The sequence below is a fragment of the Salmo salar genome, chromosome 10 (genome assembly GCF_965601325.2).
Source record: "Salmo salar chromosome 10, fSalSal1, whole genome shotgun sequence".
In the NCBI taxonomy this organism is placed as follows: Eukaryota; Metazoa; Chordata; class Actinopteri; order Salmoniformes; family Salmonidae; genus Salmo; species Salmo salar.
The window spans coordinates 43162861-43307039 of record NC_138300.1 but is presented as its reverse complement, the minus strand read 5'-3'; the positions used below and the strand labels follow the sequence as shown (position 1 = coordinate 43307039).

At 44.8% G+C, this 144179-nt stretch overlaps 1 protein-coding gene across 3 annotated transcripts; it reads left to right on the top strand.

Annotated features, from left to right (window-relative positions):
- The first annotated feature begins 56156 nt into the window (after positions 1-56156).
- adcyap1r1b (ADCYAP receptor type Ib) lies at positions 56157-143739 on the top strand. Of its 3 annotated transcripts, none has more exons than XM_014123308.3 (14): positions 56157-56589; positions 68135-68299; positions 79087-79186; positions 87990-88103; positions 88742-88851; positions 89036-89133; positions 92948-93080; positions 93956-94109; positions 94309-94369; positions 94633-94702; positions 94874-94965; positions 132652-132781; positions 133270-133311; positions 133448-143739. In XM_014123308.3, exons 2-14 carry the CDS (start codon positions 68243-68245, stop codon positions 134060-134062), a joined length of 1776 nt encoding a protein of 591 aa, XP_013978783.1. In that variant the 5' UTR covers positions 56157-56589; positions 68135-68242; the 3' UTR covers positions 134063-143739. The 3 variants fall into 3 exon arrangements, with proteins under 3 accessions (XP_013978783.1, XP_013978785.1, XP_013978784.1); XM_014123310.3 differs by having other exon boundaries at positions 56159-56589; positions 133461-133887; XM_014123309.3 differs by lacking the exon at positions 56157-56589 and adding an exon at positions 63976-64101.
- The last annotated feature ends 440 nt before the right edge of the window (positions 143740-144179 follow it).

The following is a 144179-nucleotide window of genomic DNA, read 5'->3' as shown; positions in this document are numbered from 1 at the left end:
TGTCGCTTGGCTTTCCAATTCTATGAGTTGGAAGAATTTCCTGTGTCTCTCTATGGGCCATGTGGCCAGAGACTCTCCTGGAATTTTAGAGTTTTTTACGACCCTTTACACACAGGGTGGATTGTGTGCAAAAGGGAGGGGTCAACTGTCCTCCCTGTACCAAAAGAGGCCAACGTCATGACAGCTGTAACGTAACAAAATGTGGAAAAAGGGAAGGGGTCTGAATACTTTCCGATTGCAATGTATATATATTTCCTGAGTTAGGACAGACACTTCAAAACCTTGTTTCTTATGACTGCCATTAATGAATGTGTCATTTAATGCGTTTCTATGGGCTTTAGTAGTTTAGGCCAAAATCAATATTTTATCAAATTATTTTTTAAATATATTTTGTATATACCTAAAGGGGTCTCAAAATTCTAAATCAAATAGCTAAATTGTCCATAGTATGACCATCTTTAAAAAAATTCCTTTGTCAGATTGGCTTACATTTAATTGTAACAGGCCTGCAATGAGGTTACTTGAGTCCTAATTTGATACATTTGGCTGTTTTTGCTGCATATTATGTAGAAGTTGTTCCTTGTTCCTTTTCAGAAGTGACTGCTAGATGCTACCTCCCGTTCATATAAACTGATTAGCATAGCTAGAATACAGAAATCGGTGATGGTAGTCAAAGTCGTTTTGAACTGTAATGATGTAGATTGGTAACAATGACATGAACATGTGTTGCGACTTGTGATCTTTCCCCGACGCGTTTCCATGGCAATTCCATTATTTTGGTCGAGTTCAAATGAGCTCATTACCGCATCTATCCAGATAAGAAAGTGTCTGATCACGGAAAATCCATAGAATTCTAGAAAAATAACAGTTCACTAAAACAGCTGTAACTCATTCACAGTAAAAGGTATTACTATTCTGATTTCAGATTTGAAAACCTTACAGAAGAAGGAAGACTCATTATGCCCTGTCAGGAAACTCAGTACTCTCCTTGGTCTCTCCACCACTGCATACTCAGTTATTCTGATATGGCAGACTGTATCTGTTACTGTACCTGTACAGTATTTTCCTGTTCTTGGCTGATGACCATGATCATGACATCTACAGTGGCAAGAAAAAGTATGTGAACCCTTTGGAATTACCTGGATTTCTGCATAAATTGGTCATAAAACTTGATCTGATCTTCATCTAAGTCACAACAATAGACTAACAAAGTGTGCTTAAACTAATAACACACAAAGTATTGTATTTTTCTTGTCTATATTGAATACATCATCTAAACATTCACAGTGTAGGTTGGAAAAAGTATGTAAACCCTAGGCTAATGACTTCTCCAAAAGCTAATTGGAGTCAGGAGTCAGCTAACCTGGAGTCCAATCAATGAGACCAGATTGAAGATGTTGATTAGAGCTGCCCTGTCCTATAAAAAACACTCACAAAATTTGAGTTTGCTATTCACGAGAAGCATTGCCTGATGTGAACCATGCCTCGAACAAAAGAGATCTCAGAAGACCTAAGATTAAGAATTGTTGACTTGCATAAAGCTGGAAAGGGTTACAAAAGTATATCTAAAATCCTTGATGTTCATCAGTCCATGGTAAGACAAATTGTCTATACATGGAGAAAGTTCAGTACTGTTGCTACTCTCTTTAGGAGTGGCCGTCCTGCAAAGAGCACAGCGCAGAATGCTCAATGAGGTTAAGAAGAATCCTAGTGTCAGCTAAAGACTTACAGAAATCTCTGTAAGATACTAACATCTGCGCAGTTCTAAATGGGCTTCAGAGAGTTAGAACTGTTCAAAATGGACTTCAGAGAGTTAGAACTGTTCGAAATGGACTTCAGAGAGTTAGAACTGTTCGAAATGGTCTTCAGAGAGTTTGAACTGTTCTAAATAGACTTTAGAGTTCGAACTGTTCTAAATGGGCTTCAGAGAATTCTAACTGTTTTAAATGAACTTCAGAGAGTTCCAACTGTTCTAAATAGATTTTAGAGAGTTCGATCTGCTCTAAATGGACTTCAGAGAGTTCAAACTATTCTAAATGGGCTTCAGAGAGTTAGAACTGTTCTAAATGGACTTTGCAGAGTTCTAACTGTTCTAAATGGATTTCAGAGAGTTTGAACTGTTCTAAATGGACTTCAGAGAGTTAGCACTGTTCTAAATGGACTTTAGAGAGTTCTAACTGTTCTAAATGGACTTCAAGGAGTTCCAACTGTTCCAAATGGACTTCAAAGAGTTTGAACCGTTCTAAATAGGCTTACAAGAGTTCGAACTGTTCTAAATGGGCTTCAGAGAGTTAGAACTGTTCTAAATTGACTTTAAAGATCTTTAACTGTTCTAAATCGATTTTAGAGAGTTCGATCTGTTCTAAATGGACTTCAGAGAGTTCAAACTATTCTAAATGGGCTTCAGAGAGAACTGTTCTAAATGAGCTTCAGAGAGTTAGAACTGTTCTAAATGGACTTTAGAGAGTTCTAACTGTTCTAAATGGACTTCAAGGAGTTCCAACTGTTCCAAATGGACTTCAAAGAGTTTGAACCGTTCTAAATAGGCTTACAAGAGTTCGAACTGTTCTAAATGGGCTTCAGAGAGTTAGAACTGTTCTAAATTGACTTTAAAGATCTTTAACTGTTCTAAATCGATTTTAGAGAGTTCGATCTGTTCTAAATGGACTTCAGAGAGTTCAAACTATTCTAAATGGGCTTCAGAGAGAACTGTTCTAAATGAGCTTCAGGGAGTTAGAACTGTTCTAAATGGACTTCAGAGAGCTCTAACTGTTCTAAATGGGCTTCAGAGAGAACTGTTCTAAATGGGCTTCAGAGAGTTAGAACTGTTCTAAGTGGGCATCAGAGAGTTAGAATTGTTCTAAATGGGCTTCAGAGTATTCACACTGTTCTAAATGGACTTCAGAGAGTTAGAACTGTTCGAAATGGTCTTCAGAGAGTTTGAACTGTTCTAAATGGACTTCAGAGAGTTTGAACTGTTCTAAATAGACTTTAGAGTTCGAACTCTTCTAAATTGGCTTCAGAGAGTTCTAACTGTTCTAAATGGACTTTAAAGAATTCTAAATGGATTTCAGAGAGTTATAACTGTTCTAAATGGACTTTAGAGAGCTCTAACTGTTCTAAATGGGCTTCAGAGAGAACTGTTCTAAATGGGCTTCAGAGAGTTAGAACTGTTCTAAATGGACTTTAAAGAGTTCTAACTGTTCTAAATGGATTTTAGAGAGTTCGAACTGCTCTGAGTGTCTCCACACAGAAACACAGAAACAAATGGAGCGTCACCTCAGGCCTTGCTGTGGCCCAGATCGCGCCCCTCTCCTCGCCGGTTCTCGAAGACTAATTACTGTGTTTGTGTGTTTGTGCGTGTGTTTTGTGTGTGTGTGTGTGCCACAGAGCACATTTTTGGGCTCTGAGGCAATCTGCTAATAAGGACATTACATTGTGGTGGTTTGTCAACTGTATTTGACCCATTTAGCTGTTATAGAAATGAACCACATTAACACAGTACTCAACAGTAAGTAGTAGTACTCACAGTGATTGAGAAGAAGATGGAAGGAATAAGGGAGGATGGAAGGAGAGGGAAGATGAGGGAGGTTTTGTTCATTACACAGGGGTCATAAAAGAGAGCATAACTTTGCAGTGTGTGAGTTTCCCCAAGGCAGACAGAGCACCACCTGGGTAGACTCTACTCAGTAGAGACCTACTATAACACTAAAAGTCTGTATAAATGTGATGAATTGCAATGAGACATGTGAATTGAAAACAACTCTGTCTCCTCCCAGACTGCTAAGCTCAACCTCTCATTGAGATGCATCTCCACAGACCTGTGTGTGTGTGTGTGTGTGTGTGTGTGTGTGTGTGTGTGTGTGTGTGTGTGTGTGTGTGTGTGTGTGTGTGTGTGTGTGTGTGTGTGTCTGTTGGGGGTTAGGGGGCGGGGCTGGGGGGTAATGATGGGGTGTGTGTGTCTTCAGGTTCTGTTTTGTTTCTTCAGGTTCAGTCTTGTTTTATATGAATTATTCACTCCATCATTACACACATTTCCCTGCTTCATTTCTCTGTTGCTTCTTTTCTCTCGTTCCTGTTTTTTTTCTCTGTCTTTCCCCTACTGTCTTTTTTCTCTTGCTCCTGTCTTTATTTCCCACCCCAGTGGGCTAGGGTAAACCCTACTGAGCATGCTCACAGGTCATGTGATCATCCCATAGAGACTGACATCAAAATGATTCCTTTGTTTCAGTACAACTGAAGATACCTTATATTGCATCTTTCTCCCTCTCCCTGCTCTCGCTTTCTCTCTTCTCTCTCTCTCTATTACATTTTCCCCATTCCTCATCCTTACATTCCCTCACCTCTACCCTTCTCTTTGCAATTTATTTCAGAGCCTATCTGATCTCTTTCTTCTCCGATCAATCTTTCCCATCTGTCTTCCCCATATAGTGAATCGCTTTCTCTATTTCTCTCATTTCATCACTCGCTCTCTCTCTCTCTCTCTTTCATCTCTCGTCTGTCCCTCATATGGCAGGTTCAGTGCCTATCGTTTACAATTGAATTTACTGTTTCTTTAAGCCTCGTCAGTCACTGCACCTGTACATAGCCCATCTATAATTTAGCCCAAACAACTACCTCTTCCCCTACTGTATTTATTTATTTTGCTCCTTTGCACCCCATTATTTCTATTTCTACTTTGCACTTTCTTCCACTACAAATCTACCATGCCAGTGTTTTCCTTGCTATATTGTATTTATTTTGCCACCATGGCCTTTTTTGCCTTTGCCTCCCTTATCACCTCATTTGCTCACGTTGTATATAGACTTATTTTTCGACTGTATTATTGACTGTATGTTTGTTTTACTCCCTGTGTTGTTGTATGTGTCAAACTGCTTTGCTTTATCTTGGCCAGGTCGCAACTGTAAATGAGAACTTGTTCTCAACTTGCCTACCTGGTTAAATAAAGGTTAAATAAATAAATAAAAAGGTGACAGGCGATATCCCCCATGTTATACACTGGGATAAAGCAACTGGCCAATATAAGTTGCCAGGATATCATATCATTATATGTCAAAATGATGAGAACTGAATTACAGTCCCCCCCTTTCTTCAATTTGTTTATTTTTTCCTTTTCCTAATACGGATACAAAATGTATCCAATTGTTAATTAAGTAAGAAGCATCTCATTATTAACTACAGTATCATTAGCTCTCTCTCGCTCTCCCTCTCTCGCAGTGCATGCTGGGAGTTTTTTGGAGTTTGAGTGTTTGGTGTGGAGGGCTCTGTCCTAACTTATTTTCTTATATTCTGTCCATGGTCTTTTCTTTCAATTTTTTCTTTTTTATTGTGGGGGGTTAATACGCTATTTGTTTTAGCAGTATCCACAGTTTTTTCAAAGTTTAGGGTGGAAGAGGACAGAGTTTTAGTTTCCTGGTGTTTGGAAGGTGTGGTGTGCGTGATGGCTTCTCAGCCTTGCACGGAGGAGACGCTGTCATTACGGCATGGTTTCAGATGTGTTCCTGAGAATGGAGTTGAGGTGGAGGTTCTGCTCACGTTCGGTGAACAGGTAGGAGCTGAATTTATACATTCCGCTTCCAGAATTAACAAAGCTGTGGTTGTGTTCATGAAAAGGTCAAATTTGGTTGGTAGGCTCATTGCCAGTGGAATATTTGTAAGGGTTGTGTTGGTGCCCATTTCGCCTCTTTCTACCCCTTTGACCAGGGTGGTAGTCGCAAATGTGCCTCCGTCTATTAGGGATGATCAAATCAGGAAAGAGCTGAGTCGTTTTGGTCATTTTGCAAGCGGTTTTTGTGTACTGTCGGCAGGTTTTCCGGCAGATACCGTTAACCTCTATGGGCTAGGTGGGACGCTAGCGTGCCACCCGTGGTGCACTCCATCAACAGCAGGTGCATTTCAAGAGCGGCAAATTTGAATCCAAATAAATGTCAAAATTCAAATTTTTCAAACATACAACTATTTTACACCCTTTGAAAGATAAACATCTCCTTAATCTAACCACGTTTTACGATTTCAAAAAGGTTTTACGGCGAAAGCATAAATTTAGAGTATGTTAGGACAGTACATTTACAAGAGTTGTGTGTAATGTTTTGTCAAGTCAAAGACAGGGTCACCAAAACCATAAAACCAGCTAAAATGATGCACTAACCTTTTACAATCTCCATCAGATGACACTCCTAGGACATTATGTTAGACAATGCATGCATTTTTAGTTCTATCAAGTTCATATTTATATCCAAAAACAGCGTTTTACTATGGCATTGATGTTGAGGAAATCGTTTCCCTCCAATAACCGGCAGTCAAGTCAGCGTCACAAATTAAATAATTAAAATTAGAAAACATTGGTAAAATATTATATTGTCATTTAAAGAATTATAGATTTACATCTCTTGAACGCAATCAACTTGCCAGATTTAAAAATAACCTTACTGGGAAATCACACTTTGCAATAATCTGAGCACTGCGCCCAGAAAAATACGCGTTGCGATACAGACTAGACGTCATGTTGGGGAGATCTAAAATCGAAAATACTATGTAAATAATCCATTACCTTTGATTCTCTTCATCAGATGTCACTTCCAGGTATCACAGGTCCATAACGAATGTAGTTTTGTTCAAAAAAGCTCATCATTTATGTCCAAAAATCTCCGTCTTGTTAGCACATGATCTAAGCCAGCCGGACTTCTCGTCATGAACGAGGGGAAAAAATATATTTACGTTCGTTCAAACATGTCAAACGTTGTATAGCATAAATCATTAGGGCCTTTTTTAACCAGAACATGAATAATATTCAAGGTGGACGAATGCATACTCTTTTATAACGTATTGGAACGAGGGTACCCAACATGAACTCGCGCGCCAGGTGTCTAATGGGACATCATCGTTCCATGGCTCTTGTTCGGTCAGATCTCCCTCCAGAAGACTCAAAACACTTTGTAAAGGCTGGTAACATCTAGTGGAAGCAATAGGAAGTGCCAAAATATTCCTCAGCCCCTGTGTTTTTCAATGGGATAGGTTTAAAGGTAATACAACACATCAGGTATCCACTTCCTGTCAGAAAATGTCTCAGGGTTTTGCCTGCCAAATGAGTTCTGTTATACTCACAGACACCATTCAAACAGTTTTAGAAACTTTAGAGTGTTTTCTATCCATATATAATAAGTATATGCATATTCTAGTTACTGGGTAGGATTAGTAACCAGATTAAATCGGGTACATTTTTTTATCCAGACGTGCAAGCTCTAGTTTTGACCGTCATAATACCTCGGATGGCAATAACTTTACAAGCACTAATCATGGTCAATTTAGACTGAGAATAGTTTATAGTTATGGTAAGGGGTGAAATAAGTATAGCCAGTTATAATTGTAACGGTTTAGCAGATTATAAAAAAAGATCAGGAAGGGAGGAATTTAACATATACTGCTCACAGGAAAGTCACTCTACATCCTTAGATGAAGTTGCATGGAAAAAGGAATGGGGTGGTGAAATAATTTTCTGTCATGGACAAAGGAACTCAAAAGGTGTGATGATATTAATTACAAACATTTTGATCTGAATGTGCAAATAGTCAGGAATGATTCACAAGGAAGGTGGATCCTTTTGAATATCAAAGTGGACAAAAAATAGATTTGGCACATTAATCTATATGGTCCAAATCAGGACAATCATACTTCTTCGAAAACATTTATACCAATTTATTGAATTTACAGGCAACAAATGATCAAATCATCATGGTAGGAGATTATAACACAGTGTTAAGTACCTCAATGGACTGTAAAGGTAATCAACCTGCAAACTATCATCCCCGTGCCCTTCAGGAAATCACAAATATTATGGATACATTAGAAATAGTGGATATTTGGAGACTATAAAATCCTGACCTAGTGAGATTTAGATGGAGGAGACTTAATCAAGCTGGTCATCTTGACTACTTTCTTGTCTCTTTCTCTCTTGCATCAAAGCTTAACCTGTCTGGGCTAGGGGGCAGTATTTTCACGGCCGGATAAAAAAACGTACCCGTTTTAAACTGGTTACTACTCTTTCCCAGAAACGAGAATATGCATATTATTAGTGGATTTGGATAGAAAACACTCTGAAGTTTCGAAAACTGTTTGAATTGTGTCTGTGAGTATAACAGAACTCATATGGCAGGCAAAAACCTGAGAAAATTACAAGTAGGAAGTGGCCTGTCTGTGATTTTGTAGTTCTCCCTTTCCTTCTCTATCGAAACTACAGTGCCCGTGGGGTTATGTAGCACTTTCTAAGGCTTCCATTGGCTCTCTAAAGCGTTCAGAAAGCGGATTAACGCGTCTCCTGTCTCTGGGCAGATAACAGGAGCACAGTTTCTGAGTGGACTGCCCGGTGGCTAAGAGATGGGAAATGCGCGTTCACGAGACCTCGCCATTTTTTCTCTTCCTTTTGAATGAATACAGCACTGTCCGGTTGGAATATTATTGCTATTTTACGAGAAAAATACCATAAAAATGTATTTTAAACAGCGTTTGACATGCTTCTAAGTACGGTAAAGGAACATTTTGAATTTTTTTGTCTCGAAATCCACCCGCACATTACCCTTTGGATAGTGACCTGAACGCATGAACAAAACGGGGATATTTGCACATAACTATGGATTATTTGGAACAAAAACAACATTTGTTGTGGAAGTAGCAGTCCTGGGAGTGCATTCTGACGAAGAACAGCAAAGGTAATCCAATTTTTCTAATAGTAATTCTGAGTTTAGGTTGCCCCAAACAAGGCGGGTGTCAAATTAGCTAGCCGTGATGGCTGAGCTATGTACTCAGAATATTGAAAAATGTGCTTTCGCCGAAAAGCTATTTTAAAATCTGACATAGCGATTGCATAAAGGAGTTCTGTATCTATAATTCTTAAAATAATTGTGATGTATTTTGTCAACGTTTATCATGAGTAATTTAGTAAATTCACCAGAAGTTTTGGGTGGGAATGCTAGTTCTGAACATCACATGCTAATGTAAAAAGCTGTTTTTTGATATAAATATGAACTTGATTGAACAAAACATGCATGTATTGTATAACATAATGTCCTAGGAGTGTCATCTGATGAAGATCATCAGAGGTTAGTGCTGCATTTAGCTGTGTTTTGGGTATTTGTGACATATATGCTTGCTTGAAAAATGGCTGTGCGGTTACACCCAAACAAGGGCACTGCGTTCATCCACCTCTGGCCTGCTCGCCTCCCTACCTCTGAGGAAGCACAGTTCCCGCTCAGCCCAGTCAAAACTGTTCGCTGCTCTGGCACCCCAATGGTGGAACAAGATCCCTCACGACGCCAGGACAGCGGAGTCAATCACCACCTTCCGGAGACATCTGAAACCCCACCTCTTTAAGGAATACCTGGGATAGGATAAAGTAATCCTTCTAACCCCCCTTTAAAAGATTTAGATGCGCTATTGTAAAGTGGTTGTTCCACTGGATATTATAAGGTGAATGCACCAATTTGTAAGTCGCTCTGGATAAGAGCGTCTGCTAAATGACTTAAATTTGTGGCTATGTACTCTCCTAACATACATTTTATTTTTTTATAGAGGTTAGGTTTTCCAGTTTAGCCTTCTGGCCAACTCTACGTGACATATGGTGGCAGCAGTGGGATGGCGCACCGCAAATCAGTGAATTCCAACAAGAGAGGTAAAGGAATGCGTACAGGATTGCGTTCTCAGCAGCAGCATCAACTGTCATAAAAGGTAATTGAAGTTGAAACTGGGTGGAATACCATGGAATCTTCTGGTGAAGAGGTTAATTATGAGAAACTAGGAGCCCGACCAAGGGGCCAAACACAACCAGAACTATTTGAACTACCGGTTGAACCAGCAGATACAGCAATAAGAGACCAGCTGACTGAAGGAGCAGTTGGGGGACCAGAACCACACCCAACCATGGTAGCCCTTTTCCAGCAACTTTTCACCTGCCTTGAGAAGAGGGACGAAGACCTCAAGCAGGAGTTTCGGGGCCTACGCCAATCTATCCTCACAGCTCCTCACCAAGCGGAACTCGTCAGTGAGAGCCCAAGATTGGGTCTGCCAACACCAGGACGACAAAGGCTCGACGCAGCAGGGACTTCAACTCCACAGCAGGATCCCCAAGCAGTAATGAGGCCAGCCCCAGCACCAGGAGACCAGTCCAGCAGTGTTAACGTTCATCTTCCAGCATTCCTGAGGAAGGAGCCAAAGATGCCCTCATACCAGGAGGGGGAGGACATTGAAAACTACTTGCTGAGTTTGAGCGAATGGCCAAGACGTGGCAGTGGCCGGAGGTAGAGTGGGCCTGCAGGCTTGTCCCATTGCTCACGGGCAAGGCCTTAGAGGCTTACACAGCAATGGATGAGGGGCTGTCCAACGTCTACAAGGGCTTGAAGGAAGCGCTGCTGATGAAGTTCGACATCTCCTCGGAGACCTACCGTCAACGCTTTAGAGCTGCATTGACGCCATCGGGTGAGTCACCGACAGAGACTCAAGGGTCTCTGCCGACGATGGGTTCAACCAGAGGAGAAGACACAGGACGAGATCGGTGAGGTCATCATCCTCGAGCAACTTCTACAAGTTCTACCACACGACATTCAAACCTGGGTTCGAGAGCACGAGCCCAAGGACGGGCTTATGGCGGCCAAGCTTGCGCTGCAGTACCATAATGCACGTAAAGGGGGCCCACCACGACCTGCAGCACCCGCTCCAAGGAGTCTCCGAGACACAAGGGACATCAGAGATACCCGAGATGGTGGAGGTAACTCTGGGGGTTATGTGTCGGAGGAGGGAGGTAAGGGATTATGCAGTTCGCTCTGATGGGAGGGGTCTGACCTGTTTTTACTGCCGACAGCAGGGGCACAAGGCTTCAATGTGTCCGCTACGTAAATCCAAGCTCTCAGGTTACTGTTATGTGCCCAGAGAGGGGGATGGTGTTCAGAATAGACAGACTGGGGAAGGGTCAGTCTTGGTACCTGTAAAAGTGAATGGTAAAAGTCTTGATTGCAATGATTGACACCGGCAGTTCCCTGTCGTTGATCAGAAAATGTAATGTACCTGTTAACCTCTATGGGACCGGCGGGACGAATTCGTCCCACCTACGTAACAGCCACTGCCAGCCTGTGGCGCGATTTTCAAAATCTTCAAAATCCTATTACTTCAATTTCTCAAACATATGACTATTTTACAGCCATTTAAAGATAAGACTCTCGTTAATCTAACCACACTGTCCGATTTCAAAAAGGCTTTACAACGAAAGCAAAACATTAGATTATGTCAGCAGAGTACCAAGCCAGAAATAATCAGACACCCATTTTTCAAGCCAGCATATAATGTCACCAAAACCCAGAAGACAGCTAAATGCAGCACTCACCTTTGATGATCTTCATCAGATGACAACCCTAGGACATTATGTTATACAATACATGCATGTTTTGTTCAATCAAGTTCATATTTATATCAAAAACCAGCTTTTTACATTAGCATGTGACGTTCAGAACTAGCATACCCCCGCAAACTTACGGGGAATTCGCTAACATTTTACTAAATTACTCACGATAAACGTTCACAAAAAGCATAACAATTATTTTAAGAATTATAGATACAGACCTCCTCTATGCACTCGATATGTCCGATTTTAAAATAGCTTTTTGGTGAAAGCACATTTTGCAATATTCTAAGTACATAGCCCGGCATCACGGGCTCGCTATTTAGACACCCGGCAAGTTTAGCACTCACCATAATCATATTTACTATTATAAAAATGTCATTACCTTTTGTTGTCTTCGTCAGAATGCACACCCAGGACGTCTACTTCAATAACAAATGTTGGTTTGGTCCAAAATAATCCATCGTTATATCCGAATAGCGGCGTTTTGTTCGTGCGTTCCAGACACTATCCGATATAGTAAAGAAGTGTCGCGCGCTTGGCGCAATTCCTGACAATAAAATTCAAAGTATTCCATTGCCGTACGTCGAAGCATGTCAACCGCTGTTTAAAATCAATTTTTACGTCATTTTTCTCGTAGAAAAGCGATAAAATTCCGACAGGGAATCTCCTTTTCGGCAAACAGAGGAAAAAATCCCAAAGGCGGGGGCGGTCGGGGTCACGCGCATAAGCTAGTGTCTCTTGATGGGCCACTTGAGAAAGGCGATAATGTGTTTCAGCCTGGGGCTGGAATGACGACATTCTCTTTTTTCCCGGGCTCTGAGAGCCTATGGACGACGTGGGAAGTGTCACGTTAGAGCAGAGATCCTTAGTAAATGATAGAGATGGCAAAGAAGTTCCAGAAATGGTCAGACAGGCCACTTCCTGTAAAGGAATCTCTCAGGTTTTGACCTGCCATTTGAGTTCTGTTATACTCACAGACACCATTCAAACAGTTTTAGAAAATTTAGGGTGTTTTCTATCCATATGTAATAAGTATATGCATATTCTAGTTACTGAGTAGGAGTGGTAACCAGATTAAATCGGGTATGTTTTTTATCCAGCCGTGTCAATGCTGCCCCCTAGCCCTAACAGGTTAATGACATTGATTACGGTCACCAGACACTGATCCAATGTGTCCATGGTGACCAGTCACAGCAGCCCACAGCTGAACTCACAGTGGAGATTCAGGGTCAGAAATACCTCCTCAAAGTTAGGGTAATGGAGAAGCTACCTTTTGAGATGATTTTGGGGAGGGATGTGCCTGTACTCTCTGATCTGTTGGGAAGTGTGGGGGGTCAGCTATATGAGCAGTCAGTTTGCCAGTCTGATGTTCAGGTGTCATGTTCAGTTGTCACTCGTGCACAGGCCAAAGCTGGTTTACAACCTCTGCCTGACTTGTGTGATAGTCTGTGTGAGGGGGGAACCAAAGGGCCCAGAAAGTCACGCCGCCAGCGGCGTCTTGAGAAGTATGTGGGAACCCCTGTACCTGTTGCTGATGTGTCTGGGTTAGAAGTGCAATGGGAAGTTCCACAAAATTTTGCTACACTGCAGAAGTCTGATGCAACCTTGAAAGGTTTATTTGATAAGGCCTTAGCTGGGGACAGCCAATCTTCATGTGGGGGAATATACACAGTAGACAACCACATACTCTACCTTGGGTCAGAAGCAGATAGCAGGAAGTTAGTGGTGCCATCTACATGTAGACCACTTGTTCTCAACCTTGCACATACAGTTCCATGGGCAGGCCATCTAGGGCAACATAAGACCTATCTTAGGCTAGGCTCCCGTTTCTTTTGGCCCTCCATGTATACTGATGTACAAACATACTGCAAAACATGCCCCACGTGCCAGAAAACCAGTGCTGTCCGTAGGTCTGACCGGGCTCCTCTATGTTCACTGCCAGTTATCTCTACCCCATTCAAGAGAATTGCAATGGACATTGTTGGACCCTTGGAGAAGAGTAGTGCAGGTTACCAGTATATATTGGTGATCTGTGACTATGCCACCCGGTTCCCAGAAGCCTTCCCACTCCGTTCCATAACCACTCCAAAAATAATCAGTGCTCTTGTTCAGCTCTTTTCTCGTGTAGGAATCCCAGATGAAATCCTGACGGACCAAGGCACAAACTTCACTTCACGACTGATGGTTCAACTCCACCGACAGCTGGGCATTAAAGGCTTGAGGACCACTCCCTACCATCCCCAAACGGATGGGCTTGTAGAGAGATTCAATCAAACGCTCAAGAATATGCTGAGGAAGTTTGTGGCTGACACTGGTAAAGACTGGGATAAGTGGTTACCCTTTCTGCTTTTTGCTTACAGGGAGGTGCCTCAGGCATCGACAGGTTTCTCACCATTCGAACTCCTCTATGGATGGCCAGTGCAGGGACCACTGGACCTGCTGAAGAAGTGCTGGGAAGGTTCCCCAGTAGCTACCTCAGGACAGGGGATTGTCCAGTACGTTCTCCAGATGCGAGACAGGCTGGAGCGGTACCGAGAGGAAGCTAGGGCAAACCTTCAGCAAGCCCAGAAGGCCCAGAAGCGAGGGTATGACCAGCACGCTCGCCACAGAGCGTTTGAGCCAGGACAGAAAGTCCTGCTCCTCCTTCCCTCGTCTACCAGCAAGCTCCTTGCACAGTGGCAAGGGCCGTACCTAATCGGGAGGAAGATGGGCCCGGTGACCTACGAGGTGCTGCACCCGGACAAGGGTAAGGAGAAGCAAACCTACCATGTGAACCTCCTCAAGGCCTGGGAGGAGAAAGGGGAACTCTCCAAGGTAAAGTCCTTTCTGGTCCGCAGAGTAGAAGAAGAGGACGAGTCAGATGGGGTCACAGAGGCATGGAAAGGACGAGCAGAGGTCATACTGGCTCACCTAGAAGAAGACAAGCAAGATGAGCTGAAGCAGCTGTTTGGCAAGTATCCGGCCCTCTTCAGTCAGAGGCCAGGAAGAACCAAAGTCCTGGAACACGTCATTCGTTTGAAGCCTGGCCAGAACCCTGTCCGCCAGCATCCTTACCGTGTGCCTGAGAGGCTGGTGGTAGCCCTCAAAGAAGAGGTCCACACCATGATAGAGATGGATGTTGTCGAGCCATCATCAAGTGAATGGAGCAGCCCTATTGTCATTGTCCCAAAGAAGGATGGCTCTTTGCGTGTCTGCATGGACTTCCGTAAGGTGAATGCCATCTCCCAGTTTGATGCCTACCCCATGCCCCGCATTGACGACTTACTGGAGAGAATCGGTAGAGCTCATTACATCACCACATTGGACCTCTGCAAAGGGTACTGGCAGGTGCCCCTGGACGAACAATCCAAGGCCTACACTGCCTTCCGGACACCGATGGGCCTGTTCCAGTTTAAGGTCATGCCGTTTGGCCTTCATGTGGCCCCTGCAACTTTCCAGAGGCTTATGGACAAGGTCCTCCAGGACTGTGACGATTACTGTGCTGCTTACTTGGATGACGTGGTGATCTACAGCCACTCCTGGGAGGAGCACATACAGCATCTTAGCAGAGTCCTGGGGAAGATCCATGATGCAGGCCTCACGCTTAACCTCCTGAAGTGTGAGTGGGCAAAACAGGAGACTAAGTATCTGGGTTACCAGCTGGGTAAGGGTGAAGTTCGACCTCAGGTGGACAAAGTGGAGTCCATCAGGAACAGCCCTCAACCCAGAACCAAGACACAGGTGAAGTCCTTCCTAGGTCTGGCAGGATGGTACCTGGAGATTCATTCCGCAGTTTTCGACCATCGCTGTCCCTCTAACCAACCTCACTTCAAAGGTGGCCAGCAACCCTGTGAAGTGGACTGAGGAGTGTGAGGAAGCCTTCAGGATACTGAAAAAACGACTGTGCTCATTCCCTGTTCTCCAGACCCCTGATTTTCAGAAGAGGTTTCTCGTGCAGGTGGACGCTTCGGCTGTGGGAATTGGAGCTGTACTGGCCCAAGGGGAGCCAGGAGAAGAGCTTCCTGTACTGTACCTGAGTCGGAAGCTGTTGCCGAGGGAAACCAGGTATTCGACAATCGAGAAGGAGTGCCTGGCTATAAAGTGGGCCCTAGATAGCCTCCGTTACTACCTTCTTGGGAGGGAATTTGACCTGCACACAGACCACAGAGCACTGACCTGGATCCAGACCATGAAGGACCGGAATTCTCGTGTGACCAGGTGGTATCTGGAGCTCCAGCCTTTCAGGTTCTGTGTCCGTCATAAGGCAGGAAAAGAAAATGTCACGGCAGACTACCTATCCAGACTCCCGAACCTGGTCGCTTCAGGAGAGGAGGAAGGTAATGTGACGTAGAAGTCCGTCACTGGCCGCGGGCAGCATTTGGTACTTTAACGCACGCACACATTCATCACTCCTCCCTGCTCCGTTATCAGATAAGTTAACAATGTGGGTCGACACACAAGTTAACCTCTATGGGACCGGCGGGACGAATTCGTCCCACCTACGTAACATCCACTGCCAGCCTGTGGCGCGATTTTCAAAATCTTCAAAATCCTATTACTTCAATTTCTCAAACATATGACTATTTTACAGCCATTTAAAGATAAGACTCTCGTTAATCTAACCACACTGTCCGATTTCAAAAAGGCTTTACAACGAAAGCAAAACATTAGATTATGTCAGCAGAGTACCAAGCCAGAAATAATCAGACACCCATTTTTCAAGCCAGCATATAATGTCACCAAAACCCAGAAGACAGCTAAATGCAGCACTCACCTTTGATGATCTTCATCAGATGACAACCCTAGGACATTATGTTATACAATACATGCATGTTTTGTTCAATCAAGTTCATATTTATATCAAAAACCAGCTTTTTACATTAGCATGTGACGTTCAGAACTAGCATACCCCCCGCAAACTTACGGGGAATTCGCTAACATTTTACTAAATTACTCACGATAAACGTTCACAAAAAGCATAACAATTATTTTAAGAATTATAGATACAGACCTCCTCTATGCACTCGATATGTCCGATTTTAAAATAGCTTTTTGGTGAAAGCACATTTTGCAATATTCTAAGTATATAGCCCAGGCATCACGGGCTCGCTATTTAGACACCCGGCAAGTTTAGCACTCACCATAATCATATTTACTATTATAAAAATGTCATTACCTTTTGTTGTCTTCGTCAGAATGCACACCCAGGACGTCTACTTCAATAACAAATGTTGGTTTGGTCCAAAATAATCCATCGTTATATCCGAATAGCGGCGTTTTGTTCGTGCGTTCCAGACACTATCCGAAATAGTAAAGAAGTGTCGCGCGCTTGGCGCAATTCCTGACAATAAAATTCAAAGTATTCAATTGCCGTACGTCGAAGCATGTCAACCGCTGTTTAAAATCAATTTTTACGTCATTTTTCTCGTAGAAAAGCGGTAAAATTCCGACAGGGAATCTCCTTTTCGGCAAACAGAGGAAAAAATCCCAAAGGCGGGGGCGGTCGGGGTCACGCGCATAAGCTAGTGTCTCTTGATGGGCCACTTGAGAAAGGCGATAATGTGTTTCAGCCTGGGGCTGGAATGACGACATTCTCTTTTTTCCCGGGCTATGAGAGCCTATGGACGACGTGGGAAGTGTCACGTTAGAGCAGAGATCCTTAGTAAATGATAGAGATGGCAAAGAAGTTCCAGAAATGGTCAGACAGGCCACTTCCTGTAAAGGAATCTCTCAGGTTTTGACCTGCCATTTGAGTTCTGTTATACTCACAGACACCATTCAAACAGTTTTAGAAAATTTAGGGTGTTTTCTATCCATATGTAATAAGTATATGCATATTCTAGTTACTGAGTAGGAGTGGTAACCAGATTAAATCGGGTATGTTTTTTATCCAGCCGTGTCAATGCTGCCCCCTAGCCCTAACAGGTTAACGTCTCTATCTTAGTACATACATTTCACACTTACTTCAGTAACCAGTTAGGGTATAAAGAAATAAAGACAGGTGTTCATATTTAATATAAACAATATTTAGTATACTTATCGATGTTATGGATGAGCGCGGTTGTTTGTTCTGTTCCTCTCTCTCTCCATCTCTGTAGCTTCCAGGTATGCTGGATAAGGACCCGAGCTAAGGGAATTGGGCTTAGTTTGTAGTGCCTGTCCGGAATGGTTCATTAATGTAAACGGGCATATTGGAAGACACTGTCAGTAGTGATGTAATTTTGTAAATGTTATATTGTGATGTTGTTTCATAAACGTGTTGCAATGTATATATTTTGGTATGTTTAGATAAATGGAAACAGTATGTTGAATAGGTAATTGCTTAATTATTAGTGTTAATTGTTCTGAGGGGAGGGGCTACCCCTACAAAAGGAGCCTCTCTTTCAGTTCATGGAGAGGCATTTTGGATTGAGCTGTGGGTGGGGCAGCTTTGTTTTTAAGCTGTCCCATAAGGTATACGTTTGATGGCAGTACTGTTGTTTTGTTCCGGAATCACTATGTAAATAAACACCGTTGCACAGAAGAACTTTTGCGGCTCCGCCATCTTTTTATTTTTTATAGAGGTTAGGTTTTCCAGTTTAGCCTTCTGGCCAACTCTACGTGACAATAATCTAATGTTTTGCTTTCGCTGTAAAGCCTTTTTGAAATCGGACAATGTGGTTAGATTAACCTCTATGGGCTAGGTGGGACGCTAGCGTGCCACCCGTGGTGCACTCCATCAACAGCAGGTGCATTTCAAGAGCGGCAAATTTGAATCCAAATAAATGTCAAAATTCAAATTTTTCAAACATACAACTATTTTACACCCTTTGAAAGATAAACATCTCCTTAATCTAACCACGTTTTACGATTTCAAAAAGGTTTTACGGCGAAAGCATACATTTAGAGTATGTTAGGACAGTACATTTACAAGAGTTGTGTGTAATGTTTTGTCAATTCGAAGACAGGGTAACCAAAACCATAAAACCAGCTAAAATGATGCATTAACCTTTTACAATCTCCATCAGATGACACTCCTAGGACATTATGTTAGACAATGCATGCATTTTTAGTTCTATCAAGTTCATATTTATATCCAAAAACAGCGTTTTACTATGGCATTGATGTTGAGGAAATCGTTTCCCTCCAATAACCGGCAGTCAAGTCAGCGTCACAAATTAAATAATTAAAATTAGAAAACATTGGTAAAATATTATATTGTCATTTAAAGAATTATAGATTTACATCTCTTGAACGCAATCAACTTGCCAGATTTAAAAATAACCTTACTGGGAAATCACACTTTGCAATAATCTGAGCACTGCGCCCAGAAAAATACGCGTTGCGATACAGACTAGACGTCATGTTGGGAAGATCTAAAATCGAAAATACTATGTAAATAATCCATTACCTTTGATTCTCTTCATCAGATGTCACTTCCAGGTATCACAGGTCCATAACGAATGTAGTTTTGTTCAAAAAAGCTCATCATTTATGTCCAAAAATCTCCGTCTTGTTAGCACATGATCTAAGCCAGCCGGACTTCTCGTCATGAACGAGGGGAAAAAATATATTTACGTTCGTTCAAACATGTCAAACGTTGTATAGCATAAATCATTAGGGCCTTTTTTAACCAGAACATGAATAATATTCAAGGTGGACGAATGCATACTCTTTTATAACGTATTGGAACGAGGGTACCCAACATGAACTCGCGCGCCAGGTGTCTAATGGGACATCATCGTTCCATGGCTCTTGTTCGGTCAGATCTCCCTCCAGAAGACTCAAAACACTTTGTAAAGGCTGGTGACATCTAGTGGAAGCAATAGGAAGTGCCAAAATATTCCTCAGCCCCTGTGTTTTTCAATGGGATAGGTTTAAAGGTAATACAACACATCAGGTATCCACTTCCTGTCAGAAAATGTCTCAGGGTTTTGCCTGCCAAATGAGTTCTGTTATACTCACAGACACCATTCAAACAGTTTTAGAAACTTTAGAGTGTTTTCTATCCATATATAATAAGTATATGCATATTCTAGTTACTGGGTAGGATTAGTAACCAGATTAAATCGGGTACATTTTTTTTATCCAGACGTGCAAATGCTGCCCCCTAGCCCTAACAGGTTAACGAGAGTCTTATCTTTCAAATGGTGTAAAATAGTCTTATGTTTGAAAAATTGAAATTATTGCATTTTTGAGGTATTTGTATTTCGCGCCACGCGATTCCACTAGCTGTTGGATAGAGTGGGACGCTAACGTCCCACCTAGCCCATAGAAGTAAAAAAACGTTTTAATAGGAGACAGAATGCGATAGGATCATCATCTAATTGGCATTCACGTAACTCTTATAGATTTTCCACATGGACGGGCATATTGGAAATTTTACTTATTTTTAACTTAGACAAAATCATTTATAACTGAATTTTTCCAGTATAATATAGGTTCAGCAAATCCCCTTATGGTTTGAGATACCTTTAACCTCTTACATCTAGACGTTCCGCTAGCGGAACACCTGCTCCAATATCCAATGATAGGCGTGGCGCGAATTACAAATTCCTCAAAAATACAAAAACTTAAATTTTTCAAACATATGACTATTTCACAGCATTTTAAAGATAAGACTCTCCTTTATCTAACCACACTGTCCGATTTCAAAAAGGCTTTACAACGAAAGCAAAACATTAGATTATGTCAGCAGAGTACCAAGCCAGAAATAATCAGACACCCATTTTTCAAGCTAGCATATAATGTCACAAAAACCCAGAAGACAGCTAAATGCAGCACTAACCTTTGATGATCTTCATCAGATGACAACCCTAGGACATTATGTTATACAATACATGCATGTTTTGTTCAATCAAGTTCATATTTATATCAAAAAACAGCTTTTTACATTAGCATGTGACGTTCAGAACTAGCATACCCCCCGCAAACTTCCGGCGAATTCACTAAGAATTTACTAAATTACTCACGATAAACGTTCACAAAAAGCATAACAATTATTTAAAGAATTATAGATACAGAACTCCTCTATGCACTCGATATGTCCGATTTTAAAATATCTTTTTGGTGAAAGCACATTTTGCAATATTCTAAGTACATAGCCCAGGCATCACGGGCTAGCTATTTAGACACCCGGCAAGTTTAGCACTCACCAATATCAGGTTTACTATTATAAAAGTTTGATTACCTTTTGTTGTCTTCGTCAGAATGCACTCCCAGGACTGCCACTTCAATAACAAATGTTGGTTTGGTCCAAAATAATCCATCGTTATATCCGAATAGCGGCGTTTTGTTCGTGCGTCCCAGACACTATCTGAAATGGTAAATCAGGGTGGCGCGCATGGCGCAATTCGTGACAAAAAAAATCTAAATATTCCATTACCGTACTTCGAAGCATGTCAACCGCTGTTTAAAATAAATTTTTATGCCATTTTTCTCGTAAAAAAGCGATAATATTCCGACCGGGAATCTCCTTTTAGCTAAACAGAGGAAAGTAAACAAAGCTTTCGGTCGACGCGGGCACGAGCCTGAGTCTCACAGTACTGTAACGAGCCACTACCCAAACGCGCTACTTTTTTTCAGCCAGAGCCTGCAAAGCCACGATTCAGCTTTTTACCGCCTTCTGAGACCCTATGGCAGCCGTAGGAAGTGTCACGGGACAGCTAAGATCCTCACTCTTCAATAAACAGAGACAAGAAGAACGACACCTTGTCAGACAGGCCACTTCCTGCCTGAAACCTTGTCAGGTTTTTGCCTGCCAAATGAGTTCTGTTATACTCACAGACACCATTCAAACAGTTTTAGAAACTTTAGGGTGTTTTCTATCCATATGTAATAAGTATATGCATATTCTAGTTACTGGGTAGGAGTGGTAACCAGATTAAATCGGGTACGTTTTTTTATCCAGCCGTGAAAATACTGCCCCCTAGCCATAACAGGTTAAATGTTTCTTCAGAGGTCATTCAATTCAATATTCATCAATAATAAAAAAGTAGTTTCTGGCTAAAGAGACAAGACTAACAAGGGAAATCCATGAACTAATAGTACAGGTAGATAGCAATAAAAACAATACTACAGAGGTACAAAATAAGTTAGAGGAAAAACAAAAAGAACTTGAGGAACTTATTCAAGAACGATCTAATGTAATCTATTACAAAAATAAAGCAAACTGGATAAAATACGGAGAAAAATGCACAAAATTCTTCCTGAATCTCCAATACTGGAACGCTAACAAAAATAAATTGCAGAAACTCATTACTGAAGACGGAGTCATCTATGATTCTCCGAATAATATTTTAAAAGAGGAAGCTAATTATTTTAGGCAGATGTTCTCTTTTCTGTCTCATCCTCTCCCACTGAATGAAGATTACAGTAAGGAATTATTTCCAAATAATATCAAAAATGGAAAATTAACAAATGTACAGAAAGATCAGTGCGAAGGCCAAATTACAGAGGAATAATATTTTGAGGCTATTAAATCCTTTCAGTCTGTAAAAACCCCAGGGCTTGATGGCATACCGGTAGAGGTATATCAAGCCTTTTTTGATCAACTAAAAGCTCCATTGTTGGATTGTTTGAACTATTCCTATAGAAATGGTAGTCTGTCGGGTACTCAGCAGGAAGGTCTGATTTCTCTGTTATTAAAACAAGACCCAGATGGCAAATATAAAGACCCAGTCTATCTAAAAAACTGGAGGCCCCTTACACTTCAATGTTGTGATGCAAAAATACTAGCGGAATGCATAGCACTCAGGATTAAAAGGGTTTTACCAGGTATTGTTCATCCTGATCAGACATGTTTTTTACATGGACGATACATTGGAGATACTATACGACAACTACTAGAAATAATAGAACATCATGAAACGTCTAAGAAGATAGGCCTGGTATTCATAGTGGATATTGAAAAGGCATTTGATAAAGTAAGACTGGATTTTATTTATAAATTCCTGGATTTTTTTCAATTTTGGTAATTCTTTTATAAAATCGATAAAAATAATGTATAGCAACCCCAGGTGTAAAATAGTAAATAACGGCTACTTCTCAGAGAGTTTTGAATTGTCAAGAGGAGTTAAACAAGGGTGTCCGCGGTCACCATATCTATTCATTATGGCCATCGAAATGCTAGCTATTAAAATCAGATCCAATAACAACATTAGAGGATTAGAAATCCAAGGCTTAAAAACAAATGTGTCCATGTATGCCGATGACTCAAGTTTTATATTAAGTCCGCAAGCTAGATCCCTGCAATGTCTCATTGAAGATCTAGATAACTTTTCTGTACTCTTTGGACTTAAATCTAATTATGATAAGTGTACAATATTGCGTATTGGATCTTTAAAAACTACAACTTTTACATTACCCTGCAGTTTACCAATAAAATGGGCTGATGGTGAAGTAGACACACTTATTATTCATATCCCAATAGATATAAATAAGCTCTCCACAATGAATTTCAATAGAAAACTTGTAAAAATAGACAAGATCCTGCTACCATCGAGAGGTAAATACCTGTCTATTTATGGATAAAATTACACCAATTTACTCCTTAGTCATATCTCAGTTTACTCACTTACTTATGGCGCAGCCTACTCCTGATGATTCGTTTTTCAAATCATGTGAGCAAAACATATTTCGCTTTATCAGAGAAAACCAGACAAAATAAAACGTGACTATCTAAAGTTGAAGTCGGAAGTTCCTGACATTTAATCCTAGTAAAAATCCCCTGTATTAGGTCAGTAAGGAGCACCACTTTATTTTAAGAATGTGAAATGTCAGAATAATAGTTGAGAGAATTATTTATTTCAGCTTTTATTTCTTTCATCACATTCCCAGTGGGTCAGAAGTTTACATACACTCAATTAGTATTTGGTAGCATTGCCTTTAAATTGTTTAACTTAGGTCAAACATTTCGGGTAGCCTTCCACAAGCCTCACACAATAAGTTGGGTGAATTTTGGCCCATTCCTCCTGACAGAGCTGGTGTTACTGAGTCAGGTTTGTAGGCCTCTTTCCACACGCTTTTTCAGTTCTGCCCACATATTTTCAATAGGATTGAGGTCAGGGCTTTGTGATGGCCACTCCAATACCTTGACTTTGTTGTCCTTAAGCCATTTGCCACAAGTTTGGAAGAATGCTTGGGGTCATTGTTCATTTGGAAGACCCATTTGTGACCAAGCTTTAACTTCCTGACTGATGTCTTGAGATGTTGCTTCAATATATCAACATAATTTTCCTGCCTCATGATGCCATCTATTTTGTGAAGTGCACCAGTCCCTCCTGCAGCAAAGCACCCCCACAACATGATGCTGCCACCCCCGTGCTTCACGGTTGGGATGGTGTTCTTCGGCTTGCAAGCCTCCCCCTTTTTCCTCCAAACATAACGATGGGCATTATGGCCAAACAGTTCTATTTTTGTCTCGTCAGACCAGAGGACATTTCTCCAAAAAGTACGATCTTTGTCCCTATGTGTAGTTACAAACCATAGTCTGGCATTTTCATGGCGGTTTTGGAGCAGTGGCTTCTTCCTTGCTGAGCGGCCTTTCAGGTTATGTCGATATAGGACTCGTTTTACTGTGGATATAGATATTTTTGTACCAGTTTCCTCGAGCATCTTCACAACGTCCTTTACGTTCTGGGATTGATTTGCACTTTTCGCACCAAAGTACGTTCATCTCTAGGAGACAGAACGCATCTCCTTCCTCAGCGGTATGACAGCTGTGTGGTCCCATGTTGTTTATACTTGCGTACTATTGTTTGTACAGATGAATGTGGTACCTTCAGGCGTTTGGAAATTGCTCCCAAGGATGAACCAGACTTGTGGAGGACTCCAATTTTTTGGGGGGGTCTTGGCTGATTTCTTTTGATTTTCCCATGATGTCAAGCAAAGAGGCACTGAGTTTGAAGGTAGGCCTTGAAATACATCCACAGGTACACCTCCAATTGACTCAAATGATGTCAATTAGCCTATCAGAAGCTTCTAAAGCCATGACATCATTTTCGGGAATTGTCCAAGCTATTTCAAAGGCACAGTCAATTTAGTGTATGTAAACTTCTGACCCACTGGAATTGTGATACAGTGAATTATAAGTGAAATAATCTGTCTGTAAACAATTGTTGGAAAAATGACTTGTGTCATGCACAAAGTAGATGTCCTAACCGACTTGCCAAAACTATAGTTTGTTGACAAGAAATTTGTGGAGTGGTTGAAAAATGAGTTTTAATGACTCCAACCTAATTGTATGTAAACTTCTGACTTCATCTGTATATAATGAATATGAATTGGGTGGGTTGAGATTATTCAATATAAAAGCACTAAACCTCTCTCTAAATGCTTAACTTATTCAAAAGTTTTACTTGAAACCTAAATGGTTCTCAAGTAGATTACTAAAAAAAGCTAATCCATTGTTTAAAAATTGCCTTTTTAGCTTTGTGCAGATTACCATGTCTCATTTTCGTTTTAGTATCTGTCTTTTTCAAACAAGCATTGCAGAGATGGCTACAATTTCAATTTCATCCCCCTGAAAAGATAGAACATATATTACAACAAATATTATGGCTTATCTCAAATGTGCTGGTTGATAAAGTACCTGTATTTATGGGAAAGATGTTTGAAAAGGATATTTTGTTCTTAAATGATATTGTAAATTGGAACGGTAGAGTTATGTCCTTCATGGAGATCAGAATTGTATGGGAAGGTCTGCTCAATCCAAGAGTGCAAACAATTGATTACAACATTACCCCAAAAATGGAGGAGGCAGGTGGCAGCGCGAAGAGGTAGGGAACTGGTCTGTCTGCCCAATATAAAGGATTAAAACTGGCGGAGGATTAAATATAGCATAAATAGGAAAGTATACAAGTTTCATTTGAGGACCAGGATGTTGACAACTGTGCCATACAGATTGCAAAATATTTAGGAAGAGATTTAATGTACCAATTCCATGGTACAGGGTGTATGAGTTGATAAATAAAACAACATAAGATTCAAGACTTTGTGCTTTTCTTTTAACCTCTTACATCTAGACGTTCCGCTAGCGGAACACCTGCTCCAATATCCAATGAAGGGCGTGGCGCGAAATACAAATTCCTCTAAAATCCGAAAACTTCAATTTTTCAAACATATGACTATTTTACAGCATTTTAAAGACAAGACTCTCGTTAATCTAACCACCCTGTCTGATTTCAAAAAGGCTTTACAGCGAAAGCAAAACATTAGATTATGTCAGCAGAGTACCCAGCCAGAAATAATCAGACACCCATTTTTCAAGCTAGCATATAATGTCACAAAAACCCAGAAGACAGCTAAATGCAGCACTAACCTTTGATGATCTTCATCAGATGACACACCTAGGACATTATGTTATACAATACATGCATGTTTTGTTCAATCAAGGTCATATTTATATCAAAAAACAGCTTTTTACATTAGCATGTGACGTTCAGAACTAGCATACCCCCCGCAAACTTCCGGGGAATTTACTAACAATTTACTAAATTACTCACGATAAACGTTCACAAAAAGCATAACAATTATTTAAAGAATTATAGATACAGAACTCCTCTATGCACTCGATATGTCCGATTTTAAAATAGCTTTTTGGTGAAAGCACATTTTGTAATATTCTAAGTACATCGCCCAGCCATCACGGGCTAGCTATTTAGACACCCGGCAAGTTTAGCCTTCACCAAAATCAGATTTACTATTACAAAAGTTTGATTACCTTTTGTTGTCTTCGTCAGAATGCACTCCCAGGACTGCTACTTCAATAACAAATGTTGGTTTGGTCCAAAATAATCCATCGTTATATCCCAATAGCGGCGTTTTGTTCGTGCATTCTAGAAACTATCCGAAATGGTAAATCTGGGTCGTGCGCATGACGCATTTTGTGACAAAAAATCTAAATATTCCATTACCGTACTTCGAAGCATGTCAACCGCTGTTTAAAATCAATTTTTATGCAATTTATCTCGTAAAAAAGCGATAATATTCCGACCGGGAATCTCCTTTTCGGTAAACAAAGGAAAAATCACAAAGACGGGGGCGGCCAGTGCACGCGCCTAAGCCCACAGTCCCTTGATTGGCCACTTGAGAAAGGCGATAATGTGTTTCAGCCTGGGGCTGGAATGACGACATTCAGGTTTTTCCCGGGCTCTGAGAGCCTATGGAAGACGTAGGAAGTGTCACGTTAGAGCAGAGATCCTTTGTAATGGATAGAGATGGCAAAGAAGTTCAAGAAATGGTCAGACAGGGTACTTCCTGTACAGAATCTTCTCACGTTTTGGCCTGCCAAATGAGTTCTGTTTTACTCACAGACACCATTCAAACAGTTTTAGAAACTTTGGAGTGTTTTCTATCCAAAGCTAATAATTATATGCATATTCTAGTTTCTGGGCAGGACTAATAATCAGATTAAATCGGGTACGTTTTTTATCCAGCCGTGAAAATACTGCCCCCTAGCCATAAACAGGTTAAAATTATTATATAGAATTCTTGCCACCAACAAAATGTTGAGTATTTGGGGCAAAAAACCTTTGTAATAATTCTCTTAGTAAAAGTATTTATCTTCAACTCGCAATCTGTGGATTCTATTTGATTAGATAGATTGAAATTGTACGTGAAACATCACAGCATAGTTGAAAGATATGTGTTGCATTGAAACCCGAAGTGGGTGGCCAGCAGAGATAGATGGGATGGGCTGAGGGAAGCTGAGGGTTGGGATGTGGAATTAGAGACAAGTGGGAGTGAAGTTGCTGTGCGGGAGATAGAATGATGGTCAAAGATAAAAGGAAAAAAAAGGAAAAATAAAACATAATTAAAAGTAAGTTTGAATGACACTGAGGGGCAGTGTTTTTACAACTAATGTCGGTTTGCCTGAGGCTGATGCCGTGCAGGTGTTTGTACACATGCATATACACACACACACTCATTTAAATTAATGCATACAAAACACACACATACATGTAATCGTGCCAGACATGCACACAAACATATACAGTTGGCGTTGCTGTTATTATTTTAGTTGTACTTGATGTCCTTTGTTTTTTTTTGGTGGGGGGGGGGGGGGGGGGGGGGGGTTGCATTGCTGTTTGCTGTTTTCTTCAGTATTTTTCTTTTTTCTCTTTAGTTCATTCTCTTGGTTGTTAGTGCATTGGGGGTTTCTTGAGGGTGGGGAATGGAATTGTATTTTTTATTTTTCTTCTTGGGGGGGGACTGTGGGAGGGGTCTCGAGTAGTTGAGGGACAGCTATTAGGGAACTGTGGGGGGATCTTGGAGGGTTCGGGTTCACGTTTTTTGGTCTGGTGGGAGATCTGTCAACATGCCCTTGAGCAGGGCATTGACCCTGGATGCTTCTGTGTGTCACTGATTGGGAGTCTGTTGGATGACTGGTATGATGCAGTTGTTGAGCGGCTTCACTGCAAGTATATTGTATGTTTCGGATATTAAATTTATATATTTTTTTATAAATTAAAAATATATATAAATGGCGTCAGAGATGCGGGAAAGAGGAGTGTGTTGGGTGAATATGTAAAACCAAAAAAAGTACAGGTGTTGTTTCTGCAGGAGACACAGAGTGATGTGGTGAATGAAGTCAATTGGGTGCTCTGGTGGAAAGGGGCAAGTGTGTTGAGCAATGGGACAAATCTTAGTGGAGTGGTGGCTGTCCTTTTTGTACCGTGTCTGTCTGTAAAAATTTGCTCATCAAAGGACGTGTGTAGGGGTAGGCTGCTTGTTGTAAAAGCAGAAATGAACATGGGTTTTGTCTTCATAAATGTGTTTGTGCCTAACACATGGAGAGAGAGGGGGGTTCTATTTGGGTGTCTTAGAAAGGAACTCTCACAGGTAGCGCCTGAGGAGACGCTGGTGGTCAGCCGGAACTGGAACTGTACAATGAATTTTACGAAGACAGAAATGGGGAAGAGCCTCATTCAGGGTCAGTGGGAGTGTTAAGGGACATCATTAATCAGTTCGACCTAGTGGATGTTTGGAGAACTAAACATCCTGACACAAGACAATATACATAGGTGAAGGTCTTTGGGGCTAGGGTGTGTGCAGCCCAACTTGATTGTTTTTACATGTCCAGGAATCAGAGCAATCAGAGACTGTTGGGCATTACCATTCTCCCAGTGGGTTTTTCGGATAACCACATAACCAGGGCCTCGGCATGCATCCTATTGGAAGTTTAATGAAAAGCTCTTACAAGATGTTACTTTTTGCTCAGGTTTCCAGATTTGTGGGGAGCAAAGAGAGGAGTATGAGTCTCTGAGTCAATGGTGGGATGTGCAGAAAATCCTAATTCGTCTTTTCTGTCAACAGTATATAGCTCTCTCATCCTCAGAGGCTAGGAGAGTATTGGGGGAATTCGAGTGTAGTATTAGTGAGATGGAGGTAGAGATGGTGGGGGAAGGCAATGTAGGCCTCCGGGCTAATTTAGCTGAATTTACATAGGGACCTGGGCAGTTTTTTCCAGGTTAAAGCAAAGGTAGCCCTAGTAAGAGCTAGGTTCTCCATGCTCAAGAAGATGGACGCTCCCAGCTCCTCCTTCTTTGATTTGGAAAGACAGAGCGGTGAAGCCAAGGGTATGCATTGTCTATGGCTGTCTGATGGGCGGGTGACCTCTGTGGTGGGGGAGATGCGGGAGAGGACTGTGGAGTTTTATACTGAGTTGTATAGGGAAGAACTGTGTGATCCTATGTGTGCTCAGATCTTGTTTGCAGAACTCCCTAAGCTCTCTCTGGCACAGAGGGATGAAATGGACATTCCTTTGTTGTCCCATGAACTGGCAGAGGCCGTAACCCAGATGTTCCCCAGCCATGCACCGGGGGTCAATGGACTCCCAGTGGAGTTTTATTAAAACAATTCTGGGAAATAATTGGACTGGACTTCTTTTGCGTGTTGTGTGAATGCGTCGGGGTAGGAGAGTTTCTGATGTGCTGCAGTTGGGCGGCTCTGACTCTCCTGCCCAAAAAAGGGGACTTGTGTGAGAACTTAAAAAATGGAGGCCTGTGGCATTGCTCTGTGCGGACTACAAGATATTTGCCAAGGTCCTCTCCAACAGACTGAAGTCCCATCTGGACACTATAGTACACAAGGACCAAACATATTGTGTACCAGGACGCTCAATCACGGACAACTTGTTCTTAACCTCTGGGCGGGCTCCGTCCCGTAGGCGGGACGGACATCCAGCAAAAAATCCTATCTCCATTAGCATAACAAAATGTAAGATATATTTTTTTCAAATATAGGACTATGTTATATCGTTTTATAGATACACCTCTCCTGAATCGAACCACGTTGTCCGATTTCAAAAAGGCTTTACAGCAAAAGCAAAACATTAGATTATGTTAGAGGAGTATATCGTAAAAGTAGCCACATAGCCATTTTCCGACCAACCACATGCATCACAAATATCCAAAAAACAGCTAAATGCAGCACTAACCTTTGACAATCTTCATCAGATGACACTCCTAGTACATCATGTTACACAATACATGCATTCTTTTGTTCGATAAAGTTCATATTTATATATAAAAACAGCATTTTACATCGGCGCGTAACGTTGACTAACTATTTTCCCTCAAATGCGTCCGGTGAAACAGCGCTACAATTTACTAAATTACTATACGAAAACATTTTTAAAATGTAATATTGTCATTCTAAGATTTATAGATTAGCATCTCTTGAAAGCACCTGCAATGCCAGATTTAAAAATAACTTTACTGGGTAATCACACTTTGCGATAAAAGGGGATGCGATACTCAGAAAAATAGGCTAGCAATACAGGTCAGCGCCATCTTGGAACAATTGCATATCAAATCTAGTCTTGTATACTATTGTCAATAATCCCTTACCTTTGATTATCTTCATCAGAAAGCACTTCCAGGAATCCCAGGTCCACAACAAATGTATTTTAGTTCGAAAAAGTTAATCCTTTATGTCCCAATAGCTTGTTGTTGTTAGCGCGTTCTGAAGGCTGCACCAAAAGTACCGTCGGCCACGGGACTTCTCTCTCAACAAAATGCATTTTTTTTTAATTTAAGTTCGTTCAAACATGTCAAACGTTGTATAACATAAATCTTTAGGGCCTTTTTCAACCAGAGCTCCAATAACATTCAAGGGGGACGATTGCATTGTCTTTCAAAACGTTTCGAAAGGGGAGGGTAGCCAGGGGCGCCGGCGTCATAATGGTGATGCCCCTCCTCATGTGACCACGTTCCACAGACTCTCATTCTGTCAGTTTTCACAGTAGAAGGCTCAAATCACTTTGTAAAGACTGGGGACATCTAGTGGAAGCAATAGGACGTGCTCAATGAACCATTGCTCACGGTGTGATTTATAGGCAAAGTGATGAAGTTGAGTCCGCAATTCAGAATTCCACTTCCTGTTACGATCTGTCTCGGGGTTTTGACTGCCATGAGTTCTGTTATACTCACAGACACCATTCAAACCGTTTTAGAAACTTTAGGGTGTTTTCTATCCACAAGTATTAATTATATGCATATCCTAGCTTCTGAGTTTGAGTAGGAGGCCGTTTAAAATGGGCACACATTTTTTTCAAAAATCGCTGTAGCGCCCCCTATCCTAGGCGACCGTCAAGAGGTTAATCAGGGACATGTTGGACTTGTCGACAAGGTCTAATGTGAACTTTGGACTAGTCTCTTTAGATCAAGAAAATTATTTTGATAGTGGACCATGAGTATCTGTTTAAAACCTGTTGGGGATAGGGGGCAGTATTTGCACGGCCGGATAAAAAATGTACCAGATTTAATCTGGTTACTACTCCTGCCCAGTAACTAGAATATGCATATAATTAGTAGATTTGGATAGAAAACACTCTAAAGGTTCTAAAACTGTTTGAATGGTGTCTGTGAGTATAACAGAACTCATATGGCAGGCCAAAACCTGAGAAGATTCCATGCAGGAAGTGGAAATCTGATTTGTGGAATCACCTTCGACACTTTTCCTATGAAACACACCGTGAGTTAGGATTCATTTAGCACTTCCTAAGGCTTCCACTAGATGTCAACAGTCTTTACAAAGTGGTTTGAGTCTTCTCCTGTAAAAACTGACCGAACGAGAAGGCTGTAAACTAGGTCACAGGCGGATGGCCATGTCTACTATGACGCGCATGCGTGTGGGGACCCTTTCTTTCCGAAATGTTTTATAAGACAATGGAATCGTCCGCTTTGAATATTATTGAAGTTCTGATTGAAAAAGGCCCTAAAGACTTATGCTATACAACGTTTGACATGTTTGAACGAACGTAAATATATTTTTTTTGCTCTTTCGTGGCGACAAGTCCCGCACCCTTCGGTACATTTTGAGTAGCCTACAGAACGTGCTAACAAGAAGGAGCTATTGGGACATAAATTATTCACTTTTTCGAACAAAACTACATTTGTTGTGGACCTGGAAGTGCCTTCTGATGAAGATAATCCAAGGTAAGTGAATATTTACAATAGTATATTTGATTTTAGATGGTTCCAAGATGGCGCTAACCTGTATCGCCTAGCCTATTTTTCTTAGCATAGCACCTCGTTTATTGCAAAGTGTGATTTCCCAGTAAAGTTATTTTGAAATCTGGCAATGCGGTTGCATTCACGAGATGTTAATCTATAATTCTTTGAATGACAATATTATAATTTACCAATGTTTTCGAATAGTAATTTTGTAAATTGTAGCACTGATCCACCGGCAGCATTTGAGGGAAAATATTTTCTGAAGTTCACCGCCACTGTAAAATGCTGTTTTTGGATATAAATATGAACTTGATAGAACAAAAAATGCATGTATTGTCTAACATAATGTCCTAGGAGTGTCATCTGATGAAGATTGTCAAAGGTTAGTGCATCATTTTAGCTGGTTTTCTGCTTTTGGTGATGCCTGTCTTTGCATTGAAAATAGCTGTGTGTAATGTTTTGTCAATGTACTGTCCTAACATAATCTAACTTTATGCTTTCGCAGTAAAGCCTTTTTGAAATTGGATAACGTGGTTAGATTAAGGAGATGTTTATCTTTCAAAGGGTGTAAGATAGTTGATTGTTTGAGAAATTTAAATTATTCGATTTATTCTGTTTTGAATTTCGCACATTGTATCTTGTCAAGCAATCCCGTTAACGGGATCCGAATGGGAAGGGGTATCCCCAACAGGTTAATTAATGTGATGTCTGTTTTGGGGTTTGGGGAAAGGTTTTTGACCTGTGTGAAGATGTTGTATGCTGGAGCATCCCGTATGGTCAAGGTGGGAGTGGGGCTCAGTAGGCCAGTCTGGGTGAGACGGGGCATTAGACAAGGATGCCCTCTATCGGGGCAGTTATATACACTAGCCATTAAGCATTTTTTGGGCCTGCAGGGAGTGTGCTAGACAGGCATGGGTGTGATGACAGGCATAGCAGTGTCAGCATATGCAGATGACGTTTCTGTGATGGTCAGGATATGCAGGCATTAGAGACTAGTCTGAAGGTGTATGAGGGAGCTTTGTCAGCTAAGGTAAGCTGGGGCAAGAGCAAAGCTCTGTTATGTGGGGCATGGGGGAATAGGGCCCCTCCTCTGCTTCCAGGGGTTTGCAGTGGGGTTGTGAAGGGCTTCAAATGTTGGGGGTGTACCTGGGCTCGGAGAGGTGGGTCATGTAGAACTGGGAGGGGCTGTCACAGGCAGTGGTGTCAAGACTGGCCAGGTGGAGGTGCTTGCTGTCCCAGGTGTCATATAGAGGGAGGGTGCTGATAATCAACAACCTGGTGGCATCTTCCCATTGGCATAAACTGGCTGTCCTCAACCCCCCGCCGGTCTGCTCGCAGACCTGCAACGCAAGCTGGTGGACTTTTTCTGGTCGGGCTATCACTGGCTGAGGGCGGCAGTGTTGTACATGACCGTCCACGAAGGAGGACAGGGCCTGGTGGCACTGGAGAGCAGGGTGGCTGCTTTCCAACTAAATGCGGTGCAGAGACTGCTGTACCATACTGATGTCGGCTGGAGGGAACATTGCATGCGCGCTGCTGAGGAGAGCTGGCGGATTAGAGATGGACCGCCAGCTGTTCCTCATGAAGCTGGAGAGGTTGAGTACAGCAGGTCTATCAGAATTTTACTCTGCAGTGTTGAGGGCCTGGCAGCTGCTAAGGCCCACATGAGAAGGGGGTGTGGAGGAGCCTGGGCTGTGGGTGTGGGAGGAGCTTATCTTCCACAACCCAGCCATCCATTTGATATCGGTTCAGTCGGCCACCCTGCAGAGGCAACTGATTGCAGCGGGTTTACTAAGGCTGGGTAACCTGCGACTACTGGGAGAGGATGGGTGGAATACCCCGGAAGTCCTGGCACAACAAACAGGAATAACGTCTCTTAGGCTGCTGGAGAGATTCCTGGAGGAGGTCCAGGAGGCACTGTCTGAGCCGGTAAGGGGGGTGTTTGAGCAGCCAAGTAGGGAGGGGCAACCAATGTTTTCGCCACTGCAGGTGACTGCAGAGACTGGGGACTGGCAAGGGAGTCTGGAGGACTTGTTCGATTTTAACACAGATTTTAACACAGTTTGAAGGGGTGTGAGGTAAAGCCCTCTACAACCTCTGCATTAAGGTAAGTAACATTAGGAGCCTAACAGGAGTGAAGGCACATCAGTGGCAGGGGGTATGTGGGGCAGAGAGTATGGTGGGTTTTAGATGGAGGGGGCTCTACAAACCCCCAGTACCAAAGAGGTCAGGGGACCTCCAGTGAGCGTTCTACATGGAGCCCTGGCCACAAACAGCTGGTTGGCACGGGTTGAACCGGGAGTCGGGCAGGGTTGTCCTTTCTGTGTTACTGTGATTCATGCGTTTTCTGTGTGCGCCAGGTTAATGCCATTAATGTCTCTTTTGGAATGTCTGAGTGAGAGGTTGGGGGTGGTTTTTACTGTTGGGATGTTTATATAATGAGGTACAGGTATTCAAATAAGGAGAAGGCCAAATGTGTTTTGTTGAATATTCTGTTTGCCCAGGAAAAGTTGGCTATTTGGCTAACAAGGAGGAACAGGATCAAAGGTGGGGGGAAAACAAACCCTTTGCTATTATTTAATGGGATGGTCTGTGCGCCTTCGAGTGGAATTTGAGTTCTGTAAAATGATAAAAAGTGTGGATGTTTCAGGAGATAAGGTGTGTTGGGGGGCTGTCTGTATAGCTGGGGAAGATGTTTTGGATATACGGTTGTAGAAGTGGTGAAGTTTTGGTTATTGTGATGTGTGGTGTTCTGTGTCGTGGGGTAGAGGGCAGGGTGAGTATGGTACATGTATGCAGTACAGGATATATTTTGGTGAGTCTCTCTATCGCTCTCTTCTCTCGCTCTCTCTTCTCTCACACTCTTCTCTCATGCTCTCTTCTCTCCTCTCTCCTCCTCTCTCTTCTCTCTCGCTCACTCTCTCTCTCTTCTCGCTCTCTTCTCTCTCGCTCTCTTTCTCTCTTGCGCACTCTCTTTCTCTCGCTCGCTCACTCTCTCTCTTTCTCTTCTCTCTCGCTCTCTCCCTCTCTCGCTCTCTCCCTCTCTCGCTCATTCTCTCTCGCTCACTCTCTCTCTTCTCTCTTCATCTTCTCTCTCGCTCACTCTCTCTCGCTCACTCTCTCTCTCTCTCTTCTCTCTCGCTCACTTTCTCTCTCTCTTTCACAAATTGCATCATCTGTGTCTTAATATTCACACAAAGGAATTATAATGATTGTAATCACAGGGCACATTTCTTTACCCACTGAAACTTGTAACTACGGGAAACCAACCTGTACGTTCCAGTATCTGTAGAAGGTGTATTATAAAAGGTACTGTTACTGCAAACAAAGAATGTTTTGATTACATTTGATTAACAGATTACTATCATATGATTAAGGTGCATCACAGGAAGGTGTGGGTCTTGTGCCATCATGTTACCTGGTGATTTCGTTAGTGCATCCTCCTGCATACAACATGAGGTGAATACACAAGGAAATAATTTATGCACTTGAAGTGAATACATGAATATAAGCATGTCAGAATCATTGTGGATGAATATTCACCACATATTGAATATTTCGTTATAGGCACTGTTACAGTCCTTCTCATGACCTGGAACAGGAAGAGGAGATGGGGTTAGCCCCTGTATGAATTCCAGAGTTGGATGGACATTTCGTTAACATACATCACCTGACATTTACAGTGACTGTTCAATGCCCAGAATCTGACATTGTGACCTGACGTTGTGGCAGTGTTAGCTTTCAGGTAAAGGGAAGTTGATTCTCTGCCGTGTATTTGGCACGGTATGGGTTATGTTAAACATGACTAGTTTACTCATGTCAACCAGAGGCCAACCAATGGCCAAACCACATCTTCAGTTAGCAGTCAGCTCCGTTAGAACAAGAGGATAATGAAGAGAACAAGATTGGCACCTCACCTCCTCAACTCACTTTATATCTGATGCTTTTCAAAATAACCATTACTCTTCGTCTCGTTGAGGTAGTGCGCTGTGCCCCACCTTCAGCTGCTTTAATCTGATTGATGACATGATCCATAATGATAACAGTAATGAGCTGGGCTTAACAAAGTTACAGACAACGATGAATGAATGGGCAGCATGCTGAAAATAGAGGCCAACGCATTCCCTACAGTCCATTACCATAATGAGATTATGGCAAAGACTAAGTTAATATACAGTACATACAGGAGTACTGTGGTCAGTGCTATCCAGTATCCTTGGGACATCCCTACCCTAACCCCTACCTTTACCCTAACTATAACCATAGCCCTTACCAGACCTTAACCTTAACTTCTTATGGATCAGTGGGACGCTAGCGTCCCATCTCGACAACTTCCGGTGAAATTGCAGAGCGCCAAATTCAAATTAAATTACTATAAATATTTAACTTTCATGAAATCACAAGTGCAATACATCAAAATTAAGCTGAACTTGTTGTTAATCCAGCCACCGGGTCAAATTTCAAAAAGGCTTTACGCCGAAAGCAAACATGCGATTATCTGAGGACAGCGCTCAGCAGACAAAACATTACATACAGTTACCAGCTAAGTAGACTAGTCACGAAAGTCAGAAATAGCAATAAAATGAATCACTTACCTTTGATGATCTTCGTATGGTTGCACTCAGAAGACTCCCAGTTACACAATAAATGTTCATTTTGTTCGATAAAGTCCCTCTTTATATCCAAAAACCTCCATTTTGTTGGCACGTTTTGTTCAGTAATCCAATGGCTCAAATGCGGTCACAAGATGCAGAATAAATTCCAAATAGTATCCGTAAAGTTCGTAGAAACATGTCAAACGATGTTTATAATCAATCCTCAGGTTGTTTTTAGCCTAAATAATCAATAATATTTCAACCGGACAATAGCATCGTCAATATAAAAGGTTAACAACGAAAGCCGCGCTCTCGGGATTGCGCACCAAACAGGTTGGGGAATTTCCACTGGCCTCTCATTGAAACTGCTCATTCTCCCAAATGTTTCAGAATAAAGGCCTGAAACAATGTCTAAAGACTGTTCACAGCTAGTGGAAGCCATAGGGAACGGAATCTGGGTCCTATCCCTTTAAATGGTGGATAGGCTTTCAATGAAAAAACACCAATTTCAAAATAATAGCACTTCCTGGATGGATTTTCCTCAGGTTTTTGCCTGTCATTTCAGTTCTTTTATACTCAGACATTATTTTAACACATTAGTGTTTTCTATCCAAATCTACCAATTATATGCATATCCTAGCTTCTGGGCCTGAGTAGCAGGCAGTTTACTTTGGGCACGCTTTTCATCCAAAATTCCCAAAAAGTTAACCCTTACCTTAACTATTTTACATTCAACTTCAATGGGGTAGGAATGTCCCAAGGATCCCTGATAGCACAGACCGTAGCACTGTAGGCTACACACACACACTCAACTCTTAGTACAAACACTCAGCTTTGGAACTGTCACTACAGTATAGAGCACACAACACTATCTAGCTAGCTACCCTCTGAACCAATGGATGGAAAGAGAAACAGTAGCTCTGATTGTAGCTGATGTTGTGTGATGGAAGAGAATGTGATTGACACTGCAGCAGTGATTTGCACTGATATTAGAGGGAAGGGAGCTGTCTCTATTGGTTTGTGTGTTGTGATTGGGACGAAGAGATGAAGGTGAATTGAGGAATCCCATTGTCTTTATTTACATGAGAGACTGAAGGACTGAAGGGCAGGATAGACCATTGTAATGCATAGGAAGTAGAAGGCCAAGGGCATAGCTCAAGGTAGCCTTTGGGCAACGGTCGCCATAGCAACACCTTCGGAAGGAACAAGGAATACATACGCGCGCATGCACGCAGTGCTCACAATGCAGGTAACACAGATGTACACACACGTACACACACACTGTAAATGGTACCAGTAGGCCTTCTTTCATAATATCCAACCTGCTTTACTAGTGTTTATCTGATGTACCTGTCAAATGTGCATGTGCTGTGTTTCATGAGATGTACTGTGTTTTACCACCATTACAGCAGGGAGCCAGGCACAGCCCTCACCCATAATTACTGTATTTGGTTAAAACACAGATCTCACATTTAGTCTCCACACCTGCTGCTAATTTACCGATGAGAGAGTTGCGTTCTGGGCTGAAAACCTCCAGCTACTATGAGATGACAGAACGTAACATTGACTGTGTATTGTTACGAACAGGCTCAGAGTTTGCAACAGAAGGGAGACAAGGAGTATCAAAAATATATATTTATTAGATACCACAACTACCACAACCAAAAACAACAAGGTGTCTGCATGGAGAGAGTCTCCCCAATGACTGTGGAAGAGGTCCATTTATCCTGGGACACAGCCGGGCCCAGGTGCTTCCCATTTAGCTGACGACCCTTCCAACTCCGCCCACCGGCATCCTAATAAGGATGCAAGAAAAAAGAGAGAATACGGCAGACAGAGTGGGAGGGTCGTCACACACCCCCCCATAAAACCGGGGACCAACAAGGGCCCCGGAACAACATACCAGCCTCTGCGTCCCAAATTGACACAGGCCTTTGCGTCCCAAATTGACCAGAGGTTACAATGTTCACCTTCCACTTGCCCCAGCCAACCTCCTTCTCCCCAGACCTCAGCAACCTTTGCACACAGGAAGCAACATTTAAGAGGAAAGAAGAACACAAGACCAGGAGAGAACAGACAGGAAAGTTAGAACATGACAAACCAAACAATGGTCAGTCACATAACACTCAGGAACAGGGCACACAAGAGACCGTATCTACAAACGCAAACAACATCTCCCAACGATTCATAGTCACTCCTCAACGATTCATAGTCACTCCTCAACGATTCATAGTCACTCCTCAACGATTCATAGTCACTCCAACGATTCATAGTCACTCCAACGATTCATAGTCACTCCAACGATTCTGCTGAGCACACCAGACCACAACATGAGAAAATAGAATCACACCGGGCACCACAGAAAAGAGATGAGATATGGAGCTTCCCCAAAACCTACAATAACTCAACCCTAGTCTTCATGCAGATATGCGGTGGATAATTATGCACTGTAGCCCGCTGGCAAGGAAGTAACCCCCCAGCACGCTGGTAGATTCCACCAAGCCACAGATGTGCCCCCGAGACAACTGCTCAGTCCACAGACACCACAGAAAAATAAACATTAACAATGCCCAACATATTCCAAAAATGAAACACGTCGCTAAGCCTATCAGGGGAAAAAGGCTATAGCTCCGGGTAGTAAGTTTCACTACCCTAGCCAAATCTCCCGAGGTACACAGCTGATTGTACTCACCTCAGACCGATGTCCCAACAGCGAGTAGAACAAGCGTTTCCAGGCTAGGCAGGACCCAGAAACTAACCAATGTACTCTCTCCAACGCAGCACACAAACCAAACAAACGGCAACCAGTACTGAGCACCAAACTCAAACAAAGCACCTACAGAATTTAACATACGTCCACGTTTTCTCCCAAACACAAGTTCAATATCCTGGATGAGCCCCCACTTGTTACGAACCGGCTCAGAGTTCGCAACAAAAGGGAGACAACGTGGAGACAAGGAGTATCAAAAATATATATTTATTAGATACCACAACTAGCACAACCAAAAACAACAAGGTGTCTGCATGGAGAGAGTCTCCCCAATGACTGTGGAAGAGGTCTATTTATCCTGGGACACAGCCGAGCCCAGGTGCTTCCCATTTAGCTGACGACCCTTCCAACTCCGCCCACCGGCATCCTAATAAGGAAACAAGAACAAAAAGAGAAAATACGGCAGACAGAGTGGGAGGGTCGTCACAGTACAGGGAGGTGGTAAGGCAAACAATAACACAATAACCCTCCCCTCATTCACTCTGTCTTTTGGGAGAGATTCACACTAAGAAAACACACACATACTCAGTCTTCCTCCCCTCTCTTCCCCCTCCTCACCCTTCTCCCCCTCCTCCTCCTCCTCCCACTCCTTACCCCTTCCTGCCCTTGTCCTTCCCCTGCTCCCCTCCTCACTCCTCCTCAACACTCCTCCCCTCTCTTCCCCTCCTCACCCATCTCCCCCTCCTCCTACTCCCACCCCTTACCCCTTCCTGCCCTTGTCCTTCCCCTGCTCCCCTCCTCACTCCTCCTCAACACTCCTCCCCTCTCTTCCCCTCTTCACCCTTCTCCCCCTCCTCCTCCTCCCACTCCTTACCCCTTCCTGCCCTTGTCCTTCCCCTGCTCCCCTCCTCACTCCCCCTCAACACTCCTCCCCTCTCTTCCCTTCCTCACCCTTCCTCCCCCTCCTCCCCCCTGCTCATTACTTCCGCCCCTTGCTCCTTTTCCTGCTCCCCTCCTCACTCCTCTGCTCTCTTCCCCCTCCCTCCCCTTACTCCCTCCTCCTCAACCCTCCTCACTCATCCTCAACCCTCATCCTCCTCCCCTCCTCACGTCTCCTCAACCCTCCCCAACCCTCCTCTGCTCTCCTCACCCCTTCCTCCTCACCCCTTCCTCCTCCCCTCCTCACTCCTCCTCAACCCACCTCACTCCCCAAGGCTTGATTTTAGGTAGTGCTCTAAGAGCAGAGCATGTCTCCATCCCAATGGCACCCTATTCCCTATATAGTGCACTACTTTTGACCAGCGCCCTATGGCTCTGGTCAGAGGTAGTGCACACTACAGTATATAGGAAATAAGGTGCCTTTTGGGACACAGTGCAGGATAATGAGATCACAGCATGCATTTTTCATAGGAAGGATGAAAGCAGCAGCCACAGCTCTACTGAGCAACAGACACACAGAGCTCCTCACAATCTACATTTCAAATAAACTGCTGCAGCCCAGCCCACGTGCTTCCCACCTACAAAACCCCTGACTCTGAAAATGAACCCATTTTTTACTTGGACTGAGAAAGCAGAGAGAGGCGAGACAATACCCTTAAGAAACACCAGAACAAATAACGACAGGCACCGGGTTTTGAGATCTGTGTTGGATAATATACAGCTCGTATGGTCTTTTAGACATTCAAAATGTCAAATTCGCAAAGCAAATGAAAACATGATTCTGGCAAAAAAATTACAATTTCTATTAAATGGAAAATCCTGCGATAGTTAGGGTAAATGACGGTGAGGTAGACTGCCATGATGGATGTAGCAGTGAGGAGGCAGGCAAGGATAGTATGGTTTTATGCCCAAGGTGAGGGTTTTTATTTAAAGTAGAGAATAAACAGGTGCCAAAGGTACATACAATAATTTCTAAATAATGAACAGGACGAAGAGTTACGTAAACTGGATTTAAATCAGTAAGTCAGAGCACTGACGTAACTCAGGCCTCAAATGCAGCTGTTAGCAATTGCATGAGCAGCAGCAAGAATACCTTAACCTTCCCCTGTCTGGCACAACAGAAAACAAGGGATGTAAATATGTTGTTCATAATTTACGACCAGGAAACATGATCGTAAAGAATCCCTCTACAATTACCTGAACAAACAAAGTAGCCTAAACATTCAAATTTCTTTAGATTAACTGTAGCATTAATTCTTAAATTGAATCACTCTGTAGTTATACTTATATAATCATCAAATGCATGAATGGAATAGTAAGCCTAATTACTGTGGAGCAGCAAACAAAATGCCAGGCACTAAAACCAAATAAGCCAAATCAATCGGTGTACACAACCACAAACTCTCAAACTTATTTTCAATGAAGAGCAACAGTCAAAATAATGTAGAACATTGCTGCAAACATATGAAGGCAGCATACCAAGGGCCAGCAGCATACCACCCTGCATCCCACTGCTGGCATGCCTCTGAAGCTAAGCAAGGTTGGTCCTGGTCAGTCCCTGGACGGGAGACCAGATGCTGCTGGAAGTAGATTTGGAAGGCCAATAGGAGGCCCTCTTTACTCTATTAAAATGATATATCCTAATGTCTTAAGGCAGTGATTGTGGACAATGCCCTGAGTAGGGTGCTGTCTTTCAGATGGGGTGTTAGACAGGTGTCCTACTCTCTGTGGTCACTAAAGACCCAATGGCACTTATCGTAGGGGTGTTAACCCTGATGTCCAAGCTGAATTCCCAATCTGGACCTCATACCAGCTTCCAATCGGTTCATTCATCTTCTCTCCCCTGTAACTATTCCCTAGGTTGTTGCTGTAAATGAGAATGTGTTCTCAGTGAACTTACCTGGAGAAAAACATATCATTGGAAAAGCATTGACTTTTTGAAGTCTGTTTTTAAATCTAGATTTTTAATTTCAATAAATGCAATGAGTAATTGCTTGCAATATATGCAGTACTGCCAAACAGTGACCGAACTGGCCACTACAGAAAGGTTGACTAAAAAGAACAATTTAACTACTTGTAGTGTAGGGTACATCAGTCATTCCAGCATGGTTGGATCCACCTTTATCTCAGACTCGTCAGTAATGGGTTGAAGTCACCTCACCACGAGGCCCTTAGAGGTCCTCTCTCCAACCTGAGATAGTAGAGCAAGGAGGCATCTGCAGGGACACCTGAAATAGACACAGCAATTTCTCCTCTCTGTCGCTCCGTCTGTCTGTCAGAGTGAGATGAGAGGAGACAGCACAATAACAGTGGTTACATTCTGATAAAGGCCATAATTTTTGCCTTGCCAGGCAGCAAAGGACAGGCTGGCTCACTTAGTGTGTGATGGTTTGTGTGTGTGTGTGTGTGTGTGTGTGTGTGTGTGTGTGTGTGTGTGTGTGTGTGTGTGTGTGTGTGTGTGTGTGTGTGTGTGTGTGTGTGTGTGTGTGTGTGTGTGTGTGTGTGTGTGTGTGTGTGTGTGTGTGTGCCTGTCGGTGCAGGCATTTCACTATGCAGGAGTCTGGTTGTACACACAGGCAAATTGGAACACAAGGACAGGGTACGGTTGGAAAAGCTTTCTTTGGTTCTGTAATAGCATGTTATTGATTTAATTGCACCTGCTTTAGACCATGTTTTATTAACATAGATAGTGCATTCACTTTGGCCTAATGATATTACAACAATCATTGTTTTCCCTACAAAAAAACAAATATTTATCAGGATAAAAACAAAATGCTGCACTCTGTTGTTTATTATCTGGCATTTTTATTGTGATGGTTTGTGTTAAATGTAGAGTTTAATCAAGCCATTTAACTCAGATTGGTTCAGCATGGGGCTTTTATCTGATTTCACCCTGACACTAATGGCAATGATGGAGGTAGTGATGGAGGGAAAGATGGTGGGAGGTGATGAAGAGAGTGATGGAGAGAGGTGATGTAGGGAGGTGATGGTGGGAAAGATGGTGGGAGGTGGAGGGAGTGATGAAGGGAGGTGATGGAGGGAGGTGGTTTATATAATGTTTTATTTATTTGTGGGGGTTCAGGTGAAAAAGGAGTATTGAAGATAATGTTTGAAGAGGTAGGGTTTCAGATGTTTTCGGATGATGGGTAGGGACTCTGCTGTCCTAGCTTCAGGGGGAGGGCCAAGAGACCTTAGGTGGCAGAACAGAGTGCTCGGGTTGGGGTGTAAGGTTTGTTCATAGCCTGAAGTTAGGGAGGGACAGTTCCTCTTGCTGTTCCGTAGACAACAACCATGGTCTTGTAGCAAGCTTTGACTAGAAGCCAGTGGTGTGTGCGGAGGAGTGACGTGACATGAGAGAAATCGGGAAGGTTGAAAACAAGGCGGGTTGCTGCATTCTGGATAAGTTGAGTGGTTCGATAGCACAAGCGCGGAGCCCAGCCAACAGCAAGTTGCAGTAGTCCAGATGGGAGAGGACAACTGCTTGGATTAGGACCTGCACCACTTCCTGTCTGAGGTAGGGTAGTACACTACGGATGTTCTAGAGCATGAACCTGCAGGAGCAAGTCACTGCTTCGATGTTAGCAGAGAACGACAGGGTTCTTTGCAATGTTGAAGGGCGACACTGGTGTTGTCAACCGTGACGGAGACATCTTTGAGCGGGCAGGCCTTCCCCCGGAGGAAGAGGAGTTCAGTCTTGTCAAGGTTGACCTTGAGAGGGCCTAGCACCGAATCCTTGGGGACACCAGTAGTGAGAGTACGTGGTGCAGACACAGATCCCTCCAAGTCACCTGGTAGGAGCGGTCTGCCAGGTAGGATGCAATCCAAGAGTGTGCGTAGCCTGAGACATCCAGCCCTGAGAGGATGGATAGGAGGATCTGATGGTTCACTGTGTCGAAGGCAGCGGATAGATCTAGGGGGATGAGAACAGAGGAGAGAGAGTCCGCTTTGGGAATGCGAAGATCCTCCGTGACACAGAGAAGAGCAGTCTCGGTTGAGTGACCCATCTTGAAGTCTGACTGGTTAGGGTCAAGAAGATTATTCTGAGAGAGATAACGAGAAAGTCAGAGACAGCACACTCAAGTTTTTGATGTCACATAAGTCGAGAGTTGGTTTCTTGAGGAGGGGAGCAACTAGGGCCATTTTAAAGTCAGCTGGGACGCAGACAGCGGTCAGGGATGAGTTGATGAGGGAAGTGAGGAATGGGAGAAGGTCTCCAGAGATGGTCTGGAGAAGGGGATGGGGTCGAGCGGGCACGTTGTCGGGTGGCCAGACCTCACTAGTAGCAGGATCTCATCTGGAGAGAGAGAGGAGAAAAAGCTAGGCGTAGGGTAGTTCTGTGTAAATGAGACCAGTGGACGCAATAGTCTAACCACATTGTCCGATTTCAAAAAGGCTTTACAGCAAAAGCAAAACATTAGATTATGTTAGGAGAGTACATAGACAAAAATAATCACACAGCCATTTTCCAAGCAAGGACATGTGTCAATAAAACCCAAAACACAGCGAAATGAAGCACTAACCTTTGACGATCTTCATCAGATGACACTCCTAGGACATTATGTTACACAATACATGTATGTTTTGTTCGATAAAGTTCATATTTATATCCAAAAACAGCATTTTACATTGGCGTGTGATATTCAGAAAATGTATTCCCACCAAAACGTCCAGTGAATGTGCACATCAATTTACAAAAATACTCATGATAAACGTTGACAAAATACATAACAATTATTTTAAGAATTATAGATAGACTACTCCTTTATGCAACCGCTGTGTCAGATTTTAAAATAGCTTTACGGAGAAAGCACATTTTTCAATATTCTGAGTACATAGCTCAGCCATCACGGCGAGCTATTCAGACACCCGCCAAATTCGGGCAACCAAAACTCAGAATTAGTATTAGAAATATTGTATTACCTTTGCTGATCTTCATCAGAACGCACTCCCAGGACTGCTACTTCCACAAGAAATTTGGTTTTTGTTCCAAATAATCCATATTTATGTCCAAATACCTCTGTTTTGTTCGTGCGTACAGATCACTTATCCAAAGGCATAACGCGCGAGTGTGGAATGAGAGACGAAAAGTGAAAATGTTCCATTACCGTACTTAGAAGCATGTCAAACGCTGTTTAAAATCAATCTTTATGGTATTCTTTACGTAAAATTGTGATAATATTCCAACCGGACAATAGCATATTCATTCAAGAAGAAAAAGAAGGAGGGGCGCGCTCGCGGGACCGAGCATATCCAATCCCTTTGTTGCCAGGCAGACCACTCAGTAACTGAGCTCCTATACTCTGCCCAGTAACAGGAAAATGCTCAAACCACTTTCTGAAGGCTTTAGACAGCCAATGGAAGCCTTAGGAAGTGCAACGTCACCCCACATTCACTGGAGCTTCGATAGAGAATCAAAAGAACTACAATTCTCAGACTTTTCACTTCCTGCTTGGATTTTTCTCAGGTTTTTGCCTGCCATATGAGTTCTGTTATACTCACAGACACCATTCAAACCGTTTTAGAAACTTCAGAGTGTTTTCTATCCAAATCTACTAATAATATGCATATTCTAGTTTCCGGGCCAGAGTAGTAACCTGTTTAAATTGGGTACGTTTTTCATCCGGCCGTGAAAATACTGCCCCCTAGCCCAGACAGGTTAAAGTCATCTGCAGAGAGGGAGGAGGTAGGAGGAAGGGGTGGAGGATTAAGGAGGGAGGGGAAGGTGGAAAAGAGTTTCCTAGGGTTAGAGGCAGAAACTTGAAATTTAGAGTGGTAGAAACTGGCTTTAGCAGCAGATGCAGAGAAAGAGAAGGTAGAGAAGAGGGAGTGAAAGGATGATAGGTCCTCCGGAAGTTTAATTTTCAGCTGCCCGCAGCCCTGTTCTGCAAGCGCTCAATGAGTCACTCAGCCACAGAGCAAGTGGCGAGGGCCGAGCTGGCTGGAAGGAAAGGGGACAGTGCGAGTCATAGGATGTGGAAAGGGAGGAAAGTATGGGTCAAAGAGACAGAATCAGGAGACAGGAGGATTTAGCAGAAGGGAGAGATGATAGGATAGAAGAGGAGAGAGTAGTGGGAGAGAGAGAGCGAAGATTGTGACGGCGCATGACAATCTGGGTAGGGGCTGAGTGTTTAGGGTTGGAGGAAAAAGAGACAGAAAAGGAAACAAAGTAGTGATCCGAGACCTGGAGGGGGGTTGCAGTGAGATTAGCAGGCCAGCGGCCTCTAGTAAAGATGAGGTCAAGCGTATTGCCTGCTTTGTGAGTTGGAGGGGATTGCGAAAGGGTAAGGTCAAAAGAGGCAAGGAGGGGAAAGAGAGAGTTGGAAAGAAATTAATCGAAGGCAGACTTCGGGAGGTTGAAGTCGCCAAGTACGAAGAATGGTGAGCCATAGAGCCATAATCAGGAAATGAGCTTGTCAAGGTGTCAAGTTCATTGAGGAACTCTCCAAGAGCACCTGGTGGGCGATAGATGACAATAATTTCAAGCTTGAGTGGACAAGTGACAGTGACAGCATAGAATTCAAATGAGGAGATGGACAGGTGAGAGAGGGAGAAAATAAAAAATCTCCACTTGAAATGAGTAGCCCTTTGCCACCACCGCGACAACCAGATCAGAGAAAATATAGTCAAATGAAGAAAGAGGGGCTGAAGTAGCAGTGTTCTTTGCGGTGATCCATGTCTCCACCAAATCAAATCAAAGTTTATTTGTCATGTGCGCCGAATACAACAGTGAAATGCTTACTTACAGACTCTAACCAGTAGTGCAAAAAAGGTATTAGGTGAACAATGGGTAGGTAAAGAAATAAAACTACAGTAAAAAGACAGGCTAGCGAGGCTATAAAAGAAGCGAGGCTACATACAGACACCGGTTAGTCAGGCTGATTGAGGTAGTATGTACATGTAGATATGGTTAAAGTGACTATGCATATATGATGAACAGAGAGTAGCAGTAGCGTAAAAGAGGGGTTGGCAGGTGGTGGGTGGGACACAATGCAGATAGCCCGGTTTGCCAATGTGCGGGAGCAATGTTTGGTCAGCCCAATTGAGGTAGAATGTACATGAATGTATAGTTAAAGTGACTATGCATATATGATAAACAGAGAGTAGCAGCAGCGTAAAAAGACGGGTTGGGGGGGCACACAATGCAAATTGCCTGGGTAGCCATTTGATTACCTGTTCAGGAGTCTTATGGCTTAGGGGTAAAAACTGTTGAGAAGCCTTTTTGTCCTAGACTTGGCACTCCGGTACTGCTTGCCATGCGGTAGTAGAGTGAACAGTCTATGACTGGGGTGGCTGGGGTCTTTGACAATTTTTAGGGCCTTCCTCTGACACCGCCTGGTGTAGAGGTCCTGGATGGCATGCAGCTTAGCCCCAGTGATGTACTGGGCCGTACGCACTACCCTCTGTGGCCAAAAAGTAAACGGACTGAAGGGCAGCATAGGCTGAGATAAACTCAGTGTTCTTGACTGCAGATCAGAAGTTTCAAACACTGCCAGAGACACGGAATTTCATATGGGTTGTGCATGCAGGATACACTAAATTAGAAGGGTTGCGGCCAAGGGCTGGGGATCGTTTGTAAAGCCTACAGGGAGAGGTGCGAACAGCTATAGAAAACACACACGTAGCTGACAAAGCTAATCTGTAAATAACTAGGTAAGATACTCAAGTGAGAGAGTGATGTGGAGCCTTCCTCTCTTTCCTTCCTCGAACAACTCCCCAGAACAACGACAGAACCATCTTTGCTTCGGCGACGGTCTTAGTTTTGCGACAAAACAGCCACTGATACGATCACCGCTTACAGCTGCCACTGAGAAACCAGTGGAGACTGAAGAACTAACAATAATTGCTAATTTCCTAGTAGAAGTGGAGAGCACACCTCCCTGTACTAATTGTTGATTGCCTAGGAGAGGTGAAACCACTCCCCCTCCAATACAGCAACTGATTACCAAAACAAGTCCTGGTTGATGTGTCAACAGCTATATGCAAATCATGAGCAGTCAGCAGTTCACACACCAAGTAGGCTACTGGGAAGACAAGAAAAAAGACAGTACTAGACCACAACAGATAAAGACAAACATTATTTTATATCAGGAGTCCTCTACCTATAGATTGAAGTACTTCTACTACTTCTACTACTACTACTACACTACTACACTACTACTACACTACTACTACTACTACTTCTACTTCTACTACTACTACTTCTATTACTTCTACTACTTCTACTACTACTACACTACTACTACTACTATTACTACTACTTCTAATTCTACTTCTGCTACTACTACTACTACTATTACTACGACTACTACTACTATTATTTCTACTACTACTACTACACTACTGCTACTACTTCTACTTCTACTTCTACTACCACTACTACTACTATTATTATTACTACTACTACTATTACTACTACTACTACTTCTATTACTTCTACTACTACTTCTTCTACTACTATTACTACTACTAAATCACTGATACTAACAAATTATACCACCATTCTATTATTCATGTATCTTAACTTACCATTAACTACTAGTAATATTCTCTACTTTCACCATTATTACTTTAACTACCTCTCTATTTCCACTGTGATTACTTCTTCTTCTTACTCTATTTCCCTATAAACAGACCATTTTCAAATGAAACTGTGACTTTAAATCACTCATAAAAATAAAATAATTGCTTTCTGGAAGGATTCAGTCAGTCAGGATTTTCTCTCCCTCTATCACATATAATTCCCACCCTCCCTTCCTATCTCCTTCCTTCATCCCTTCATCCCTCTCTATTTCCTCCCACTCACAGTTCTATTAACATCACAGTTATTGTTTTTACTGGTAGGCTTGATTGACTGGAATAATTTGCCAGGAGTTTTATTTAGTCCTTTATTTCCATTGGTCTACATCGTGGGAGTTTAAATGCATATTTCTATATTGGATGTTTTTATGCATACATCCTGATTGATTGGCAGTTGAATCATTCCACATTACAAATGCAATATTGACAATTTGCATCAAATGTAAAAAAAAGTAGGCTACGTTCTTCTGAGAAAAACATCCTCTTCCATCACAGTGTCAAAAACAAAGGGATGAAGTTTCAAACCATTCATAGCTGAAGGTGATACTTGATTTATTTTGACGACCCAAACTCAGACCGCTTGTAGAACAGCAAAGTGCTTTATGTGACGAGCAAAGACCCAGAGAGCAGCACTGCTTGTGAATCCCTCCAGAAAGCCAGTTGTTGTGACACTGTGAAGAAATGTTCTGTGTCGTGCTCTACTCGTCGTTTTTCACCTCGCCTGCCAGACCCATTCAACATCAGCAGTAAGAAGAACTGCAGAATGTATTATTCATTACAACCACTTGTTACGCTCAATGTTCGGATTTAATGTTTAACACCATAGTACTTTCTCTTTCTCTGTCTTTGTCTGTCCCTGATTATTGCTCTCTTTCACTCTTTCACCCTCTTTCACTCTCTCTCTCTCTCTTTCACTCTCTGCCTCTCAATCTCTATATATCTCTCTCAATCTTTCTTCTCTCCACTCTCTCTGTCTCCCCCTCTCTCTGTCTCCCCCCTCTCTCTGGAGCAGGTGGAAGAGGGGAGGAGGAATATTATAATAGAGGACAAGGAAATAGGAAAGATGTGGCCAAGTAGAAGGAAGAAAATAAAAGATGGGGAATGGGCAGCAAGAAATACCTTTTCTATAACAATGCTTAAGGAAAATTCAACCCCAAAACAAATGTTGGTTATTTGTTTCATTAGTCCATTGTTGATATAGTCCCAAAATGTTTTGCATGTCAGTAATCAAGTTTTCAAGATACATAACTTTCAAAATACAGAAATGCAGCCAGTGTGATGCATTTTGCATCTATTATGCAAAACGCAGCATCATATGCAGCAAAATGCATTGTACAGGCTGTATTTCTATATTTGTTAAGTTGTATGTCTTGAAAACTTGAGTGCTGACATGCAAAACATTTTGGGACTATATCAACAAACATACCAAAAGATAGTTTTCCTTTAAATCTCTGTCTGTGTGTGTGTGTGTCTGTGTGTGTGTGTGTCTGTGTGTGAGTGTGTATGGGGGTGCTCAGAAGAAGCATTGCGTCTCCAACGAGTCCTGCCATGTAGCGCGGCAGCTGAGTCTCCATGGAGATGGGTAATTGAGGCGGATGGGCGTACCGAGGACCCATGTGGAGATCTCTATTGAGCTGGAGGAGAGCAGAGCACGAGAGAAGGAGAGAGAGAGAGACAGAGAGAGGCAGAGAGGAGGAAGAGAAAGAGAGAGGAAGAGTGATTCACTGAGCCAACAAAACAAGAAGCAGAGGGAGGGAGGGAGGGAGGGAGGGGAGGGAGGGAGGGAGGGAGGGAGGGAGGGAGGGTTGAGGAGAAAGAGAAAGCAGAGAGAGAGAAAGAGATGACCCTGAACTTTTTCTGCTTCATCCTCAGTGCTCTATTGATAGAAGGGAGGAGACATGCCGATCAACACTCTCACAATGTCTCAGTTCCTATAATGGCTTCCAGGTCTTTTGTTGGGTTGCTGAAGCACACTGTAGCGTATTGGAGCACTTTTCACACTGCTAGCACTGCTGGAGAGGTGACAAAGGGAGAGGGGGAGAGAGGGAGAGGTAGGGCTCCTCTAGGTGTCAGGAGGAAAACAAAATGATCCAGTAGAAAATGCTTTGTCAAACCAACTACGGCTTTTCTCCTCTCTCCCCCTCTCCCTCTCCTCCTCACCTCCTCCTCTCTCCCTCTCCTCCTCAACTCCTCATCTCCTATTTTATTAATCTTCTCTCCAACCCTCCAAAAAGGTTCTCTCTAGGGTTGTCCCACAGGAACCCATACGGAAACCCTTTTCTAGAACCCTTTTTGGTTCCAGGTAAAACCCTTTTGGGTTCTACATCGAACCCAAAACAGTTCACTCTGGAACCAAAATGGGTTCTTCAAAGGGTTCTCGTATGGGGACAGCCATACACTTTGAGGTTCTAGATAGCACATTTTCTAAGAGTGTACTTCAACAACATGAAGAATGTTGATACATGATTAAAGTCTACTAAGATAACAAGTGACATTTTCATCAACCAAAAGAGCACAAATCTGTGCAAAAATGTGTACAACTCAGAATTCAACAAACATCTGTTAATCATCCAACAACATGATAACATCTATCCCAGAATTCTGCAACTGTAGAGGCAATGCCGTTTCATGTAAATAATATAAGACTGACTAGGACAAAAAAAGATTTTTGCCATGGAAACTGGAGAATGATTTGAACATCAGAGTGACAGAGAGGGATGGTTTTACTGGTAAAGCAAAAGGTACGTAGAGAAAAGAAAAGAGACAAAAGAGAAAAAAATAAAGATTCACTCAAAGAAAAACATATGTTGTGTCTCAGCAGCCCTTCTCTTTCTCTCCAAATATGTCACAAATGGCACCCTATTCCCTAGTGCTCTACTATGGGCCCTGGTCAAAAGCAGTGCACTATATTGGGAACAGGGTGCCATTTGGGACCAAACTTGTGTGAAAAACGGACATGTTGCAAATGTTAGTTTCCAAACCTTCATAAATCATGATGTGTTATGAGCGCTCTCTCTCTCTCTATATATATTGCTCTCTCTCTCTCTTCTCTCTCTCTCTTCTCTCTTCTCTCTCTCTCTCTTTCTCTCTTTCTCTCTCTCTCTTCTTTGTTTCTCTCGCTCTCTTCTCTCTCTTTCTATCTCTCTCCTCTCTCTCTCCACCTCTCACTCCATCTCCCTGTCCCTCTTCCCATCTCTCTCCCTATCTCTCTCCATTTCTCCTTCGTTTGCTCTTTTCCACAGCCTTGCGTTCAGGTAGAACTGTTGCCATGGTGATTTCAATTTGTGTTATTGCCACGGCAGCACAAGGACTCAGTGGTAGAGAGAGAGAGAGCGAGAGATAGAGATTGAGAGGAATAGAGAGTGAGAGAGGGGGAGAAATAAGAAAGAAAGAAAGAAAGAAAGAAAGAAAGAAAGAAAGAAAGAAAGAAAGAAAGAAAGAAAGAAAGAAAGAAAGAAAGAAAGAAAGAAAGAAAGAAAGAAAAGGGTCATATTTACATTACCTAACATTCACAGGCCATCCCTGCTAGCATTCATAACCCTGGCATTCACTCTACCGGCATCCCCCCCCCCCCTTCCTCACCCCCTCGACTCCAAGTATATCCGCTATGGTAACCTTCACAAATGAACATTGGCTCTGTTAGGAACAATTAGCACACAATATAGGAGCAGCAGTCCACTTATGAATGGTGAGAGCAGAGAGCGAAGAAGAGAAGAGATGACCTGAGCTGTAACTGTGTGTGGTCTGTTTTAGTCTTGTGGCTATAAGATGAAATGGCTGTTAGGTTAGATGCCTCCCTGATGCTCCTACCGGATACAAGGCAAATATGTCTCTGTCTCTAAATCTACATGTGTGCCTTGGTAGAGTTCAGAGCTCAGAGCCAGTGTTGATACAAGCGACAGATGTTTCTAGTCTGTGCGTGCAAGTGCATGGAGCACTAGCATTTGTGCATGCTTTGTGGGTGCGTCCGTGCATCTGTGCATCCACAGATGTATGTCCGTATATGTGAGTGCATTTGTATACTTCATTCAATATGAGCTGTGTATACTGTACGTGAATGAATGTGTTTGGAGTAACATGATATATTTACAACATTTCTCTGAAAGAACAGCATTATTTATCTTTCTAGTACATACTGATGTAGTTATGGATGTAGTTGCTTGGCAGTATTGCCTGCCCTGTGGTGCTAAGGCGTGATACTGTGATTGACTATGAAACCATTCATGTGTGGAGAGTTTTCTCTTTTTTTTCTTCCTGACTTTCATATCTCCTCCTCTTTTACAGCCCCTCCTCTATCCCTCCATCCTCCATCCCCCCATCTCCCCATCCCCCATTCACAAACACATCCTGACTCCACTGCCCCCTAGCCCCCGTTCCCGACCCTGCATCCTGAATTACCCCTACTCTTGGCACCCCTCCACACCCCCTCCTCACCCCGAAACATTGAAACAGGCCAGTTGCCATGGTAACACCATACAGCAGTGGCATATCATTTCCCTCCAAAAAGAGGATAAATTAGTGATGATGTCACCGCAGCAGTGGACCTCTAAAAACGCCTGAACACATTTCAATTCACTCAGGAAGTCTCCTGGTTGCTGCTGCCTCACATCCACAATCAGGAGGAGATGCATTTAATTTTATCAAGGCAGAATTGTGTAGCTATATGTTCCTGGGTATATGAGAGGCTATACAGGTCTATACACCAAAACAAAAATGTTGGTCATGATCACATTCATTTAACCTTTAATCTGGATGAGTGAGTGCATGAGTGCATCAGTCAGTGAGGCAAGGAGAGAGGTCGTAGGTCACATGGAGCTCTGTATTGGTGTTTTTATGTGGATGCTGAGCTAGATGATGCCAGTCAGCCTCCAGCCCTCACATCCCAGCCCCCAGAAAAACCACAGCACCTAGCTTCCACATCCTAGCCCCTAGCTCTTACACCCTAGCCCCTAGCTCGTACTGGCTCCACAGAGAGCAGTGGATCTCTGAGCTGAGCTGCTTGCTTCTGCCTGATCGCTCTCACTCTCTCAAATTCAAAAGGCGTTATTGGCATGGAAAGTGTTACCACGTACATTGCCAAAGCGAACGCATAGAACACTATCTGTCTGTCTGTCTGTCTGTCTGTCTGTCTGTCTGTCTGTCTGTCTGTCTGTCTGTCTGTCTGTCTGTCTGTCTGTCTGTCTGTCTGTCTGTCTGTCTGTCTGTCTGTCTGTCTGTCTGTCTGTCTGTCTGTCTGTCTGTCTGTCTTCCTCTCTTCCTCTCTTTCTCTCTCTTTCTCTCTCTCTCTCTTTCTCTCTCTCTCTCGCTCCATCTCTCTCTCCCCCTCCCTTTCTCTCTTCATGTCAGAGAGGAATCACATTAAAGCATGCTGGAGGTGCCTGAGTCACCGCTTCTACTGTGTGGGAGGCCAGGCCTGAAGACAGCAGGACGGAGAGAGGGAACGAGATAAGGAAAGAGAGAGAGAGAAAAAGAGAGATATGAATTGAGAGAAAGTGTTGGTATGTGGGTGTGTGTGAGTGAGTAGTTCTGTGTGTTATAAGCGTGTTATTGACTACTCCACATTGCTCCCACTTCCCATTTGTAGTTACAGAGAAATCAATCAAGCTCAAAATGGCTGTGAGATACAGAATAACTCTATCGTGATGGATGACTGAGACGAAGTTACAAGTAGTAAGCTTATGGGAAAGACAACCCAAACTGGTATCCTTGAGTGCCTTTATTAATGTTATTACTGCTATTATGTTGCTCATACTGGGACCCTCCTCAACCACCTGCTCTCATAACTCTTATCTTTCATATCTGATATCTGTTTTTCCCCAAGCAGACCAGAAGGGAGGGAGGGAGGGAGGCAGTCAGGTAGACCAGCAGGCAGACAGACCAGGAGGGAGGGAGGCAGTCAGGCAGACCAGCGGGTAGTCAGACCAGTAGGGAGGGAGGCAGACCAGCAGGCAGGCAGACCAGGAGGGAGGGAGGGAGGCAGTCAGGTAGACCAGCAGGCAGGCAGACCAGGAGGGAGGGAGGGAGGGAGGCAGTCAGGCAGACCAGGAGGCAGGCAGACCAGGAGGGAGGGAGGGAGGCAGTCAGGCAGACCAGCGGGCAGTCAGACCAGTAGGGAGGGAGGCAGACCAGCAGACAGGCAGACCAGGAGGGAGGGAGGCAGTCAGGCAGACCAGGAGGCAGGCAGACGAGGAGGGAGGGAGGCAGTCAGGCAGACCAGTGGGCAGTCAGACCACTACGGAGGGAGGCAGACCAGCAGGCAGGCAGACCAGGAGGGAGGGAGGGAGGCAGTCAGGCAGACCAGGAGGCAGGCAGACCAGGAGGGAGGGAGGCAGACTAGCAGACAGGCAGACCAGTAGGGAGGGAGGCAGACCAGCAGACAGGCAGACCAGGAGGGAGGGAGGCAGTCAGGCAGACCAGCGGGCAGTCAGACCAGTAGGGAGGGAGGCAGACCAGCAGACAGGCAGACCAGGAGGGAGGGAGGCAGTCAGGCAGACCAGCGGGCAGTCAGACCAGTAGGGAGGGAGGCAGACCAGCAGACAGGCAGACCAGGAGGGAGGGAGGGAGGCAGTCAGGCAGACCAGGAAGCAGGCAGACCAGGAGGCAGGCCGATGTAGGGATCAGCTTTCTTTGCCACCCTGAGAAAGAAAGTAAGAGAGCTCTGGGTTTGTTTTCCTTGATCCTCTCTTCTCCGGTAGAAAAACAGAATGTTGATGTCAGTCAGTCAGTCAAAGAGAGAGAGCATATTTATAGATACACTTCTCTAAAGGCCTGCCTGCTTGTCCTCCCCCGTACATGCGTCATCACAATTGAAACTTAAATTATTATTCCAGCGAAAGGCCATCGATGGAGATTTACAAAAATTATGTCCAAATATTGAGTGTATGGGATTTTACGAGCAAGTGAGCAGTGTGTGGCTAATCTTCAACGGCTCTGGGGATGAGTCTTATGCAATGGGTCACCGGCTGGGTCTAATTTTGTATCAATATATAAAGACAAAGCATTGAAAGACAAATAAAAGGTATTTTTGCTGTGATCAAATTTGTCAATACGTAGAAAGCATTGAAAGCAGCCAAATGAAGTGTCATGCCCTTGCCGTTGTCCAAGGAGTTGATATCCTTGTAGATGGTTGACACCCCAGTCTGAGTGAGAACGCTAGTAGATTTGATACTCAACATGTTCAAACTAAATTCAATCTAATGGTGTTCTTCTCCAAGTGTTTGTCATTCTTGGGCTTAATGGCAGGTGTCCATCTGTGCCTATCTATTTTGGCTAGACAGTCAATGGAGATGACAGTATTGTGTTGTTCTTTTACCTCAATTGATAAAGATGGATTTGAAACATTAGACTATATACAGAGACAAAAAATGCAGCAATTATACAGTGCATGTTGAACCACTCATAACAAAGTGACAACATATCGTTTCACTGTGTAGTTAGTGTGTGTGGATAGTTAGGTTTCACTAACTACGCTCGGCTTGAAACAGCTGTTCTGTGGGGGTGTTAGTGCACGTACAGCATTGTCTCTGTTGAGAGAACGAGAGAGAGAGGCATGCTTGTTGAAATGCGCAGCGCATACTTCATGATCGAGCGACGTGACCACACGCAGTTAACCGCAGGGCAGTGGAATGGCATGATTAAATAACAGTCATAATTCCCCGAACCGAGATTCGAGTCACAGACGGAGTCAGATCTGCGTTGAACACACTATTTTCCAATTATCTTCAATTCTCTAACTTTGCCCCTCTCTCTTGCAACGTGAATACCCTCATAAATGGTGTCGAGTGAGGAGAACCTGCTTAACTGTACTCACAAGTTCCCTGGCCGTCCGTCTGCGCCCTGAGGGAGTTGCTTTGCACCACGAAAGCGCGCGGTGTTGCGGTTCTCCTCCTCTCCCCTCCAACACTAAAAAACAAGGAGATTTAACTCAAGTCGTGCTGTTGTTTTATGGATATCACCGCTGAGATGGTAAGATTTATTATCAACCCAACCGCTCCTTCTGAAGCAATACTAGTCTGCCTATTCATCATCATGTAATGGACCACCACTCTCCTCTAAAGTGTTTTGCATAGGCTACGACAAATGGCTGTCTTTCTCTTTTGCGGTTACTACGGTGTTTATCTGCACATTTCAGAGAACAGTGTAGATGAGATTGATATTTCTGATGTTATTTAACATGCAGCCTTATTGATTTACGTGCCTTGCTTCGCATGTGAACAAGAGCGAATAACGGTATGCAATCTGCACCGCGGCCGGTGTGTGTATCAGTATGATCCGAGCGCGCCTAACCATCGCCTCGCGGGGACCGGGCATCTTGCGGCATGTGTTGAGGGAGAGTTGAGCTTAGAGGGATACTTTACAGTCGCTGGTAGGTTGATTGTTGCCCTTAGAGTGAAAGAGTAAAGATAATGTATAGAAGACTACATTACATTTAAGCCGAAATTGAAACAACACACACTGCCCTTGTCTTGTGCATCAAGAACACTCCAATGGTGTGGGTAAATTGGGTATTTTTTTCCCCCATCAATTGAATTATAGGTTAGGCTCAGAATGCAGTTATGTATTTATTTACAGGGCCACTGTCATCTGACAAAATATCTCTTTGTCAATGGACTCAATTAATTGCCATTTATAAAGCACGTTTTAATAGAGGGGTATTGATTTATGTTTGCCGTCGTAATTGCAAGGCCACACTATGAAAAGCTTCTTCAAACATCCTTTCTGTTACCGCTTTTTACAGCTATTCTCAAACGCAGCCAATTTTTTTATATAATGCTATTGTTATAAGACAACAATAACATAACATTTTAACAAAACACAATTGCTGTTTTATACGTGTAATAATATATTAATTATATATGTCTGGTCTATAGCTACGTAGGCTGCTATAACACACCACGCCCACAGCATTATTGTCTTCATATCAATTGTTAATACTGCCCCTCCCAATAATTAGCTTCATTTTTATCTAAAAAATATAACCTTCCAGGATGTATATTTTATACTTTGTATAAGACATTTTGCCTAGGCTATACCAAAATGTCCACAGTGCACTAGGGCTCACAGCAGTCCAGCATAATTGTATGATTGATTATCATGCTAATATGATTTGCTATTTGATTGTTGCTATGCTAATCATTTTCCAACCACAGAAAAACCCAGCATGTCTATAATATGGATAGCAAGCTCTATAGATGGCTATTTCTGTGTAAAACTCAAATTCCTGAGATCAATGTTTACATCCTTTCCCTAGTTTCCACACAATACATTAATAGAAAATATGGATTCAAACACGGTATAATCCAAGCCTTTTTTATACAGGATGCACATACACTATATGGTCTTGTTCCTGTATATACAGAAAGCCCACACCCTGTAGGAAACAGCTGTGTGACCTTGCAATCTGTCATTCTATCAATGAAATCACTGCTTTCTCTCCTCCCTTCCCTTCTCTCCTATTTTCTCTCCTCCCTTCCCTTCTCTCCTATTTTCTCTCCTCCCTCCCTTCCCTTCTCTCCTGTTTTCTCTCCTCCCTCCCTTCCCTTCTCTCCTATTTTCTCTCCTCCCTCCCTTCTCTTCTTTCTTCCCTTCTTTCCTCTTCTCCCAGCTTTCTCTTCTCTCCTCTCCTCCCTGCTGTTAGCAAAGGTTATACTGTAGAGGACTGGGAATATACGCTAGCAGCTTTATACTATATAGCTTTCCCTTTATCTCCTGCTCCTGGTAAATATACTGTGTGTGTGTGTGTGTGTGTGTGTGTGTGTGTGTGTGTGTGTGTGTGTGTGTGTGTGTGTGTGTGTGTGTGTGTGTGTGTGTGTGTGTGTGTGTGTGTGTGTGGCTGGAGTCTGTCCTCTGTGGACGCTGGTCTGATGGTTGGTTCTACGAAGCCTCTGTGCCATCAAATTGATTAACCTTAATAACTACCAGCTGATTTGCACAACAAAGTATATGCAGCAAACCACTGAATATTATGTGCATGCGTAGGCGTACTGAATGTGCAACTTGCTCTCAAATTCTCACTGCAGAATTAGGCCGTTTACCCATGTTTCTCCAAACGTCAAATTTCGAAGTGTTTTTGACACCCTTGGTTAACTCCTGCTCAGTATTGTTCTGTTTCTCCAAAACATAATTTTGAATGGTTAGGCCCTAGCAAAACCCAATCCTACTTGATGGTAATAGCGCTCACTGTTGCCCCTAGTGGCCGTTTATAAAGACATTTCCCGATGTCCGTTGAACATGGATAGACGTCCAATTTCGAAGTCACTCTTGAGTGATCTGCCTGAAATGTGTGTGTGTGTGTGTTTAAACTGTGTTCATGTAAATTGTGTGTGTGTGCGTGTGTGTGTGCGTGTGTGTGTTTAAACTGTATTCATGTAAATTGTGTGTGTGTGTGTGTGTGTGTGTGTGTGTGTGTGTGTGTGTGTGTGTGTGTGTGTGTGTGTGTGTGTGTGTGTGTGTGTGTGGCGTGTGCGTGTGTGTTCTGGGGGATGGGTGGTTTTCTTTGCTCCTTGATAATGGTCAAACACGGTATTGGCAGTATTTGCCAATCTGTGTATACAGACAATATGGCTGCAGTCTCACTCAAAAGGAGGAGTGAATGAGTAATAATAGTTAAAGATTTAAACAGCCCATTTAACAGTGCTGCCAGGCCAGTGTAGCAGAACCCAGAGCCCAGAGGAGGAGGAAAGGACATTAGGCATGGGAACCAGTTACAGCTCAGCAGCACTACACTAAAGACAAAGTCAAACAGACTGAGCATCTTTATGCTACTTAGTTAAATAAAGGGACTCCTTGTTCTTCATGTTGATGTGGTGCCGTAACCACAATACAAGGAAGTGATGTTTTAATTTGCACTTAGTCCTACAGTATGGTGCTGTACTACGCAGTGCACAATACACATCCCTCCCCTCGCAGTTTACCATATAGCAGTTAGTCAGTACTGGGACGGGATTCATAAATCATCACAGAGTAGGAGTGCGGATCTAGGATCAGTTTTGTCTTTTAGATCACAATCAATACAATTACATGGACAAGGCGGACCTGATCCTAGATCAGCACTCCTACTCTAAGAGGCTTCATGGATACAGGCCCAGAACTCTCCTACCTCTCAGTGGTGTTTTCATTTCACCACATACTGTAGAGACAGACAGAGAGCAGCCAGACCACGCCAGGGTTGGAGACACTACTCACTCATCTGAAACTCATTGGTTAATGTAGTGTGACAGTCAGTGAGAGCAGGGAAGAGGGAGAGGGGAAGATGGAGGGAGGAAGAGGTGTAGAGGAAGTGAGAGGTATGTACTGGGGGTAGAAGCTGCAGAGGAAGAGGGAGGGAAAGGGGGATGGAGGGAGATACAGGAAGAGAAAAGGAAAGGAGGAACGGAGAGAGGTAGAGGAAGAGAGAGGGAAAGGGGGGATGGAGGGAGGAATGGGAAGAGAGAGGGAAAGGAAGGACAGAGGGAGGTAGGGGAAGAGAGAGGGAAAGGGGGGATGGAGGGAGGTAGGGGAAGAGAGAGGGGGGGTGGAGATAGGAGGAGGTGTCTGTGAAGAGAGAGGGGGATAAACTTAAAAGGTGTAAGGGCAGAGATAGGGGGAGGGAGGGAGGGAGTGAGGAGGAGGGGAAGAGGGATGTAAGGCAGGAGTTATCTATGGTAGAGTACGTATGACACAACTAAAGGAGCAGGGCTGAGTTGTGACTGTCGACATTGATAACCTCAGCCGTGAAAGTGCTCTAACGCGACGTGTAACTGTGTAGCCAGCGAGCGCCATGGCGAGACGATAACATGATCTCACGGCATGCACGGCAACAGCCCCGTAAACACTCTGTTGCACTGTGACCTCTGACCTCTGAGTTACCTGACCTGGAACACTGAAACACCTGCTTAGTCAGTGCTCTAGGTCTGCGTGATCCACCTCACTGTACTGATCCAGGATGCTGTATATAGTAGAGGACCACTATCAGTATTAGTAGCAGTCAGTGTCCTGGGAGTAGAGTGTGAACCACTGGGAGGAAGGAGAGGTCAGTAGCGACAAATCTGCTAGTATACACTGAGAGAGGTGTGCACTGTATAATACATCAACAGCACCATACATATACAGATGCCAGAATGCTGCACTCACCTCTCTCACTGGAGGACGGACATATCAGGACTGTTACTTACTTATACTGTTCATAGATAGCAACTAGGGCTGGGCGATATAAAAATCATATCATGCAATTTTTCTAAATTTTGACAGTATTTTATTAGAGGTCGACCGATTATGATTTTTCAGCGCCGATACCGATTATTGGAGGCCAAAAAAGGCCGATACCGATTACTCTGCCGATTTTTAACTATATATTTGTAGTAATGACAATTACAACAGTACTGAATGAACAATGAACACTTTTATTTTAACTTAATATAATACATAAATAAAATCAATTTATTCTCAAATAAATTATGAAACATGTTCAGTTTGGTTTAAATAATGCAAAAACACAGTGTTGGAAAATAAATTAAAGGTGTGCCATGTAAAAAAGCTAACGTTTAAGTTCCTTGCTCAGAACATGAGAACATATGAAAGCTGGTGGTTCCTTTTAACATGAGTCTTCAATATTCCCAGTTAAGAAGTTTTAAGTTGTAGTTATTATAGGAATTATGATGCGTTGACTATTTCTCTCTATACCATTTGTATTTTGACTATTGGATGTTCTTATAGGCACTTTAGTATTGCCAGCCTAATCTCGGGAGTTCATAGGCTTGAAGTCATAAACAGCGCTTTGCTTCAAGCATTGCTAAGAGCTGCTGGCAAACGCAGTAAAGTGCTGTTTGAATGAATGCTTACGAGCCTGCTGCAGCCTACCACTGCTCAGTCAGACTGCTCTATCAAAAATCAAATCATAGACTAAATTATAATAAACACACAGAAATATGAGCCTTTGGTCATTTATATGGTCAAATCCGGAAACTATAATTTCAAAAACAAAACGTTTATTCTTTTAGTGAAATACGGAACCGTTCCGTATTTCATCGAACGGGTTGCAACCCTAAGTCTAAATATTGCTGTTACATTGTACAACCTTCAATGTTATGTCATAATTATGTAACATTCTGGCAAATTAATTACGGTCTTTGTTAGGAAGAAATGGACTTCACACAGTTCGCAACGAGCCAGGCGGCCAAAACTGCTGCATATACCCTGACTCTGCTTGCACAGAACGCAAGAGAAGTGACACAATTTCCCTAGTTAATATTGCCTGCTAACATGCATTTCTTTTAACTACATATGCAGATTAAAAAAAAATATACTTCTGTGTATTGATTTTAACTTCGCTGGGCTAGGTGGGACGTGACCGTCTCACACTATTCAACAGCCAGTGAAATAGCATGGCGCGAAATACAAAACAGCAAAAATGTCATAATTTCATTTTCTCAAACAATCAACTATTTTACACCATTTTAAAGATAAGACTCTCGTTAATCTAACGACATTGTCCAATTTCAAAAAGGCTTTACGGCAAAAGCATAAAATTAGAATATGTTAGGACATAAACTTCACAAGAAAAACCACACAGCCATTTTCCAAGCAAAAACCAAAAGTACAGCTAAAATATTCACTAGCCTTTGATGATCTTCATCAGATGGCACTCATAGGACTTCATGTTATACAATACATGTATGTTTTGCTCGATAAAGTTTGTATTTATATCCAAAAACAGCATTTTACATTGGCGCGTGATGTTCAGAAAATGTATTCCCACCAAAACCTCTGTGCACATCAATTTACAAAAATACTCATCATAAACGTTGATAAAATTTTCAACAGTTAGATTTGAAAGAATTATAGATACACTACTCCTTGACGCAACTGCTTTGTCAGATTTCAAAATAACTTGACGGAGAAAGCACATTGTTCAGTATTCTGAGTAAATAGCTCAGCCATCGAAGCAAGCTATACAGCTACCCACCAAGTTCTGGCATCAACAAAACTCTGAATTAGTATTATAAATATTCTCTTCCCTTTGCTGATCTTCGTCAGAATGCACTCCGAGGACTCCTACTTCCACAAGAAATTTTCGTTTTGCTCGAAATACTCCATATTTATGTCCAAATACCTCCATTTTGTTTGTGCGTTCAGATCACTATCCAAAGGCATAACGCGCGAGCGCAGTACCAGAGACGAAAAGTCAAAATGTTCCATTACCGGTCGTAGAAACATGTCAAACGTTGTTTACAATCAATCCTTAGGGTATTTTTAACATAAAACGGCAATAATATTCCAACCGGACAATAGCGTATTCATTACAGAAGAAAAAGAAGGAGGGGCGCGCTCGTGGGATCGCACATCACCAAGTCATTTGTCCATAGGTAGTCCACTCATTGACTGAGCTACTATTCTCTGAGCTACTAAAACTCTGGGCCCGAGTATTAGGCAGTTTACTCTGGGCACGTTTTTCATCCGAAATCGAAAATACTGCCTCCTATACCCTAAAAAGTTAAGGAAGGCATTGATGTTTATGGTTAGGTACATTTGTGCAACGATTGTTCTTTTTTCACGAATGTGCTTTTGTTAAATCATCACCCGTTTGACGAAATTGAAGTAGGCTATGATTCGATGATAAATTAACAGGCACCACTTTGATTATATGCAACACAGGACAAGCTAGTTAATCTAGTAATATCATCAACCATGTGTAGTTAATTAGTGATTATGTGAAGATTGATTGTTTTTTATAAGATAAGTTTAATGCTAGCTAGCAACTTAACCTTTTTGATGCTGCACTCGCGTTACAGTTGGTCAGCCTGCCACGTAGTCTTCTCGTGGATTGCAATGTAATCGACCATAATCGGTGTCCAAAAAGGCTGATTACCAATTGTTATGAAATCGGCCATGCCGATTAATCAGTCGACCTCTATATTTTATGTTTTTGATTAATAAAAGTTCTAAATTTGCTTTATGAATAGTGCGTGACCCTAGGGTGGCAACACATATATTCTAAATTATTTCAATGGGTCTTTCTCCATTTGGATTGTTTGATACTGTTGAATTCAACCTAAAATAATTTCCTGCATTTCCATACATTTCTGCGTTTCCTGCACTCATTTGAGATCATTTCCACACTGCCACGATATGGGCAAAAATTCTAGGCTATATTTTTAACCAAATGTTGCAATTGTGATTTAGATCAAAACACTTGGGTGAACTTTTGGAATCATGGAAATAGAATGTTTATTATAATTCTATAGTTAGAATATAAATAATAGTGGGAACTTTGAATACAGTGTTGTTTGACATGACAACAAATGAAAATGCCATGGATGAGTTATTGTGACAGGTTAGGAAACAAAGTGATGTTCAGTGTTTCCTAGGGGACCCTATAATCTTTGGCTACATTCAATCTTTATTCATATAGCCAACATATTCATGCTTCGCCTATTCCTCTTTGATTTAGAAGATACTGCTGCACAAACAACATGCTGATTTAAGCCTCCACCAGCACAGGTATCAGGCTGTATTAGCTAGCTGCGTTTGCTCTGACTCACTACTTTTATTAGCTAGTTAGCAAGCCAGCTAACTAGCGATTAGCATTAGTGGCTAACACGATTTAGCTTAACTTGCTAAGAAAACACAAACTAGCTGTTTGCAGATGTAAGAAACACAAACTAATATTGTAATTATAGAACGCTTGTGGATTTATATTTAGATCAAAGTGGAAACAACATCATTGTCATCGACATTGACCATGTAGACTGAACTCAAGTGTCTCGTGGTCAAGCAACGACAAATGTGCTCTTTGAATGACGGGGTGGGACTAGGTCTGTGTGGAAAGCAGCATGGAGAGAGAGAACAGGGAGGGATGACTCAAGTAGCGGAGTAAAGTATAAAAATGGATGTTACACACGGCGTATCACATTTAACAAACCAAACATTCAAATACCGTTATAGAAGGTAAAGTAAAAACCCAAACCGGTCCGTGGATAAATACCGGTATATAGTAAAATACGGTATACCGCCCAGCCCTAATAGCAACAACTAAATAGCATTAACTTAATTAAAAACAAAATGTGCACCCTTTGGGTTGGGAAATGCTGCTTTAGCCTGTACTATATGCATACAGTTCCCTGGTGCCTTATGGGAAAGAAAGACAGAATGGGAGCAAGAAACCAGGGCAGCTTTGATTTTGATGAAGAGCCTTCTGTCTGAACATTCTCTCTTTCTTTCCCCTCCCTCTCTGTTTCTTTCTTAGTCTCCTTCATACTCTGTCTGTCTGATTCTCTCTATTTCTTTACTTATTTCTCTCTCCACCCTCTTCTCTCTCTCTCTCTCTCTCTCTCTCCTTCTTGTTCTTTATCCCTCTCTCTTTCTCTTGCCCTCTCTCTCTCTCTCTCTCTCTCCCCATTAATAATGAAGAGTGAGATATGTCTGTGTATGTTAATTTCGTTCATAAATCCTATGTCTAAATATAGAGCGGCAGACTTCAGTGACTAACTCAAGGATTGGTCCGGGCATTATCCTGTATTAACACACACTAATACCATTCCTGGAGAAGGAGAGAATATATGGAGGACAGATATCCTCTGAAGTTAAATATATTCTCCATCATTCTCCCAACTGACGTGGAGTCCAGGGTCACACACGAAAGCATCTTGCATGGGAACGCAGCTCTTTGGCTGTTTTCATCCCCCCGCCAACATAGTATGTATGTGTGCTTGTGTGTGTCCGTTTCTTTGTGTGTGTGTTTTCTTTTCAGAGCTTCATATCAAATCAAATGTTATTTGTCACATGAGCCAAATACAGTGAAATGCTAGACCTTACAGTGAAATGCTTTAAAAAATACTTCTTAAAGCACTAAAAGTGCTTTAAGAAGTTTTAAGAAAAAAATAAATAATAATTTTAAAGTAAAAGTAATAAATAATATATACAGGGGGTACCGGTACAGAGTCAATGTGCGGGGGCACCAGTTAGTCGAGGTAATTGAGGTAATATGTACATGTAGGTAGAGTAAAAGTCACTATGCATAGATAATAAACAGAGAGTAGCAGCAGTGTAAAAGAGTGGTCTGGGAAGCCCTTTCATTAGCTATTTATGACTTGGGGGTAGAAGCTGTTTAGAAGCCTCTTGGACCTAGACTTGGCTCTCCGGTACCGCTTGCCGTGGAGTCTTTGACAATTTTTAGGGCCTTCCTCTGATATCACCTGGTATAGAGGTTCTGGATGGCAGGAAGCTTTGCCCCAGTGATGTACTGGGCCATACGGACTACCCTCTGTAGTGCCTTGCGGTCAGAGGCCAAGCAGTTGCCATACCATAGGATCTGAGGACATATGCCAAGTCTTTTCAGTCTCCTGAGGGGACTGTCTTAGTGTGTTTGAACCATGCTAGTTTGTTGGTGATGTGGACACACCAAGGAACTTGAAGCTCTCAACCTGCTCCACTGCAGCCTTTTCCTGTAGTCCACAGTCATCTCCTTTGTCTTGATCACGTTGAGGGAGAGGTTGTTATCCTGGCACCATATGGCCAGGTCTCTGACCTCCTCCCTATAGGCTATCTCATCGTTGTTGGTGATCAGGCCTACCTCTGTTGTGTCATCGGCAAACTTGATGATGGTGTTGGAGTCATGCCTGGCATGCAGTCATGAGTGAACAGGGAGTACAGGAGGGGACTCAGCACGCACCCCTGAGGGGGCCCCGTGTTGAGGATCAGCGTGGTAGATGTGTTGTTACCTACCCTTACCACCTGTGGGTGGCCCGTCAGGAAGTCCAGGATCCAGTTGCAGAGGGAGGTGTTTAGTCCCAGGGTCCTTAGCTTAGTGATGAGCTTTGAGGGCACTATGGTGTTGAACGCTGAGCTGTAGTCAATGAATAACATTCTCACATAGGTGTTCCTTTTGTTCAGGTGGGAAAGGGCAGTGTTGAGTGCAATAGAGATTGCATCATCTGTGGATCTGTTGGGGCGGTATGGAAATTGGAGTGGGTCTAGGGCTTCTGGGATAAGGATGTTGATGTGAGCCATGACCAGCCTTTCAAAGCACTTTATGGCTACAGACGTGTGTGCTACGGGTCGGTAGTCATTTAGGCAGGTTACCTTAGTGTTCTTGGGCACAGGGACTATGGTGGTCTGCTTGAAACATGTTGGTATTACAAACTCAGTCATGGACAGGTTGAAAATGTCAGTGAAGACACTTGCCAGCATCCTCGGAGTACACATCCTGGTAATCCGTCTGGCCCTGCGGCCTTGTGAATGTTGACCTGTTTAAAGGTCTTGCCTCAAAGCGAGCATAGAAGTAATTTACCTCGCCTGGTAGGCTCGTGCCACTGGGCAGCTCGCGGCTGTGCTTCCCTTCGTAGTCTGTAATAGTTTGCAAGCCCTGCCACATCCGACGAGCGTAGGAGCCGGTGTAGTACGTTTCAATCTTAGTCCTGTATTGACCCTTTGCCTGTTTGATGGTTTCTTATAAGCGTCCGGGTTAGAGTTCCACTCCTTGAAAGTGGCTTCATTCTCTTTATAAGAGAAGAGAGAGGCATCTCTCTCTGTGGATATGTGAAGGGAATCATATCTCTCTCTCCCTATCTCCCCCTCTATGAGTATTTTCACTCTACCTCTGAGATAAATCTTCACCCTGCCCACTCTCGGTCTTTATGAGGGTATAAGAAGTGATATGTGTGAAAAAAGGAAGCTATTTGAGGGGAGAAGGAAGGCTGTACTGTATAAGAAAGGCTGAGAGGAAAAGCTGTGCTGTGTTTGAGAAAGTAGAAAGCTATTGATCCCCCTCCTCTCTTCAATACCCATTATGTCTGCTGTTCCTGCCTCTCTTCCCTTAGCCAATCAGAGACTGTTACATAACAGGGCCTGTGGTTCTAGAGGTACTCTAGAGAGAAGAAAGGAGAGGGTGTGAGTCTGTGTGTAAAGAAGTGTGTGTGCCTCTATGTGTCTTATGTCCGTAGCGCGCGCGAACACACACACACACACACACACACACACACACACACACAGACACACACACACACACACACACACACACACACACACACACACACACACACACACACACACACACACACACACACACACACACACACACACACACACACACACACTTACCCTCCTTTTGATATTGAGTGAGATACCATCAGTGTCTTTGTGGTTTGATGTTCTCATTCCTTGGAACTGAATCAATGGTGATTGTGCTGGAGCAGTCACCATGTAAACGTTTGTGTAATGCAATACAGTAGTATAGTAGCTTACATACTGTACCTCTGTGGCAGACTTGGGTTGTTGGGAATGGAGATTCATGTTGTGACTTGTACTTCTAATCAGCAGAGTGTAGCATGTGTGTTTTTGTGTTTACTGTCCTGTGTTACCCCACAGTCAAACAGAGATCTAGATAAAAAAGTATAGGTCTGTGGTGTGTGTTTCTGCTCTAAATGTACTTTTGAACACTGAGAAATAACATTTACATCATACATTTCCTACTTTATTCTGTAGACGTGTATAAACAGTAGCCTAACATCTCCTGTTTCTCTGTGTCTATTTCCAGATCCCAAGGTGAGGCCAGAAGGCTGACCAGCATCCTTGTCTGTCTGTGCATCCTCAAGAGCTCACCTCCACATCTGATTGGACAATTGGAGCCCCTGAGGAAAACAAAATGTCTGCCACTATGAGCGCCCCCCTCCTGGCCCTCCTCCTCCTCCTGCTGCCCTTGGTAAGCTGTTGGCCTGGCCAGACATTATTTATGGCTAGCAAAGCCATGGGGAGATGAACTGTTGCAATGTCACTTACAGTTGCAGTGTGTTTGTGATTGAATGACAAAAGTTTTTTTTAGCTCAATTCAAGAGTGGGACTGATTTTTAAAGTCTGTATTTTAATTTATTTTTGTAGGTTAATTGATATACAGTCGTCAATAATACATGGATTGTGAAAACGTTTGCCTCTGGGGAAAATGGAGGCAAGGAAATGAAAGAGAAAGATAGAGAGAGAGTAAGAGCGATAGAGAGACATTTTCAGAGAAGACAGAGAGAGTGTGAGAGAGAGAGAGAGAGAGAGTAGAGATGGGCAGAGAAGACAGAGAAAGTGACATTGAGAGAGAGAGAGAGAGAGAGAGAGAGAGAGGAGAGAGAGAGAGCTGGGCAGAGAAGACACAGAGAGAAAGCGAGAGTGTGAGAGAGTTAGAGAGAGAGATAGAGATTGGCAGAGAAAACAGAGAGAAAGCGAGAATGTGAGAGAGAGAGAGAGAGAGATGGGCAGGTAAGACAGAGAGAGAGAGAGAGAGAGAGAGCGAGAGCATGAGAGAGATTGTTGAAAGAGGGAGAGTGGAGCGAGACATTACTGTGAAAGCATTCGGCCCGTCCTTGTTTGTTTAATAGTGGGGATGGTGATGGTTGGCTACAGAAGAGATGTTAAACATGTCATAACGCAGGTAAAAGTTTCCATGGACGTTTGTTTAGCTGAGTTGATTTACTGTTTGTTATTTCAACCTCACAATGTCTCTGTGGCAATTTTATACGTGCATACTGTACGCACACAAAGACCTTAGTTATTGTCAGTCTCTTCACCTCTCTGGTCTGGTCTCTGGCACCAGAGAAGACTATGTTTACCCTCAGATTTATGTCAGGATGACCAGTGTACTGGCACTAGTGCAGTGTAGTGTAGTATAGTGTAGTGTGTCTCATTCTCATATATTCCTCCTCTCCTTTCTCCTCTCCTCTCCTCCCTCACCCCTCTCCTTTATCCTCTCCTCCCTCACCCCTCTCCTTTCTCCTCTCCTCCCTCACCCCTCTCCTTTCTCCTCTCCTTTCTCCTCTCCTCTCTCACCCCTCTTCTTTCTCCTCTTCTCTCCTCCCTCAGCCCTCTTCTTTCTCCTCTCCTCCCTCACCCCTCTCATTTCCTCTCCTCCCTCACCCCTCTCCTTTCTCCTCTCCTCTCCTTTCTCCTCTCCTCCCTCACCCCTCTTCTTTCGCCTCTCCTCCCTCACCCCTCTCCTTTCTCCTCCCCTCTCCTCCCCACTCCTATCCTTTTTCCTATCCTCCCTCACCCCTCTCCTTTCTCCTCTTCTCTCCTCCCTCACCCCTCTCCTTTCCCCTCTCCTCCCTCACCCCTCTCCTTTCCTCTCCTCCCTCACCCCTCTCCTTTCTCCTCTCCTTTCTCCACTCCTCCCTCACCCCTCTTCTTTCGCCTCTCCTCTCCTCCCTCACCCCTCTCCTTTCTCCTCTCCTTTCTCCTCTCCTCCCTCACCCCTCTCCTCTCATCTCCTCCCTCACCTCTCCTCTCTTTTCTCTTCTCCTCTCCACCCTCACCCCTCTCCTATCTCCTCTGCTCCCTGACCCATCTCTTCTCCTCCCTCACCTCTCTCCTTTCTCTTCTCCTCTCTCACCCCTTTCTTCTCCTTCCTCACCCCTTGTATGTGTGTTAGACAGAGAGAGATGGATGGAGAATAGCAGTGATTTAGAAAGAGATAAGGATGGAGTTACAAATGGGGTGATTCAGAGATAGAGGGAGAGATGGGGAGAGATGAGGAAAGAGTGGGATGCATAGAGTGATGAGGTGAATCAGAGAGATAGAGAGAGGGAGAGACGAGGAGAGATGAGGAAAGAGAGGGATGAATAGAGGGATGAGGTGAATCAGAGAGTCTGTTTATAATGCAAATCAGGCCTCTAATCCTTCCTGGTTTACAGAGTCGGAGGATGACATGGCACTCATCAATAAACATGACTAACTCATGTTTATGAAGCATAACTCATATAACAAAGGCCACACACATTCGCGCACATGCATCCACTCTCTCTCGCTTTCGCTCTCCTGTCGTGTGGTGCTATCCTCTCATCCTCTGTCTCCACTCCACTACGCTCTGCCTGACTACCTGCTGCTTAGCAACACCATACTAATTAGCACTGATGATACATCTCCACTAAAGTGTATTCTGTCAGTGTTTCTGTGTATACTGTGTATAATGTGTGTGTGTGTGTGTGTGTGTGTGTGTGCGCGTGTGTGGGTGCGTGTGTGTGTGTGTGTGTGTATATATGTGTGTATATGTGTGAATATGTGTGTATATGTGTGTATATGTGTGTGTGTGTGTTTGTGCGTCATCACTTCCGTACAATTTATTGCATTGAGAAAGATAATTTTTATCAATCAGAAATACTTTCAATTTATTTTCCACATGACCAATGGACTAAAGCAGAACTATGTGTGTGTGTGGGTGATTTTCCTGAAACAGAATACATTTTGTGTATATGCTTTTATTTTTTTACACTAAGAACAAATATACTGAACTTGTGGATAGGTCTACATCAGTAGCCTAATGTTGGTGAACTGATGTCATCTCACTCATATCAGCAGATGAGGTAGAACCATTATGGCGCAAATACATTTGATAACATGTTGCTATGGAATAATCCTTCCATCATATTGCCTCCCTGTGGCTCAGTGTGGCTCAGTTGGTAGAACATGGTGTTTGCAATGGTGTTTGCAACGCCAGGGTTGTGGGTTTGATTCCCACGGGGGGCCAGTACGGAGGAGAAAAAAGAAAAAAAAATGTATGAAATGAATTGAAATGTATGCATTCACTACTGTAAATTGCTCTGGATAAGAGTGTCTGCTAAATGACTAAAATGTAAATATTGTAATGGCCTAAGATTAGGCCCTAGTGATGTGTTAGTGAATCTCCACCTCTAATTGTGGCTGTGGAATAATCCTTTCATCATATTGTAATAGTCTAAGATGAGGCCCCAGTGATGCCTTACTGATTCTCCACCTCTACAATGTGGCTGCATTGTCACCTGGTTTAACAACAACAGATGATGTATCTTAATGTGAGCCAGTTTCACACAGCAGGAGAATGATCCTTCAGCAACAGGAAATGTGAATTGTTATGTGTATTATAATTAATGGACAGTTTTTGTAGGGGTTGATACTGGGCTCCTGGGTGGTGCAGCGCTCTAAGGTACTGCATCTCAGTGCTAGAGGTGTCACTGCAGACCCTGGTTCGATTCCAGGCTGTATCACAACCGGCCGTGATTGGGAGTTCCATAGGGTGGCGCACAACTGGCACAGCGTCGTCCAGGTTAGGGTTTGGCCAGGGTAGGCCGTCATTGTAAATAAGAATTTGTTCTTAACTGACTTGCCTAGTTAAATAAATAAGAATACATTTTTCGGTAGGACAAATCAAGTCTGAAATATTAAAGTGGAAATTACAATCTTTTTAGAAGCCTTTTTAAACCTTGAATACATTACAAGTTTGCATTTCCTGCTGTGCAGGACAATTCCTACAATAACAAGATGATCAAATTAAGATATGCCATCTGTATTGACTAGCGTGATAATACAATGTGTGCGGACACAGCCATGGTCTAATAGTGTCATGATAATACAGTGAAACGCTATGCCAATATGCTACGTAAGGATGATGATGAGATCGAGTCTTGATCCAGGCCAATTAGCCGATGATGAGCTTATCAAACCATGCAGTGGGAGGGCGGCACACTTTCTAGATCAGTTAAGGTTGCTCTGAGATCGTTTAAATCACCCTGACAAAGGCAGACGTGAGAGGGCACAGCGCAAGAGACCACACAAACAGGCAGATATGTGACCGACCGCCTCAATTCAGTCTTAAGTAGCAAAATCTGAAATTGTGTTTTTTTTTTTACATTGGATGAAAGTAGGGACTCAGAGCTATAAATTGGTATATCATACACTGCAGTTGAGGAACAATGGGAAAGTAATTCTGCTTTGAAAGTTGATAAACTTGTAACTAGTGTGGCACATTTTGGGGAATATACGGAGGTGGAAACTTTCCGTGGGAATTAACGGGATTATATGGGAATTAACGGGAATATATGGGAATTAACGGGAATATATGCAAATTAATATTAATATCATTTAAATGTAGATGTTTTTTGTATTGGATATATTTACCATATCATATGGAGACAGAAACATAAACCTTTTACCTTATCATAAATAGACATAATTGCAAATGATTGAATCCTTCCAATATAAATTAAAAAAACAATTTAGTTACGAATTGAACTTTAATTAAATGAGTTGACTCTTCACATGGAATGATTTCACTGAACAACAAAAGAAAGGGAATATTGAATGATCCCCAATGATCCATCGCATCTCCCAAAAACGTTCTCAACATACATCTGTAAAATGATAGTCTAGAAAATAAAGCTTTGGTTGTCTTCCTCTCAGGCTTCCATGTCTTCTCCCTGGACCTCCTCAATGTCCACCTCTTGAACATCAGACGCTGAGGCCTCACTTTCCAACCTTGTTGAGGATTGCTCATTGTCAGGCTCAAAAAGCCTCAAATTTGCCCGGATGGCCACCAATTAAACTCTTGTACTGGTCAGCCTGTTGCGTGCTTTGGTGTGTGTGTTCCCAAACAAAGGCCAGTTGCTCTTTGAGGCAGCTGATGTTGGTGGGATTTGGAGAATGATGGAGGCACAAAGATCCACAAAGTCCCTCCCATCAGGTGGCTGATCATACATGTTGGCACGACTGCCATATTGCATCTCCATCCCAAAGCCCTTGCTTGGAAGTGTACTTCGCCAGACTGCCAAGAACCTTGCCCTCATCCAGATCAAGGTGGCGAGACACGGTAGTGATGACACCATAGGCCTTGTTGATCTATGCATCAACATGTACGCTGCGGTGTGTATGGGCTTCAGGCAGAAGTCTTCACGCTGTTTTTTCAGAACTGCAGTTTCCTCTGCTTGGAGCAACAGTGAAGTGGGCAGTGCAGTACGGATTTCTTCTCTTACATCTGCAAGCAGAATCTGAACATCAGACAGGATGGCATTGTCTCCCTCAATCCATGCAAGGGATACTGCTATAGGTTTCAGGAGTTTCAGGCTGCTTACCACTCTCTCCCAAAATCCTCTTGATGGGGCTGTCCATATCGGCAGACTGTGATATGACCATTTCTTGGAGAGACTCCTTCCCCTTCAGGAGACTGTCAAACATGATGACAACACCACCCCAACGGGTGTTGCCGGGCAGCTTCAATGTGGTGCTCTTATTCTTCTCACTTCTCTTGGTGAGGTAGATTGCTGCTATAACTTGATGACCCTTCACATACCTAACAGTTTCCTTGGCTCCCTTGTAGAGTGTATCCATTGTTTTCAGTGCCATAATGTCCTTGAGGAGCAGATTCAATGCATGAGCAGCACAGCCAATGTGTGTGATGTGAGAGTAGAACTCCTCCACTTTAGACCAAGCAGCCTTCATGTTCGCAGCATTGTCTGTCACCAGTGCAAATACCTTCTGTGGTCCAAGGTCACTGATGACTGCCTTCAGCTCATCTGGTGTGTCTGTTGTCCCTTGTGTCTGTGCTCTTGTAGAATACTGGTTGAGGGGTGGAGATGATGTAGTTAATTATTCCTTGCCCACAAACATTCGACCACCCATCAGAGATGATTGCAATACAGTCTGCTTTCTCTATGATTTGCTTGACCTTCACTTGAACTCTGTTGAACTCCGTATCCAGCAAATGAGTAGATAAAGCATAGCTGGTTGGAGGGGTGTATGCTGGGTGAATAACATTCAGAAATCTCTTCCAATGCACATTGCCTGTGAGCATCAGAGGTGAACCAGTTGCATACACAGCTCGAGCAAGACATTCATCAGCATGTCTCTGACTACGTTCCTCCATTGAGTCAAAAAACTTCTGATTCCAGGAGGACTATGAGCTGTTGCTATCGATAAAGTGTCTGATTCATCATTTTCACCTCGAATAGAAGAAGAGGGACTTTTGTCAGAGGTTGCTTGTTGTGAGCGCTGAGGGAACTTTATGCACTTGGCCAGATGATTATGCATCTTTGTTGCATTCTTCACATATGATTTGGCACAGTATTTGCAAATGTACACAGCTTTTCCTTCTACATTAGCTGCAGTGAAATGTCTCCACACATCAGATAGTGCCTGTGGCATTTTCCTGTAAAGATTAGAAAAAACGGAGTAAAAAAAAACGAATACAATTCCATGAGCAGATAAATAGTTAAGCAGTTAGATTAAACAACTCCTTTGTAAGATAAATATTTTAAAATTAAACATGTATGGAAACAGGTGAATTAACACTCCTCAGGTAGCAGGCTCAAGCAAGCTAAAACCCACATGGTAGCAAAATCTAACTAGCAGAAATTGTTAACAAGTTAGAAATGATTTAAACAGACTTTGCTGTAGGCTACTATTTACTAGTTAACAAAAAATCATGTATGTCCTATAAAATATATTCCCCTAGCAAGTATTGTAATCAAAACTTACCAGAAAGCGTGTAGTCCTTAGTAGTGTGGGCTCAATAGCATCTCATTAGTGTACAAGATCTTGAGAATGTTGTGCATGTGATGGAAGAGTGCACTGCACATGTGATGGAAAAAGGCACTGTGCATGCAGAGGGTTGCAATTCCATTGAATTGGGGATAGTTTAACCAAAATATGCCACAAAACCTTGTATTGCCTTATGTGTATCCCACAAAAAAGGTTCACAACTTTTTTGATGAATTTATGCAACATTCCCCAAATTCCAGGGCTTAATTACTTGCATAGTAGCAATATCAAAAATAGAACGTGTCCAGATAAAAATAATTTATAAATATTTTAGCATTATTAGATGATGCTTACCCGACACACTGCTACCCGAAATGCTATAACCACCCCCCCCAGCCACATCTAGCTAAGTGGATGGGTCTCTATTGTCTAGACATGAACACATGTTCATGAAGTACAATAGATGGCCATAATCAACCCCAGACACACCTGACTAATTTGATGGGTCATGTAATAATCCGGCCTAAGTGGAGTCTTTTGTTTAGACATGTAGCTAGCTAGGTAGCTAGCTAGCTAGCTAAACAATGAACCGGCATAATCCCAACTCATACTACTACCAATACAAACACTGTCATAGCTGTAGTATGAATCTGCAGGTAGCTAAAGCTAACAAACTAGGTTCAACATTAGCTAGCTAACATTAGGCCATAACTAGCAATTCAAATGGATTTCTGATTCATTTAATATTACTACACAGATCATACAGGTCATACAGGTAACTTTAGCTAGCGAGCCAGCAAGCTAGCGTTTGCTAGCTAACTAACAGAACGCTTTAATTTGCAATAAAAATGGCTATCTGACAAAATTAGAAACTTATATCTGAAAATGTAGCTAAATTCTTAACCGTATACATGGATGAACGCTTCACGGCAGACTGGAACCATTTAACTCCGTTCTGTTTGTAGCTTAGTCCTCAATACAGGACTAGGATACAGGACTAGGATTGAATCCTACTACACAGGCTCTGACGCTTGTCGGATGTGGCAGGGCTTGAAAAATATTACAAACTACAAAGGGAAACCCAGCCACGAAATGCCCAGTGACGTGAGCCTACCATATGATCTAAATGCCTTTTATGCTCACTTCAAGGCAAGCAACATTGAAGCATGCATGAGAGCACCAGCTGTTCTGTACGACTGTGTGATCACACTCTTCGTAGCCATGTGAGCAAGACCTTTAAACAGGTCAACATTCACAAAGCCGCGGGGCCAGACGAATTACCCGGATGTGTACTCAAAGCATGTGTTGACCAACTGGCAAGTGTCAACCTCTCCCTGACCAAGTCTGTAATACCTACATGTTTCAAACAGACCACCATAGTCCCTGTGCCCAAGAAAGCGAAGGTAACCTGCCTAAATGATTACCGCCCCGTAGTACTCACGTCGGTAGCCATGAAGTGCTTTGAAAGGCTGGTCATGGCTCACATCAACACCACCATGCCGGAAACCCTAGACCCACTCCAATTTGCACACCGCCCCAACAGATCCACAGATGACGCAATCTCAATCGCACTCCACACTGCCCTTTCCCACCTGGAGCATTGTTTACAGCATCAAGCATTATTAATAGGGAAAATACGAAGAGGTTATTATTATATTCCGGTATTAAATTAGTGAGAATGAAACAAACACTTGTTGCATATTTAAAGAAATTGTTTAAAACTTCACAAAAGTTTTGAACTGGCTATGCCTAATTGCAGCAATTACCAACAAAAGCGAGTGCCTATCGTTGGCCTAGCCAACAAATGACAGCAATAGGCTAATCCTGTTTATTTTACAACAGGTTTACTTTTAACCTAATGTATCTTAAACTAAATACGGACAGCAAAATTAAAAAGACAGTTCAAACTTAATTCAGCCAACGAAAATGTCTCAACACAATGAAACAAAACACTTTTTGCATATTTTAAGAACTGGTTTAGATTATAATAATAATAATGATTAAAAACAAAATAAAAACAAAAGATAATACAATATTTAAAAGTTAGAAAGCCTGAATAGCGACTTGAACACCATTTGGCCGTGCCAACATTTTTCTCATCTTTACTACAATATCACAACTTGTCCCGAGGACCCAGTTTCAGCTGGACATAAGCTATGCGTTTTATTGAGTTGCAATTTGCTGCCACAGATAACGAGCTCACATGCATATTAAATTAACAGGGGATAGGTCCAATCGAGTCCATTCGGTAAATCAATTATAATTGCACATACCCAAGACCCGTGGCAATTATATCAGGCTCAACCCAGATCCGAGTCAACAGTCCGGACCCGTTCGGGTCACAGGTCGGATCTCAGAATTTCCAGTCTGTTGGACCCGTGAAGACCTCTAATTCTAATGCCTCATTGTGAATAGCTGTGGATACATGTGAATAGTTTTTTATCAAGTGATGTGTTTGTCTTTCATTTTGGACACAACTCTGTCGTTATTTACAGTATCAGTAGTTGTAGGTAGTTGGTTTTTTTCTACATTTGTTACTTAGTCAATGTCTACACTGGTTCTAGTCAATAACTGTGGTTCCAGCCAGTCTGTGTATGCGCCCACGTTGTGTTGCTGACGTCAGTAACTCTGGTGAGTATAAGAACCCACACCTCCTATGGTGGTGATGAATATAATATAATAACCTTCTTCCCCATGGAGCTGCTGAGGTTCACAAAGCCAGGATGACGTGGCTGGACCGACGTCTCCCAGGGCTAGTGTGTGTGCGTGTGCATGCGTGCGTGTGTGGACTGAGGGCTGACACCAGCACAAAGGCTGGACAGTGTCCCCTCTCTCCTTTCCAACCCCCCTTGCCCTCCGAAAGGCAGCCCAGCTTTGTGCATCCGTCAGCAGGCTGCGTGGGGTGGCAGAGAGGGTCTCTCAGGGCCTGACCTCCATGTCTCTGTACGTGGCTCCAGGCTCCTGGCTGTTGCTATGAGCTTGCCTCTGTATTGTCTTAATACAGTGATGATACAGTGTCTGTTCTGTTCATCTATGGTTAATCTTTATGTGTTGTCATGTTGTCATGTTGGGGGTGTTTAGTGTGTGTTCTAGTTTCTGGTGGCAAATGCCCTCTGTGTCCTGGATGGCTTAACTCTTGCCTTTATCTTCGACATTCATGAGTAATGAACATAGCACATTAAGCAGGACTGAGCTAATTCTGCATAGCACGTCTTGTGACTGCTCACTGGTGTGTAAGCAACACAAACAGGTGGATGTACACAGCTAATTAAACTGTGTAAGTGGTTTCCTGTTCAGCGTCCCTCTGTGTATTCCTAATGGTCTGTGGTCAATGCTTGTACAGATATAGGATCTTCATTTGATCACCCTGTTGCAGGAGAACTGTCCTGCAATGCAGGAAATGTAAAACTTTTAGTGTGAGGTTTAAAAAGGCTTCTGAAGTTTGTAATTTCCACTTCCAGACTTGATTTTCCTTTACGAAAAATGTATCAACCCCAAATAAACTGTCCATTAATTATAATCCACATCATAATTCACATTTCCTTTTGCTGCAGGATTATTTTCTTGCTGTAGGAAACTGTCTCAAATGAAGATCCTACACCTGTATGCAGTATGTAGGTCTATAATGATCTGTGGGATTCTGGGGCCTGTATGTCTAAACATGGTGGTCTATAATGATCTGTTGTAGTCTGGGACCTGTATGTCTAAACATGGTGGTCTGTAACGGTTTGTTGTAGTCTGGGGCCTGTATGTCTAAACATGGTGGTCTATAATGATCTGTTGTAGTCTGGGGCCTGTATGTCTAAACATGCTGGTCTGTAACGGTTTGTTGTATTCTGGGGCCTGTATGTCTAAACATGGTGGTCTATAATGATCTGTTGTATTCTGGGGCCTGTATGTCTAAACATGGTGGTCTGTAACGGTTTGTTGTAGTCTGGGGCCTGTATGTCTAAACATGGTGGTCTATAATGATCTGTTGTATTCTGGGGCCTGTATGTCTAAACATGGTGGTCTGTAACGGTTTGTTGTAGTCTGGGGCCTGTATGTCTAAACATGGTGGTCGATAATGATCTGCTGTAGTCTGACCTTTAACCCATGTAAATAGTTCTGTATGTCACCATATGTAATTAAGAACTAATATGTCAGCTAAGGTGACATATAACTAGAATGGTTAAATCCCACTGTTTTGATATATTCTAATGAGATCATGTTTCTGTGTTGCAGGTGTCTAGTCTCCACTACTCTGACTGTGTCATCAAGAGAGAACACGAGAAATGTATGGAGAGGATGGCAGAGGATGACCCAGAAAACGACCTAGAGTTTAGTAGGTTCTGTATATGTGTGTATGTACCTGAGTGCTTGTGTGCGTGTGTCTATGTCTATTTGTTTGGTGTATTTACAGTATGTTTAGGCTTCTCCTCTTGTGGGTTTTTGTAGTGTCAGTATTTATACCTCTATCCATATGTTAGAGATTGACGAGGTAACACATTTTGAGATTAAATATTGATGAAACACTTTATTTTCATTAGCAGCCTAGCACCATTGATTCAGCTGTGCTAAGCAGTGGCAGTTAGGCAGTAATCTGACAAGTTTAAAGTGACAAGTGTGAATATGGACCATTTACAGACCTAGCAACACACACATACAGATCTTCCCATTTCTGTAATTCAATTTTGCAATGTTAGTGTGTCAGTTAGATTAATTATTGTCAGCTTCAGGTATTCCTCAATTTGCCTTTCAGTTATTCTATTTAGGAAAACAGGATTTCAGATACAGCCAATCTTTTGGGATTGTAATGTTTTTTAGGGTACATGGTGTCTCCATAATCCACAGATATAATTTTAAAGGTTAGATTTTTGGTTTGCTCTGACATATTCATGAATATTCACACAGTAGACATACATAATTGGTCCCAGCGGCAGATGCCAGTTACAGTGTGCTGCATGAGACTGACAGACAGAAGGATACTGAGAAGCATTGTACGTATGAGTCTTGACCAAGAATCATTTAAGTCATAATCGGCACTGTTGTTGTTCTGCCGTGGTAGAGAGGAAGTGAAAGAGAAAGTGAGACAAAGAGAGGAAGAAATAGAGAACGTAAGAACAAATAAAAAACATAAAGCAATCCTGTGTTGATTCTATAATGTGATCTGACAGCCAGTGAGTGACAGCCGTCTCTCTGTGACAGGAAATATAGATGATGTGTGAAGAGAAGATTACATTAAACCGTAGAGTCTCGAAGCCCCTCAGCCCCACAACCCTCCTCCCTTCTTCCCGACAGAACCTGTGACAACCCAGTAAAGCTAGTACAGATCAGGCTGCTTCTACACACAGTACATTGAGACAGTCTCCAGGCCCCACAGACTTCCCCTCCTCTCCCCGACGGACCCTGTAACACAGAGCTCAGTACAGCTGAGGATGTTACTACATACAGTATACATGCTGCCTCCCCTGAGTTATTTCACAGAGAAAACCTCTCCTGTGTGGTTTGTTCTGAGAGTATGAACACACCAGCTGTCAAAACAAATTTGTAGAAAGCAGTTGGGGGAGCGAGGACGGAGGATGTGTGTGTGGAGAGGGTGGTGTTGGGGGAATGAGAACGTGCGTGTGTGTGTGTCCAGACAGTGAAGATGGAGGCTTCGTTGAAGAGCACTCAAGCTAAACCAGCAGAGAGATTGGAGATAGAGGGAGAGAGAGAGAGAGAGAGAGAGAGAGAGAGAGAGAGAGAGAGAGGAGGGGAAGGGATAAAGAGAGAGTGAGAGAGGGAGGAAGGGAGGAATAGAGGGAGTATGGGAGAGGGAGGGAGGGTGAAATAGAAGGAGGGAGGCTTGGTTGAGGAGCTAAACCAGCAGAGAGATTGGCGATAGACACACATGACAGATTGATTCGCAGGATAAATATGGCTGTGCTATATAACACTGTCTGTCTCTTGAACAGAATGGAAGTGTTAGGGGGGTGTCTTGTAGGCACATTTTAGAGATAATGTTATGTTATATTATGTAATGTAAAATGATGTTATGTTGTTAGGAGAAGATCATTAGGGGAATGTTACGGAAGTGGCTAGTTGTAGGGCTGATCCTTGATACTGATGTTGTTTGAGCTGAAGCAGAGATAAACCATGGAGAGCAGATGCTAGGCTGTCAGACTGAATATCTCTCTGTCAGAGTCTCTCTCTCTCTCTCTCTCTCAATTCAATTCAAGGGGCTTTATTGGCATGGGAAACATATGTTAACATTGCCAAAGCAAGTGAAGTAGATAATATACAAAAGTGAAATAAACAATAAAAATGAACAGTAAACATTACACTCACAGAAGTTCCAAAAGAATGAAGACATTACAAATGTCATATTATGTATATATACAGTGTTGTAACGATGTACAAATGGTTAGAGTACAAAAGGGAAAATAAATAAGCATAAATATGGGTTGTATTTACAATGGTGTTTGTTCTTCACTGGTTGACCTTTTCTTGTGGTAACAGGTCACAAATCCTGCTGCTGTGATGGCACACTGTGGTTTTTTACCCAGTAGATATGGAAGTTGATCAAAATCGGGTTTGTTTTCGAATTCTTTGTGGATCTGTGTAATCTGAGGGAAATATGTGTCTCTAATATGGTCATACATTGGGCAGGAGGTTAGGAAGTGCAGCTCAGTTTCCACCTCATTTTGTGGGCAGTGTGCACATAGCATGTCTTCTCTTGAGAGCCAGGTCTGCCTATGGCGGCCTTTCTCAATAGCAAGGCTATGCTCACTGAGTCTGTACATAGTCAAAGCTTTCCTTAAGTTTGGGTCAGTCACAGTGGTCAGGTATTCTGCCACTGTGTACTCTCTGTTTAGGGCCAAATAGCATTCTAGTTTGCAGAGTTTAAAAAAATATATTTCCAATGTGTCAAGTAATTATGTTTTTGTTTTCTCATTACTCGGTTGGGTCTAATTGAGTTGCTGGGGCTCTGTGGGGTGTGTTTGTGAACAAAGCCCCAGGACCAGCTTGCTTAGGGGACTCTTCTACAGGTTAATCTCTCTGTAGGTGATGGCTTTGTTATGGAAGGTTTGGGAATCGCTTCCTTTTAGGTGGTTGTAGAATTGAACGGCTCTTTTGTGAATTATTGGTTGGTGAGCGGACCCCAGACCTCACAACCATAAAGTGCAATGGGTTCTTTAACTGATTCAAGTATTTTTAGTCAGATCCTAATTGGTATGTCGAATTATATGTTCCTTTTGATGGCATAGAATGCCCTTCTTGCCTTGTCTCTCAGATCGTTCACAGATTTGTGGAAGTTACCTGTGGCGCTGATGTTTAGGCCAAGGTATGTATCATTTTTTTGTGTGCTCTAGAGCATCGGTGTCTAGATGGAATTTGTATTTGTGGTCCTGGCGACTGGACCTTTTTTGGAACACCATTATTTTGGTCTTACTGAGATTTACTGTCAGGGCCCAGGTCTGGCAGAATCTGTGCAGAAGATGTAGGTGCTGTTGTAGGCTCTTCTTGGTTGGTGACAGAAGCACCAGATCATTAGCAAACAGTAGACATTTGACTTCAGATTCTAGTAGGGTGAGGCTGGGTGCTGCAGACTTTTCTAGTGCCCTCGCCAATTCGTTGATATATATATTGAAGAGGGTGGGGCTTAAGCTGCATCCCTATCTCACCCCACGGCCCTGTGGGAAGAAATGTGTGTGTTTTTTACCTATTTTAACCGCACACTTGTTGTTTGTGTACATGGATTTTATAATGACGTATGTTGTTCCCCGAACACCACTTTCCGTCAATTTGTATAGCAGACTCTCATGCCAAATTGAGTTGAAGGCTTTTTTGAAATCAACAAAGCATGAGTAGACTTTGCCTTTGTTTTTGTTTGTTTGTTTGTCAGTTAGGGTGTGCAGGGTGAATACGTGGTCTGTTGGATGATAATTTGGTAAAAAGCCAATTTGACATTTGCTCAGTACATTGTTTTCACTGAGGAAATGTACGAGTCTGCTGTTAATGATAATGCAGAGGATTTTCCCAAGGTTGCTGTTGACGCATATCCCACGGTAGTTATTGGAGTCAAATTTGTCTCCACTTTTGTGGATTGGGGTGATCAGTCCTTTGTTCCAAATATTGGGTAAGATGCCAGAGCTAAGGATGATGTTAAAGAGTTTTAGTATAGCCAATTGGAATTTGTTGTCTGTATATTTGATCATTTCATTGAGGATACCATCAACATCACAGGACATTTTGGGTTGAAGGGTTTTTATTTTGTCCTGTAGTTCATTCAAGGTAATTGGAGAATCCACTGTGTTCTGGTAGTCTTTAATAGTTAATTCTAAGATTTCTATTTAATCATGTATATGTTTTTGCTGTTTGTTCATTGTTATAGAGCCAAAAGGATTGGAGAAGTGGTTTATCCATACAGCTACATCTTGGATATATAATTCTTTGTGTTGTTGTTTGTTTAGTGTTTTACAATTTTCCCAGAAGTGGTTAGAGTCTAAGGATTCTTCAATTACATTGAGCTGATTTCTGATGTGCTGTTCCTTCTTTTTCCATAGTGTTTTTCTGTATTGTTTTAGTGATTCACCATAGTGAAGGCATAGACTCAGGTTTTCCGGGTCTCTATGTTTTTGGTTGGACAGGTTTCTCCATTTATTTCTTAGACTTTTGCATTCTTCATCAAACCATTTGTCATTGTTGTTCATTTTCTTCGGTTTTCTATTTGAGATTTTTAGTTTTGATAGGGAAGCTGATAGGTCAAATATACTGTTAAGATTTTCTACTGCCAAGTTTACACCTTCACTATTACAGTGGAACGTTTTGTCCAGGAAGTTGTCTAAAAGGGGTGGAATTTGTTGGAGCCTAATTGTTTTTTGGTAGGTTTCCAAACTACAATCGTTCCATCTATAGCATTTCTTGATATTACTCAGTTCCTTTGGCTTTGATGCCAAATGATTGAGTATTACTCTGTTCAAGTAGACTGATTTTGCTGCGGTCTGATAGGGGTTTCAGTGAGCTGACTGTGAACACTCTGAGAGACTCGGGGTTGAGGTCAGTGATAAAGTAGTCTACAGTACTACTGCCAAGAGATGAGCTATAGGTGTACCTACCATAGGAGTTCCCTCGAAGCCTACCGTTGACTATGTATGTTCCCAGCATGCGACAGAGCTGCAGGAGTTGTGACCTGTTTTTGTTGGTTATGTTGTCATACTTGTGTCTAGGGGGGCATATGGGGGAGGGAATGAGGTCACCTCCAGGCAGGTGTTTGTACCCCTGTGTGCTGAGGGTGTCAGGTTCTTGTCCGGTTCTGGCATTTAGGTCGCCACAGACTAGTACATGTCCCTGGGTCTGAAAATGATTGATTTCCCCCTCCAGGATGGAGAAGCTGTCTTCATTAAAGTATGGGGATTCTAGTGGGGGGATATAGGTAGTACACAGGAGGACATTTTTCTCTGTTAAGATAATTTCCTTTTGAACTTCTAGCCAGGGCAGGCAGGCAGCCTAGTGGTTAGAGAGTTGGGCCAGCAACCAAAAGGTTGCTAGATTGAATCCCTGAGCTGACAAGGTAAAAATCTATTGTTGTGCCCCTGAACAAGGCAGTTAACCCACTGTTCCTAGGCTGTCATTGTAAATAAGAATTTGTTCTTAACTGACTTGCGAGTTAAATAAATGTAAAATGTTCCTGTTTTGATTTTTTTAATGGACTGAGTTAGGTCTGCTCTATACCAAATTAGCATACCCCCTGAGTCCCTTCCCTGTTTCACACCTGGTAGTTTGGTCGATGGGACTACCAGCTCTCTGTAACCTAGAGGGCAACCAGTGGGTCCATCTCCTCTATACCAGGTTTCTTGTAGGATGACAATGTCTGTATTTCCGATTTCAGGTTCCAGCTCTTTAGGCTAAAGTCAGATGACCTCAGGCCTTGGATATTCCGGGATGAGATAGTGAAGGCTTTGTGTTCCATAAAGTGTCCAATTTTGTTGGTCGTGTGGTTTGGCCTCAGGCCAGTAAGTGTAAGCAGAGCTTGCTGAGCATCTGGTACATGGCATTGGCTTGGGCTAGTGTAAGAGTGGGGGTTGGGCCTGTTTGCCCGCTCATGGCCTGGGCATATGTGTGACTTCCATGTTGAGGCCCTCTTTGCAGGGGTGGGGTGCATGGGTTGGGCAGGAGGGGCATAGGTCTGATCTGAGGGGGCCTAAATGGGGTGTGGGCATGGTTGACTTGGGGCGGTGTTGATTGGTTGGGGTGGGGGTGTGTATGTGGCTGGTGGTGTTGTGGTCTGGATGTAGGTCCTCTTGGCATGGGTCCTCTATGTGTAGGTCCAGGGCAGGGGGGGGGTCCTGCAGGTCTGGGAGAGTGTCTCGCTGGTCTGGGCGGGGTGTCTATTGATCTGTTGCTCCTGTGTGAAGTTTTGGGGCTGCGTTTGAGTCCCGAGTCCAGGCGAAGGTGGGCACTGCTGCCTTGTATAGGTGGACCTGGTCATAGAGGCTGTTCAAGTCCAGGGTGGAGTTGTGGGCCAGGAAAACATTTGGTTTTGAGGCACAGTCACAGGAAATACTTGCTTTTACCCGCTGTATGGTAGCAGGGTGGATATAACCACTTGAGCATTGGGGAAAGTAGAAGAAGCTTTTTCAATCACTCCCTTCAGTGCTGTGGCCACCCTTTCCTGCTGTGTTCTCAGGTCGTTTGTGCTGTGTGTATTATTATGTGGCTATGTGAACCTAGTTGGTGCTCAGACAGAAGGTCTAGGGCGCGCTGGGTGTTTGGACACCAGAGTTTAGAAACACTGTGTATATATTTCCCATTTGAGTCCATAACGAGTACAATCTGTGTCTTGTGTATGTCCTCAGTGGGTGTAGGGGGGTTGTCAGGAGGGCTATCAGGGTGGCTGACAGGGGGGGTGCTCAGAGGGGGTGAGATCCCCTGGGCTTGGGGTTCTTCATTTGTCTGTTCTGCTGTGATGTCAACGCTATGGTCAGGGTCTGGTGTGGAGTGTTCTACTGTTGTGTCGAGACTTTTGTCGGGAGCTGAGGTGGGCTGTTCTGCTGGCTTCTCTGTGGGGGTGGCCACCTCTCTAGTGGGTTGTTCTGTCACAAGCCATCCCCCTCAACCTCTCCTCCAGCAGTCTGATCCTCTCCTCTAGTGCTCTGTTCTTCTCCTGCTCCTGCTTTTTCTCCTGTTGAAGTTGTCTCACCACAGTCCAGAGTGCAGATATGTCTCCCTCCACCTCCAGCTCTCGGGGGCTGGTTAAGGGGGTGTTGTTGTGCTGGACTGTTGTCTGGGTTTGTGCTGACTGGAGTGTAATCACCTGCTGTTCCAGCTCCACCTGCCTTACCTCCAGCTGGGTGAATGTATCCTTCATTTCAATGAGGGAGTAGTACTCTGTGCTGAGAGTTTGATTTTCCACTTGGGGTTGCTCCTCTGTGGGGTTATATAATGAAGAGGTCTGGTCTGACCCGCTCGGAGTGGGGGTATCTTTCTCAAGGGAGAGCTTCTCCTGCTGGGCTAATTCTTTGATTAGGTGAAAGTCCAGCTGAAACTGTTTGGGGTTGCCCTGTACCAATACTGTTCCAGACTTATAGAGATTTATATTAGCTGACTCAGAGTCCTCGTTGTCTAGTATCCTGAGTTTCCACTCCTCGTTAACACCCCCCCCCCCCCCCCCCCTTGACAGAGGGGTAGTGTGCTAATATAGCACTGTGCCATTCCATGCCTCTCTCTCTCTCTCTCTCTCTCTGTCTCTTTTTCTTTCTCTCCCTCTGTCTCTTTCTCTTTTTCTTTCTCTCCCTCTGTCTCTTTCTCTTTTTCTTTCTCTCCCTCCGTCTCTTTCTCTTTCTCTCTCTCTCTCAGTAGAGATGCAGTTTCTCAGACCTTAGTTGCATCTCTCTGATGTTATTTTCACTGTGGCTCGATGCGGCTGGAATTAAAACAAGGCCAAACACACTGACCCCTTTTCTCTACATAAAGGAAGAGAGGGAAATAGAAAGAAGAACTCAATGTTGTCTCTCTTCTTATGTGACCTGAGCATGACTGTGACCATATGAATATTTAACTGGGAGAGAGAGAGAGCGAGCGAGAAAGAGAGGGAGAGCGGGAGAGGTACAGAGGGAAGGATAGAGGGAGAGAGACAGAGGGAGGGAGTATGGGAACAACCAGAAGTAGTTACAGCCAGAAGTAGTTAGACAGGACACAGTAGTGGAAGAGCACCATCATCACCTTACACTCCACATACAGGGAAAGAGTGAGAGAGATAGAAGGAGAGAGGGATAGGGAGAGAGAGGGAGAGGTGGAAAGAAAGAGAGGGATAGAGTGAGAGGGAGACAGAGGTGGAAAGAAAGAGAGAGATAGAGGGAGTATGGGAGATGGAGGGAGGGAGGGTGATAGAAAGAGGGAGGTCTCTATGGTTGTGAATATCAATGACTGGGAGTCTGGCAAAGTCACCGTCAGTGTTATTAGACTGGCACACAGCTACTCACACACATGCACACACAAACACACACACACACACACACACACACACACACACACACACACACACACACACACACACACACACACACACACACACACACACACACACACACACACACACACACACACACACACACACACACACACACACACACACTACCATCTATGACATACTGAGTGTTTTTGTATTCCTCACAGCCCTCCAGACAAGCCTGACAAACCTCATCACTCTACACACCATCCTAGAGATAGAGGCTCTGGTCAGAAGTAGTTCATTACAAAGGGAATAGAGTGCAATTTGGGATGCAGACAGACACTAGAGCAGTACCAGAAAACACCCATTTACCATTTTTTGCATTATACAAACTGAGCAGTTGCATCTTTCTTGGCCTCTAGTCCCATCTGCTGGCCAGATGTGGCCTTGCCGAAAAAGGGATGATCCTTAGCGTTGAGTTGTGCTATCCCACGGATACCCCATTGTAACGTCGGCACTTCCACAATATTTACCCTGGCCACAGAGTTAACTCAGGTTTCGGTTCAATACCTGTTTCTAATCTATAACATCAGATCTTTGTCTTTCAAAGGTGTTTTTCCATCAACCACAGAAGAAGGTCTAGGAATGTTGTGTTGGGCTCTTTTTACGGAATCATGGTACTCACCATCTCTGTGTTGTGTTGTGCCCCCAGGGTGCCCATGGTTGTGGGATAACCTGACGTGTTGGCAGCCTGCCCGGGTGGGAGAGGTGGTCGTGGTCAGCTGTCCAGAGCTCTTCATCCAGTTCATGAGCGAGGAGGACGATGGTCAGTGACTGACAGCTGTCAATCATCTCGAGACTTTGGGCGTGACTCTGTCTATTTGTTTTATGTTAACATCTACATTGTACATCTATTGTAACTAACATTGATTTGTACCTCTTGTCTTATCATCTGATAAATACAGTGAGCTCCAAAAGTACTGGGACAGTGACAATTATTATTCTTTTTGTCTCTGTACTCCAGTACTTTGGATTCAAAATGATGTAATGACTATGACGTTAAAGTGCAGCCTGTCAGCTTTCATTTTAGGGTATTTTCATCCATATTGGGTGAACCATTTAGAAATTACAGCACTTTATGTACATAGTCCCCCATTTTAGGGGACCAAAAGTATTGGGACTAATTCACTTACATGTGTATTAAAGTAGTCAAAAGTTAAGTATTTGGTCCCTTATTTATAGCACGAAATGACTACATGGAGCTTGTGACTACAAATTTATTGGATGCCTTTGCTGTTTGTTTTGGTTGTGTTTCATATTACTTTGTGCCCAATACAAATGAATGGTAAATAATGTATTGTGTCATTTTGGAGTCACTTTTATTGTAAATAAGAATAGAATATGTTTAGAAATGTTGAATCTACTGTATGTGCTAACCATTGACATTGTTTATAATGTGTGTAGAGCTAGGGAAGGTGAGTCGTAACTGTACGGAGGACGGCTGGTCTGAGACCTTCCCTCACTATGTGGATGCCTGCATGTTCGACGAACCCAACGGAACCCACGAGCATCCGGTGAGCACCCTACACTGTCTTACCCTCACTCTCATCGCCCATAATCCTTAGCCTGGATGCCAGTCTGTTTCTGCTCTCTTGCCAACTCCTTATGGTCATGCCAAACATATGGGTATATGCATCAGTCTGTGCTAATATCCCTGAAAAATATGTGTTCTTTATTTACTGTTGTTGTTTACTGCAGGACATGTACTACGTGTCGGTGAAGGCTCTGTACACGGTGGGGTACAGCACCTCTCTGGTTTCTCTCTGTACAGCCATGGTCATCCTTTGCAGGTTCAGGTGAGAAAGGTCACCAGAGGTCAAAATCCAAAGTCCCACTCAGATCAAATCAAATCAAATCAAATTGTATTTGTCACATGTGTAGACCTTACGGTGTAGACCTGTGTAGACCTTACAACAGGTGTAGACCTTACGGTGAAATGCTTACTTACAAGCCCTAACCAACAATGCAGTTTAAAAAAATAACTAAAACAAAAAATACCTTAAAAAAATAAGAACCCGTCAGGAAGTCCAGGATCCAGTTGCAGAGGGAGGTGTTCAGTCCCAGGGTCCTTAGCTTAGTGATGAGCTTAGAGGGCACTATGGTGTTGAACGCTGAGCTGTAGTCAATGAATAGCATTCTCACATAGGTGTTCCTTTTGTCCAGGTGGGAAAGGGCAGTGTAGAGTGCAATAGAGATTGCATGATCTGTGGATCTGTTAGGGCGCTATGCAAATTGGAGTGGGTCTAGGGTTTCTCGGATAATGGTGATGATGTGAGCTATGACCAGACTTTCAAAGCACTTCTTGGCTACAGACATGAGTGCTACGGGTCAGTAGTCATTTAGGCAGGTTACCTTAGTGTTCTTGAGCACAGGGACGATGGTGGTCTGCTTGAAACATAATACGTATTACAGACTGAGGTTGAAAATGTCAGTGAAGACACTTGCCAGTTGGTCAGCGCATGCTCGGATTACACGTCCTGGTAATCCGTCTGTGAATGTTGACGTGTTTAAAGGTCTTACTCACATCGGCTGCGGAGAGCGTGATCACACAGTCGTCTGGAACAGCTGATGCTCTCATGCATGTTTCAGTGTTACTTGCCTTGAAGCGAGCATAGAAGTAATTTAGCTCGTCTGGTAGGCTCGTGTCACTGTCTCCCTTTGTAGTCTGTAATAGTTTTCAAGCCCTGCCACATCCGACAAGCGTCGGAGCCGGTGTAGTATGATTCGATCTTAGTTAGTCCTGTATTGATGCTTTGCCTGTTTGATGGTTCGTCGGAGGGCATAGCGGGATTTCTTATAAGCTTCCGGGTTAGAGTCCCACTCCTTGAAAGCGGCAGCTCTACCCTTTAGCTCAGTGTAGATGTTGCCTGTAATCCATGGCTTCTAGTTGGGGTATGTACGTACAGTCACTGTGGGGACGACATCATTGATGCACTTATTGATGAAGCCAGTGACAGATGTGGTGTACTCCTAAATGCCATCAGAAGAATCCCGGAACATATTCCATTCTGTGCTAGCAAAACAGTCCTGTAGCTTAGCATCTGCTTCATCTGATCACTTTTCTATTGACCGAGTCACTGAGCTTCCTGCTTTAATTTTTGCTTGTAAGCATGGAATCAGGAGGATAGAATTATGGTCAGATTTGCCAAATGGAGGGCGAGGGAGAGCTTTGTACACGTCTCTGTGTGTGGAGTAAAGGTGGTCTAGAGTTTTTTCCCTCTGGTTGCACATTTAACATGCTGGTGGAAATTTGGTAAAACTGATTTAATTTCCTTGCATTAAAGTCCTCGGCCACTAGGAGCGCCACCTGGATGAGCCTTTTCCTGTTTGCTTATGGCGGTATACAGCTCATTGAGTGCAGTCTTACTGCCAGCATCGGTCTGTGGTGGTATTTAAGACAGCTACAAAAAATACAGATGAAAACTCTCTAAGTAGATAGTGTGGTCTACAGCTTGTCATGAGATACTCTACCTCAGGTGAGCAAAACCTCGAGACTTCCTTAGATATCGTGCACCAGCTTTTGTTTACAAGTATACATAGACCGTCACCCCTTGTCTTACCAGAGGCTGCCGTTCTATCCTGCCGATACAGTGTAAAACCCGCCAGCTGTATGATATTCATGTCGTCGTTCAGCCACGAATCGGTGAAACATAAGATATTACAGTTTTTAATTTCCCATTGGTAGTTTAACCTCTATGGGCTAGGTGGGACGCTAGCGTGCCACCCGTGGTGCACTCCATCAACAGCAGGTGCATTTCAAGAGCGGCAAATTTGAATCCAAATAAATGTCAAAATTCAAATTTTTCAAACATACAACTATTTTACACCCTTTGAAAGATAAACATCTCCTTAATCTAACCACGTTTTACGATTTCAAAAAGGTTTTACGGCGAAAGCATAAATTTAGAGTATGTTAGGACAGTACATTTACAAGAGTTGTGTGTAATGTTTTGTCAATTCAAAGACAGGGTCACCAAAACCATAAAACCAGCTAAAATGATGCACTAACCTTTTACAATCTCCATCAGATGACACTCCTAGGACATTATGTTAGACAATGCATGCATTTTTAGTTCTATCAAGTTCATATTTATATCCAAAAACAGCGTTTTACTATGGCATTGATGTTGAGGAAATCGTTTCCCTCCAATAACCGGCAGTCAAGTCAGCGTCACAAATTAAAGAATTAAAATTAGAAAACATTGGTAAAATATTATATTGTCATTTAAAGAATTATAGATTTACATCTCTTGAACGCAATCAACTTGCCAGATTTAAAAATAACCTTACTGGGAAATCACACTTTGCAATAATCTGAGCACTGCGCCCAGAAAAATACGCGTTGCGATACAGACTAGATGTCATGTTGGGAAGATCTAAAATCGAAAATACTATGTAAATAATCCATTACCTTTGATTCTCTTCATCAGATGTCACTTCCAGGTATCACAGGTCCATAACGAATGTAGTTTTGTTCAAAAAAGCTCATCATTTATGTCCAAAAATCTCCGTCTTGTTAGCACATGATCTAAGCCAGCCGGACTTCTCGTCATGAACGAGGGGAAAAAATATATTTACGTTCGTTCAAACATGTCAAACGTTGTATAGCATAAATCATTAGGGCCTTTTTTAACCAGAACATGAATAATATTCAAGGTGGACGAATGCATACTCTTTTATAACGTATTGGAACGAGGGTACCCAACATGAACTCGCGCGCCAGGTGTCTAATGGGCCATCATCGTTCCATGGCTCTTGTTCGGTCAGATCTCCCTCCAGAAGACTCAAAACACTTTGTAAAGGCTGGTGACATCTAGTGGAAGCAATAGGAAGTGCCAAAATATTCCTCAGCCCCTGTGTTTTTCAATGGGATAGGTTTAAAGGTAATACAACACATCAGGTATCCACTTCCTGTCAGAAAATGTCTCAGGGTTTTGCCTGCCAAATGAGTTCTGTTATACTCACAGACACCATTCAAACAGTTTTAGAAAATTTAGGGTGTTTTCTATCCATATGTAATAAGTATATGCATATTCTAGTTACTGGGTAGGAGTGGTAACCAGATTAAATCGGGTATGTTTTTTTATCCAGCCGTGTCAATACTGCCCCCTAGCCCTAACAGGTTAATCTTGCTCGTAGGTCATCGATTTTCTTTTCCAATGATTGCATATTTGCCAATATAAAGTATGGCAGTGGGGTTTTACTCGCTCGCCTACGAATTCTCAGAAGGCAGCCCGACCTCCACCCTCTTTTTCTCCGTCTTCTCTTCACGCAAATGTCATATAGGTACCTGTTTTTCTAGCTAGAACAAGAGAAACACAGAGATGTTCGGGGAGCTTTCTTGTAATTATTTTACATACAGAAGGACTAGATGGCTTGTAAGATTATTATTATTATTATGTAAATTAATAACAGAACGTAGAAGATGACATAGATAATATAAGACAAGATAATATAAAGTCAAGACATGGTGCTTTAGTGTAACAGGCTATACAGTAGGTGGGATAGCTTGTTTAGAGATTGGTTGACCCAGGTTTTGTGGATGTTGTTGTCTGAGCTGTGATTGGCTGTGGATGTTGTTGTCTGAGCTGTGATTTGCTGTGTTCACAGGAAGCTGCATTGCACCAGGAACTTCATCCACATGAACCTGTTTGTGTCATTCATTCTGAGAGCCATCTCTGTCTTCATCAAGGACGGGGTTCTGTACGCAGAGGAGGACAGCAACCACTGCTTCTTACACACTGTGAGTAGGCATACCACACACACACTGTTAGTTCGTGATGGGGAAACTAAGCTTCCTGAAGCATTGAGCATTTCTAGCCAATTGTGTCGAAAATAGGTTCATTACTCGAGGCTTTGATCAACACATCGTACACTTGTGGCCCCTACTGGTCAAAAGAATTTAGAGCAGCCAAATTATTATAGATGACGTCGCATATGCCGTAGCACGTGCGCAGGGTAGCCTTTTTGTCTTCTACCGAAACCAATACCAAACCAATCAGGTGGTTTTGCGGCCGCCATTGATCACATGCTCCTGATGAAGTGATACAAGCATCGGCACACTGCTTCGAAGTAAACTGCTTAGTGATTTCGACACCTGCCTCAGAGCTCAGATATCAAAGGTAACGTTACTACCGTTAGTCACACACAGACAAAGACATACTGTACACACACTCACACACCTGAATCCTGAACCACCTGCCCGTCTTTCTCTCTCTCTCTCTCTCTCTCTCTCTCTCTCTCTCTCTCTCTCTGTCTCTGTCTCTCTGTCTGTCTCTCTCGCTCTCTCTCTGTCTGTCTCTCTCTCTGTCTATGTCTCTCTGTCTCTCTGTATGTCTGTTTCTCTCTCTGTCTCTCTCTCTCTGTCTGTCTCTGTCTATGTCTCTCTGTATGTCTGTTTCTCTCTCTCTGTCTCTCTCCCTCTGTCTGTCTCTGTCTATGTCTCTGTCTGTCTGTCTGTCTGTCTGTCTGTCTGTCTGTCTGTCTGTCTGTCTGTCTGTCTGTCTGTCTGTCTGTCTGTCTGTCTGTCTGTCTGTCTGTCTGTCTGTCTGTCTGTCTCCCTCTCTCTGTCTGTCTCTCTCTCTCTCTCTGTCTCACTCTCTCTCTCTTTCCCTGTAGGTGGAGTGTAAGGTGGTGATGGTGTTCTTCCACTACTGTGTCCTATCTAACTACTTCTGGCTGTTCATTGAGGGCCTGTACCTCTTCACTCTGCTAGTAGAGACATTCTTCCCTGAGAGAAGATACTTCTACTGGTATACCATCATTGGCTGGGGTGAGACAACAATCATCATGTACTGTTTATCTAATCAAACTGAATTCATCAAGTGAAACAGGATAACGTGTGTGTGTGTGTGTGTGTGTGTGTGTGTGTGTGTGTGTGTGTGTGTGTGTGTGTGTGTGTGTGTGTGTGTGTGTGTGTGTGTGGTGTGTGTGTGTGTGTGTGTTTATGTGCGTATTTTTTGTGTATTCAGGGACCCCCACTATATGTGTGGTGATATGGGCAGTACTCAGGCTGCACTTTGATGACATAGGGTGAGTTACCACTACCATCACACTCAATTGACTATATTATGAAGGTAATGATTGTAATGATGACAATAGTAAATGTACATGATTCTTCAATATTTCTGTATTTGGCCCTTTCCCCTCCCTCCCTCTTTATCTCCCTCCCTTCTTCCCTATTGCCCTCCCTTTCTCCATCCATCCATCCATCCCTCCCTCCTTACCTCCCTCGTTCCCTCTCGCCTTCACTCTTTCCCTCCCTCCCTCTTCCCTCCCTCTCTCTCTGTCTCCAGGTGTTGGGATATGAATGATAATGCTGGTATCTGGTGGGTGATTAAGGGACCTGTGCTGGCCTCTATCATGGTGAGGCACTAATCAATTATCAATTCAATCACTTATTGATTACTACAAATGTTGATAAATTCTAATATTTAAAAATAACTAATTCAGTCAAATTAATAGCTGTTCAATACCTAAGACAGATGAGTGAATATATGCATTTGTCCTGTAAATACACATCTTCTTTTTCTACAGATCAACTTTGTCCTCTTCATCGGCATCATAATCATCCTTGTCCAGAAACTGCAGTCTCCAGACATCGGTGGGAACGAATCCAGTATTTACCTGTAAGTCACAAGAAGTGTGCTTGTGTGTGAAATTGTATTTACTACAGTAGTGGCTCTTTCTATTGTTCATCATGTCACAGTTGGTTCTGTATGTTGGTCCTCTTGTCACACCCTGACCATAGAGAGCCTGTTTTTCTCTATGTTGGTTAGGTCGGGGTGTGACTATGGTGGGTATCTAGGTTGTTCTGTTTCTATGTTGGCCTGGTATGGTTCCCAATCAGAGGTAGCTGTTTATAGTTGTCTCTAATTGGGGATCATATTTAGGCAGCCATTTCCCCACTGTGTTTTGTGGGATCTTGTTTCTGTGTAGTTGCCTATGAGCACTGCTTGAGCTTCACGTATCGTTTTTTCTTTATTGTTTTGTGCATTTCACTTAAATAAAATATGTGGAACCCAGATCACGCTGCACGTTGGTCCGAGTATGCTTCCAGTTCGTACGACGAGCGTGACACCTCTATTGATGATGTCATGAGTATGTTGGTCCACTGTTGATGATGTCATGAGTATGTTATCAAATCACATTTTATTGGTCACATACACATGGTTAGCAGATGTTAATGCGAGTGTAGCGAAATTCTTGTGCTTCTAGTTCCGACAGTGCAGTAATATCTAACAATTCCCCAACAACTACCTAATACACACAAATCTAAAGGGGTGAATGAGAATATGTACATGTAAGTATATGGATGAGCGATGGCCGAGCGGCAAAGGCAAGGTGCAATAAATGGTATAATATACAGTTTATGCATATGATATGGGTGGACCAGAGTAAACGCCCTCCACTTGGAAATGTTCCGGGTCGGCTCTGAGAATAGAATCGACATACAGTATACACTCATCAGGAAGTGCATAGAGAATGTGGTTCCCAATGTGATGATTAGAATTTATCCAAACCAAAAACCGTGGATAGATGGCAGCATTCGCGTAAAACTGAAAGCGCAAACCATTGTATTTAACCATGGCAAGGTGACTGGGAACATGGATGTGAACAAACAGACCCGCTACGACCTCCATAAGGCAATAAAAGAGGCAAAACTACTGTACAGGGACAAAGTGGAGTCACAATTCAACGACTCAGACACGAGACGTATGTGGTAGGGACTCCAGACGATCACAGATTATAAAGGGAAAGCCAGCCATGTATCAAATAAAATGGTATGTGTCACATGCGCTGAATACAACAGGTATTCCGTGAAATGCTTACAAGCCCTTAACCAACAATGCAGTTCAAGAAATAGAGTTAATAAAAAATATACTAAACAAACTAAAGTAAAAAAAAAAAGAATTAAACAATAAAAATAACAATAACGAGGATTTATACAGGGGGTATATAGACACTGACGCCTAGCTCCCAGATAAGCTGAACACCTTTTTCGCCCACTTCAAGGAAAACAACATCGAGCCACGTTTGCGTCCCACCTAGTCAACAGCCAGTGGAATCGTGTGGCGCGAAATTCAAATACCTCATAAATGCTATAACTTCAATTTCTCAAACATATGACTATTTTACACCATTTTAAAGACAAGAGTCTTGTTAATCTAACCACACTATCCGATTTCAAAAAGGCTTTACAACGAAAGCAAAACATTAGATTATGTCAGGAGAGTACCCTGCCAAAAATAATCACACAGCCATTTTCAAAGCATGCATATATGTCACAAAAACCAAAACCACAGCTAAATGCAGCACTAACCTTTGATGATCTTCATCAGATGACACTCCTAGGACATTATGTTATACAATACATGCACGTTTTGTTCAATCAAGTTCATATTTATATAAAAAACCAGCTTTTTACATTAGCATGTGATGTTCAGAACTAGCATACCCACCGCAAACTTCCGGTGAATTTACTAAATTACTCACGATTAACGTTCACAAAATATATAACAATTATTTTAACCTCTATGGGACCGGCGGGACGAATTCGTCCCACCTACGTAACAGCCACTGCCAGCCTGTGGCGCGATTTTCAAAATCTTAAAAATCCTATTACTTCAATTTCTCAAACATATGACTATTTTACAGCCATTTAAAGATAAGACTCTCGTTAATCTAACCACACTGTCCGATTTCAAAAAGGCTTTACAACGAAAGCAAAAACATTAGATTATGTCAGCAGAGTACCAAGCCAGAAATAATCAGACACCCATTTTTCAAGCCAGCATATAATGTCACCAAAACCCAGAAGACAGCTAAATGCAGCACTCACCTTTGATGATCTTCATCAGATGACAACCCTAGGACATTATGTTATACAATACATGCATGTTTTGTTCAATCAAGTTCATATTTATATCAAAAACCAGCTTTTTACATTAGCATGTGACGTTCAGAACTAGCATACCCCCCGCAAACTTCCGGGGAATTCGCTAACATTTTACTAAATTACTCACGATAAACGTTCACAAAAAGCATAACAATTATTTTAAGAATTATAGATACAGACCTCCTCTATGCACTCGATATGTCCGATTTTAAAATAGCTTTTTGGTGAAAGCACATTTTGCAATATTCTAAGTACATAGCCCAGGCATCACGGGCTCGCTATTTAGACACCCGGCAAGTTTAGCACTCACCATAATCATATTTACTATTATAAAAATGTCATTACCTTTTGTTGTCTTCGTCAGAATGCACACCCAGGACAGCTACTTCAATAACAAATGTTGGTTTGGTCCAAAATAATCCATCGTTATATCCGAATAGCGGCGTTTTGTTCGTGCGTTCCAGACACTATCCGAAATAGTAAAGAAGTGTCACGCGCTTGGCGCAATTCCTGACAATAAAATTCTAAGTATTCCATTGCCGTACGTCGAAGCATGTCAACCGCTGTTTAAAATCAATTTTTACGTCATTTTTCTCGTAGAAAAGCGATAATATTCCGACAGGGAATCTCCTTTTCGGCAAACAGAGGAAAAAATCCCAAAGGCGGGGGCGGTCGGGGTCACGCGCATAAGCTAGTGTCTCTTGATGGGCCACTTGAGAAAGGCGATAATGTGTTTCAGCCTGGGGCTGGAATGACGACATTCTGTTTTTTCCCGGGCTCTGAGAGCCTATGGAAGACGTGGGAAGTGTCACGTTAGAGCAGAGATCCTTAGTAAATGATAGAGATGGCAAAGAAGTTCCAGAAATGGTCAGACAGGCCACTTCCTGTAAAGGAATCTCTCAGGTTTTGACCTGCCATTTGAGTTCTGTTATACTCACAGACACCATTCAAACAGTTTTAGAAACTTTAGGGTGTTTTCTATCCAAATCAAATAATTATATGCATATTCTAGTTTCTGGGCAGGAGTAATAACCAGATTAAATCGGGTACGTTTTTTATCCGGCCGTGAAAATACTGCCCCCTATCCTAAACTTAAGGTTTCGAGGCTGACGTTGGGCAACTCGAACCTTCAGCTCCCTCCACAGATTTTCTATGGGATTAAGGTCTGGAGACTGGCTAGGCCACTCCAGGACCTTAATGTGCTTCTTCTTGAGCCACTCCTTTGTTGCCTTGGCTGTGTGTTTTTGGTCATTGTCATGCTGGAATACCCATCCACGACCCATTTTCAATGCCCTGGCTGAGGGAAGGAGGTTCTCACCCAAGATTTGACAGTACATGGCCCCGTCAAATGATGCGGTGACGTTGTCCTGTCCCCTTAGCAGAAAAACACCCCCAAAGCATAATGTTTCCACCTCCATGTTTGATGGTGGAGATGGTGTTTTTGGGGTCATAGGCAGCATTCCTCCTACACCAAACACGGCGAGTTGAGTTGATGCCAAAGAGCTCCATTTTGGTCTCATCTGACCACAACACTTTCACCTGTTGTCCTCTGAATCATTCAGATGTTCATTGGCAAACTTCAGACGGGCATGTATATGTATTCTTGAGCAGGGGGGCCTTGCGGGCGCTGCAGGATTTCAGTCCTTCACGGCGTAGTGTGTTACCAATTGTTTTCTTGGTGACTATGGTCCCAGCTGCCTTGAGATCATTGACAAGATCCTCCCGTGTAGTTCTGGGCTGATTCCTCACCGTTCTCATGCTCATTGCAACTCCACGAGGTGATATGTTGCATGCAGCCCCAGGTCGAGGGGTATTAACAGTTCTTTTGTGTTTCTTCCATTTGCGAATAATCGCACCAAATGTTGTCACCTTCTCACCAAGCTGCTTGGCGATGGTCTTGTAGCCCATTCCAGCCTTGTGTAGGTCTACAATCTTGTCCCTGACGTCCTTGGAGAGCTCTTTGGTCTTGGCTATGGTGGAGAGTTTGGAATCTGATTGATTGACTACTTCTGTGGACAGGTGTCTTTTATACAGGTAACAAGCTGCGGGTTAGGAGCACACCCTTTAAGAGTGTGCTCCTCATCTCAGCTCGTTACCTGTATAAAAGACACCTGGGAGCCAGAAATCTTTCTGATTGAGAGGGGGTCAAATACTTATTTCACTCATTAAAATGCAAATCAATTTATAACATTTTTGACATGCGTTTTTATCGATATTTTTGTTAATATTCTGTCTCTCACTGTTCAAATAAACCTACCATTAAAATGATAGACTGATAATTTCTTTGTCAGTGGGCAAACATACTAAATCAGCATGGGATCAAATACTTTTTTCCCCCACTGTATGGGCAGCAAGTACCAGACAGAGCAGCTCTCATATGTGCAGCAAGTACGAGACAGCGCAGCTCTCATGTGGGCAGCAAGTACGAAACAGCGCAGCTCTCATATGGGCAGCAAGTACGAAACAGAGCAGCTCTGAAATGGGCACCAAGTACGAGACAGCGCAGCTCTCATATGGGCAACAAGTACGAGATAGCACAGCTCTCATATAAGCAGCATGTATGAGACAGCGCAGCTCTCATGTGAGCAGCAGGTACGAGACAGTTCAGCTCTCATATGGGCAGCAAGTACGAAACAGCGCAGCTCTCAAATGGGCAGGAAAAATGAGACAGTGCAGCTCTTATATGTGAAGCAAGTACGAGCCAGCGCAGCTCTCATGTGGGCAGCAAGTACGAGACATCACAGCTCTCATATGGGCAGCAAGTATGAGACAGAGCAGCTCTCATGTGGGCAGCAAGTAAGAGACAGCGCAGCTCTCATATGGGCAGCAAGTACGAGACAGCACAGCTCTCATATGGGCAGCAAGTACGAGACAGCGCAGCTGTCATATGGGAAGCAAGTACGAGACAGAGTAGCTCTCATATGGGCAGCAAGTACGAGACAGCGCAGCTTTCATATGGGCAGCAAGTACGAGAAAACGCATCTCTCATATGGGCAGTAAGTACGAGACAACGCATTTCTCATTTGCGCAGCAAGTACGAGACAGCTCAGCTCTCATGTGGGCAGCAAGTATGAGACAGAGCAGCTCTCATGTGGGCAGCAAGTAAGAGACAGCGCAGCTCTCATATGGGCAGCAAGTACGAGACAGCACAGCTCTCATATGGGCAGCAAGTACGAGACAGCGCAGCTGTCATATGGGAAGCAAGTACGAGACAGAGTAGCTCTCATATGGGCAGCAAGTACGAGACAGCGCAGCTTTCATATGGGCAGCAAGTACGAGAAAACGCATCTCTCATGTGGGCAGCAAGTACGAGACAGCGCAGCTCTCATATGGGCAGCAAGTACGAGACAGCGCAGCTCTCATGTGGGCAGCATGTACGAGACAGCGCAGCTGTCATATGGGCAGCAAGTACGAGACAGCGCAGCTCTCATATGGGCAGCAAGTAGGAGACAGCGCAGCTCTCAAATGGGCAGCAAATACGAGACAGCGCAGCTCTCATATGGGCAGCAAGTACGAGACAGCGCAGCTCTCATGTGTTCAGCAAGTACGAGACAGCGCATCTCTCATATGGGCAGCAAATACGAGACAGCACATCTCTGATATGGGCACTAAGTACGAGACAGTGCTGCTCTCATATGGGCAGCAAGTATGAGACAGCACAGCTCTCAAGTGGACAGCAAGTACGAGACAGCGCAGCTCTCATGTGTGCAGCAAGTACGAGACAGCGCAGCTCTCATGTGGGCAGCAAGTGTGAAACAGCGCAGATCTCATGTTGTCAGCAGGTACAAGACAGCACAGCTCTCATATGGGCAGCAAGTTCGAGACAGCGCAGCTCTCATGTGGGCAGCAAGTACGAGACATCGCAGCTCTCATATGGGCAGCAAGTATGAGACAGAGCAGCTCTCATGTGGGCAGCAAGAAAGAGACAGCACAGCTCTCATATGGCAAGCAAGTACCAGACAGCACAGCTCTCATATGGGCAGCAAGTACGAGACAGCGCAGCTGTCATATGGGAAGCAAGTACGAGACAGAGTAGCTCTCATATGGGCAGCAAGTACGAGACAGCGCAGCTTTCATATGGGCAGCAAGTACGAGAAAACGCATCTCTCATATGGGCAGCAAGTACGAGACAACGCATTTCTCATATGCGCAGCAAGTACGAGACAGCTCAGCTCTCATGCTGGCAGCAAGTACGAGACAGCGCAGCTCTCATATGGGCAGCAAGTACCAGACAGAGCAGCTCTCATATGTGCAGCAAGTACGAGACAGCGCAGCTCTCATGTGGGCAGCAAGTACGAAACAGCGCAGCTCTCATATGGGCAGCAAGTACGAAACAGAGCAGCCCTGAAATGGGCACCAAGTACGAGACAGCGCAGCTCTCATATGGGCAACAAGTACGAGATAGCACAGCTCTCATATAAGCAGCATGTATGAGACAGCGCAGCTCTCGTGTGAGCAGCAGGTACGAGACAGTTCAGCTCTCATATGGGCAGCAAGTACGAAACAGCGCAGCTCTCAAATGGGCAGGAAAAATGAGACAGTGCAGCTCTTATATGGGAAGCAAGTACGAGCCAGCGCAGCTCTCATGTGGGCAGCAAGTACGAGACATCACAGCTCTCATATGGGCAGCAAGTATGAGACAGAGCAGCTCTCATGTGGGCAGCAAGTAAGAGACAGCGCAGCTCTCATATGGGCAGCAAGTACGAGACAGCACAGCTCTCATATGGGCAGCAAGTACGAGACAGCGCAGCTGTCATATGGGAAGCAAGTACGAGACAGAGTAGCTCTCATATGGGCAGCAAGTACGAGACAGCGCAGCTTTCATATGGGCAGCAAGTACGAGAAAACGCATCTCTCATATGGGCAGCAAGTACGAGACAACGCATTTCTCATTTGCGCAGCAAGTACGAGACAGCTCAGCTCTCATGTGGGCAGCAAGTATGAGACAGAGCAGCTCTCATGTGGGCAGCAAGTAAGAGACAGCGCAGCTCTCATATGGGCAGCAAGTACGAAGCAGCACAGCTCTCATATGGGCAGCAAGTACGAGACAGCGCAGCTGTCATATGGGAAGCAAGTACGAGACAGAGTAGCTCTCATATGGGCAGCAAGTACGAGACAGCGCAGCTTTCATATGGGCAGCAAGTACGAGAAAACGCATCTCTCATGTGGGCAGCAAGTACAAGACAGCGCAGCTCTCATATGGGCAGCAAGTACGAGACAGCGCAGCTCTCATGTGGGCAGCATGTACGAGACAGCGCAGCTGTCATATGGGCAGCAAGTACGAGACAGCGCAGCTCTCATATGTTCAGCAAGTAGGAGACAGCGCAGCTCTCAAATGGGCAGCAAATACGAGACAGCGCAGCTCTCATATGGGCAGCAAGTACGAGACAGCGCAGCTCTCATGTGTTCAGCAAGTACGAGACAGCGCATCTCTCATATGGGCAGCAAATACGAGACAGCACATCTCTGATATGGGCACTAAGTACGAGACAGTGCTGCTCTCATATGGGCAGCAAGTATGAGACAGCACAGCTCTCAAGTGGGCAGCAAGTACGAGACAGCGCAGCTCTCATGTGTGCAGCAAGTACGAGACAGCGCAGCTCTCATGTGGGCAGCAAGTGTGAAACAGCGCAGATCTCATGTTGTCAGCAGGTACAAGACAGCACAGCTCTCATATGGGCAGCAAGTTCGAGACAGCGCAGCTCTCATGTGGGCAGCAAGTACGAGACATCGCAGCTCTCATATGGGCAGCAAGTATGAGACAGAGCAGCTCTCATGTGGGCAGCAAGTAAGAGACAGCACAGCTCTCATATGGCACGCAAGTACGAGACAGCACAGCTCTCATATGGGCAGCAAGTACGAGACAGCGCAGCTGTCATATGGGAAGCAAGTACGAGACAGAGTAGCTCTCATATGGGCAGCAAGTACGAGACAGCGCAGCTTTCATATGGGCAGCAAGTACGAGAAAACGCATCTCTCATATGGGCAGCAAGTACGAGACAACGCATTTCTCATATGCGCAGCAAGTACGAGACAGCTCAGCTCTCATGCTGGCAGCAAGTACGAGACAGCGCAGCTCTCATATGGGCAGCAAGTACGAGACAGCGCAGCTCTCATGTGGGCAGCATGTACGAGACAGCGCAGCTGTCATATGGGCAGCAAGTACGAGACAGCGCAGCTCTCATATGGGCAGCAAGTGAGAGACAGCGCAGCTCTCAAATGGGCAGCAAATACGAGACAGCGCAGCTCTCATATGGGCAGCAAGTACGAGACAGCGCAGCTGTCTTATGGGCAGCAAGTATGAGACAGCGCATCTCACATATTTGCAGCAAGTAAGAGACAGCACAACTCTCATGTGGGCAGCAAGTACCAGACAGCGCAGCTCTCATATGGGCAGCAAGTACGAGACAGCGCAGGTCTCATATGGGCAGCAAGTACGAGACAACGCAGCTCCCATATGGGCAGCAAGTGCGAGACACCGCAGCTCTCATATGTGCACCAAGTACGAGACAGCGCAGATCTCAGGTGGGCAGCAATTACGAGACAGCGCAGCTCTCAGGTGGGCAGCAGTTTGAGACAGCGCAGCTCTCATTTGGGCAGCAAGTTCCGACAGCGCAGCTCTCATGGGGCAGCAAGTATGAGACAGAGCAGCTCTCATGTGGGCAGCAAGTAAGAGACAGCACAGCTCTCATATGGCAAGCAAGTACGAGACAGCGCAGCTCTCATGTGGGCAGCATGTACGAGACAGCGCAGCTGTCATATGGGCAGCAAGTACGAGACAGCGCAGCTCTCATATGGGCAGCAAGTGAGAGACAGCGCAGCTCTCAAATGGGCAGCAAATACGAGACAGCGCAGCTCTCATATGGGCAGCAAGTACGAGACAGCGCAGCTCTCATATGTTCAGCAAGTACGAGACAGCGCATCTCTCATATGGGCAGCAAATACGAGACAGCGCATCTCTGATATGGGCACTAAGTACGAGACAGTGCTGCTCTCATATGGGCAGCAAGTATGAGACAGCACAGCTCTCATATGGGCAGCAAGTACGAGACAGCGCAGCTCTCATATGTGCAGCAAGTACGAGACAGCGCAGCTCTCATGTGGGCAGCAAGTGTGAAACAGCGCAGATCTCATGTTGTCAGCAAGTACAAGACAGCGCAGCTCTCATATGGGCAGCAAGTTCTATACAGCACAGCTGTCATATGGGCAGCAAGTACGAGACAGCGCGGCTCTCATATAGGCAGCAAGTACGAGACAGCGCAGCTGTCTTATGGGCAGCAAGTATGAGACAGCGCATCTCACATATTTGCAGCAAGTAAGAGACAGCACAACTCTCATGTGGGCAGCAAGTACGAGACAGCGCAGCTCTCATGTGGGCAGCAAGTACGAGACAGCGCATCTCTCATATGGGCAGCAAGTACGAGACAGCGCAGGTCTCATATGGGCAGCAAGTACGAGACAACGCAGCTCTCATATGGGCAGCAAGTTCTATACAGCACAGATGTCATATGGGCAGCAAGTACGAGACAGCGCGGCTCTCATATGGGCAGCAAGTACGAGACAGCGCAGCTGTCTTATGGGCAGCAAGTATGAGACAGCGCATCTCACATATTTGCAGCAAGTAAGAGACAGCACAACTCTCATGTGGGCAGCAAGTACGAGACAGCGCAGCTCTCATGTGGGCAGCAAGTACCAGACAGCGCAGCTCTCATATGGGCAGCAAGTACGAGACAGCGCAGGTCTCATATGGGCAGCAAGTACGAGACAACGCAGCTCCCATATGGGCAGCAAGTGCGAGACACCGCAGCTCTCATATGTGCACCAAGTACGAGACAGCGCAGATCTCAGGTGGGCAGCAATTACGAGACAGCGCAGCTCTCAGGTGGGCAGCAAGTTTGAGACAGCGCAGCTCTCATTTGGGCAGCAAGTTCCAGACAGCGCAGCTCTCATGTGGGCAGCAAGTACGAGACATCGCAGCTCTCATATGGGCAGCAAGTATGAGACAGAGCAGCTCTCATGTGGGCAGCAAGTAAGAGACAGCACAGCTCTCATATGGCAAGCAAGTACGAGACAGCGCAGCTCTCATGTGGGCAGCATTTACGAGACAGCGCAGCTGTCATATGGGCAGCAAGTACGAGACAGCGCAGCTCTCATATGGGCAGCAAGTGAGAGACAGCGCAGCTCTCAAATGGGCAGCAAATACGAGACAGCGCAGCTCTCATATGGGCAGCAAGTACGAGACAGCGCAGCTCTCATATGTTCAGCAAGTACGAGACAGCGCATCTCTCATATGGGCAGCAAATACGAGACAGCGCATCTCTGATATGGGCACTAAGTACGAGACAGTGCTGCTCTCATATGGGCAGCAAGTATGAGACAGCACAGCTCTCATATGGGCAGCAAGTACGAGACAGCGCAGCTCTCATATGTGCAGCAAGTACGAGACAGCGCAGCTCTCATGTGGGCAGCAAGTGTGAAACAGCGCAGATCTCATGTTGTCAGCAAGTACAAGACAGCGCAGCTCTCATATGGGCAGCAAGTTCTATACAGCACAGCTGTCATATGGGCAGCAAGTACGAGACAGCGCGGCTCTCATATGGGCAGCAAGTACGAGACAGCACAGCTGTCTTATGGGCAGCAAGTATGAGACAGCGCATCTCACATATTTGCAGCAAGTAAGAGACAGCACAACTCTCATGTGGGCAGCAAGTACGAGACAGCGCAGCTCTCATGTGGGCAGCAAGTACGAGACAGCGCATCTCTCATATGGGCAGCAAGTACGAGACAGCGCAGGTCTCATATGGGCAGCAAGTACGAGACAACGCAGCTCTCATATGGGCAGCAAGTGCGAGACACCGCAGCTCTCATATGTGCACCAAGTACGAGACAGCGCAGATCTCAGGTGGGCAGCAATTACGAGACAGCGCAGCTCTCAGGTGGGCAGCAAGTACGAGACAGCGCAGCTCTCATTTGGGCAGCAAGTTCCAGACAGCGCAGCTCTCATGTGGGCAGCAAGTACGAGACATCGCAGCTCTCATATGGGCAGCAAGTATGAGACAGAGCAGCTCTCATGTGGGCAGCAAGTAAGAGACAGCACAGCTCTCATATTGCAAGCAAGTACGAGACAGCGCAGCTCTCATGTGGGCAGCATGTACGAGACAGCGCAGCTGTCATATGGGCAGCAAGTACGAGACAGCGCAGCTCTCATATGGGCAGCAAGTGAGAGACAGCGCAGCTCTCAAATGGGCAGCAAATACGAGACAGCGCAGCTCTCATATGGGCAGCAAGTACGAGACAGCGCAGCTCTCATATGTTCAGCAAGTACGAGACAGCGCATCTCTCATATGGGCAGCAAATACGAGACAGCGCATCTCTGATATGGGCACTAAGTACGAGACAGTGCTGCTCTCATATGGGCAGCAAGTATGAGACAGCACAGCTCTCATATGGGCAGCAAGTACGAGACAGCGCAGCTCTCATATGTGCAGCAAGTACGAGACAGCGCAGCTCTCATGTGGGCAGCAAGTGTGAAACAGCGCAGATCTCATGTTGTCAGCAAGTACAAGACAGCGCAGCTCTCATATGGGCAGCAAGTTCTATACAGCACAGCTGTCATATGGGCAGCAAGTACGAGACAGCGCGGCTCTCATATGGGCAGCAAGTACGAGACAGCGCAGCTGTCTTATGGGCAGCAAGTATGAGACAGCGCATCTCACATATTTGCAGCAAGTAAGAGACAGCACAACTCTCATGTGGGCAGCAAGTACGAGACAGCGCAGCTCTCATGTGGGCAGCAAGTACGAGACAGCGCATCTCTCATATGGGCAGCAAGTACGAGACAGCGCAGGTCTCATATGGGCAGCAAGTACGAGACAACGCAGCTCTCATATGGGCAGCAAGTGCGAGACACCGCAGCTCTCATATGTGCACCAAGTACGAGACAGCGCAAATCTCAGGTGGGCAGCAATCACGAGACAGCGCAGATCTCATGTTGTCAGCAAGTACAAGACAGCGCAGCTCTCATATGGGCAGCAAGTTCTATACAGCACAGCTGTCATATGGGCAGCAAGTACGAGACAGCGCGGCTCTCATATGGGCAGCAAGTACGAGACAGCACAGCTGTCTTATGGGCAGCAAGTATGAGACAGCGCATCTCACATATTTGCAGCAAGTAAGAGACAGCACAACTCTCATGTGGGCAGCAAGTACGAGACAGCGCAGCTCTCATGTGGGCAGCAAGTACGAGACAGCGCATCTCTCATATGGGCAGCAAGTACGAGACAGCGCAGGTCTCATATGGGCAGCAAGTACGAGACAACGCAGCTCTCATATGGGCAGCAAGTGCGAGACACCGCAGCTCTCATATGTGCACCAAGTACGAGACAGCGCAGATCTCAGGTGGGCAGCAATTACGAGACAGCGCAGCTCTCAGGTGGGCAGCAAGTACGAGACAGCGCAGCTCTCATTTGGGCAGCAAGTTCCAGACAGCGCAGCTCTCATGTGGGCAGCAAGTACGAGACATCGCAGCTCTCATATGGGCAGCAAGTATGAGACAGAGCAGCTCTCATGTGGGCAGCAAGTAAGAGACAGCACAGCTCTCATATTGCAAGCAAGTACGAGACAGCGCAGCTCTCATGTGGGCAGCATGTACGAGACAGCGCAGCTGTCATATGGGCAGCAAGTACGAGACAGCGCAGCTCTCATATGGGCAGCAAGTGAGAGACAGCGCAGCTCTCAAATGGGCAGCAAATACGAGACAGCGCAGCTCTCATATGGGCAGCAAGTACGAGACAGCGCAGCTCTCATATGTTCAGCAAGTACGAGACAGCGCATCTCTCATATGGGCAGCAAATACGAGACAGCGCATCTCTGATATGGGCACTAAGTACGAGACAGTGCTGCTCTCATATGGGCAGCAAGTATGAGACAGCACAGCTCTCATATGGGCAGCAAGTACGAGACAGCGCAGCTCTCATATGTGCAGCAAGTACGAGACAGCGCAGCTCTCATGTGGGCAGCAAGTGTGAAACAGCGCAGATCTCATGTTGTCAGCAAGTACAAGACAGCGCAGCTCTCATATGGGCAGCAAGTTCTATACAGCACAGCTGTCATATGGGCAGCAAGTACGAGACAGCGCGGCTCTCATATGGGCAGCAAGTACGAGACAGCGCAGCTGTCTTATGGGCAGCAAGTATGAGACAGCGCATCTCACATATTTGCAGCAAGTAAGAGACAGCACAACTCTCATGTGGGCAGCAAGTACGAGACAGCGCAGCTCTCATGTGGGCAGCAAGTACGAGACAGCGCATCTCTCATATGGGCAGCAAGTACGAGACAGCGCAGGTCTCATATGGGCAGCAAGTACGAGACAACGCAGCTCTCATATGGGCAGCAAGTGCGAGACACCGCAGCTCTCATATGTGCACCAAGTACGAGACAGCGCAAATCTCAGGTGGGCAGCAATCACGAGACAGCGCAGCTCTCAAGTGGGCAGCAAGTACGAGACAGCGCAGCTCTCATTTGGGCAGCAAGTTCCAGACAGCGCAGCTCTCATGTGGGCAGCAAGTACGAGACATCGCAGCTCTCATATGGGCAGCAAGTATGAGACAGCGCAGCTCTCATGTGGACAGCAAGTACGAGACAGCGCATATCTCATGTTGGCAGCAGGTACGAGACACCGCAGCTATCATTTGGCCAGCATGTTTGAGACAGCGCAGCTGTCATATGGGCAGCAAGTACGAGACAGCGCAGCTCTCATATGGGCAGCAAGTACGAGACAGCATGGCTGTCTTATGGGCAGCAAGTATGAGACAGCGCAGCTCACATATATGCAGCAAGTACGAGACAGCGCAGCTCTCATATGGTCAGCAAGTACGAGACAGCGCAGCTCCCATATGTGCAGAAAGTACGAGACAGCGCACCTCTCATGTGGGCAGCAAGTACAAGACAGCGCAGCTTTCAACTGGGCAGCATGTTCGAGACAATGCATCTCTGATATGTGCACAAAGTACGAAACAGCGCTGCTCTCATATAGGCAGCAAGTATGAGACAGCACAGCTCTCATATGGGCAGCAAGTACGAGACAACTCAGCTCTCATATGTGCAGCAAGTATGAGACAGCTCAGCTCTCATGTGGGCAGCAAGTACGAAACAGTGCAGCTCTCATATGAGCAGTAAGTACGAGACAGCGCAGCTCTGATATGGGCAGCAAGTACGAGACAGAGCAGCTCCAATATGGGCAGCAAGTACGAGATAGCACAGCTCTCATATAAGCAGCATGTATGAGACAGCGCAGCTCTCATGTGGGCAGCAGGTACGAGACAGTGCAGCTCTCATGTGGGCAGCAAGTACGAAACAGCGCAGCTCTGATGTGGGCAGCAAGTAAAAGACAACGCATCTCTCATATGGCCAGCAAGTACGAGACAGCGCAGCTCTCATATGGTCAGCAAGTACGAGACAGCTCAGCTCTCATATGGTCAGCAAGTATGAGACAGCGCAGCTCCCATATGTGCAGAAAGTAGAAGACAGCGCAGCTTTCCTGTGGGCAGCAAGTTCGAGACAGCACATCTCTGATATGTGCACAAAGTACGAAACAGCGCTGCTCTCGTATAGGCAGCAAGTATGAGACAGCACAGCTCTCATATGGGCAGCAAGTACGAGACAACGCAGCTCTCATATGTGCAGCAAGTACTAGACAGCTCAGCTCTCATGTGGGCAGCAAGTACGAAACAGTGCAGCTCTCATATGAGCAGTAAGTACGAGACAGCGCAGCTCTGATATGGGCAGCAAGTATGAGACAGCACAGCTCTCATATGGGCAGCAAGCACGAGACAACGCAGCTCTCATATGTGCAGCAAGTATGAGACAGCTCAGCTCTCATGTGGGCAGCAAGTACGAAACAGTGCAGCTCTCATATGAGCAGTAAGTACGAGACAGCGCAGCTCTGATATGGGCAGCAAGTACGAGACAGAGAAGCTCTCATATGGGCAGCAAGTACGAGATAGCACAGCTCTCATATGGGCAGCAAGTACGAGACAGCGCAGCTCTCATATGGGCAGCAAGTACGGGACAGCGCAGCTTTCCTGTGAGCAGCAAGTACGAGACAGCGCAGCTCTCATGTGGGCAGCAAATTCGAGACAGCGCAGCTCTAATGTTGGCTGTGGCATCAAGTACGAGACAGCGCAGCTCTAATGTGTTCAGCAAGTATGAGACAGCGCAGCTCACATATATGCAGCAAGTACGAGACAACGCAGCTCTCATTTGGGCAGCAAGTATGAGACAACGCAGCTCTCATGTTGGCAGCAGGTACGAGACAGCGCAGCTCTTATGTGGGCAGCAAGTAAGAGACAGAGCAGCTCTCATGTGGGCAGCAAGTACGAGACAGCACAGCTGTCATATGGGCAGCAAGTACGAGACAGCACAGCTGTCATTCGGGCAGCAAGTACGAGACAATGCAGCTCTCATATGGGCAGCAAGTACGAGACAGCGCAGCTCTCATATGGGCAGCAAGTACGGGACAGCGCAGCCCTCATGTGGGCAGCAATTACAAGACAGTGCAGCTCTCATGTGTGCAGCAAGTACAAGACAGCGCAGCTCTCATATGGGCAGCAAGTACGAGACAACGCAGCACTCATGTGGGCAGCAAGTACGAGACAGCGCAGCTCTCATATGGGCAGCAAGTACGAGACAGCGCAGCTCTCATATGTTCAGCAAGTACGAGACAGCGCAGCTCTCATTTAGGCCAGCAAGTATGAGACAGCGCAGCTCTCATGTGGGCAGCAAGTACGAGTCAGCGCAGCTCTCATATGGGCAGCAAGTACGAGACAGCGCATCTCTAATATGGGCACTAAGTACGAGACAGTGCTGCTCTCATATGGGCAGCAATTACGAGACAGCGCAGCTCTCATATGTGCAGGAAGTATGAGACAGCGCAGCTCTCATGTGGACAGCAAGTACGAGACAGCGCAGATCTCATGTTGGCAGCAGGTACGAGACACCGCAGCTATCCTTTGGCCAGCATGTTTGAGACAGCGCAGCTGTCATATGGGAAGCAAGTACGAGACAGCGCAGCTCTCATATGGGCAGCAAGTACGAGACAGTGCAGCTGTCTTATGGGCATTAAGTATGTTACAGCGCAGCTCACATATATGCAGCAAGTACGAGACATCGCAGCTCTCATATGGGCAGCAAGTATGAGACAGCGCAGCTCTCATGTGGACAGCAAGTACGAGACAGCGCATATCTCATGTTGGCAGCAGGTACGAGACACCGCAGCTATCATTTGGCCAGCATGTTTGAGACAGCGCAGCTGTCATATGGGCAGCAAGTACGAGACAGCGCAGCTCTCATATGGGCAGCAAGTACGAGACAGCATGGCTGTCTTATGGGCAGCAAGTATGAGACAGCGCAGCTCACATATATGCAGCAAGTACGAGACAGCGCAGCTCTCATATGGTCAGCAAGTACGAGACAGCGCAGCTCCCATATGTGCAGAAAGTACGAGACAGCGCACCTCTCATGTGGGCAGCAAGTACAAGACAGCGCAGCTTTCAACTGGGCAGCATGTTCGAGACAATGCATCTCTGATATGTGCACAAAGTACGAAACAGCGCTGCTCTCATATAGGCAGCAAGTATGAGACAGCACAGCTCTCATATGGGCAGCAAGTACGAGACAACGCAGCTCTCATATGTGCAGCAAGTATGAGACAGCTCAGCTCTCATGTGGGCAGCAAGTACGAAACAGTGCAGCTCTCATATGAGCAGTAAGTACGAGACAGCGCAGCTCTGATATGGGCAGCAAGTACGAGACAGAGCAGCTCCAATATGGGCAGCAAGTACGAGATAGCACAGCTCTCATATAAGCAGCATGTATGAGACAGCGCAGCTCTCATGTGGGCAGCAGGTACGAGACAGTGCAGCTCTCATGTGGGCAGCAAGTACGAAACAGCGCAGCTCTCATGTGGGCAGCAAGTAAAAGACAACGCATCTCTCATATGGCCAGCAAGTACGAGACAGCGCAGCTCTCATATGGTCAGCAAGTACGAGACAGCTCAGCTCTCATATGGTCAGCAAGTATGAGACAGCGCAGCTCCCATATGTGCAGAAAGTAGAAGACAGCGCAGCTTTCCTGTGGGCAGCAAGTTCGAGACAGCACATCTCTGATATGTGCACAAAGTACGAAACAGCGCTGCTCTCGTATAGGCAGCAAGTATGAGACAGCACAGCTCTCATATGGGCAGCAAGTACGAGACAACGCAGCTCTCATATGTGCAGCAAGTACTAGACAGCTCAGCTCTCATGTGGGCAGCAAGTACGAAACAGTGCAGCTCTCATATGAGCAGTAAGTACGAGACAGCGCAGCTCTGATATGGGCAGCAAGTATGAGACAGCACAGCTCTCATATGGGCAGCAAGCACGAGACAACGCAGCTCTCATATGTGCAGCAAGTATGAGACAGCTCAGCTCTCATGTGGGCAGCAAGTACGAAACAGTGCAGCTCTCATATGAGCAGTAAGTACGAGACAGCGCAGCTCTGATATGGGCAGCAAGTACGAGACAGAGAAGCTCTCATATGGGCAGCAAGTACGAGATAGCACAGCTCTCATATGGGCAGCAAGTACGAGACAGCGCAGCTCTCATATGGGCAGCAAGTAAGGGACAGCGCAGCTTTCCTGTGAGCAGCAAGTACGAGACAGCGCAGCTCTCATGTGGGCAGCAAATTCGAGACAGCGCAGCTCTAATGTTGGCTGTGGCATCAAGTACGAGACAGCGCAGCTCTAATGTGTTCAGCAAGTATGAGACAGCGCAGCTCACATATATGCAGCAAGTACGAGACAACGCAGCTCTCATGTGGGCAGCAAGTATGAGACAACGCAGCTCTCATATTGGCAGCAGGTACGAGACAGCGCAGCTCTTATGTGGGCAGCAAGTACGAGACAGAGCAGCTCTCATGTGGGCAGCAAGTACGAGACAGCACAGCTGTCATATGGGCAGCAAGTACGAGACAGCACAGCTGTCATTCGGGCAGCAAGTACGAGACAATGCAGCTCTCATATGGGCAGCAAGTACGAGACAGCGCAGCTCTCATATGGGCAGCAAGTACGGGACAGCGCAGCCCTCATGTGGGCAGCAATTACAAGACAGTGCAGCTCTCATGTGGGCAGCAAGTACAAGACAGCGCAGCTCTCATATGGGCAGCAAGTACGAGACAACGCAGCACTCATGTGGGCAGCAAGTACGAGACAGCGCAGCTCTCATATGGGCAGCAAGTACGAGACAGCGCAGCTCTCATATGTTCAGCAAGTACGAGACAGCGCAGCTCTCATTTAGGCAGCAAGTATGAGACAGCGCAGATCTCATGTTGTCAGCAAGTACAAGACAGCGCAGCTCTCATATGGGCAGCAAGTTCTATACAGCACAGCTGTCATATGGGCAGCAAGTACGAGACAGCGCGGCTCTCATATGGGCAGCAAGTACGAGACAGCACAGCTGTCTTATGGGCAGCAAGTATGAGACAGCGCATCTCACATATTTGCAGCAAGTAAGAGACAGCACAACTCTCATGTGGGCAGCAAGTACGAGACAGCGCAGCTCTCATGTGGGCAGCAAGTACGAGACAGCGCATCTCTCATATGGGCAGCAAGTACGAGACAGCGCAGGTCTCATATGGGCAGCAAGTACGAGACAACGCAGCTCTCATATGGGCAGCAAGTGCGAGACACCGCAGCTCTCATATGTGCACCAAGTACGAGACAGCGCAGATCTCAGGTGGGCAGCAATTACGAGACAGCGCAGCTCTCAGGTGGGCAGCAAGTACGAGACAGCGCAGCTCTCATTTGGGCAGCAAGTTCCAGACAGCGCAGCTCTCATGTGGGCAGCAAGTACGAGACATCGCAGCTCTCATATGGGCAGCAAGTATGAGACAGAGCAGCTCTCATGTGGGCAGCAAGTAAGAGACAGCACAGCTCTCATATTGCAAGCAAGTACGAGACAGCGCAGCTCTCATGTGGGCAGCATGTACGAGACAGCGCAGCTGTCATATGGGCAGCAAGTACGAGACAGCGCAGCTCTCATATGGGCAGCAAGTGAGAGACAGCGCAGCTCTCAAATGGGCAGCAAATACGAGACAGCGCAGCTCTCATATGGGCAGCAAGTACGAGACAGCGCAGCTCTCATATGTTCAGCAAGTACGAGACAGCGCATCTCTCATATGGGCAGCAAATACGAGACAGCGCATCTCTGATATGGGCACTAAGTACGAGACAGTGCTGCTCTCATATGGGCAGCAAGTATGAGACAGCACAGCTCTCATATGGGCAGCAAGTACGAGACAGCGCAGCTCTCATATGTGCAGCAAGTACGAGACAGCGCAGCTCTCATGTGGGCAGCAAGTGTGAAACAGCGCAGATCTCATGTTGTCAGCAAGTACAAGACAGCGCAGCTCTCATATGGGCAGCAAGTTCTATACAGCACAGCTGTCATATGGGCAGCAAGTACGAGACAGCGCGGCTCTCATATGGGCAGCAAGTACGAGACAGCGCAGCTGTCTTATGGGCAGCAAGTATGAGACAGCGCATCTCACATATTTGCAGCAAGTAAGAGACAGCACAACTCTCATGTGGGCAGCAAGTACGAGACAGCGCAGCTCTCATGTGGGCAGCAAGTACGAGACAGCGCATCTCTCATATGGGCAGCAAGTACGAGACAGCGCAGGTCTCATATGGGCAGCAAGTACGAGACAACGCAGCTCTCATATGGGCAGCAAGTGCGAGACACCGCAGCTCTCATATGTGCACCAAGTACGAGACAGCGCAAATCTCAGGTGGGCAGCAATCACGAGACAGCGCAGCTCTCAAGTGGGCAGCAAGTACGAGACAGCGCAGCTCTCATTTGGGCAGCAAGTTCCAGACAGCGCAGCTCTCATGTGGGCAGCAAGTACGAGACATCGCAGCTCTCATATGGGCAGCAAGTATGAGACAGCGCAGCTCTCATGTGGACAGCAAGTACGAGACAGCGCATATCTCATGTTGGCAGCAGGTACGAGACACCGCAGCTATCATTTGGCCAGCATGTTTGAGACAGCGCAGCTGTCATATGGGCAGCAAGTACGAGACAGCGCAGCTCTCATATGGGCAGCAAGTACGAGACAGCATGGCTGTCTTATGGGCAGCAAGTATGAGACAGCGCAGCTCACATATATGCAGCAAGTACGAGACAGCGCAGCTCTCATATGGTCAGCAAGTACGAGACAGCGCAGCTCCCATATGTGCAGAAAGTACGAGACAGCGCACCTCTCATGTGGGCAGCAAGTACAAGACAGCGCAGCTTTCAACTGGGCAGCATGTTCGAGACAATGCATCTCTGATATGTGCACAAAGTACGAAACAGCGCTGCTCTCATATAGGCAGCAAGTATGAGACAGCACAGCTCTCATATGGGCAGCAAGTGCGAGACAACGCAGCTCTCATATGTGCAGCAAGTATGAGACAGCTCAGCTCTCATGTGGGCAGCAAGTACGAAACAGTGCAGCTCTCATATGAGCAGTAAGTACGAGACAGCGCAGCTCTGATATGGGCAGCAAGTACGAGACAGAGCAGCTCCAATATGGGCAGCAAGTACGAGATAGCACAGCTCTCATATAAGCAGCATGTATGAGACAGCGCAGCTCTCATGTGGGCAGCAGGTACGAGACAGTGCAGCTCTCATGTGGGCAGCAAGTACGAAACAGCGCAGCTCTGATGTGGGCAGCAAGTAAAAGACAACGCATCTCTCATATGGCCAGCAAGTACGAGACAGCGCAGCTCTCATATGGTCAGCAAGTACGAGACAGCTCAGCTCTCATATGGTCAGCAAGTATGAGACAGCGCAGCTCCCATATGTGCAGAAAGTAGAAGACAGCGCAGCTTTCCTGTGGGCAGCAAGTTCGAGACAGCACATCTCTGATATGTGCACAAAGTACGAAACAGCGCTGCTCTCGTATAGGCAGCAAGTATGAGACAGCACAGCTCTCATATGGGCAGCAAGTACGAGACAACGCAGCTCTCATATGTGCAGCAAGTACTAGACAGCTCAGCTCTCATGTGGGCAGCAAGTACGAAACAGTGCAGCTCTCATATGAGCAGTAAGTACGAGACAGCGCAGCTCTGATATGGGCAGCAAGTATGAGACAGCACAGCTCTCATATGGGCAGCAAGCACGAGACAACGCAGCTCTCATATGTGCAGCAAGTATGAGACAGCTCAGCTCTCATGTGGGCAGCAAGTACGAAACAGTGCAGCTCTCATATGAGCAGTAAGTACGAGACAGCGCAGCTCTGATATGGGCAGCAAGTACGAGACAGAGAAGCTCTCATATGGGCAGCAAGTACGAGATAGCACAGCTCTCATATGGGCAGCAAGTACGAGACAGCGCAGCTCTCATATGGGCAGCAAGTACGGGACAGCGCAGCTTTCCTGTGAGCAGCAAGTACGAGACAGCGCAGCTCTCATGTGGGCAGCAAATTCGAGACAGCGCAGCTCTAATGTTGGCTGTGGCATCAAGTACGAGACAGCGCAGCTCTAATGTGTTCAGCAAGTATGAGACAGCGCAGCTCACATATATGCAGCAAGTACGAGACAACGCAGCTCTCATGTGGGCAGCAAGTATGAGACAACGCAGCTCTCATGTTGGCAGCAGGTACGAGACAGCGCAGCTCTTATGTGGGCAGCAAGTAAGAGACAGAGCAGCTCTCATGTGGGCAGCAAGTACGAGACAGCACAGCTGTCATATGGGCAGCAAGTACGAGACAGCACAGCTGTCATTCGGGCAGCAAGTACGAGACAATGCAGCTCTCATATGGGCAGCAAGTACGAGACAGCGCAGCTCTCATATGGGCAGCAAGTACGGGACAGCGCAGCCCTCATGTGGGCAGCAATTACAAGACAGTGCAGCTCTCATGTGGGCAGCAAGTACAAGACAGCGCAGCTCTCATATGGGCAGCAAGTACGAGACAACGCAGCACTCATGTGGGCAGCAAGTACGAGACAGCGCAGCTCTCATATGGGCAGCAAGTACGAGACAGCGCAGCTCTCATATGTTCAGCAAGTACGAGACAGCGCAGCTCTCATTTAGGCAGCAAGTATGAGACAGCGCAGCTCTCATGTGGGCAGCAAGTACGAGTCAGCGCAGCTCTCATATGGGCAGCAAGTACGAGACAGCGCATCTCTAATATGGGCACTAAGTACGAGACAGTGCTGCTCTCATATGGGCAGCAATTACGAGACAGCGCAGCTCTCATATGTGCAGGAAGTATGAGACAGCGCAGCTCTCATGTGGACAGCAAGTACGAGACAGCGCAGATCTCATGTTGGCAGCAGGTACGAGACACCGCAGCTATCCTTTGGCCAGCATGTTTGAGACAGCGCAGCTGTCATATGGGAAGCAAGTACGAGACAGCGCAGCTCTCATATGGGCAGCAAGTACGAGACAGTGCAGCTGTCTTATGGGCATTAAGTATGTTACAGCGCAGCTCACATATATGCAGCAAGTACGAGACATCGCAGCTCTCATATGGGCAGCAAGTATGAGACAGCGCAGCTCTCATGTGGACAGCAAGTACGAGACAGCGCATATCTCATGTTGGCAGCAGGTACGAGACACCGCAGCTATCATTTGGCCAGCATGTTTGAGACAGCACAGCTGTCATATGGGCAGCAAGTACGAGACAGCGCAGCTCTCATATGGGCAGCAAGTACGAGACAGCATGGCTGTCTTATGGGCAGCAAGTATGAGACAGCGCAGCTCACATATATGCAGCAAGTACGAGACAGCGCAGCTCTCATATGGTCAGCAAGTACGAGACAGCGCAGCTCCCATATGTGCAGAAAGTACGAGACAGCGCACCTCTCATGTGGGCAGCAAGTACAAGACAGCGCAGCTTTCAACTGGGCAGCATGTTCGAGACAATGCATCTCTGATATGTGCACAAAGTACGAAACAGCGCTGCTCTCATATAGGCAGCAAGTATGAGACAGCACAGCTCTCATATGGGCAGCAAGTACGAGACAACGCAGCTCTCATATGTGCAGCAAGTATGAGACAGCTCAGCTCTCATGTGGGCAGCAAGTACGAAACAGTGCAGCTCTCATATGAGCAGTAAGTACGAGACAGCGCAGCTCTGATATGGGCAGCAAGTACGAGACAGAGCAGCTCCAATATGGGCAGCAAGTACGAGATAGCACAGCTCTCATATAAGCAGCATGTATGAGACAGCGCAGCTCTCATGTGGGCAGCAGGTACGAGACAGTGCAGCTCTCATGTGGGCAGCAAGTACGAAACAGCGCAGCTCTCATGTGGGCAGCAAGTAAAAGACAACGCATCTCTCATATGGCCAGCAAGTACGAGACAGCGCAGCTCTCATATGGTCAGCAAGTACGAGACAGCACAGCTCTCATATGGGCAGCAAGTACGAGACAACGCAGCTCTCATATGTGCAGCAAGTACTAGACAGCTCAGCTCTCATGTGGGCAGCAAGTACGAAACAGTGCAGCTCTCATATGAGCAGTAAGTACGAGACAGCGCAGCTCTGATATGGGCAGCAAGTATGAGACAGCACAGCTCTCATATGGGCAGCAAGCACGAGACAACGCAGCTCTCATATGTGCAGCAAGTATGAGACAGCTCAGCTCTCATGTGGGCAGCAAGTACGAAACAGTGCAGCTCTCATATGAGCAGTAAGTACGAGACAGCGCAGCTCTGATATGGGCAGCAAGTACGAGACAGAGAAGCTCTCATATGGGCAGCAAGTACGAGATAGCACAGCTCTCATATGGGCAGCAAGTACGAGACAGCGCAGCTCTCATATGGGCAGCAAGTACGGGACAGCGCAGCTTTCCTGTGAGCAGCAAGTACGAGACAGCGCAGCTCTCATGTGGGCAGCAAATTCGAGACAGCGCAGCTCTAATGTTGGCTGTGGCATCAAGTACGAGACAGCGCAGCTCTAATGTGTTCAGCAAGTATGAGACAGCGCAGCTCACATATATGCAGCAAGTACGAGACAACGCAGCTCTCATGTGGGCAGCAAGTATGAGACAACGCAGCTCTCATGTTGGCAGCAGGTACGAGACAGCGCAGCTCTTATGTGGGCAGCAAGTAAGAGACAGAGCAGCTCTCATGTGGGCAGCAAGTACGAGACAGCACAGCTGTCATATGGGCAGCAAGTACGAGACAGCACAGCTGTCATTCGGGCAGCAAGTACGAGACAATGCAGCTCTCATATGGGCAGCAAGTACGAGACAGCGCAGCTCTCATATGGGCAGCAAGTACGGGACAGCGCAGCCCTCATGTGGGCAGCAATTACAAGACAGTGCAGCTCTCATGTGGGCAGCAAGTACAAGACAGCGCAGCTCTCATATGGGCAGCAAGTACGAGACAACGCAGCACTCATGTGGGCAGCAAGTACGAGACAGCGCAGCTCTCATATGGGCAGCAAGTACGAGACAGCGCAGCTCTCATATGTTCAGCAAGTACGAGACAGCGCAGCTCTCATTTAGGCAGCAAGTATGAGACAGCGCAGCTCTCATGTGGGCAGCAAGTACGAGTCAGCGCAGCTCTCATATGGGCAGCAAGTACGAGACAGCGCATCTCTAATATGGGCACTAAGTACGAGACAGTGCTGCTCTCATATGGGCAGCAATTACGAGACAGCGCAGCTCTCATATGTGCAGGAAGTATGAGACAGCGCAGCTCTCATGTGGACAGCAAGTACGAGACAGCGCAGATCTCATGTTGGCAGCAGGTACGAGACACCGCAGCTATCCTTTGGCCAGCATGTTTGAGACAGCGCAGCTGTCATATGGGAAGCAAGTACGAGACAGCGCAGCTCTCATATGGGCAGCAAGTACGAGACAGTGCAGCTGTCTTATGGGCATTAAGTATGTTACAGCGCAGCTCACATATATGCAGCAAGTACGAGACATCGCAGCTCTCATATGGGCAGCAAGTATGAGACAGCGCAGCTCTCATGTGGACAGCAAGTACGAGACAGCGCATATCTCATGTTGGCAGCAGGTACGAGACACCGCAGCTATCATTTGGCCAGCATGTTTGAGACAGCACAGCTGTCATATGGGCAGCAAGTACGAGACAGCGCAGCTCTCATATGGGCAGCAAGTACGAGACAGCATGGCTGTCTTATGGGCAGCAAGTATGAGACAGCGCAGCTCACATATATGCAGCAAGTACGAGACAGCGCAGCTCTCATATGGTCAGCAAGTACGAGACAGCGCAGCTCCCATATGTGCAGAAAGTACGAGACAGCGCACCTCTCATGTGGGCAGCAAGTACAAGACAGCGCAGCTTTCAACTGGGCAGCATGTTCGAGACAATGCATCTCTGATATGTGCACAAAGTACGAAACAGCGCTGCTCTCATATAGGCAGCAAGTATGAGACAGCACAGCTCTCATATGGGCAGCAAGTACGAGACAACGCAGCTCTCATATGTGCAGCAAGTATGAGACAGCTCAGCTCTCATGTGGGCAGCAAGTACGAAACAGTGCAGCTCTCATATGAGCAGTAAGTACGAGACAGCGCAGCTCTGATATGGGCAGCAAGTACGAGACAGAGCAGCTCCAATATGGGCAGCAAGTACGAGATAGCACAGCTCTCATATAAGCAGCATGTATGAGACAGCGCAGCTCTCATGTGGGCAGCAGGTACGAGACAGTGCAGCTCTCATGTGGGCAGCAAGTACGAAACAGCGCAGCTCTCATGTGGGCAGCAAGTAAAAGACAACGCATCTCTCATATGGCCAGCAAGTACGAGACAGCGCAGCTCTCATATGGTCAGCAAGTACGAGACAGCTCAGCTCTCATATGGTCAGCAAGTATGAGACAGCGCAGCTCCCATATGTGCAGAAAGTACGAGACAGCGCAGCTCTCATATGTTCAGCAAGTACGAGACAGCGCAGCTCTCATTTAGGCAGCAAGTATGAGACAGCGCAGCTCTCATGTGGGCAGCAAGTACGAGTCAGCGCAGCTCTCATATGGGCAGCAAGTACGAGACAGCGCATCTCTAATATGGGCACTAAGTACGAGACAGTGCTGCTCTCATATGGGCAGCAATTACGAGACAGCGCAGCTCTCATATGTGCAGGAAGTATGAGACAGCGCAGCTCTCATGTGGACAGCAAGTACGAGACAGCGCAGATCTCATGTTGGCAGCAGGTACGAGACACCGCAGCTATCCTTTGGCCAGCATGTTTGAGACAGCGCAGCTGTCATATGGGAAGCAAGTACGAGACAGCGCAGCTCTCATATGGGCAGCAAGTACGAGACAGTGCAGCTGTCTTATGGGCATTAAGTATGTTACAGCGCAGCTCACATATATGCAGCAAGTACGAGACATCGCAGCTCTCATATGGGCAGCAAGTATGAGACAGCGCAGCTCTCATGTGGACAGCAAGTACGAGACAGCGCATATCTCATGTTGGCAGCAGGTACGAGACACCGCAGCTATCATTTGGCCAGCATGTTTGAGACAGCACAGCTGTCATATGGGCAGCAAGTACGAGACAGCGCAGCTCTCATATGGGCAGCAAGTACGAGACAGCATGGCTGTCTTATGGGCAGCAAGTATGAGACAGCGCAGCTCACATATATGCAGCAAGTACGAGACAGCGCAGCTCTCATATGGTCAGCAAGTACGAGACAGCGCAGCTCCCATATGTGCAGAAAGTACGAGACAGCGCACCTCTCATGTGGGCAGCAAGTACAAGACAGCGCAGCTTTCAACTGGGCAGCATGTTCGAGACAATGCATCTCTGATATGTGCACAAAGTACGAAACAGCGCTGCTCTCATATAGGCAGCAAGTATGAGACAGCACAGCTCTCATATGGGCAGCAAGTACGAGACAACGCAGCTCTCATATGTGCAGCAAGTATGAGACAGCTCAGCTCTCATGTGGGCAGCAAGTACGAAACAGTGCAGCTCTCATATGAGCAGTAAGTACGAGACAGCGCAGCTCTGATATGGGCAGCAAGTACGAGACAGAGCAGCTCCAATATGGGCAGCAAGTACGAGATAGCACAGCTCTCATATAAGCAGCATGTATGAGACAGCGCAGCTCTCATGTGGGCAGCAGGTACGAGACAGTGCAGCTCTCATGTGGGCAGCAAGTACGAAACAGCGCAGCTCTCATGTGGGCAGCAAGTAAAAGACAACGCATCTCTCATATGGCCAGCAAGTACGAGACAGCGCAGCTCTCATATGGTCAGCAAGTACGAGACAGCTCAGCTCTCATATGGTCAGCAAGTATGAGACAGCGCAGCTCCCATATGTGCAGAAAGTAGAAGACAGCGCAGCTTTCCTGTGGGCAGCAAGTTCGAGACAGCACATCTCTGATATGTGCACAAAGTACGAAACAGCGCTGCTCTCGTATAGGCAGCAAGTATGAGACAGCACAGCTCTCATATGGGCAGCAAGTACGAGACAACGCAGCTCTCATATGTGCAGCAAGTACTAGACAGCTCAGCTCTCATGTGGGCAGCAAGTACGAAACAGTGCAGCTCTCATATGAGCAGTAAGTACGAGACAGCGCAGCTCTGATATGGGCAGCAAGTATGAGACAGCACAGCTCTCATATGGGCAGCAAGCACGAGACAACGCAGCTCTCATATGTGCAGCAAGTATGAGACAGCTCAGCTCTCATGTGGGCAGCAAGTACGAAACAGTGCAGCTCTCATATGAGCAGTAAGTACGAGACAGCGCAGCTCTGATATGGGCAGCAAGTACGAGACAGAGAAGCTCTCATATGGGCAGCAAGTACGAGATAGCACAGCTCTCATATGGGCAGCAAGTACGAGACAGCACAGCTCTCATATGGGCAGCAAGTACGGGACAGCGCAGCTTTCCTGTGAGCAGCAAGTACGAGACAGCGCAGCTCTCATGTGGGCAGCAAATTCGAGACAGCGCAGCTCTAATGTTGGCTGTGGCATCAAGTACGAGACAGCGCAGCTCTAATGTGTTCAGCAAGTATGAGACAGCGCAGCTCACATATATGCAGCAAGTACGAGACAACGCAGCTCTCATGTGGGCAGCAAGTATGAGACAACGCAGCTCTCATGTTGGCAGCAGGTACGAGACAGCGCAGCTCTTATGTGGGCAGCAAGTACGAGACAGAGCAGCTCTCATGTGGGCAGCAAGTACGAGACAGCACAGCTGTCATATGGGCAGCAAGTACGAGACAGCACAGCTGTCATTCGGGCAGCAAGTACGAGACAATGCAGCTCTCATATGGGCAGCAAGTACGAGACAGCGCAGCTCTCATATGGGCAGCAAGTACGGGACAGCGCAGCCCTCATGTGGGCAGCAATTACAAGACAGTGCAGCTCTCATGTGGGCAGCAAGTACAAGACAGCGCAGCTCTCATATGGGCAGCAAGTACGAGACAACGCAGCACTCATGTGGGCAGCAAGTACGAGACAGCGCAGCTCTCATATGGGCAGCAAGTACGAGACAGCGCAGCTCTCATATGTTCAGCAAGTACGAGACAGCGCAGCTCTCATTTAGGCAGCAAGTATGAGACAGCGCAGCTCTCATGTGGGCAGCAAGTACGAGTCAGCGCAGCTCTCATATGGGCAGCAAGTACGAGACAGCGCATCTCTAATATGGGCACTAAGTACGAGACAGTGCTGCTCTCATATGGGCAGCAATTACGAGACAGCGCAGCTCTCATATGTGCAGGAAGTATGAGACAGCGCAGCTCTCATGTTGGCAGCAGGTACGAGACACCGCAGCTATCATTTGGCCAGCATGTTTGAGACAGCGCAGCTGTCATATGGGAAGCAAGTACGAGACAGCGCAGCTCTCATATGGGCAGCAAGTACGAGACAGTGCAGCTGTCTTATGGGCATTAAGTATGTTACAGCGCAGCTCACATATATGCAGCAAGTACGAGACAGCGCAGCTCACATATATGCAGCAAGTACGAGACAGCTCAGCTCTCTTGTGGGCAGCAAGTAGGAGACAGCGCAACTCTCCTGTTGGCAGCAGGTACTAGACAGCGCAGCTCTTATGTGGGTAGCAAGTACGAGACAGCGCAGCTCTCATATGGGCAGCAAGTACGAGACAGCGCAGCTTTCCTGTGAGCAGCAAGTACGAGACAGCGCAGCTATCATGTGGGCAGCAAATTCGAGACAGCGCAGCTCTAATGTTGGCATCAAGTACGAGACAGCGCAGCTCTAATGTGTTCAGCAAGTATGAGACAGCACAGCTCACATATATGCAGCAAGTAGGAGACAGCGCAGCTCTCATGTGGGCAGCAAGTATGAGACAGCGCAGCTCTCATGTTGGCAGCAGGTACGAGACAGCGCAGCTCTTATGTGGGCAGCAAGTACGAGACAAAGCAGCTCTCATGTGGGCAGCAAGTACGAGACAGCACAGCTGTCATATGGGCAGCAAGTACGAGACAGTACAGCTGTCATTCGGGCAGCAAGTACGAGACAATGCAGCTCTCATATGGGCAGCAAGTATGAGACAGCGCAGCTCTCATATGGGCAGCAAGTACGGGACATCGCAGCCCTCATGTGGGCAGCAATTACAAGACAGTGCAGCTCTCATGTGGGCAGCAAGTACAAGACAGCGCAGCTCTCATATGGGCAGCAAATACGAGACAACGCAGCACTCATATGGGCAGCAAGTACGAGACAGCGCAGCTCTCATATGGGCAGCAAGTACGAGACAGCGCAGCTCTCATATGTTCAGCAAGTACGAGACAGCGCAGCTCTCATTTAGGCAGCAAGTATGAGACAGCGCGACTCTCATATGGGCAGCAAGTACGATTCAGCGCAGCACTAATATGGGCAGCAAGTACGAGACAGCACATCTCTAATATGGGCACTAAGTACGAGACAGTGCTGCTCTCATATGGGCAGCAATTACGAGACAGCGCAGCTCTCATATGTGCAGGAAGTATGAGACAGCGCAGCTCTCATGTGGGCAGCAAGTACGAGACAGCGCAGATCTCATGTTGGCAGCAGGTATGAGACACCGCAGCTATCATTTGGCCAGCATGTTTGAGACAGCACAGCTGTCATATGGGCAGTAAGTACGAGACAGCGCAGCTCTCATATGGGCAGCAAGTACGAGACAGCGCGGCTGTCTTATGGGCAGCAAGTATGAGACTGCGCAGCTCACATATATGAAGCAAGTACGAGACAGCGCAGCTCTCATTTGGGCAGCAAGTACGAGACAACGCAGCTCCCATATGTGCAGAAAGTACGAGACAGCGCACCTCTCATGTGGGCAGCAAGTACAAGACAGCGCAGCTTTCCTCTGGGCAGCAAGTTCGAGACAGCGCATCTCTGATATGTGCACAAAGTACGAAACAGCGCAGCTCTGATATGGGCAGCAAGTACGAGACAACGCAGCTCCCATATGTGCAGCAAGTACGAGACAACGCAGCTCTCATATGTGCAGCAAGTACGACACAGCTCAGCTCTCATGTGGGCAGCAAGTACGAAACAGTGCAGCTCTCATATGAGCAGTAAGTACGAGACAGCGCAGCTCTGATATGGGCAGCAAGTACGAGACAGAGCAGCTCTCATATGGGCAGCAAGTACGAGATAGCACAGCTCTCATATAAGCAGCATGTATGAGACAGCGCAGCTCTCATGTGGGCAGCAGGTACGAGACAGTGCAGCTCTCATGTGGGCAGCAAGTACGAAACAGCGCAGCTCTCAAATGGGCAGCAAAAACGAGACAGTGCAGCTCTCATATGGGCAGCAAGTACGAGACAGCGCAGCTCTCATGTGGGCAGCAAGTAGGAGACAGCGCAGTTCTCATATGGGCAGCAAGTACGAGACAGCGCAGCTCTCATGTGGGCAGCAAGTACGAGACAGCACAGCTGTCATATGGGCAGCAAGTACGAGACAGCACAGCTGTCATTCGGACAGCAAGTACGAGACAATGCAGCTCTCATATGGGCAGCAAGTACGAGACAGCGCAGCTCTCATATGGGCAGCAAGTACGAGACAGCGCAGCTCTCATATGTTCAGCAAGTACGAGACAGCGCAGCTCTCATTTAGGCAGCAAGTATGAGACAGCGCAGCTCCCATGTGGGCAGCAAGTACGAGTCAGCGCAGCTCTCATATGGGCAGCAAGTACGAGACAGCGCATCTCTAATATGGGAACTAAGTACGAGACAGTGCTGCTCTCATATGGGCAGCAATTACGAGACAGCGCAGCTCTCATATGTGCAGGAAGTATGAGACAGCGCAGCTCTCATGTGGGCAGCAAGTACGAGACGGCGCAGATCTCATGTTGGCAGCAGGTACGAGACACCGCAGCTATCATTTGGCCAGCATGTTTGAGACAGCGCAGCTATCATATGGGCAGCAAGTACGAGACAGCGCAGCTCTCATATGGGCAGCAAGTACGAGACAGTGCAGCTGTCTTATGGGTAGCAAGTATGAGACAGCGCAGCTCACATATATGCAGCAAGTACGAGACAGCGCAGCTCTCATGTGGGCAGCAAGTATGAGACAGCGCAGCTCTCATGTTGGCAGCAGGTACGAGACAGCGCAGCTCTTATGTGGGCAGCAAGTACGAGACAGCTCAGCTCTCTTGTGGGCAACAAGTAGGAGACAGCGCAACTCTCCTGTTGGCAGCAGGTACTAGACAGCGCAGCTCTTATGTGGGCAGCAAGTACGAGACAGCGCAGCTCTCATATGGGCAGCAAGTACGAGACAGCACAGCTTTCCTGTGAGCAGCAAGTACGAGACAGCGCAGCTCTCATTTTGGCAGCAAATTCGAGACAGCGCAGCTCTAATGTTGGCATCAAGTATGAGACAGCGCAGCTCTCATATGGGCAGCAAGTACGAGCCAGCGCAGCTCTCATATGTTCAGCAAGTACGAGACAGCGCAGCTCTCATTTAGGCAGCAAGTATGAGACAGCGCAGCTCTCATGTGGGCAGCAAGTATGAGTCAGCGCAGCTCTCATATGGGCAGCAAGTACGAGACAGCGCATCTCTAATATGGGAACTAAGTACGAGACAGTGCTGCTCTCATATGGGCAGCAATTACGAGACAGCGCAGCTCTCATATGTTCAGGAAGTATGAGACAGCGCAGCTCTCATGTGGGCAGCAAGTACGAGACGGCGCAGATCTCATGTTGGCAGCAGGTACGAGACACCGCAGCTATCATTTGGCCAGCATGTTTGAGACAGCGCAGCTATCATATGGGCAGCAAGTACGAGACAGCGCAGCTCTCATATGGGCAGCAAGTACGAGACAGTGCAGCTGTCTTATGGGCAGCAAGTATGAGACAGCGCAGCTCACATATATGCAGCAAGTACGAGACAGCGCAGCTCTCATGTGGGCAGCAAGTATGAGCCAGCGCAGCTCTCATGTTGGCAGCAGGTACGAGACAGCGCAGCTCTTATGTGGGCAGCAAGTACGAGACAGCTCAGCTCTCTTGTGGGCAGCAAGTAGGAGACAGCGCAACTCTCCTGTTGGCAGCAGGTACTAGACAGCGCAGCTCTTATGTGGGCAGCAAGTACGAGACAGCGCAGCTCTCATATGGGCAGCAAGTACGAGACAGCACAGCTTTCCTGTGAGCAGCAAGTACGAGACAGCGCAGCTCTCATGTGGGCAGCAAATTCGAGACAGCGCAGCTCTAATGTTGGCATCAAGTACGTGACAGCGCAGCTCTCATGTGGGCAGCAAGTATGAGACAGCGCAGCTCTCATGTTGGCAGCAGGTACGAGACAGCGCAGCTCTTATGTGGGCAGGAAGTACGAGACACCGCGGCTATCATTTGGCAAGCATGTTCGAGACCGCGCAGCTGTCATATGGCCGCAAGTACGAGACAGCACAGCTGTCTTATGGGCAGCAAGTATGAGACAGCGCAGCTCACATATATGCAGCAAGTACGAGACAGCGCAGCTCTCATGTGGGCAGCAAGTATGAGACAGCGCAGCTCTCATGTTGGCAGCAGGTACGAGACAGCGCAGCTCTTATGTGGGCAGCAAGTACGAGACAGCTCAGCTCTCTTGTGGGCAGCAAGTAAGAGACAGCGCAACTCTCCTGTTGGCAGCAGGTACTAGACAGCGCAGCTCTTATGTGGGCAGCAAGTACGAGACAGCGCAGCTCTCATATGTGCAGCAAGTACGAGACAGCGCAGCTTTCCTGTGAGCAGCAAGTACGAGACAGCGCAGCTCTCATGTGGGCAGAAAATTCGAGACAGCGCAGCTCTAATGTGGGCAGCAAGTATGAGACAGCGCAGCTCTAATGTGGGCAGCAAGTACGAGACAGCACAGCTCTCATGTGGGCAGCAAATACGAGACAGCACAGCTCTAATGTGGGCAGCAAGTACCTGACAGCGCAGCTCTAATGTGGGCAGCAGGTACGAGACAGCGCAGCTCTCATGTGGGCAGCAAGTACGAGACAACGCAGCTCTCATATGGGCAGCAAGTACGAGACAGAGCAGATCTAATGGTGGCAGCAAGTACGAGATAGCTCAGCTCTCATGTGGGCAGCAAGTACGAGACAGCGCAGAGAAGCCGGGGAAATGTTATTAATGATGCACTGATATGACCATTTTGACCGATACCGATATGCAATATTTTCCTTGCCAAAAAACCCGATACCAATCACCGTTATTTAAAAATGTTGCGGCCTTTTAAGCATTCTAGTACAGTTAAATAGTTAACACACACACGGACGCAGCAGTCTTTGGCAACGCATCTAGGTGCTAGAGTCGTCACGACAGCCCCTGTTTCGAATCCAGGCTGCATCACATCCGGCCGTGATTGGGAGTCCCATAGGGCATTGCACAATTGTGCCAGTTGTGTCCAGGTTTGGCTATGGTAGGCCGTCATTGTAAATAAGAGTTTGTCCTTAACTGACTTGCCTAGTTAAATAAAGGTTACACACACACACACACACACACACACACACACACACACACAAACACACTGACCAAAAAGTTATTTTGTTAGCATTTATGTGTGTGCCCATTACCAGTAAAACATAATCAAAACCTATTTCTTTCACTTACTTGCTGTGCTGTTTCTTGTTCATTTGTTCAGTCATTTCATTCTCAAGCAGGACTTCTATGGAAAGCCGTTTGGGTCTTTGCGTGTCAAAAAAGATACACGTCAAATAACACTATTTGAAGTGTCAAATTAGCTTGTTGACCATTCAGGACCTGAATATGACTGCACGTCACATAATAATTTAAGGCATTCATACATTATTTATGTAGTTATTACACATTGATTACACTCACTCGTATTTCATATGTCACAACGATTCATCGATACGTATGCTATGATGCTGGTAAAGTTGTCTCGCGTATGTACAGTGCTGGTCATAAAAAAAAGCTAGATAGCTCATGGATGCAAACAATGTTCTTCCCCAAAAACATAGCAAAACGACATAATCTGTTTCAGTAGCTATCGTTAGCTAGCTAACTATATAGCTAGGTGTCATCATCTAAAATAACCTTAATTTATAAGACAGATCTTATTTCATTAATGGTGGTCGAACCCATCTATGTGAAGCTAGCCACAATAAGGATTAGCCACAATAGTGGACTATGCGGTTAGCCTTCAAAATAAAAGTATGTCATTGACAGTGATGCAAATTAATACAAATAGTTTGATTATGCCATAATTGAATAGATCAAACGAGTTTGGAATGTTGTTATATAAAATAAAAAAAAGACAATAATTTGTTAATTTGACAAAAATCTGTTGAAATCACACTGGATGTATTATACTTTAGAATTGCATTGGGGGCATACTTATTTCACTGTACAGCCTTACCTATGGATTGTGGATCAATGACATGGGGTATCAGTCTACTCGGTGACACCCAGAGAACATTAGCATCGTAGCTCTTATTGCGGGACTCTGAAACAGCTGTGAATTGAGCCACATTTATTGTCAACCTATGTGTATTGAACACTATTCCGAAGGAAAAACAATACTGCATGGCTGTTTTGGAGTCTGATAACTCTGAGGAGGACGTTGGGAAAAAATATATTGGGTATTGAGTAGACTGTTACCCCATTTCATTGATCCCCAATCATTAGGTAAAGCTGTACAGTGCAATATGAATGTCAATACACACAATAGGCTGACTGGGGAGGTGATTTCACACAGTCACAGTCCTGTGATAAGAGCTACAACGCTAATATTTGCGTAAACTCTTCACAGTTGTGTTCTGTGGGTGTCACCGAAAAGACTGATACCTCATTTCATTGCTTCACATTCCAACTTTGTTTAACATTATGTAGTCTAAATATGGCATGATTCCACAAATTGTAACCTCTGCATCAAAGATGCAGAGGTACAAAACGCAAATTCCACTATTGTGCCTAATCCTTATCGTGGCTAGCTTTACAACACATAACCCGGTCAGGTCGAGCTTCACTAGCCAGATGAAGCTAGCTGGCTGCTTATAACGTTAGCTTTGGGCAACAGGGTTAAGTAGCTGGCTAGCTATTTATTTTCATGACCTGAAGTTCAATTTCAATAGGCTAACAACAAGTGGCTACCTAGCTAATACTTACCCACAAGGATTCCTAAATCATTGCTAAGAATAGTGAAAATGACTGCAGTTTCTACTGGTCATTGTTTTCAGGCTGGTTGTATTGGTGCTAGCTAGGGACCAAGCTAAAGCTAGTTAGCTACCCCAGAAGTTGCGGTCGAACAATTAATGCTTTATTACCAACGCTGTATTGTAAACACATCGTTCGGTGTTTGCTTGTTTGCAGACTTTTTTGTGCAGCTTTGACAGTGCTACTTATAGTAGTGGTGGCACTTGGCTTGCACGTGCAAATTCAGAACACACAACAATCTATAATAGAACTGTGTTATTTGACGGGTCAAATTAAAAGCTTATTTAACGAGTGAAATTGTGTTATTGTCAAATACTGTTATTTGATGTGTATCTTTTTTGACATGCAAAGACCAAAACGGCATTCCATAGAATGTCGTGAAGCTAATAGCAGTGAAGCTATTACTGTGTAGCTCCAGTAGGGCAACATCTGAACAATAGCGCACTTGGTAACGTTAGTGTGTACTGGTGCTCGACCAGTCATGAAACCAACATCACCCATGACAGAGAACGGTTGATTGTCAAGGGCAATGAATTCTATTATCTTGGCGTTAATGAATTTCGCCTTTGACTTGTCTCGCTGAAATTTTATTGCTCTTTCAAATGACTGCTCAACTTGTTGACTGCTCGATCCACACAGCAGACATTGTGGGCTAGGTTAGGAATGCTGTGTTGCACGTGTAGCGCAAAATTCTATGTGACGTCATTACGTCATGTCCCTACTTATATAGGTTTGCACGTCAGCTTTGACATCGGTTTTTCACATTGGCGTTAAACTACACATCGGGCCGATACCGATGTTGGCATTTTTAGCTAATATCAGCCGATTCCGATATGTTCACAGATATATCGTGCATCCCGAAATGTTATATCGCTATTTTGACATGCATTGGCAAGAGACATGCTTTGATTATGCAACCTATGGATTACAGAATAATATTAGGAATTGTCATGTGAGACAGGATTTTGGGTTTCAGTGGGATTGGGACTGGACAGGAAAATAGCCTAGGCTTTAGGACAGGAAAATATAGAATTTTCCCTCATGCCTCTATGAATTGTTAACAGACTTTGTCTGTGACAGAGATGCCTATGTAGTGAATTGTGCATAGGCCTATCAAATGTGTGACTGTCTGAAGATTCACAATGACAGCTCAAAGTGCCACACTTTTTTATAGCCTGTAGTCTACTGTAGGGGTTTCCTGTAGGGTTTATTAACTTGATCCGGGTTGCGTGTGCAGCCCGGCAGTGTCAATCATACGTGCGCTTTGAATTTATGACGACTTTGTGTGAAGTACATAATCTAGGCTAAAGGCTTCCTTCCATGATATAACCTGTTTGGATAGTGTGCTATTAAATGTTTTGCTAATCTGATGCTGCACATGAAAGGGAAAGGAGACCTAGTCAGCTGTACAACTGAATGCCGTCAACCGAAATGTGTGTTCCTCATTTAACCAAACCCCTCTGAACTCAACCACTCTGCCTTAATCGATGTCCACGTCATCAGCACCTGGGGAGCAGTTGTTGTTGAGGGTTAACTGTAGGGCCTGCATTAGTGCCACATTGGGGGAAAATTTTGTAATTTCCCGGGTCTTGTCATAACATTTTAGGGGGAAATGTGAAGAGTGTTCCCGGGACAGTCCCGGGATCCCGGTTACCCATGTTAATTCCTAGTCATGAGTATGTTGGTCCACTGTTGATGATGTCATGCATATATAGGTCCACTTTTGATGATGTTTGAATCTATTGACCAACTGTTGATGACGTCATGCGTATGTTGTTCCACTGTAATATGTGTTGTGTTGTTTGATTGGCAGGCGTCTGGCACGTTCCACCCTGCTCTTGATCCCTCTGTTTGGGATCCACTACACTGTGTTTGCCTTCTCACCCGAAGACGTCAGCAAGAGGGAGAGGCTGGTGTTTGAGCTAGGCTTAGGCTCCTTCCAGGTGTGTGTGTGTGTGTGTGTGTGTGTGTGTGTGTGTGTGTGTGTGTGTGTGTGTGTCTGTCTGTCTGTCTGTCTGTCTGTCTGTCTGTCTGTCTGTCTGTCTGTCTGTCTGTCTGTCTGTCTGTCTGTCTGTCTGTCTGTCTGTCTGTCTGTCTGTCTGTCTGTCTGTCTGTCTGTCTGTCTGTCTGTCTGTCTGTCTGTCTGTCTGTCTGTCTGTCTTACTATTCTTGTTTTACTATTCTTGTGAGGACTTCTGGTCGGTGCCAGAAGCCAAGAGGAATTCGGACAAGTGAGGACATTTGGCCGATGCTAAAAAGGAATTAGGATATTTTAGGCTTTGGGGTTAGGGTTAGGGGTTAGGTTTAGAGATTGGGTTAGTGTGTGTGTGTGTGTGTGTATGTATGTGTGCTTTCTGATGTGTGACAATGTACATTCCTGTGCATACCTGAAAGAAAGTTTTCTCTGCTTGTGTTCTTTGTGTCCATGTAGGGCTTCGTTGTGGCTGTTCTCTACTGTTTTCTGAATGGAGAGGTAAGCTCTCTTTTAAACCAACCACTTGTTGCATTAGGCACTGATAAGTACAGCATCTCTATATCGAGAGAGAGAGAGAGAGAGAGAGGCATGCTGAGTCTTTCCAGCGAGGTCCATTAATAATGACCTTGTGAAGTATCTCCCTGAAGGTGCAGTCAGAGATCAAGAGGAAATGGCGCAGCTGGACGGTGAACAGGTACTTTGCTGTGGACCTGAAGCACCGGCACCCTTCGTTGGCCAGCAGTGGGGTGAACGGGGGAACGCAGCTCTCCATCCTCAGCAAGAGCAGCTCTCAGATCCGCATGTCCAGCCTACAGGCCGAGTCGCCAGCCACCTAAGCCACCTGAACTTCAACGGTGAAGCCCAGGGCCAGAGCCAGGGAGAGACCACCACTACTACTACTACTACTACTACTACTACTACTGCTACTACTACTTCTATCACCCCTACACCAAGACCCATCAGCCACTTCCACACTGGACCTGATACTATGACCAACCTCACCCCTGCACCCAACCTCACCCCTACACCCAACCTCACCCCTATACCCACACCCAACCACAGACCACTACCAGTGACCAGCCTCACCAACCCATACCCTTTCCCCAACCCATATCCAGACACTACCAACCCATACCCAGAGACAACCAACCCGTACCCTGACACAACCCTGATCCTGGACTCTGGAGAACGCATCCCGGACCCTCCTAACTGCACTGCACCCAAAAGCCCAACAGAGCCCTTCATATAACAAACTGGATCAACAACTCAACCTTAATAAAGCCATGGCGAATCAATCACACCCAAACTAACCCAACCCCAAGCCCTATTCAAACTAACCTACCCAATCCAATCCAAACTAACCAAACCCCTAGCCCTATTCAAACTAACCCAACCTCTAGCCCTATTCAAACTAACCCAACCCCTAGCCCTATCCAACTAACCAACCCAATACAATCCAAACTAACCCAACCCCAAGCCCTATTCAAACTAACCTACCCAATCCAATCCAAACTAACCAAACCCCTAGCCCTATTCAAACTAACCCAACCTCTAGCCCTATTCAAACTAACCCAACCCCTAGCCCTATCCAACTAACCAACCCAATACAATCCAAACTAACCCAACCCCAAGCCCTATTCAAACTAACCTACCCAATCCAATCCAAACTAACCCAACCCCTAGCCCTATTCAAACTAACCCAACCCCTAGCCCTATTCAAACTAACCCAACCCCTAGCCCTATCCAACTAACCAACCCAATACAATCCAAACGAACCCAACCCCAAACCCTATTCAAACTAACCTCCCCAATACAATCCAAACTAACCCAACCCCTAGCCCTATCCAAACTAACCCAACCCCTAACCCTATTCAAATGAACCAACCCAATACAATCCAAACTAACCCAACCCCTAACCCTATTCAAACGAGCCAACTCAATCCAATCCAAACTAGCCCAACCCATAGCCCTATCCAAACTAATCCAACCCCTAGCCCTAGCCAAACGAACCAACCCAATACAATCCAAACTAACCCAACCCCTTGCCCTATCCAAACTAATCCAACCCCGAGCCCTATCTAAACGAACTCAACCCTTAACCCTAACCAAACTAACCAACCCAATACAATCCAAACTAACCCAATCCCTAGCCCTATCCAAACCAACCCAACCCAACCCCTAGCCCTATCCAAACCAATCAACCCAATACAAATCCAAACTAACCCAAGCTCTAGCCCTATCCAAACTCACCCAACCCAATACAGTTCAAACTAACCCAACCCAAGCCCTATCCAAACTAACCCAACCCCTAGCCCTATTCAAACTAACCCAACCCCTAGCCCTATCCAAACTAACCTACCCAATACAATCCAAACTAACCCAACCCCAAGCCCTATTCAAACTAACCTACCCAATACCATCCAAACTAACCCAACCCCTAGCCCTATCCAAACTAACCCAATCCCTAACCCTATTCAAACGAACCAAACCAATACAATCCAAACTAGCCCAACCCCTAACCCTATTCAAATGAGCCAACCCAATCCAATCCAAACTAACCCAACCCCTTGCCCTATTCAAACTAACCAACCCAATACAATCCAAACTAACCCAACCCCTAGCCCTATCCAAACTAACCAAACCCCTAGTCCTATCCAAACTAACCAAACCCCTAGCCCTATCCAAACTAACCCAACCCCTAACCCTATCCAAACCAACCCAACCCCTAACCCTATCCAAACCAACCAACCCAATACAATCCAAACTAAACCAAGCCCTAGCCTTATCCAAACTAACCCAACCCAATACAATTCAAACTAACCCAACCAAAGCCCTATTCAAACTAACCTACCCAATACAATCCAAACTAACCCAACCCCTAGCCCTATCCAAACTAACCCAACCCCTAACCCTATTCAAACGAACCAACCCAATACAATCCAAACTAGCCCAACCCCTAACCCTATTGAAATAAGCCAACCCAATACAATCCAAACTAACCCAACCCCTTGCCCTATTCAAACTAACCAACCCAATACAATCCAAACTAACCCAACCCCTAGCCCTATCCAAACTAACCAAACCCCTAGCCCTATCCAAACTAACCCAACCCCTAACCCTATCCAAACCAACCCAACCCCTAACCCTATCCAAACCAACCAACCCAATACCATCCAAACTAAACCTAGCCCTATCCAAACCAACCCAACCCAACCCCTAGCCCTATCCAAACCAATCAACCCAATACAAATCCAAACTAACCCAAGCTCTAGCCCTATCCAAACTAACCCAACCCAATACAGTTCAAACTAAGCCAACCCAAGCCCTATCCAAACTAACCCAACCCCTAGCCCTATTCAAACTAACCCAACCCCTAGCCCTATCCAAACTAACCTACCCAATACAATCCAAACTAACCCAACCCCAAGCCCTATTCAAACTAACCTACCCAATACCATCCACACTAACCCAACCCCTAGCCCTATCTAAACTAATCCAATCCCTAACCCTATTCAAACGAACCAAACCAATACAATCCAAACTAGCCCAACCCCTAACCCTATCCAAACCAACCAACCCAATACCATCCAAACTAAACCAAGCCCTAGCCCTATCCAAACCAACCCAACCCAACCCCTAGCCCTATCCAAACCAATCAACCCAATACAAATCCAAACTAACCCAAGCTCTAGCCCTATCCAAACTAACCCAACCCAATACAGTTCAAACTAACCCAACCCAAGCCCTATCCAAACTAACCCAACCCCTAGCCCTATTCAAACTAACCCAACCCCTAGCCCTATCCAAACTAACCTACCCAATACAATCCAAACTAACCCAACCCCAAGCCCTATTCAAACTAACCTACCCAATACCATCCACACTAACCCAACCCCTAGCCCTATCTAAACTAACCCAATCCCTAACCCTATTCAAACGAACCAAACCAATACAATCCAAACTAGCCCAACCCCTAACCCTATTCAAATGAGCCAACCCAATCCAATCCAAACTAACCCAACCCCTTGCCCTATTCAAACTAACCAACCCAATACAATCCAAACTAACCCAACCCCTAGCCCTATCCAAACTAACCAAACCCCTAGTCCTATCCAAACTAACCAAACCCCTAGCCCTATCCAAACTAACCCAACCCCTAACCCTATCCAAACCAACCCAACCCCTAACCCTATCCAAACCAACCAACCCAATACAATCCAAACTAAACCAAGCCCTAGCCTTATCCAAACTAACCCAACCCAATACAATTCAAACTAACCCAACCAAAGCCCTATTCAAACTAACCTACCCAATACAATCCAAACTAACCCAACCCCTAGCCCTATCCAAACTAACCCAACCCCTAACCCTATTCAAACGAACCAACCCAATACAATCCAAACTAGCCCAACCCCTAACCCTATTGAAATGAGCCAACCCAATACAATCCAAACTAACCCAACCCCTTGCCCTATTCAAACTAACCAACCCAATACAATCCAAACTAACCCAACCCCTAGCCCTATCCAAACTAACCAAACCCCTAGCCCTATCCAAACTAACCCAACCCCTAACCCTATCCAAACCAACCCCTAACCCTATCCAAACCAACCAACCCAATACCATTCAAACTAAACCAAGCCCTAGCCTTATCCAAACTAACCCAACCCAATACAATTCAAACTAACCCAACCCAATGCAATCCAAACTAACCCAACTCCTAGCCCTATCCAAAACAACCAACCCATTAGAATCCAAACTAACCCAATCCCTAAAACTAGTCCTGTTTATGCCAACCCTGTAACTACCTAATTATCCTTTTTTTGTCTGTATATGAAGGTATTTTCTGACTTTATTGAACAGGGAAAGGATGCTAGTGGTGAAAGATATAGGTTGAGTGGGCCTGATTCAAACCCATGCCAACAACCAATCCAACCCATCCATATCCAACCAAACCCAACACCTAGTCCTATTCCTAACCAAACCCCAACCCACCACTATCCAAACTAACCCAACACCTAGTCCTTAGCAATCCAACTCATCCATACCCAAACTAACCCAACACCTAGTCCTATTCCTAACCAAACCCCAACCCACCACTATCCAAACTAACCCAACACCTAGTCCTTAGCAATCCAACTCATCCATACCCAAACTAACCCAACACTTAGTCCTTAGCAATCCAACTCATCCATACCTAAACTAACCTGACTCCTATTTCTATCCAAACCAGCCTATCACTATGTAAACTAACCCAGCCAACCCTGACTTAACCTACCCCAACATTAAAACCCAACTCTACCAGACAGGAACAGAAAACCTAACACCTCACCAGCAGCACCTGTTCACGAGCAGTTGTAGGTGAATCCACCTTTAAACTGTTACAACTACAGTGTCTCCATCATGGAGCAAACCACCATCAGTGGTAGTGGCCTAGCAGTGAATGTCAATCACCATTCAGAAACCATCAGACAAGGATCTTTACAAGGAAGGCAGAAGGCTATGAAGGAAAAGCATGGTTAATGGTCTGTACATATCATCATGGTGTTATGTCAAAAAGCTTCCCCCCGTTAGGTGTATCATGTAGAGCAGAAGAGGTGGACCACTTCAGTGCTGCTGAATCATCCATGTAATACCACTGGTCATTGCAATCATATCATCATGTCCGAAGAATGACAATAAGTATTTAACAACTCCTCCTCCTCTCTTTCCTCAGTCTGTCTTTCAGCTTGTTGCAGACTCAAGTTAAGACTGTTTTGTTGTTCTGGGTATAGTTGTTGTTATGGCAACTCACTTACGGAGCAGTAACAAAACCATAAAGCCTCAATCAGAGTCCAAAATGTGCATGTGTACGCACAGCAGTGTTCTAGAATATTGGACCGTTGGCTTTCATACTTTTTGAATTCTCAGCAGAGCACGTTGGTTGGGAATTTTGGCAAGGTGCTGTGCGTCCCCAGCGAATTGTGGTCTCAGAGCCACGTAGCTACAGTATGTCACAATGGGATGCCGGACTATCACGTCACTAAGTCTGTGGCCGGACTATCGTGTCAATGAGTCTGTTTGACTCTGAATTAAGCTTTACACGTCCTGTACAGGAGAGGCAACCAACCGGCCAATCAAGACAGACTGACCTAATGTAAATATTTATCAGCTGACCAATCAGGTTGCAAGTGTGAGCCTGTTTGTAGAGGGCATAGATTTAGATAGACATTGCATCTTTGTATCTGTCCCACTATGGCATCTGTGAGAGAAAAGGCAACACCATTGAGACCATGTCCAGTTTGAAGTAGTCACTTTATTATTTTACTACTTCTAAGAGTTGGTAAACAAACTGAAAGGGTGCATACTGTGATCTGGACTATTATTTTAACAGGTATAAATGTTGCCGATTTACTGCCACCTGCAGTTATGGAATGTTTGCTCACAAGAATAATTAATTGGCTGATCCCTCCTGATGACCTGGATAGAATTATGTGATCCTTTCTTAACCCATTGGAAGTTCCACCCAGTTGACTACTTAAAAATGGTGAAAGTCCCAAATGGCACTTCCCATGCTAAAAAAGGCTTTTGGGCACTAGTGTTGTCTATCTAAGTCTATGGTAGAGGGAGAATCATGTGAGGTTACTGTAAAATAATGAACAGTGAAAGGACACAAAATGGAGGCTAACACACTGCATCATGGGATACTATTCAGGCCTGGAGACTCAAGCCAGGATCAAGGCAAAATAAATAATTACTGGACCAACAGTAGAAACAATGTCTCTTAAAATATGAAGATAAGAGTCAACCACGACCAGAAGTAGAGCATCATAGTGCTTTGTATGACCGTATATGACGTCAACAGCTATGTGTCAGCCAATGGCACAGGCCACCTTTTCCTGTGTAAGCTGTGATTGGTGGAGTGACAGGAAGATGATGATGTCACTTCCTCCTTGCTATATGTACCACTGTTACTAGAGATTGAGGAATTCTTCCCACTGGGCACACACTGGTTGAATCAATGCTGTTTCCATGTAATTTCAATTAAATTATGTTGAACCAAAGTGGAATAGATGTTGAATTGACGTCTGTGCCCAGTGGGATTCTTCTGAGGAAGACAGATGACATGGGTAAAACCAGTATTTATGTGAAAGGTATATTTTCTACAGTTCAATTACGAGGAATGAAATGCCAAAAATAAAACATGCGTTAAGGTAAGATGGTCATCTATTTTAGAAGTTATTTTAGAAGGATGAACAATGCTAAGGTTTGCCAACTACGACCATTACACACCAAACCTCTTTAAATCTTAGCATTGCTTATGATGAGAAGATGCCTTGGTTCATTTCGGGAGAGGATTGATAGTGCCACTAGTTTTAAACAGCCGGTAGTACAGAAAATGTCAACGACAACTTACTCATGAATGGGTATCATGAGTTCAATGTATAATTGTGTTACAATGTCTGCATGAATTGTATTTTTCTTTCTTCTTTTGAATCTGTTTACAATAGTTTTGTGAGATTATTACTGTACCTGACGCTGAAAAGGCAATGCAGTCCAATCTAGATTTTACTTCGTTTCTTCAGCAGTCTCTCAGCTAGCTTCAATATGTATATTTAAGAAAATAGATAACTTAGACCGACAGAAAGTATTTTACCACATTGAGTTTTGATAAACACCTTCCTGAATTGTGTTTTTAAAAAAGTATTATTTTGGGGTATTTCTCTCATTCCAAAGATGAACAATAGACTCCACACTGAGTTTGCACGGCCGTATACATTTGCAAAGGCTGAGTAAAAGCTTTGCAACTGATGTCACTAAAGATTTGATCCTTTGGTCTGATTTAACTATTATTATTATATATTCTAATCCCATGTTAATCCTAATCCCATGTTAATCTCTCCTAGTATACTTTAGTCTCCAAAGTGCCTTTATGCACAAAACGGCAAGTATTTCTGTTAATCTGAGAGATTTTTTTTAGACATTATTTTTTAAACGAAACTGCAAAGTATGTAAAAACATGTGGTCAACAAAAGTGCTTTTATGATGTTACACTGAATCAGTATTTTATTAACCTGGAGGCCTTTGAAGTATCTAGAGCTCATTTCTGGTTTAAGATGGGCGTAACCTATGAACTTTAACCTACGACCTATAACCTATGACCGATTACCTTTTGAAATAAGCCACTTTTATTTTGAGTAAATATCTACTATGGTCTATCTATATCATATACACAATAATAGGTATGATTGATTGACTCTGTTCTATTTTGCAGCATTCAGTCCTTTATACTCATAATATTTTTTGTATATCAAAATAATGGGACACTGGTTGATTTAATTAAGTGACTGTGCACCGTTTGTGACTGCAGGCAAATGCTGTGCTTTTTAACTGGAGAGAAAGACAAATATATATATATATATATATATATATATATAACAAAAAGGCAATTATTTGTCTTTATTTGTACTGTACGTGACCAAACCAAATTGAGAATATATATATATATTCTCAATTTGGTTTGGTCACGTACAGTACGAATAATTGCCTTTATTCTCAAACTGAAACGGGGAAAAAAAAGTTTTGTCATATTATTTTATTTATTTGTCGATGTATACTATAAACTATAGATAATGCAACAATGCATATCTGTAAACAGTGTGTTAGCGTGTCAAACGTTTGATGAACAGTTGATGACTCCACAACTCCCCAGCCCAACTGAAAAAGCACAGCTCTTTAACAGTATTATCTGATCAGAAACACAAAACTTCCTGTTAGGAATAGTTTCCCATTGTTCATTAAAGAAGCATGACAAGGAGGGCTTAAGAAGAATGACAAGGAGGGCAGACAGAAAGCAGTAATGTGCTGTGTTTTTCTTAAGTCTGGACCTGTCTTTAGCACTCCTACTCTTGAGACGCTTTACACTGGCCTTTAATATGGGTCCATCCATGCGTGTGCGAATACAGATGGCCAAAAGGTGTCCCTGTTTCACTGTGAAACAGGTTGGACAATCAGAAAAAGATGATCTGCTTTTGGTTTCCACACCAAGTTGAATGTTTAGCAGGAGTTCCTTATTAAAACCATAATGACAGTCTCAGCATGTCATGAGCCAATTTTAAGAGTATGAATACATTTTCAAGACTATTTATGTTATGAAATATACATAGCCTTATATCGCCGGTCAATGTGATGTCAATTAGAGATGTAATCATTCTAAGAATACAGTATATGGTTTATTAAATCTGTTGTTATAATGAATAATGAAGTAGTTATCTACATACATGTACAGTAGTTTAGATGTGTCCCATTTGCACCCTTTTCTCTAATCCTTGTATAGTGTACTACTTTTGACCAGGACCCATAGGGAAAGGTTATGCACTAAATAGGGAATTGGGTGCCATTTGGGATGGAGACTGTGTTTTACAAATATGTGTAGTCTACCATTGTGGCTTATAAATGGTCAAACTGAATTCTGCCGTTTCATTGTGTAAGACAGTATCTTGTAGATGGAGTCGTCCGTGGTGCAAAGTGCATATTAGCAGTCATTAGAATTTTGCTCCGTGGTTGTTATCATTTTAGTATTATTTTTGGTGATAGTGATTGTTCAAATATGAAGCATATTGTATTGCTGCCTATAATCTATTGTAGACTGATGCATGCATCTCCTGATGGTTTGATCCCTTTCACCAAGCTGTGTTGATTATTCTGCAGATGAAATCTTACTGGGAGATGATGGAACCTTTTATAGACATGTTTTTAACAGTTCACAGAATCCTGAGGGAATTCTAAGTGTGACATTCGTTTTACTGCATTCTGATCATGTAGTCAGCTATTTCAAGGAAAAAGCAGCTCCAAGGAAGGAAAATACAATGGTGTTCAATAGTGAATAATTATTTAAAACTATTTAACCAGAAAGGGGCATAGGGTTAGAAAGCCATCCACTAAAATGTGAATAATATTTTTCTGTTTGAAAACAGAGTTGCTGGTCAATTGTCATTAAGAAGGGGCATTTTAAAACATCTATGATCGGAGCTAGTCAGAACCACCGGTCCCCTGTTCATTCAATTTCTATTGAATGTTAATACGTTTCAGAGTCCTTTGACATGAGGGTAATTGCCATACTACATTTCTAAATGAATAGCCAATACCTTTTATAGTTTCCACCCATAGCAAAATGACATTTAGAAAGCTGGCTCTGTTTTGGATGGAAAAGAGACAACAGGGCTGTGTTCAGCAGGGCACCATGTTGTGGAACACTCAGACAGAAATACATAATGTAGAACAAACATGTCACTCTGAAATGTAAGCTCTATTCATGCCATTTCTATCTGCAACGTTCCACATTTGCCTACCTAACATAGCCCAGGACAAGGTACTGTACACTGATGGCTGAATGTAATGTAACTGTTGTATCTGTGGTCTGAAGGGTTGGGCTCAATTACATTTCAATTCAGTCAATGCCGGAAGTAAACAAAACATTTTCTCAATGCTTTTTAATGGAAAACAAATGGAATTATGAATTTCAGTTTGAATTTAAATGGAATTTGCGACAATTCTGGTGATCTGACCGCTGCCTGCTTCAGTCTGTTTTTAAAGTCATGTTGTCATTTGATCTTCTGTTTCACCGCTGCGCTGTATAAATGTCTTCTTGTTTTGATGTATATATTAAAACAGGGGTAGGAAACCCTGTTCTTGGTGTGCCGCAGGTACAGCAGGATTTTGATCCATCTAGGCACCACGCTGGACCAACTGAGCTTATTGATCAGTTCAGTTATTGCCTAAATTCAACACACCTGGTCTTCCAGGTTGGTTAAATCCAAAACATGAAGTGCCTGTGGCACACCAGGACCAGAGTTGCCTACCCCTGTAATAAAGAGGTTTTGTACATTATTATTGAATTATTGACTTTAAGTCGTAATAAATGTTTTGGACTTGTTGACGCATTGATGTTGTGTATGTGTGTTTGTTTTTTGGACTTATAGTACAGCCCTGTATTAGCCTGGTGCCAGATCTGATTGTGCTTTTTTGCCAGCTCGTATGTCCAATGTCATGCCAAACATGACATGACGATAGGAGTTGGCAAAACAGCACAAACAGATCAGGCACCAGGCTAGCCCTCTAAATAAACAGCATCACATCAGAAGTGTTCAGTAATGTTGTAGCCAGGAACCTGTTAGAGGGGAAAGAGCTCTCAGCTTTTTACAGCTTCAGAAGAGAGGGAACACAGTTCACACACAGATGTGAATATTACACCATCTCAACTCCACAATACCACAAAAGCTGTTTACAAGTCAAAGTGCTGCATCCATTGATCTTTTCAGTAGCTTACAGTCTCACAGTCAATAAAAGTCTTGTTCAGTTCAGATCAGTGCCATGTTCTTGTCACA

Coding starts and splice junctions, on each gene's coding strand:
- adcyap1r1b (XM_014123308.3), top strand. CDS start 68,243: ATGTCTGCCACTATGAGCGCCCCCCTCCTGGCCCTCCTCCTCCTCCTG. Junction 89,134..92,947: donor GTCATCCTTTGCAGGTTCAG/GTGAGAAAGGTC, acceptor CTGTGTTCACAG/GAAGCTGCATTGCACCAGGA. Junction 94,110..94,308: donor GTATACCATCATTGGCTGGG/GTGAGACAACAA, acceptor TTGTGTATTCAG/GGACCCCCACTATATGTGTG.